This window comes from Phyllobates terribilis, unplaced genomic scaffold (assembly GCF_046119375.1).
Source record: "Phyllobates terribilis strain yellow unplaced genomic scaffold, ASM4611937v1 Scaffold_4__5_contigs__length_816908805, whole genome shotgun sequence".
NCBI lineage: Eukaryota > Metazoa > Chordata > Amphibia > Anura > Dendrobatidae > Phyllobates > Phyllobates terribilis.
Window position 1 is genome coordinate 481984255 of NW_027362764.1, and position 144179 is coordinate 482128433.

A 144179-nucleotide genomic window follows, 5' to 3' on the forward strand; every position below is an offset into this window, starting at 1 on the left:
CAATCACAACTATTCCCTACTCCCAAGCTATCTGTAGATTTGTGCGAAAATTGGCTTGAAATTAACAAGGTATAGCGCACACAGCAACAGCGGTGCGGTCTAACACGCAGCTGCAGCAGTGAGAAAATGGTGGCGACGGGGAAAATGGCTTGGTCTTATAGGGCAAGGACATGTGACATATACTGCCAATGACACATGCCCTTGCTTGTGTGAAAAAAAGCACTTCGCTCCGTGTGTGCGCTGCTGATAGGCTGACAGATTGCACCTCCCCACTGCAAATGCGAGAAAGAGAAAAAAAAATGGAGATCTTCATTGTTCCTGCAGAGATCCATCCCCTGCCCCTCCCCCCACCCCGCTGTACACTCAAACTGCGTATTAACATTAATTTTCATCATTACTGAGAAAAAATCCAGTTATGATTTTGGTGCACGAACAGTTATCGAACATAACCTCGAACAGCCGAATTTTTCTCAAATTGTTCGTGTTCGCCGAACGGCTCGAACACCGCCCAAAACAGCTCGAATTTGAGATTGGCGAACAGTTCGAGTAGAACAACGCTCATCTCTAATTATCACTGCACCCTTAGATGAATTCATTGGGAAGTATAGTTTGTAAAATGAGGTAACTTATGGAGGGTTCTGCTGTTTTGGCACTTCAGGGGCTCTTCCAGAGGGTCATGGCACCCGCAAACCATAACAGTAAAATCTCTATTATAATATGGCGCTCCAGAGCTTTGCACTGTGCCACAAAAGTAGTTCCCGATTATATTTAGGGTATTGGCGCAATCAGGAGAAATTGAACAACAAACTGTGGGGTTCATTTTTCCTAAAAGCCCTTATAAAAGTTAAAAATTTGGGGCTAAAACAACATTTTAGCAGTAAAAATTTACTTATTGTTTCTTCACCGCCCAATGGTATAAATTTCTGTGAGGCACATGTGGTGTCAACATGCTCACTGCACCCCTAGATGAATTCATTGAGTGGTTTGTAAAATGATGTCACTTATGGGGGGTTTCTGCTGGTCTGGCACCACAGGGGCTATACCAATGTGACATGGCACCCTCAAACTATTTTAGTAAAATCTGATCTCCAATATGGCGCTTCTTCCCTTCTGAGCTTTGCACTGTGCCTCAAAAGTAGTTTTCGACCACATATGGGGTATTGACGCATTCAGGAGAAATTTAACATGGCATCTGCTCTCAATTCCAGCATTTTTGCGTTCAAAAAGTCAAATGGTGCTCCTTCTCTTCCGAGCCCTGCCATGCGCCCAAACAGTAGTTTTCATTCACATAAGGGATATTGACATAGGAGAAATTGCACAACAAATTTTCGGGTCCATTTTCTCTTGTTACCCTTGTGAAAATTGGGGCTAAAAGTGGGAAAAGTGTGATTTTTTTATTTTCACAGCTCCACGTTATAAACTTCCATGAAGCCCCTGGGGGTTCAAGATGCTCATCACACTTCTAAATACATTCTTTGAGGGGTCTAGTTTCCAAAATGGGGTCAGTTGTGGGAGGTTTCCACTGTTTAAATAAACAAATTAAATGAAACAAATTTTGAGGTTCATTTTCTCCTGTTACCCGTGGGAAAATAAAAAAATGTGGGTCTAAAGTAACATTTTTGTGAAAAAAAGGTAAAATGTTCATTTTTTCCTTCCACATTCCATTCAATTCATGTAAAGCACCATAAGGGTTAATAAACTTATTGAATGTGGTTTTGAGCACCTTGAGGGGTGTAGTTTTTAGAATGGTGTCACTTTTGGGTATTTTCTGTCATACAGGACCCTCCAAATCACTTCAAATGTGATGTGGTCCCTGAAAACAATGTTTTTTGTAAATTTTGTTGGAAGAATGTGAAATCGCTGGTCAACTTTTAACCCTTCTAACTTCCTAACAAAAAAAATTATGTTTCAAAAATTGTGCTGATGTAAAGCAGACATGTGGGAAATGTTATTTATTATCTATTTTGTGTGACATAACTCTGGGTTAATAGCAAAAAAATTAAGTTTCAAAATTGCGAAATTTTTCAAATTTTCACCAAATTTCCTATTTTTTCTCAAATAATTGCAAGTCATATTGAACAAATTTTACCACTATCATAAAGTACAATATGTCTCGAAAAAAGTTTCAGAATTAGTGGGATCCGTTGAAGCGTTCCAAATGTATTACCTCAAAGCGACAGTGAACAGATTTAAAAAAATGAGGCCCAGTCATTAACCTACATAGTGGCTCGGTCCTTTAGGGGTTAAAGAGGAACTGTCATTTGCTAAACATGTCATTTTTTTACCTGGTGTTCTCCTGAATCTGGCATTATTTATTTCATGTGCCTCGCAAGGGCTGATGTTATTAGCCTTGGAAGGAGCCAGTATTCATGACCCCTTCCCTGGCTATTAAAATCAGCCCACAGCTATTTGCTTAGCCTTTGCTGGTTAGAATTGCTAGGTGGACCCTACGTCAATTTTTTTCTGGGGTCCCCCTGTAATCTAGCCAGTAAACGCTAATCAAACAGCTGTGGGCTGTAATTAATAGCCAGGGAACATTTTTGGCTAATGGCCCCTTCCCTTGTTAGTAATATCAGCCCCCAGTGGTCGGCTTTCCCTCAGCTGGTTATGAAAATGACGCAAGAGCCCATGCCATTTTTCTAATTTAATTCCTCATTTAACACTGGATATACTCAGCGGGGCTGAATACAACTCCCATCATTGTTTTCTGCTTATGCTGATCTCAGCACGAGCAGGGGAGAATTATGAGAGTTGCCTTCAGCACTCGGCGCCTGAGAACAGCACGAACTGTGCCGACTTTTCTAAGGTGCCGGTATGTGTGATACTGATACGGCACATGTATGAATTACACGTACACACAGACATTTCCAGTACTGTTTTTTCCAGTACCGGAAATATCAGGATGCCTTATGGATATTTTGTGCAATTAGTGGTGCTCTCTAGCCATCAGGGCTGTGGAGTCGGTAAGCCAAACATCCAGCTCCGACTTCTCAATTTCCATGACACCAACTCCAACTCTGACTCCCTCATACATGGCTTATGTTTAAGTGATAAATTTACTGTAGCACAGATTCATCTCAGCAAAAAGTCTAGACCATTAGATCAGGAATATGACAGACATTTATAGGACATTTCATAACTTTTCCAAATTCTTATGAAAAAAAAATTCCCCAAAAACTGCATTGAACTACTGTACCCAATTTATTAGATATTTTAGGAGTTGGAGGCGGTCCATTTTATACCGACTCCGATTCCGACTCTACCAAAATGGACACCGTGTCCGACTCCACAGCCCTGCTAGCCATCTATATACAGGTGCTTCTCACAAAATTAGAATATCATCAAAAAGTTAATTTATTTCAGTTCTTCAATACAAAAATTTTAACTCATATATTACATAGAGTCATTACAAACAGAGTGATCTATTTCAAGTGTTTATTTCTGTTAATGTTGATGATTATGTCTTACAGCCAATGAAAACACAAAAGTCATTATCTCAGTAAATTAGAATAATTAACAAAAAACACCTGCAAAGGCTTCCTACATGTTTAAAAAGGTCCCTTAGTCTGTTTCAGTAGGCTCCACAATCATGGGGAAGACTGCTGACTTGACAGATGTCCAGAAGGCAGCCATTGACACACTCCACAAGGAGGGTAAGCCACAAAAGATCATTGCTAAAGAAGCTGGCCGTTCACAGAGTGCTATATCCAAGGATATTAATGGAAAGTTGAGTGGAAGGAAAAAGTGTGGTAGAAAAAGGTGCACAAGCAACCGGGATAACTACAGCCTTGAAAGGATTGTTAAGAAAAGGCCATTCAAAAATTTGGGAGATTCACAAGGAGTCATTGCTTCAAGAGCCACCACACACAGACGTATCCAGGACAAGGGCTACAAGTGTCGCATTCCTTGTGTCAAGCCACTCATGACCAATAGACAACGCCAGAAGCGTCTTACCTGGGCCAAGGAGAAAAAGACTTGGACTGTTGCTCAGTGGTTCAAGGTGTTGTTTTCAGATGAAAGTAAATTTTGCATTTCATTTGTTAATCAAGGTCCCAGAGTCTGGAGGAAGAGTGGAGATGCACGCAATTCAAGCTGCTTGAGGTCTAGTGTGAAGTTTCCACAATCAGTGATGGTTTGGGGAGCCATGTCATCTGCTGGTGTAGGTCCATTGTGTTTTATCAAGACCAAAGTTAGCGCAGCCGTCTACAGGAAATTTTAGAGCAATTCATGCTTCCCTCTGCCGACAAGCTTTTTGGAGATGGAAATTTCATTCTCCAGCAGGACTTGGCACCAGTCCACACTGCCAAAAGTACCAATACCTGGTTTAAAAACAACAGTATCACTGTGCTTGATTAGCTAGCAAACTCGCCTGACCTTAATCCCATAGAGAATCTATGTGGTATTGTCAAGAGGAAGATGAGAGAAACCAGACCCAACAATGCAGACGAGCTGAAGGCTGCTTTCAAAGCAACCCTGGCTTCCATAACACCTCAGCTGTGCCACAGGCTGATCGCCTCCATGCCACGCCGCATTGATGCAGTAATTGATGCAAAAGGAGCCCCGACCAAGTACTGAGTGCATTTACTGAACATACATTTCAGTAGGCCAATATTTCGGATTTTAAAAACATTTTTCAAGCTGTTGTTATAAAGTATTCTAATTTACTGAGATAATGACTTTTGTGTTTTCATCGGCTGTAAGCCATAATCATCAACATTCACAGAAATAAACACTTGAAATAGATCACTCTGTTTGTAATGACTCTATATAGTATATAAGTTTCACTTTTTGTATTGAACAACTGAAATAAATTAACTTTTTGATGATATTCTAATTTTGTGAGAAGCACCTGTATACTCTTTAGTTACTGATGTCACCGCTGTTCAGAGCTGTCCGAGTCTCAAGGGAGCCGGCAATTTTGTTTATGTACTGCAACCATAGGTCACTCCAGAAGTCACCACTCAATGTAAGTCTCTTAGAGCTGTGACGCTGAGTCACTTTTCACGGCCAGGCCGTGAGATGGGATAGTCAAGGTGTCCGAAGTCAAAGCCAGGAGGGTACGTCATGAACAGAAGGAAGAGGCAAAGGCGTAGTCAGATAGCGTTCCATAGATCAGAATACCAGGAGGAAAGCAGATCAGAGCAGAAGGGGTTAAACAGACGGATGGTCAGAACAAGGTCCAAGGTCAGGAAACAGAAGATCAATAAACAGAACTCAAGGCACAGAGAACAAATATCACACTAGCTGAATGTACCTCTGGCACAGATCTGGTCGAAACAGCTCAGTTAAGTAGCCAGGCATTCAACTGGGATAATGAACACCTGAAGATAGCTAGTGCCTCCCAGTCTCAGACTGGACAGCCGATCTGTCAATCACCACACTGACAGCTCAAGCATGCCCCTGTACAAGATTGGATGGCTGAGCTGTCAGTAACTGCATCCCAGACATAGAGAGGGGTGGACAGTACCCTCTCTTCTAAGGGGGGCCACCGGACCCCCAGGCTTCCCAGGAAACTTTAGATGGAAGGCCCTGACTAACTGATCGGCCTTCACATCTCGAGCAGGGACCCATGATCTCTCCTCTGGTCCATGTCCCCTCCAGTGGATGAGGTATTGGAGGGAATTATGGACCCTACGGGAATCCACCACTCTCTGAACCTCATACTCTAAGCTACCGTCGACTGAAACTGGAGGAGGCGGGGATGAGGGAGACAATACTGAGGGAGCAAACTCCTTTAATAAGGATCTATGGAAGATGTTAGGGATGCGAAGGGATAGAGGAAGCTTTAATCTGAATGCCACTGGATTGACCACCTCAAGGATCTCATAAAGGACCAATAAATTTTGGACCCAACTTTGCCAACGGCACTTTAAGTTTAATGTTCCTGGATGACAACCAAACCTTATTCCCAATCTTAACCCCTTTACACCCGAGGGTGGTTTGCACATGTAGTGTAGCATCGGCGTCTCTGCCCCGACAGGCAGAGACGCTGTCCCCCTTACAGCCGCGCACCTGGACCTGCGTCTTCCAGCTCTCCTGCTGCTGCTGCCAGCGCGCGCAGCTTCCCGGGCAATGTGTTTAGGGCGCGCGCGCGCTCCCTCCCTCTTAAGGGGGCCGCGCGTGCCGTCCTAAGGAGTCCCCGGCCAATGGCCAGAGTACTTCTCATATAAAAGGCACCTCCTCCAAAATGGAGGTGCCCGTGCAAGGTTGTAGCTCTGTGTTCTAACTCTGCTTCAGCCCTCAGGTCCCGCTGCTAGTCCAACTAACAGTCCAGTCCGCCAGCTTGACTACCAGTCCAGTCTGCCAGCCTGACTACCAGTCCAGTCTGCCAGCCTGACTATCAGTCCACAAACAAAATGACAGCACTTCCACTACAAGAAATAGGTGTGAACAGGTGCTTACTAAGAGGAGCTACCTCCATGTACAATGAACAAAGTAGAACTCTGTAATGTTGAGTATGTAAATATGAAGTATGAAATATGAATAGCATTACTGCTGTAGAAAATAGAAATAAATGAGAAATTTTAGCACATGTAAATATGAAGTATGAAATATGAATAGCATTACTGCTGTAGAATATAGAAATAAATGAGAAATCTTAGCGCATAAATTGGCCAATTCATGTGTACTTGACAGCCGCGATAAGGCGTTTCTTGATGTCAGGACCAATGTGAATACCTCTCTAAGGGACATCCGTCTGATTATGTGTGGGAAAGTAAGATCCTGATGCAATTAAAACCACCTTCGGCATGGGGATGGAGTGCTCAGTCAAAGCTTAAATCTAGAAACAAAGAAAATGACGGCACTTCCACTACAATAAATAGGTGTGAACAGGTGCTTACTATGAGGAGCTACCTCCATGTACAATGAACAAACAAAGTAGCACTCTGTAACGCTGAGTATGTAAATATGAAGTATGAAATATGAATAGCATTACTGCTGTAGAAACTAGAAATAAATGAGAAATTTTAGCGCATAAATTGGCCAATTCATGTGTAACTGACAGCCGCAATAAGGCGTTTCTCGATGTCAGGACCTAACAATGTGAATACCTCTCTAAGGGACATCCGTCTGCTTATGTGTGGGAAAGTAAGATCCTGATGCAATTAAAACCACCTGTGGCATGGGGGTGGAATGCTTAGAGAGGTATTCACATTGTTAGGGACTGACATTGAGAAACGCCTTATCGCGGCTGTCAGGTACACATGAATTGGCCAATTTATGCGCTAAGATTTCTCATTTATTTCTATATTCTAATGCAGTAATGCTATTCATATTTCATACTTCATATTTACATACACTAAAATTTCTCATTTATTTCTATTTTCTACAGCAGTAATGCTATTCATATTTCATACTTCATATTTACATACTCAGCGTTACAGAGTGCTACTTTGTTTGTTCATTGTACATGGAGGTAGCTCCTCTTAGTAAGCACATGTTCACACCTATTTCTTGTAGTGGAAGTGCTGTCATTTTCTTTCTTACTAGATTTAAGCTTTGACTGAGCACTCCACCCCCATGCCGCAGGTGGTTTTAATTGCATCAGGATCTTACTTTCCCACACATAAGCAGATGGATGTCCCTTAGAGAGGTATTCAAATTGTTAGGTCCTGACATCGAGAAATCCTTATCGCAGCTGTCAGGTACACATGAATTGGCCAATTTATGCGCTAAGATTTCTCATTTATTTCTATATTCTACAGCAGTAATGCTATTCATATTTCATACTTCATATTTACATGTGCTAAAATGTCTCATTTATTTCTATTTTCTACAGCAGTAATGCTATTCATACTTCATATTTACATACTCAGCATTACAGAGTGCTACTTTGTTTGTTCATTGACTACCAGTCCAGTCCGCCAGCCTGACTACCAGTCCTGCCCGACAGTCTGCTTACGGTCCAAACCCGCCAGTCTGTCTATAGGCCAGGCTTGCAAGCCCGAAGAACGTACCAGTTACCTGCCGTGTCTACCAGCCAGCCTACCTGGAGGCTCCCGCTTGTTACCAGCCGTGCCTACCAGACAGCCTACCTGGAGGCTCCTGCCAGTTACCTGTGGTGTCTGCCAGTCCATCTACCCGGATCATCCGACAGCCTGCCTGTCATGCTCATCTGCTGTACCGGTCAGTCCATGCCTTCTGACCCGTGGGAGTTACCGGCTCTCATACAAGGACTGGTCCAGAGTAGCACCTGGTCCCTCTGTTCGGTCCTTCCCTGGTTCACGGAGTAGATTGAACCGCCGTGCGACCTTGGTCAGTCCTACTTAATACCTAGTTACGCCCCTCTGGTCCCTCCTTGCACCGCAGCACAGAGGTTCCACCACCCGGATCCGTAACAGTTTGCACGGGCCATGGAACCCGGTGGCCCCCAGGCTCCTTCGCTTGCTGACCTGTACCAGGAGGTTTCTCGTCAGAGATCCCAACAGGAAACCATCCTGACCTACCTGCGGTCTGTCAACTATTGCCTGGACATGCTGTCCGTCCCACCTGTGTCCGCCTCGAGCCGAGCAGCACCCACTCCGGCAGTGCCTCCGCCTACCAGTGCCACGGCATCCAGCTCTGGACCCCAGCTCTCTGCTCCTCCTCGTTTTGGGGGTGACCCCGTTTTATGTCGGGGTTTTCTGAACCAGTGCACGCTGCACTTTGAACTACTGGCACATCAGTTTCCCTCTGACCGGGCCAAGATGGCGTTCATCATGTCTCACCTCACCGTGGAAGCATTGCCATGGCTAAACCCTCTATGGGAGAGAGGAGATTACCTGGTGTCCGATCTTCCGGCTTTCCTCACTGCCTTCAGGAGGGTCTTCGATGAGCCCGGACGAAGGACTTCTACTGCCTCCTCATTGCTCCGTCTAAGCCAAGGGAGTCTCACCATGGGCCAGTATGCCATACAGTTCCGTACCCTCGCATCTGAGCTTGCCTGGAACAATGAGGCCCTGGTGTCCACCTTCTGGGAGGGTCTTTCCAGACGGATCAAGGACGAGCTAGCTGGCCGGGACATTCCTACCACCCTGGATGACCTGGTGTCACTAGCTGCCAGGATTGACATCCGTTTCCTGGAACGAGCTAAGGAGACTACCCGAGAGAGAAGATTTCCTCGTCTTGCTCCTGTTTTTCAGAAACCTGCCTCCCAACCAGCAACTCCCCGGGCATGCTCAGCCGAACCCATGCAGATCGACCAGACCAAGATGGTCAAGTCTCGCCAAGATACACGCCGAGCCGAGGGGAGCTGTTTCTACTGTGGTAGTAAGGAGCATCTGATCCGTTCCTGTCCGGTGAAGCCGGGAAACTCCAGTGTCTAGGACTCGGAGAGGTCATCCTAGGCAAGAGTAAATCCTCTCCGTCCTTGACTCTATCCGTTTCTATTTCCTGTAGCGAGACCTGCTTCCTTGAAACCACCCACCTGGATTCCGGAGCCGCTGGAATCTCATTTCTCAGTCCCTTGTACAGGAGTATCAGATTCCCACCAAACCCCTGACTGAACCATTGGCAGTCGCTTCCGTGGATGGATGACTCCTTCCGGAGACCATCTTGCTCGTCACTGAGCCGGTAACCCTTCAGGTGGGAATGCTGCACTCGGAGAGGATCTCCTTCCATGTGCTATCCGGACTCTCTCACTCCCTTTTGCTAGGTCTACCCTGGCCACAGAGACATGAACCCATTCTGAATTGGCGATCCGGTGAGGTGCTCCGTTGGGGGCAGGATTGCCATGAGACCTGCCTGGTTCCGGTGCGCCCAGCTCGACCTCCGTCTACTCCGGCTAATTTACCTGGTCTACCGGCACCTTACTGGTCCTATGCAGATGTCTTCGACAAGAAGGAAGCTGAGACACTGCCACCTCATAGGCCATATGATTGCCCTATTGACCTGGTACCCGGTGCCTCTCCACCCCGTGGGCGTATCTACCCGTTGTCGCTGGCCGAAACCCGGGCCATGTCTGAGTATATCGAAGAAAATCTGGCTAGGGGATTCATCCAGAAATCTACTTCCCCGGCCGAAGCAGAATTCTTCTTCGTAAAAAAGAAAGACGGTTCACTACGCCCCTGTGTCGATTAAAAGGGACTCAACCAGATTACTATCAAAAACAAATACCCCCTGCCGCTCATCTCAGAGCTGTTCGACCGCCATAAAGGCGCGAAGATCTTCACCAAGCTCGATCTTCGTGGGGCGTATAACTTGGTCCGGATCCGCCAAGGAGACGAGTGGAAGACGGCATTCAATACCCGGGACGGCCACTATGAATACCGTGTGATGCCCTTCGGTCTCTGTAATGCTCCTGCCGTCTTTCAAGAACTAGCTAACGACATCTTCTGTAACCTCTTTTATTCATGCGTGGTGGTGTACCTGGACAACATCTTGGTCTTCTCTCCGGATCTACCCACACACCGGAGGGATGTTCGTCAGGTCCTGCTTAGGCTCAGGTAGAATCACCTATACGCAAAATTTGAGAAATGCCTCTTCGAGCAGACCTCTCTTCCGTTCCTGGGCTATATTGTCTGTAAGACTGGTCTATGGATGGACCCCGAGAAGGTCTCTGCCATCTTAAAGTGGCCCCGACCGGAGGGGTTGAAGGCGATTCAGCGATTCCTGGGCTTCGCTAACTATTACCGCCTCTTCATCCCGCATTTCTCTTCCCGGACTGCACCCATCTCTGCGCTCACCCGTAAGGGAGCAAATCCTAAGGAATGGACGTCCGAAGCGGAGGAGGCCTTCCTCTCCTTAAAACAAGCCTTCTCTTCTGCCCCGGTTCTGCACCGTCTGGATTGCAACAAACAGTTATTTCTGGAGGTTGATGCTTCCTCTTCCGGAGCCGGAGCGGTGCTCACCCAGAAATCTCCGTCCGGGAGAATGGTAAGCTGCGGCTTCTTCTCCAAGCTCTTCTACTCGTCCGAGCGCAACTACTCCATAGGAGACCGAGAACTGCTAGCCATCAAATTGGCGCTGGAGGAGTGGTGTTACCTGCTAGAGGGGGCTCTGCACCCAGTGGTCATCTACACTGGCCACAAAAACTTGGCATATCTACAAAATGCCCAAAGACTTAATCCGCGTCAGGCCCGGTGGTCTTTGTTTTTCGCCCGTTTCAACTTTACCCTACATTACCGCCCTGCGGACAAGAACGTTAATGCCGACGCTTTGTCCCGATCCTTCCTGTCTTCCAATCAAGAGGAAGAGCCTATGCATATCATCGATCCCTCCAAAGTGATGAACGTGGCTCCCTTGGACCTGTCTCGTCTCCCACCAAGTAAGACGTTTGTAGCGGTTCCGGATCATGAGAAGGTTTTTCACTGGGGTCATTCATCTAAATTAGCCGGCCATGCTGGTCAGAGGAAGACCTTCCTGCTCATTACCCGGCATTACTGGTGGCCTTCCCTGCGCAAGGATGTTGTAGACTTCGTCACGGCCTGTTCATCCTGTGCCCGCAACAAGGTTCCCAGACATCTTCCAGCCGGCCGTCTCCTGCCTCTTCCCGTACCTGCTGCCCTGTGGCAACACATTGCTATGGACTTTATTACTGATCTCCCAGTTTCTGCCGGTTGTATTGTCATTTGGGTGGTCGCTGACCGCTTTTCTAAAATGGCCCACTTTATCCCTCCATCTGGTCTCCCGTCTGCATCTGTACTGGCTAAGGACTTCATCCATCACATCTTTCGTCTCCACGGCCTACCCCTCCACATTGTGTCTGATCGAGGGGTCCAGTTCACTTCGCGCTTCTGGAGAGCTACGTGTAAGCTGCTGGATGTCTCCCTGGATTTCTCCTCTGCTTATCATCCTCAGTCCAATGGCCAAGTGGAACGTATCAACCAGATCCTTACCAGCTTCCTCCGGCACTTCGTCAACGCTCACCATACCGATTGGGTAGAGCTCCTACCATGGGCCGAGTTCTCCTATAACAACCATGAGAGCGAATCTTCTTCCAAGTCCCCGTTCTTTGTGGTCTACGGTCAACACCCCCAGATTCCGTTTCCCGTCTCCGCTTCAGTGGACAATCCTACCGCGGAGTATCTGGTCAGCGAATTTTCCACTATTTGGGAGGACACTAGATCCGCACTTCTTCAATCATCCGAGCGGATGAAGAGACATACCGACAAGAGACGTCTGGACCCACCTCAATTCCGTCCGAGTGACAAGGTTTGGCTCTCCTCCAAACATGTTCATCTCAATTTTTTTAGGAACCACATCACATTTGAAGTGACTTTGAGGGGTCTTTATGACAGCAAATATCCAAAAGTGACACCACTCTAAAAACTGCACCCCTCAAGGTGCTCAAAACCACATTCAAGAAGTTTATTAACCCTTCAGGTGCTTCACAGGAATTTTTCAAATGGGGAAGAAAAAAATGAACATTTAACTTTTTTCACAAAAAATGTTACTTTAGACCCAAATTTTTTTATTTTTGCAGGGTAACAGGAAAAAATGGACCCCAAAATTTGTTGTGCAATTTCCCCTGAGCATGCAGATACCCCATACGTGGGGAAAAAACACTGTTTGGGCGCACCATTTGACTTTTTGAATGTAAAATTTGCTTGAATAATTAGCGGATTCCATGTTGCGTTTGGAGAGCCCCTGATGTGCCTAAACAGTGGACACCCCCCACAAATGACATCATTTTGGAAGCTATACCCCTCCGGGAACTTATCTAGATGTGTGGTGAGCACCTTGAACCCCCAGGTGCTTCACAGAAGTTTATAACATGGAGTCGTGAAAAAAAATATTAAACTTTTTCCACAAAAATGATCTTTTAGCCCAAAATTTTTGATTTTCACAACGGTAATAGGAGAAAATGGAACCTAAAAACTGTTGTGCAATTTCTGCTGAGTACACCAATACCCCATATGTGGGGAAAATACACTGTTTGGGCGCACGTCAGGGTTCAGAAGGGAAGGACCACTGTGTGACTTTTTAAACGCAAAATTGGCTGGGATCAAGAGCGGACGCCATGTCGCACTTCGGGAGCCCCTGATGTGCCTAAATAGTGGAAACCCCCCACAATTGACTCCATTTTGGAAACTAGACACCTCAAGGATTTTATCAAGGGGTATTTTATCAAGTTGTCATTAGTCTTGAGCACAAGTGCTCGCAACTTGAGTTTGCATCGGGTACTCAAGTATGCACCATGTATCACGGAAGCTCGAGTGACATGTTCCATTCTCTGCCCCGCATGTTTCACGGTTGTTAGACACCCAAAAAAAACATGCGGGGATCGCTCGTGCAAGGCAGGCGATCCCAGCAACGTTTTTTTTACCCTAGCCCAACCCCAACACTAGCCCAACCCTAAACCTAGCCCAACCCTAACCCTAGCCCAACCCCAACACAACTCCAACCCTAACCATAGACGAACCCTAACCCTAGCCCAACCCCAACCCTAGCCCAACCCAAACCCTAGCCCAACCCCAACCCTAACCCAACCCCAACCCTAGCCCAACCCTAATCTTATCCCAACCTTAACCCTGGCCCAATCCCAACCCAACCCTAACCCTAGCCTAACCCTAACCCTAGCCCAACCCAACCCCAACCCTAGCCCAACCCCAACCCTAACCCAACCCTAGTCCAACCCTAACCCTAGCCCAACCCAAACCCCAACCCAACTCTAGCCCAACCCTAACTCTAGCTCAACCCCAACCCTAGCCCAACCTCAACCCAACCCCAAGACAACCCCAACCCTAACCCAACTCTAACCCTAGGCCAACCCTAATCCTAGCCCAACCCCAACACAACCCCAACCCTAAACCTAGCCCAACCCTAACCCTAGAGTTAATTTTTTACGCCGTTCCTCATGTGGCATAAGTGATTAGACGACTTTATTCTTCGGGTGGGTGCGATTGCAGCGATACCAGATTCATATCTGGTTTTTATGATTGACAGCTGTCACACACTAAAAGACGCTTTTTTTGCATCGCCATATTTTGAGAGCTATAATTTTTCCATATTTTGGCCGACAGAGTGATGTAAGGGCTTGTTTTTTGAGGGACAAGTTGACGTTTTTATTGGTACCATTTTCGGGCACGTGATATTTTTTGATTGCTTTCTATTACGATTTTTGGGAGGCAGAACAAACAAAAACCAGCAATTCCGGAATTGTTTTTTTGGGGTTTTTTTTATGCCGTTCCGCGTGTGGTAAAATTGATAAGGTAGCTTTATTCTTTGGGTCAGTACGTTTACAGCGGTACCATATTTATATTTTTTTTATGTTTTGGCACTTTTACACAATAAAAACTATTTTATAGAAAAAATAGAGCTATAACTTTTTTATTTTTCAGATGATGGAGCTGTATGGCGGCTTGTTTTTTGCGGGACAAGATGACATTTTCAGCGGTACCATTTTAATTTACATTCATCTTTTTATTCCATTTTTTTTTGGCGGTATGATGATAAAGCATTGTTTTTTGCTTCGTTTTTTTTTTTTTTTTTTTTTTACCGTGTTCACTAGAGGGGTTAACTAGTGGGACAGTTTTATAGGTCAGGTCGTTCCGGACGTGGCGATACCAAATATGAGTACTTTTATTGTTTTTTTGTTTGTTTTTTTTTCATAATAAATATTATGGGTACAATATATTTTTATTTTTGGGGGATTATTTTTTTCATTTTTTTTTTTATATATTTTTTTTAAAAATGTTCACTTTCCTACTCTTTTTTTACTTTTACACATTGTTTCACTATTGAACTTTCACTTTTTGCAGCCTGATCGGCTGTATAGCATAAAGAGCAGCAGCTCCCTATGCCATGCAGCCTGTCAGCGCTGCACACAGGGAGACATTACTATGGTCATGCACTGCGCATTATCAAAGTAACTCCCTGCCTCCTGGTGACCCGGATGTCGTCATGACAACATCCGGGAGCCGCCGCAGGCATTGCTGGAGGCCGGAGAGGAGGTGAGTACTGGCGCTTACCTCCCCCTTCGCCCCACGCAATGCTGCAATCGACTTCAATCGCAGCATTGCGGGGGTTAATGTGCTGGGAGCGGTGCGGGACTGCTCCGGGCACATAGCACCGGGTGACAATCAGCTGACACCCGGCGGCGATCGCCCTGCACCGCTTGTGTGTGGGCGCGATCACATTATGCGTAATAGCACGTAGCTGTTCCATAAGTTCCAGGGCACAGCTACGTACTATTACTGACTTGGTCGGATAGGGGTTAAAAAAACAGGACCCACTGAACGTCTTCTATCAGCCTTTAGTTTTTGGCGAGTCTGAGCAGTCCCAATATTCTTTTGAACCTCCTTCCAAACATCCCCAAGTCTTTGTACAGTGACCTCCACCCCAGGACATTCAGAACTAATCCTAGAAAACTCAACAAAATGGGGATGAAACCCATAATTACAGAAAAACGGAGAGGTTCCAGTAGACTGATTAACTCGACTGTTAAAGGCAAACTCAGCGACAAGAAGTAGATTATAAAATCTCCAGCACCTTCTCCGTATCCATCACAAGAGATGTAAAGTTAAAACATCCATTTTATTAGTTCCATTAAAAAAGCGCCATATGTAAGGCAGACCTTACGCGTTTCGAACCAAACAGGGGTTCTTAATCATAGGTTACATTGCTATAGTAAAAAGACATATATATACATATGGACTGAAAACAAAAGAGAAAATAGGGTGGAGACAACAAAGAACAGGAAGTTCATTAGTGAATGAAAATCCTCCTGAGGATAATTGCTCAGTAATAAGCATAAATTAAACTTATGTGCATGGTATGCTGGCAAATTAAGTACACCATTAGAAAAAAATCAGCGAGAGGTAAAAACAAAGACCAGTCCTCCTGCTGAGCCGCCACAAAGCACCTTAAAATTTGTTCCAAATATTGATTGGTCCTCTCAGTCTGACCATTGGTCTCAGAGTGGTAGGCAGATGAAAATGGCAAGCCAATCCCGAGTTTACTACAAAAAGCTCTCCAGAATTTAGAGACAAATTGTACTCCCCTATAGGACACAATGTTAAGAGGGATACTATGTAACCTTACAATATGGGAAATAAACAACCTGGAGAGTGTCTCTGCGTAGGTAATCCAGACAAGGGAACAAAATGAGCTTGTTTGTCGAATCGGTCCACTACCACCCAGATAGCAGTTTTCCGATCAGACAAAGGCAAATCAGTGATGAAATCCATGGACAAATGAGTCCATGGTCTTTATGGAATTGGCAATGGAGCCAATTCCCTGACCGGCCAGCTATGACTGACTTTAGCGTGTGCGCAGACTTCACAAGCAGATACAAAATCTTTGATATCATTAAGCATGGATAGCCACCAAAAAAAGTCTGACAATGGCTTTCCGTGTAGCAGTAACCCCAGGATGGCCACTCAAGACGGAATCATGGAATTTCTGTAACACACGCAATCTTGGGTACACAGGCACAAATAATTCAGACCCTAGAGTAGCAGAAAGAGCCAATGACTGGGCATTACGGATCTCCTACTCCAATTTTGAGGTTAACATAGAAACCACAATATCCTGAGGAATAATGGAGGATGGAGGTTCTGGAGGAGAAACTGGATCGAGACTACGAGACAATGCGTCAGCTTTCACATTCTTAGTCCACGGTCTGATTGTAATCAAAAAATTACACCTTGAGAAAAACAAGAACCATCTGGCTTGTCTAAGAGTTAACCTTTTAGCTGACTCAATATAGGCTAGATTCTTGTGATCAGTGATCAGTGACCACAGTAGCTGGATGAACCGCCCCCTCCAAAAAATGAATCCATTCCTCAAAGGCTAATTTTACAGCAAGTAACTCACGATTCCCAACATCATAATTTCTTTCCACCGGCAAAAATTTCTTAGACAAAAAGGCACATGGACGAAAGTTAGTCAGAGTTTTGGGCCTCTGCGATAAAACCGCCCCCCACTCCGACCTCCAAAGCATCCACCTCTACAATGAATGGTTCTTGGAGATCTGGTTGGATCAGAATGGGGGCAGACATGAAACACTCTTTTAATTTTTCGAAAGCCTTGATTGCACTCGGAAACCATATCTTGAGATTAACCCGCTTAAGTGTAAGGTCAGTAAGAGGTTTAGCAATCTGAGAAAACCCCTTGATAAATTTCCTATAATAGTTGGCGAATTCCAGAAAATGCTGTAAAACCTTGAGATCACGAGGCTGAACCCAGTCAATTATGGCCTGTACCTTCCCAGGGTCCATCTTAAACCGTTTTGCAGACAAGATGAACTCCAAGAATGAAATTTCCTGAACAAAAAAAACACATTTCTCCAATTTAGCAAACAAAAAGTTCTCCCTTAATCTTTATAACACAACCCGGACATGTTTCTGGTGAGAGTCCAAATCTGGCGAGAAAATTAGAACATCATCCAGATAAATTACCACATATCTTTCAATGCAGTCAGAGAAAATATCATTCATAAAATTTTGAAACACAGCAGGTGCATTGGATAACCCAAAAGGCATGACAAGGTTTTTAAACAGACCGTCAGACGTTAAAAAACATAGTTTTCCACTCATCACCCTCCCGGATGTGTATCAATTTGTAAGTCCCTCTAAGATCAAGTTTAGAGAATACCCTGGCCCGCAGAAGCTGATTATATAGGTCAGTGATGAGTGGAAGTGGGTACGTATTTTTAACCGTGATTTTGTTTAGTTCTCGGAAATCGAGGCAAGGACGGAGACCCCCATCTCTCTTTTTTTACAAAGAAAAAATCGGCAGCTACCAGAAAGGAGGAAGGACGGATATGACTCTTCCTTAAACTTTTGTTAACATATTCTTTCATGGCGGCCCGTTCTGGCCCGGACAAATTGAAAAGGCGAGCTTTAGGCAGTTTGGCACAAGGAATAAGCTCAATAGCACATTGCTAAGGGCGATGGGGAGGTAGCATCTCCACCTCTTTTTCTGAGAACACATCTCAGAAGTTCTTCAGGTACCCCGGCAGACCCTTTAGACTAGCGGATTATATTTGTACAGTTTTCAGACATTTCTTGCAACAATTAGGGCCCAATTTAACAATCTCCCTCTGACACCAATCATTGACAGGATTGTGAATCTGCAACCATGGAAGTCCCAGTACCAACCCAGCAGGTAAATTATCCAACGCAAAACATGAGAAGGATTCAGAGTGGAGAGCTCCTACTTGAAGCATGAAACCACCGTAACCTACTTGACCAAATTCCTGGATAATGGTGTTTTGTCAAGGGCGAAGACTTGCAAGGGTCTTTCTAAACTAACTGTCCTTAACTTCAGAACCAGTCCTAAATCAATAAAGTTAGCAGCAGACCCACAGACGATGAACACCAATGTTGATAACACCTGGTTCTCGCAGGATAACAGTATTTATCAGTACCCTAGAGAGAGAAGGGTACTGATATAACGGGCTCCAGGGAAATATAATGGGCAGCCTGCTGTTCATCACATCTCTCACGGATTCCACAGTCCATTCGTATGGCCTGGGTCATGGCCTCCCCCAGTGAACAAAGAGCGTCATGGAGGACCAGGGCATGTTTAAGGGTTTCAGAAAGGCCTTTGCGGAACAGGCACCTGAGAGCTGCATCGTTCAACAGAACTGCAGTGGACCACTGTCAAAACTCAGTACAGTAGTTCTCAGCTGTACGAGCCCCTTGTGCCAGGTTCGTGATCTTAGCTTCAGCGACCTGGATCCTGTCGGGTTTGTCATATATCAGTCCTAAACTGTCAAAGAAAGTATCAACAGAAAACTGTTCTGGGGCTAGCGGGACAAGGAATATGCCCAGGTCTGAGGACCCCCTCGCAGTAGGGACATTCCCACCCGCTGAAACTCCTCCCCTGAAAATCGGGGGTGCAGGGTAAAGAATAACCTACAGCTCTCCCTGAAGACCCTAAACTGGTCTCTCTCTCTCCAGAAAATTTATCAGGGAGGTCTATTACAGGTTCTGGAGAGACCAACAGTACATCAGTGGGTACTGACGTCACAGCGACTTCCAGCAGTGAAGGGCTATCAGAGATTTTCATCATATTAATTATTTGACCCTGCAGCTGACATTGTGATAACTCTAGACTCTGGCTGTCCTTAGCCAGATCCTGAGTCATCAGCTTCAAATTCGCCAGCTGGTCACATAGCGTGTGAACAGTTTCCATACAGGCGAAAAAGAAAAACGTATGGGCCAGACGTAATGTGACACTGAGTCACTTTTTACGGCCAGGCCGTGAGATGGGATAGTCAAGAGGTCCGAAGTCAAAGCCAGGAGGGTACGTCATAAACAGAAGGAAGAGAGAAAGGTGAAGTCAGATAGCGTTACGTAGATCAGAATACCAGGAGGAAAGCAGATCTAAGCAGAAGGAGTTAAACAGACAGATGGTTAGAACAAGGTCCAAGGTCAGGCAACAGAAGATCAATAAACAGAACTGATGATAGCCAGTGCCTCCCAGTCTCAGATTGGACAGCCGAGCTGTCAATCACCACACTGACAGCTATTGCACGCCCTTGTACCAGATTGGATGGTCGAGCTGTCAATCACAGTACTGACAGCTCCAGCACTCCCCTGTACAAGATTGAACAGCTGATAAGACTTCACAGGTTGTGTTTTTTGCTGCTTTTTTTATTCAAATTTAAAGCTTTACAGTACTAGTAATAGCAAAGGATATTAGATTTCAGAAATCTCATACACACACTGTTTTTTTTCCTGACTGATTTGGAAAACTGCAGCATTTTTTGCAAAATGCAGCATTTCACTTCTTTCAGCGTTTTTTTCAGCATTTTTGCAGCATTTTGTCACCTATAGAAAGCAATGAGTAAGTGCAAAAATATAGCAAAAACCGCAGCTATCAGATTTTCGTGCAAAAACCTAAGGAAGTTGCGTCATTTTTTTTGGGGGGGGGGACTAGGCTTTATCAGCATGCACAAGAGACAATAAAAATGCAGCAAAACCTGCTTTTTGTAGGCAACTTCTTTACTGTCAAGAGAGCAGGTTTTGCCTGCAGAAAAAAAACGCAGTTAAAACGCAAATTGTAAACATAGCCTAACTCTGATTTACAGTCAGTCAAAAGCTGCGGTCACAAGATTGTGGCGCAGGATCGGTGTGGCGCCGGTAAAAGCAGAAGGCGGCGGCAGGTAACTATATTACTAAGGGCAGGGTACCTACATTATTGATACCACTCCAGGGCTGATAAAAAAAATGCAGGAGTTTTAAGAAAAATCAAGAGCAGTGCACACCTGTCCACCGCCACTTTTTCATCTTACACCTCTGTGCCTAATATACCCTTTTTAGTGCACTGTTAGGCCATGTTACCATGTGCGAAAATGCTGCATTTTGTCTGCAGGTGTTTCCACCAAAATAAAATGCTACTTACTGCATTTTGCTGTGTTTTTTTTCAGAGTTTTTTGGTGCAAATTTGACACATTAATCAATGCATTTATTAGCCCAGCAGCGCTGGGATTGTGCGACTAAACCAGAACAGTTACATGAGTTTTTCAGGCTCTCCTTAAAACCTCTAGGGTTAAAAAACACCAAAATTCTGCAAAGTTCAACACTGTTTTTATGCCATAATCCCACGTGCAAAACCGCTGCTTTTTTTTCCCGGCATCTGCGCCAAAATACAAAACAGCAATCTGTGCAGATTATTGCAATTTTGTTACATTTTTATGCGTTTGTCTTTTTTATGCATTTTTGGTGCAGATTTGAAGCAGCATATTTTGTGAATTCTGAACTTAAAAACGCAACTGCATTTTTTTTAGGCTCCCCATAGAAAACTATGGAGAAAAAACACCAAAAAGTGCACAGCATCTTTAAACACAGTGGATAATGGTTTTCAAGAAATCGCATTTACCTTGCTTTAAAAACGCAAGAGATTTTTGTGGGAAAATAAGATGGTTTCATACATAGTGGAGCAAAGTTCCTAAAGATGTCTAGACAGTGTAGATGTAATGCAAATTTATCACTTTGGTTTATGATGGATGATAAATCTAGTGCTCTTTTAGACGGCAGCAGGTAAGCATATGAAAAATCATCGAAGTTTCATCCAGAAACTAGTGCAAGGCATACAAGACAGTTTTTGGAGCAAATTACATAAAAATTAGGACTAAGTTAAAAAAAAATCTCCTTTACTGTTTTACTTCAGATATATAAAATATGAAATGTACTTTTTCACTGGGTTTTTTTTTGCGTTTTTGTGTCCCTGACAAAGCTTCCAAACACAGCAAGCATTAACTCCTTCACACTTCTTTTTCAGTGCCCATTGCCCCTCTCCCTTTCTGATGCAATTGTGGGGTACCCATAGCCTGATGAAGTATCGTAGAATATAGTAAAAGTGATTAAATGATCCTTCTAGAGTAGGGGTCTGATAATCAGCTGGATAAATGGGCTGCACTCAAAAAAATGTTTACGTTGACGAGCCGCATTTTTTGTCAGACAAGATGATTTTTTCAGTGATACCATTTTTTTATCACATTTTATTCCATTAAAAGGGTTGTCCAGTACTTTTAAAAATATGCCAATGTGTTTTAATGATAACTAGAATCCTCCTCCTCCCCCTCCTCCGGCCGCGCGCGCCGTCCTAAGGAGTCCCCGGCCAATAGCCAGAGGACCTCCCATATATAAGGCACCTCCTCCAAAATGGAGGTGCCCGAGCAATAGTTGATGCACAGTATACTTATCTCTGCTTCAGCCCTCAGGTCCAGTTGCCAGCCTGACTACTCTCCCGCCCGACAATCTGTCTTACGTTCAACCCGCCAGTCTGTCTATGGGCAAGTCCGCCTGCTTACCAGGAAGCACCTGACAGTTACCTGCCTGCTACCTGCCGTACCTGCTAGCCTGCTCACCTGGGAGCACTCGCCTGTTATCTGCCTGATACCTGCCGTGCCTGCTAGCCCGCTCACCTGGGAGCACTCGCCTGTTACCTGCTTGTTACCTGATAGCCTACCTGGAGACTCGGCCGTCACTTGCCGTGACCACCTGATAGCCTACCTGGAGGCTCCTGCTGTCACTTGCCGTGACCATCTGTCTGCTAACCTAGAGACTGCAGCCTGCTCTGCCGTCACGTGCCGTGACCACCTGTCAGCTAACCCAGAGACTTCTGCCTTAGCCTACCTGGAGGTTCCTGCTGTCACTTGCCGTGACCACCTGTCTGCTAACCTTGAGACTTCAGCCTGCTCTGCCGTCACGTGCCGTGACCACCTGTCAGCTAACCCAGAGACTTCAGCCTGCTTGTTGTGCCCAACCGTAATATCGGTCAGTCCCAGTCATCTGACCCGTGGGAGCCTCTGCTCTCTGACAAGGTCGTCCCCAGAGTAGCACCTGGTCCCTCTGCTCGGTCCCTCCCTGGTCACGGAGTCGTTAGCCGCCGTACGACCAGGGTCGGTCTGAGTTGATACTTAGTTACGCCCCTCTGGGTCCCTCCTTGCACCGCGGCACAGAGGTTCCACCACCCGGATCCGTAACACTCCATATAGTATAATGGGCCCCACATAGTCCTCCATGCTGAATAATGGGCCCCACATAATCCTCCATACAGAATAATGGGCCCCACATAATCCTCCATACAGAATAATGGGCCCCACATAATCCTCCATTCAGAATAATGGCCCCACATAGTCCTCCATTCAGAATAATGGGCCCCACATAGTGCTCCATACAGAATAATGGGCCCCACATAGTCCTCCATGCAGAATAATGGGCCTCACATGGTCCTCCATACAGAATAATGGGCCCCACATGGTCCTCCATACTGAATAATGGGCCCCACATAGTCCTCCATACAGAATAATGGGCCCCACATAGTCCTTCATACAGAACAATGGGCCCACCTAGTCCTCCATGTAGAATAATGGGCCCCACATAGTCCTCCATACTGAATAATGGGCCCCACATAGTCCTCCATACTGAATAATGGGCCCCACATAGTCCTCCATACTGAATAATGGACCCACATAGGGGTGGCGGTTCTGGTGTCGCGGGCCAAATTTAGCCCACAGGCCAGAGTTGTTGTTGTTTTTTTTAAATGGATAAAAGTTTCCATGACTCCACTTTTCCCGAAACAAAAAATAAATAAGCATATTCAGTACTGCCATGTCTGCAAAAGTATGATATATAAAAATGTTAAATCATTTAACCCATAAGATAAACACTGTAAGGAAAAAAAAACACCTAAATTGGTGGTCGGCACAACTCCCCCAATAAGCTTGGCTAGGATCAAAATGTGATATCTACCAATAAAAACAACAGTAAGTGATGTAAAAAGCCCAATCACACAGCGCCTCCGATGGATAAGTAAAAGGTTACGGGTCTCCGAGAATGCCAGCACAAACCAAATCATTAGTTTTTATTTTACAAACGTTACAAATAGTTTATGTCACCAAAAAACTATCGGAGTTTTGTATCTCTGTAATTATACTGACTGAGAATCACGTTTCTGGGTCATTTTACTGCAGAGTGAGAGGTGTGGAATTGCAGTTTGCGTTTTTCCACCATTTTACCGTATTTTCCTATCCATTATATGTATATACATTATATGTAGAGGAAACCTTTTATAGGGCGGTGACATCTTGTGCCCCCCCTTAGAGGACACAGGGTCCATGTAATGAGTGACACGTGCACACTCCGCTGAGTGACCCCTCTGCACGTTCCGCACAGCTGAATGGGGCTGCTGTTCTCCCTGTGGCCTCTAGGTGGCGGACCATGTGCCGGGATGCTGCACAGCCTCCTCCTCTGCCCTGCAGTGCTGGTGCCAGCTTCCGGCTATGATAATAAGGAGGTGAAGAGCACGGCGCCTTGTGGACAGTGTGCTGCTGCTCCCGACCTCCCTCAGTTACCACAGGAGGTTGCATCCCCCAGTCTCTGGTAACGCAGTGACTAATGCTTCCATGATGCACCAAGCACGACGGGACAAGGTGTGGCTTGCACGCTACGACTCCTATGTGTGTGCCCAGCTCCCTGCCCTCCCCCAGACCTGCAACGTGTACACCTTGCAGGCAGCGGAGACCCTTCAGCAGTCCTCAGTCCTTCACTCCCTGACTCAGGGCAAACAGGTGTTCGTGTCATGTGACCGTGCGCTGAGGGGGAGGGTGGTACCCTGCTCACACACTGCGCACGGACTACTAGGCTCAGCCTGGAGATGCTCCGCGCATGCGCACTCGCCGCTCTAATAATAGTGTACTATGCTCGGTGTCTGCGCCCTCACACGGGGCACGTGCTTCTCCCCGCAGCCCCTCCGCCTCCCTGTGGGGTGTGGAGGAATTAGAAGTGGTGCTCTGCCTGTCTCCTCGCAGAGAGCGTGGAAAAGTGGGTCAGGAGGGAGTGTAACTAGCCTGCCCCCTTGTTATGGAGTAAGACATGGTGGTCCCTGACCGGGGTGTCAGCCCATGTAATTAGGTGAGGACCGGTCACTAGTTGTGGCCGCTGCGCTCACGTTTTCCTTTCTCATAGTCCTGGACCCCATTTCATCATTTGCAATAAGTAATTTTTTATTTTTCTTGTGGTTTTCACTGACACTTTTTGTTTTTTTGAGCAAAATTGTTAAAAATGTCACAAGCAAACTCAGAATTTCTCTTTAGGCCAAATTTATTACTGCACCTGCACTTGTTAGGTGGTTTTTGGCCTTTACTTTGCACCATATTTATCTTTTTGCTCCATTTTTGGAGTCTCTTTTATGTTTTATGTGTTCGACTAGCCTTTTTTTTTTTAGTTTTTTATTGCGATCATACAGGTGCTTCTCACAAAATTAGAATATCATCAAAAAGTTAATTTATTTCAGTTCTTCAATACAAAAAGTGAAACTCATATATTATATAGAGTCATTACAAACAGTGATCTATTTCAAGTGTTTATTTTTGTTAATGATGATTATGGCTTACAGCCAATGAAAACACAAAAGTCATTATCTCATCATATTAAAATAATTAACAAAAAACACCTGCGAAGGCTTCCTAAGCATTTAAAAAGGTCCCTTAGTCTGTTTCAGTAGGCTCCACAATCATGGGGAAGACTGCTAACTTGACAGATGTCAGAAGGCAGTCATTGACACACTCCATAAGGAGGGTAAGCCACAAATGGACATTGCTAAAGAAGCTGGCTGTTCACAGAGTGCTATATCCAAGCATATTAATGGAAAGTTGAGTGGAAGGAAAAAGTGTGGTAGAAAAAGGTGCACAAGCACGGGATAACCACAGCCCTGAAAGGATTGTTAAGAAAAGGCCATTCAAAAATTTGGGGGAGATTCACAAGGAGTGGACTGCTTCTGGAGTGAGTCATTGACTGACACTGACACTGACACAGACACACAGACACACACACACACACACGTAAATTTTGCATTTCATTTGGAAATCAAGGTCCCAGAGTCTGGAGGAAGAGTGGAGAGGCCACAATCCAAGCTGCTTGAGGTCTAGTGTGAAGTTCCCACAATCAGTGATGGTTTGGGGAGCTATGTCCTCTGCTGGTGTAGGTCCACTGTGTTTTATCAAGACCAAAGTCAGCGCAGCCATCTACCAGGACATTTTAGAGCACTTCATGCTTCCCTCTGCCTACAAGCTTTTAGGAGATGGAAATTTCATTCTCCAACAGGACTTGGCACCTGTCCACACTGCCAAAAGTACCAATACCTAGTTTACACACAACAGTATCACTGTGCTTGATTGGCAGCAAACTCGCCTGACCTTAACCCCATAGAGAATCTATGGGGTTTTGTCAAGAGGAAGATGAGAGACATCAGACCCATCAATGCAGACCAGCTGAAGGCTGCTATCAAACCAACCTGGGCTTCCATAACATCTCAGCAGCGCAGTTTGCATTTTAAAAACATTTTTCAAGCTGTTGTTATAAAGTATTCTAATTTACTGTGATAATCACTCTTGTGTTTTCATTGGCTGTAAGCCATAATCATCAACATTAACAGAAATAAACACTTGAAATAGATCACTCTGTTTGTAATGACTCTATATAATATAGGAGTTTCACTTTTTATATTGAAGAACTGAAATAAATTTACTTTTTGATGATCTTCTAATTTTGTGAGAAGCACCTGTAGTTTAGGGTTTCTAGATGTTTTCGGCTGATTCATCACTTGTGAATTTTTGAAAAATCATAAAAACTTGTCTCAAATGTGCTAATGTCCGCCCAATGTGACTGTTATGTACTCCAGATAGTGTGCCGGAATTTTTAGCCATTTTACAAAAATGTGGCTTTTTGTGCTAAAAAGTCTCAAAAATATTAAAGGCAGAAATAACAAATAGTCTATTTGACTTTGCTCAAAATTCTTGATCTGCGAGCACCATTTTAAAGAATTTGGCACAAAAAATGGCAACGAAGAGCACCAGGCCAAAAAGAAAAGTAGCTAAAAAATGTAAATCTGCACTTTTTTTTAACATTTTTTGGGTCTTTAGCGTAAAAAATTCCAAATTCTTTAAGCGGTCGCACACTAGTCTTAAACTGTGACAAAATAAAAACGTACGTGATTGTGTGTAGAGGGGATTCGGGAGTGGAGCGCTCTCCATGGATGATAGCTACCGGCTAAATTACATGTCTCAAACAGCATTTAAGCACTACTATCAGTCTCTGCCAGCAGCGTTTAAATGGAACGTGTGCTGGTCGCCGCCATTTTGGTCTGAAGCTAAGCTGTATGCTGAGCGTCCATGATTTTCACCATAGAGATCATGAGTTTTACTATGTACCGCAATACTGTATGCGGTATATAATATAAGCGATCAGATTACCTCAGGTTCAGGTCCCCTGAGGGGACTAAAAAAGTTTTAAAAAATATATAATTTTTATGAAAGTTCAGATCATTTTCCCATTAAACTTAAATATTGCCTTGTTCATAAAGTCCAATCTATCAAAACATAAAATTAATTGGCCCAACTGTTAAACGCCATGACGAGAAAATAAATCACAATGCCACAATTGTGGGGTTTTTTGGTCACCACTCCCCAGTAAAAAAAAAATACAATAAAAATTGATCAAAACGTCGTATCTATCCCAAAGTAGAAATCAATAAAACTGTCAGATTGTCACACAAAAAAAAACAAACACTCAATCGATGGAAAGATAAAAATGTTGCAGGTTTCAAAAACTGGCGACACAAACGCCAACTTTTTTTTTTTACAAATATGTGAATTTTTTTTTCTCCTCTTAAAGGGGTTGTCTACTCCTAGGACAACTCCTTCTTGTCTAAATGTACAGCCCCGATAAAATAAAAAAACCTATGCTCACCTTCCGTGCCGGCTCCGTTCCAGCGGTGTCGGCACTCGCAGTCCCGTGGCTGTGATGCAGTGGAATGACACGTGATTCCCGGTGCCCAATCAGCGCTGGCGTCACTGTCTCCGCCTTCGGACAAACTGAACATGAAGAGGAAGCCAGGGCTGCAGCTGATCCCAGACTTCATGTTCAGTTTGTCCGAAGGTAGGGACTGTGACGCCAGTGCTGATTGGGCGCCACGTGTCATTCCACCACATCACAGCCACTGGACCGCGATTACCGACACCGCTGAAATGGCGCCAGCACGGGAGGTGAGTATAGGTTTTTTTATTTTATCGGGGCTGTAACATTTGGTTTAAGAAGGGGTTGTCCTAGTAGTGGACAACCTCTTTAAATGTTTAAAAAAAAAAAACTATACAAGTTTGGTATAGCTATAATCGTGCCGACCTGGATAATCATGAATTAGAAGGCTTTTTACCACAATGTACGCCATAAAAATGCCAAATTAACCATGGTGGAATTCTATTTCTTTTTTTCACAATTTCACCACACTTGAATTTTTTTCTCTTTTTCCAGTGTATTGAATATAAACACAAATGGCATCTTTTAAAGCTACATCTTGTCCTGTAAAATGCAAGGCCTCATACTGCTTTGACAGAAAATGTAAAAAAGTTATGGCTCTTAGAAGAATAGGAGGAATAAACAAAAGCACGAAAATTGGCAGGGAAAGGAAGTGGTTAAAGGAGAAACCGCCAAGTGTTAAAGGGGTGTTCCTATCTCAGACTTGGTGACATATCCATATAAATGTCTTAGAGGAGCATGTCCGTAAAGTGGGACCTACACCTATCCCAAGAACCCATCCCATTTTGCATTGATGAGAATGATTATGTGGCCATATATACACAGCTCTCTCCATTAACATCTTTGGAAACTCCAAAACTGTTTCACATTAAGCTTTTGTCTCTGTTTTCACCCTATACACTGCATGTCAATTTCCCCATGGATCAGCAGCATGTGGATGAGATTTGTTCAAATCTCATCCACTTTACTACTTCTGTAATAAGTTGCGGATTGTACACTTGCAAATCCAAGTGGAAGATGTGTATGGTATCCACTACATGTGAACATACCCTTTCAATAACTTACCTAAATTGGTGTTGTCTGCAGAATGTACGCCTTGTAAAGGAATATATAGTACTTTGCTATAGGGGAGCTCTGTCAAAACTGATTCAGAGCAAAAGTGGAGTAGTAGATAGCTACTAATTTTAAAATGGCTGAAAAAATGTTGAATAACTGTTTGCTATATGCAAGTACTTCACTTGTCCATTCTAACTTTTATGAAAATTGTTCAAATAGGGTTTAGCTCAATACAACCTCGCCTGTCCTCATTACCATGCACCTTTGGAGTTGCTTATCTTCAAGGAAAACAAAGAATCGCAGTTACTCATTATGATAATAATAAGAAAGATCACGGTTACTGATGATGATTATAAAGCTCCAGTCAGAGTTATAGTGAAGAAGATTGCATTTCTTCCTACGTCACTATATAGTTATATTTAAAGATTTATCATAAGCCAAATTTTTATAGGTTTACTGACTGGAGATTGTTTCTGCTTATTGCACCAAATGTATCCAAACATCACACAATATTTGTTTAATTTGGCGTATATTTATATGAACCAACTTTTGTTTAAAACTGTTTTTCCAGTTATTACTCCACCACCCTAGTAGAGTGAGAATTGCAACATTTTCATGATATATTTAAAAAGTTGCAAATCATAACTGTATTGCATGTCTAATTTCGCAGACTTTCTCACCTACGGTACTTTTCAAACATGGTGAGAGCAGTGTAAAGTTGCAAAAAGCAACAAAACAAATGACCTGCACCAAAATGTTCAACTTTATTATTCCATTTAAGAGGTTGTCCACTACTTTTTGATTGATGACCTAACCTTAAGATAGGTCATCAATATCTGATCGGCCGGGGTCCGACACCCATCACCCCCGCCGATCAGCTGTCATCTGTGTCGGCGGCCGCCGGCTGGAAGTACTCACTTGCGGAGCTGGCCGTCTTCTGATAGTGGCTGCCGCAGGGTACTGCACATCCACCTCCTATTGATTTGAATAGGAGGCGAATATATAGTACCAAGCCTCAGCCACTACCAGAAGACGGAGCAGCTCCGCATGTGAATACTTCCGGACGCCAATGACAGCTGATCGGCAGGGGTGTTGGACCCTGGCCAATCAGACATTGATGACCTATCCTAAGGATAGGTCATCAATCAAAAAGTAGTGGGCAACCTTTTTAAAGGATTTTTTCACTACAGTGATATTGATGATCTATTCTTACGATTGGTTATCAATATCAGATGGATTGGGTTCTGACATCTCCACCAATCAGCTATTAGGAGCTCCGGCTCTAGATTTAAAGTGTGTATGGAGCGGAACACTGCAGCTCTGACACACCGTTTAGTGGCCGCTCCCGAGTACTGCAAATCAGCACCAAATGTTGGCTGAGGGTGGTGGACCACCACCGATCTGATGTTGATATTATCAATAAAATAGGTCATCAATTTCAGAGTAGTGGAAAACACAATGAAACTGCTGCAAAGGCATTGATAATCACACTGTCCTCCCAGCGGGCAGCATTAGTACTGGCTGTATCTGATTAGAATGTTGTACTAGGGCAGCGGTGGCGAACCTATGGCACGCGTGCCACAGGTGGCACGCAGAGCCCTCCCTGTTGGAACGCAAGCCATAGTATCAGCACAAGCCCTGCCGCCAGCCTCCTGAACTACTTCCATCACCTTCGACCGCTCTGTGTCCTGTGTCGGGGGGCGCGCGCGCTGTGTCCTGTGCCGTCTATTATGCCCGTGTGCCGCCCCATCAGCCCTTGCACCGGCCCATCAACCTGCACACCGCTTGACTAGGACTGCTAGTCAAATTTGAAGGTACAAGGGTAAACATTAGGTATAACTAATGTTAGAAATAGAAAAAAAGAGAGGGGTCGCTCTCTGGTCTATTTGGATGCACTGAAGAAAAAAGTAATCTAAATTGCAAAAAGAACTTCGGCACTCCATACATGAATATATAAGAAATATTGTATCTAGACTAATGTCACTTTGAAAAATGAAGGTTTTTTGCGCATAATTTGGCCAATTTATGTGTGCCCATCAACCACGACAAGGTCACCTTTATATGATGGGTAACTACGCTACACTACCACTGGATATGCCACTCTTGGTCTGTAAGCCTGTATGGACAATACGTCTCTGCTTGGGCTTTAAACCTACAATGTATGGGCTAGTAGAGCTAGTTAAAACCACCTGTGAAGGAATAGAAGGAATTAGTGGGAGGGACGCATGGTCAGAAAAAAGGCTGTCAAACTTCTAATAGTGTGAACACGTACCTGCTGCAATGTCCCAGGAGCTTGATCCCAAAAATGATTAATAGAATGTTAGAAATGAATAGCAGTACACAATTTTGAACTATGTTTTTCCAAACTGACTGTTTCCCCTAGGTCAGCGGTGGTGAACCTATGGCACGCGTGCCAGAGGAGGCATGCAGAGCCCTCCCAGTGGGCACGCGCGCCATCTGTTCAGCACAAGCACCGCCACCAGTCTAATGAGCCAGGGCCTTCACCTGTGCCCGAGCGCTGTGTCCTGTACCCATGTGGCGCCCCAGCAGTCCATTAAAAAAGTTATCCACTACTTTTTCATTGATGCCCTATCCATAGGATAGGGCATCAATGTATGATCGGCCGGGCACCCAGCACCCCCGCCGATGAGCTGTCCTACGGATAGGGCATCAATCAAAAAGTAGTGGACAACTTCTTTAAGGGACTTTATTCCCTCATTGCCATTTTAAAACGGCAATCAAGAATAAGGCTGTACCGCCTCCCAGTGTCAGAAAATCTCCAGGATTTCAGCTACCTAGGACCTTTTTTTCCGGTCCCCCATCACATGATATTAACAGCGATCAAGTAAAGAAAAAAAAGTGTGCCAATGTTACAATGATTCCTCTTTCTTCTGACATAATATAAATATCAGAAGAGAAAGAAATAATGCCCCTGCGGTACCCCTGCCGTCCCCGGGCCTTCCACCTCCATCCACTGGCCTACGCCTCATCTCCTAAAAAAAAAAATGGCGGACACATGCGCAGTGCACCCTCTGAGATCTACTGGCCCGTACCCGTATTGGTTCCTTTTCATCACTGTGATATCAATATCACAGTGCTCAAAAGGCAATAATTAATCAAATCCCCCTTTGTCATTCCCTTAGTCAAATAAAAATTATAAAATAAAAAGCATATTTTTTTCATTCTTTGCAGTTTGGGTTGGGGTTAGGGTTGTGTTAGGGGTGTATTGGGGACAGGATTAGGGTTATGGCTAGGTCTAGGGCTGTGTTGGGGCTTTGTTATAGTTGGGTTGGGGTTAGGGCTGTGTTGGGGTTGCGTTATAGTAGGGTTGGGGTTAGGGCTGTGTTGGGGTTGGGGCCATGTTGGGGTTACATTTGGGATTGAGGCTGTGTTGGGGTTGGGGTTTGGGCTGTGTTGGGGTTACGGTTGGGGCTGTGTTGGCGTTACGTTTGGGGTTGGGGCTGTGTTAGGGTTGCATTATAGTAGGGTTGGGTTTGCATTATAGTAGGGTTGGGGTTACGGTTGGGGCTGTGTTGGGGTTATGGTTGGGGTTGCGTTATAGTAGAGTTAGGGTTGGGGCTGTGTTGGAGTTACAGTTTGGGCTGTGTTGGGGCTACGGTTGGGGTTACAGTTTGGGCTGTGTTGGGGTTACAGTTGAAGTTTGGGCTGTGTTGGGGTTGCGTTATAGTAGGGTTGGGGTTGTGTTGGACTTAAGGTTGGGGTTGGGGCTGTGTTGGGGTTATGGTTGGGGTTTGGGCTGTGTTGGGGATGGGGCTGTGCTGGGGTTATGGTTGGGGTTGGGGCTGTCTTAGGCTATGTGCCCACAATGCAGAAATGCTCCGGATTTTTCCTGAGCATTTTTGCATCTCCCCTGGCAGGAAAAACGCATGCGGATTGTATATGCGTTTTTCCTGGCAGGGACAAGCGGATGTGAAGCGTTCTTCACATGCATTTCCGCATGCGGGTTCACAAGGGCTTTCCAAGCGATTTTAGCATCACTTGGAAAGTGCTTGTCAACTTGGTCACACTATATAAATCCATGCAAAAGGCATGGATTTATATAGTGTGACCGTAAAGAATGGTTAAAAATAAATCTATACTTACCTTCCGATGGCCCCCGGAGTCTTGCTTCACCGTCCTGGCTGCCGGCAGATCGTGGTACACTGAAGGACCTGCCGACGTCAGCATCGCGTGACCCGTCACATGACTATGACGTCAGCACAGGTCCTTCAGTCCATCGCAATCTGCCGGCATGGGAGGACAAGCGCATCGGGGGCCGTCAGAAAGTAAATATAACATTTATTTTTTATTTTATTCTTTTTTTTACAGGTACTATGGTACCTGGGTCTGGATGAGAGTCTCCTCTCCTCCACACCCGGGTACCATCCGCACATTGGAACGCATGGAATGCGCATCTACATATACAGTGATGCAGAATCCATGCGTTCCAATGCAAGTCAATGGCGGCAAAAACGCAGCACTTCCGCAAAATAATTGGTAGTGCTGCGTTTTTTTCCGCAATGATAACCCGCAGCGGAAATTTCCGCAGCATGTGCACAGCACATGCGGATTATCATTGGGGAACATGGCTGGCCTTCTACCATGCATTTTTTAAGCGTTTCTGCAGCGTTTTTGCCGCTGCGGAAACGTTTAAAAAACGCATCGTGGGCACACAACCTTAGGGTTGGGGTCAGGATTGCATTTTTTCAAAAGTAAAAAAAAAATGATGGCAATATGACGACTAGTGTTGAGCGCAAGTGCTCGCTACTCGAGTTTGCATCAGCTGCTCGGGTATGCACTGCACAGAGTATTGCGGAAGCTCGAGTGATATGCTAATGTATGAGTTGTTTTTTCTAAAATAAAACCGCAGCATTCAGGTTAAATTGCCGTGTTGGGCACTTTGCTATAAATAAGTGGGTTTTGGGTTGGAGTTTGGGCACTCAGTCTCTAAAAGGTTCGCCATCACTGTACTAGGGGATCATGGGATTGATACCAGGAAAATACGATGACATCTAAAATTTAAGAAACTACAATGAAGTAAGTAGACTACATACAGTGCAGTTTGTGGGACAGTCAGATGCAGAGCTGAACATTTGTGTTTGCACTGGAGTGCTTTTGTTAGAGCTGATTCTGGACAAAAGTCCTTGTTTTGGCTTAAATAAAAAATATTATCCTTACTTATAGATCACTCACTATCCACATTGGGATTCACAATCTAAACTCCTTCTCAGTATGTCTTTAGGGGTGTGGGAGAAACCCACCAAAACACAAGGAGAACATACAGACTCCATGCAGATGTTCTTAGGCTATGTGCACACGATGCAGAAATGCTCAGGATTTTTTCCTGAGCGTTTCTGCATCTCCCTGGCAGAAAAAACGCACGCAGATTGTACATGCGTTTTTCCTGCCAGGGACATGCGGATGTGAAGCGTTCTTCACATGCATTTCCTCATGCGGGTTGACAAGCGCTTTCCAAGCGATTTTAGCATCACTTGGAAAGTGCTTGACAACTTGGTCACACTAGATAAATCCATGCCGTTTACATTACTGTGACCTTAAAGAATGTTTAAAAATAAAAAAATAAATCTTGCCACGAGTTGCCGGCAAGTGAAGACAAGCGCAGCGGGGGCTATCAGAAGGTAAATATAACATTTATTTTTTATTTTATTCTTTTTTTCACAGGTTCTATGGTACCCAGGTCCGGAGGAGAGTCTCCTCTTCTCCAAACCCGGGTACCATCCGCACATTGAAACGCTTGGATTCCGCATCTACAGATGCAGTGATGCGGAATCCATGCGTTCCAATGCAAGTCAATGGCGGCGAAAACGCTGCGTTTCCGCAAAATAATTGGTTGTGCTGCGTTTTTTTCCACAATGATAACCCGCAGCGGAAATTTCTGCAGTATTTGCATAGCACATGCGAATTATCATTGGGGAACACGGCAGGCCTTCTACCATGCGTTTTTTAAGCGTTTCTGAAGGGTTTTTGCCGCTTAAAAAACGCATAGTGGGCACACAGCCTTAAGGCCCCGTCACACTTAGCGACGCTGCAACGATCCTCACAACGATACGACCTGTCAGGGATCGTTGCTGCGTCGCTATGTCTTCGCTGGTGAGCTGTCAAACAGGCAGGCTCACCAACGATCAGGGGAGCAGCGACATCGTGGAAAGAATCTTTCCACGATGTCCTGCTCCTGGTTACCAGCCTGCTGAAGCAGGAGCAGGCTGGTAACTATGGTAAACATCGGGTTACTAGGGGCACACGCGCTCCTAGTAACCCGTTGTTTATCATGGTTACCACTCTGCTACAGTGAGCGGGAGGTTACCGCTCACTTTAGCAGGCTCGTAACCATGATAAACAACGGGTTACTAGGTGCACGTGCCCCTAGTAACCCGATGTTTATCATGGTTACCAGCCTGATCGCTGCTCCCGCTGGTCACACACTGCGATGTGTGCTGACCAGCAGGAGAGCAACGACCAAAAAATGGTCCAGGACACTTTGCAGCGATCAGCGACCTCACAGCAGGGGCCTGATCGTTGCAAAGTGTCACACATAGCGACATCGCTGGTGAGGTCGCTGTTGCGTCACCAAAACCGTGACACAGCAGCGATCTCGCTATGTGAGACGGGGGCTTTAGTCTGATTTTGAATTTAGGACCTGAACAAGGCAACAGTCACTGAGCTAATTACCTGGATAGCACTTTGTAGTCTGAATATCTCCTAAAACTGGCCACAGATTTTAGATAGCTGTCTGCAAGCCTTTGTCTGGCTAACAGCTATTGTGTCTGCTGTCCCTCATACATATGCACTCTTGTTTTGCCTAAGTAAGCCGCAGGGTGCAGGCTAAAATCAAAGATACCAATAATATGGAGATCCAATATACCTAACCCTTCATTCCAATTAAATGTTATCGTTGAGTGGCGACACCACATAACACATTAGATTGTCCGCCAGTCATGCCCATTTTAGTGGGCTTGGACTACATGCATGTAACATATTTGGGCACCTTAAAGGGGTTTTCCACTACCTGGACAACGCTTGTAAAAATAACAGATACTCACCTCCTGCACGGCACCGTTTCAGCGCAAAACAGAGATTCTTCTAGATAACATTCATTAGATAAAGTGGCCAAAAAGGTCACTTATGCCCCCTAATAGGGGTTGTGGGATTCTGGCATGCAGCGTGAGATCCCACAACCCACTGTGGCCCTCTACACTGAGAATGCTTGAGATCTTGCTCTTTGCATTAGCTGCCACATCCTTTAACGAACAGTTGCTAAAAAGTAACCACTATAATTTAGTGTTTTTGTTTGGTAACTGTATAGTAAAGGATGCAGCAGTTTTGGGTAAGTGCAGAGAGTGAGATCTACAGATAACATGCTTTCACAGCCAAGAGGGCCACAGAGGGTTGTGAGATCCAGCTTTCCATGCCAGGATCCTTTAGCCCCCAATGGGGACAGTGATGATAATGTCTGTAAAGCGCTGTCGAATTAATGGCACCATATACTGTGGGAAAATGGAATGGAGAGGTCTGTAATTTTTAGCGTAGGTACAGTTCACCTGTCAGAGACAAAATCTTAAAAAAACCAGAGAATCACAGAGAGAATCTTATTGTATGATTGTTTACATATTTCATTTTCATTTTATTGCATGAAATAAGTATTTGATACAATAGAAAAACAAAAATCCATCCTCCCTTCAATACGGTGCTGTCATCCTGTCTCCTTTGCAGAACAGCTTCCCCCCCCATTTAATGCTTCACGGTTGGGATGGTGTTCTTGGGGTTGTACTCATCCTTCTTCTTCCTCCAAACACGCCAGGTGGAGTTGATACCAAAAAGTTCTATTTTGGTCTTATCTGACCTTCTCCCATGCCTCCTGTGGATCATCCAGATGGTCATTGGCGAACTTCAAATGGACCTGGACACATGTGCTGGCGTGAGCAGGGGGACCTTGCATGTCCTGCAGGATTTTAATCCATGACGGCGTAGTGTGTTACTAATGGTACTGTTTGAGACTGTGGTCCCAGTTCTCTTCAGGTCATTGACCAGGTCCTCCTGTGTACTTCTGGGCTGATTCCTGACCTTTCTCAGAATCATCCTTACCGCACGAGGCAAGATCTTGCATGGAGCCCCAGACTGAAGAAGATTGACAGTCATCTTGTGTTTCTTCCATTTCTTAATAATTGTGCCAACAGTTGTTGCCTACTCTCCAAGCTACTTTGCCGATGGTTCTGTAGTCCATCCCAGCCTTCTGCAGGTCTACAATTTTGACCCTGGTGTCCTCAGACAGCTCTTTGGTCTTGGCCATGGTGGAGAGGTTGGAGTGTGATTATTTGAGTTCAAACAGGTGCAATTAATACAGGTAATGAGTGTAGAGTAGGAGGGCTTCTTAAAGAAAAAATAACAGGTCTGTGAGAGCCAGAATTCTTGCTGGTTGGTAGGTGATCAAATACTTAATTCGAGCAATAAAATGCAATTTAATTATTTAACAATCATACAATTTTCTGTTTTTTTATTTTTAGATTCTGTCTCTCACAGTGGAAGTGTACCTATGATGAAAACTACAGACCTGTCCATTCTTTGTAGGTGGGAAAACTTGCAAAATCCTCATTGTATCAAATACTTATTTTCCCCAATGTAAGTAAGTAAAATAAATTAATAAACAATAAGACTTCCTGATGAAGCTGCTTGAGAGAATGGAAAGGGTGTGTAAAGCTGTCATCATATTAAAAGGGTGTACTTTGAGGACTCTAAGGTTTAACATATATTGAGGCATTTTTTCACACTTTTTTTATTCCTTGCTTCCATGTGCTCCTTCATGGTTTTGCTGCCATCAGTCTGAATCTACAATATGCATGTTCCAGTAAGAACAAGGAAAAAACAATTGCATGAATAGGTGTGTCTAAACTTTTGACCAGTACTTTACTTTCTGGCTCGCTTTTCTGGATGGCTTACTATACCGAGCCAGCTGTTTCTCGACTACTCTTCTAAGTTAACCCCTGGATGCCCACCCTACCTTGACCTTGGACTTTGCCTGACTCTTCTTGTGCCTGAACTGGCGAATCCTAATCTCCCTTTTTGATTCTGTCCTTGTCTAGGCTTTCTCTAGTTGTGACCCACCCTGTTTGGTTATCCCTCAGCTAACATGGCCAGTTAGAGATTTTTCTGTGTACACAACCCAGGAGTCCCGGCATCAAAGTACTGATCCCTTATAGGGGTTAAAGTGTGACTGCAAGGGAGCGCCTTAAGCTCTGCTAAGCAGAGTGGGTAGCGGAGAACCTGACTGTACAAGCCCATTTTCAGCTGACTGTATAGTACACGTAAGATCTAATATTTAAACAGTTAAAAAGTTAACTTTGCAAATTTTTTTCCTATATAAATGTTTATTGAAACTGATGTTTTATTGGAAATCAGCAAATTAGATAGAAGCACCAGGAGTAAAGGATCTAGCATTTCCATGTGGGGGTCACCATGTTAGAACCCTCCTGTTTGTTTTTTCCATCTTGTGTTTTGCGGTCACGTGACCATCTGCCTTTATATTCCAGCTCCGCCCTTTTGGCTGTGCTGGACTTCAGTGTTTGACTGTTTCTCTAGCCAGGTGCTTCTGTGGCTTTCTCTGTCAGTTCGTTTCATCCTTCTGGGACCACTAGTACCTTTTTGTCTGTTTGTCTTTTTGTGTTCTGCAACAACTTCTCTGATTAGGAGGCGTCCCATTTTTTGTTCCAGTCCTTAGTTCTTTTAGGGACCCCTCCCCTAATGCTATAGGTCTTCGTTCAGACTAGGCGAGGACTAAGGCGGTTCTATTCACTAAGAACAGGCAGCCCGTTACATCGTAGGGATTCAGCTTAGTTTTACTGTAGGGACAGTTTTCCCTTATCTTTCCTTAGTTCATGTTGCAGATCATAACAGTAAGTCCAACCAGAAAAAAAAACGAAAAGGAAAGAAACTCGGGGATCAGTATAGTTTCCATCCAGGATTTGGCTCAACGCTTGCAGGGATTGTCTCTGGAGGTGGCCAAGCTCCAGCAACACGTGAGTAGCTGTTCTAAAGCGCATTTTGTGGAACCCAAGGTAGGACTGTCTGATGTTTTTTATGGTAAACAGCAAGATTTTTTTTCCTTTAAAAATGCTTGTTTGTTATATTTTCGTTTGAGACCAAGGTCCTCTGGGAATGAATCACAGCGCATTGGTTTCATTATGTCACTTTTGCGCAAAGAACCACAAGAACCTAATGATCCATGTTTAAGGTCTGTAGAAGAATTTTTTTCTGCTATGGGGCTATTATATGACGATCCTGATCTAATCTGATCTACTGAGGCAGAACTCAGGCGTTTGAATCAGGGGTCAGGTGATGTTGAAAATTATTGCACACACTTCAGAAGATGGGCCTCAGAAGTTAAATGGAATGATGTAGCTCTGAAATGTCTATTTCTTGCTGGTCTGAGTGAAAGGGTTAAGGATTTGTTGGTTGCATTCCCCGCACCTGAGACTCTGCAGGATGCCATGCAATTAGCTGTTCGTGTGGATAGGAGACTGAGATTTAGAAAGAATGAGGTAAAGACTCCTGTAATTACAGGTCCTAGTCCCCAGAAAATCTGCTCTGACGGCGGAGAACCGATGGAGGTTGGGGTGAAGTCGCTCCCCTCTCAGGAAAGAGACCGGAGGTTCACCGAGGGATTGTGTCTTTATTGTGGTAAAGCTGACCATTTGGTTAAGTATTGTGAACTTTGTTTAAGTAAAGAAAAAAAAAAAGTCAGTTACGCCCTTATAGCTTGTTTACGCTCTGCAGGAGTATTTCTTTCTGGGAGTACTACTTTGCAGGAAAATTTGATTGAATTTCAGGTATTTGTGGATTGTGGTTCAACACTTAGGCTATGTGCCCACGTAGCGAATTTCAAGCGGATATGCTGCAGAATTTCTGCAGCGTATACGCTTGGTAAACGCTATGTAAGCCGCCCCCCATGGTCCCCAAGGGAATTCCGCAGGTTCAATGCCCATGCTGCGTATTTTTCCGCAGTTTTTTTGCTGCGGGGAAAAATCCGCAGCATGTTCATTAATTTTGCATTTACGCAAGCGGAATTGCCTTTGCAGTGCAATAAAAGACGCAAGGCAATTCCGCATGTGGAAATCGTGCGATAAACGCACGATAAATGCGTGCGGAATTCCACATGCGTTTATCCGGCAGAGGACATGCAGCATGGGCACATAGCCTTAATGTGATTGATAAAGGGTTTTTGGAAAACCTTAAATTGAAATCCAAACCTTTGTCATCACCTATTTCTGTGATTGCAATTGATAACACTCCCTTGAAATGTATTACTCACAAGGTTGCTGCATTTCCCCTCACTATCAATGGAGTTCACCAAGAAATTTTGGACTTGGTTGTATTGGATAATTTACTCCCTCCGGTGGTTCTAGGATTGCCTTGGTTAAAACTGCACAATCCTTTGCTGGACTGGTCTACTAATGTGATTAAGTGTTGGAGTCCGAAGTGCTATGATAAATGTTGTAATGGTCGCATTGCGGCTGTGGAAAAAGGGGAATTGCCTGTACCTATTCAAGATTTTTGGAGGGTTTTTTCAGAGGAGGAGTCGCAAGTTTTACCTCCTCATAGGGATTATGATTGCGCCATTGAGTTTGTTCCTGGAGCTACTCTTCCCAAGAGTTGCTTGTTTAATCTGACAATCTCTGAAAGAAAGGCCTTGGAGGAGTACGTACAGACTAGCCTGGCTGCTGGTCACATTAGACCTTCTAAGTCGCCTGTGGCAGTTGGATTTTTCTTTGTTAAAAAAAAGGACCTGGGTTTACGTCCATGTCTGGATTTTCGTGAAATCAATAAGATTACCGTACTCAATTCCTACCCATTGCCGTTAATTCCTGACTTGTTTAACCAGTTGGTGGGGGCCAAGTGGTTCTCTAAAATTGATCTCCGGGGGGCATACAATTTGTTACGAGTGAAGGAGGATGATGAATGGAAAACTTCTTTTAACACTCCGGTAGGTCATTTTAAGAATCTGGTGATGCCTTTTGGTCTTACCAATGCACCTGCATTTTTTCAGAACCTTATTAATGACATCCTGAGGCCTTTGTTTGGTAAGAATGTGGTTGTGTATTTGGATGACATTTTGATATATTCACAAGATCTAGAGTCCCATTGGCAGAGTGTACGTGAAGTCTTGCAGTTATTGAGTGATAATTCACTCTTTGCTAAGCTGGAGAAATGTGAGTTCACTGTGCAGAAAATTAGTTTTTTGGGCTACATTGTCTCCAGCGATGGCTTTGAGATGGACCCGGTGAAGGTTCATTTGGAATGGCCTAGGCCTATTGGTTTGAAATCGATACAGAGATTTTTGGGTTTAGCCAATTATTACAGGAAATTCATTAAGAATTTTTCTGTAATTGTTAAGCCTCTGACCGATCTCACCAGGAAAGGTGCGAATATGGTCCAGTGGACTACTGAGGCCATTGAAGCGTTTGAGTATCTCAAAGAGATGTTCAGTTCTGCCCCTATCCTTATGCAGCATGATGAGACCAAGCCTTTTTTGGTCGAGGTCGATGCTTCATCGGTGGGGTTCGGAGCAGTTTTGTCTCAGGAGAACAAGGATGGAGTACATCCTTGTGCCTTCTTTTCGAAAAAAAATTCGGAAACCGAACTGAATTATGATGTTGGAAATCGGGAGTTGCTGGCTATTAAACTCGCGTTTGAACATTGGCGTCATTTTTTGGAAGGCGCTAGATTTCCTATTCAGGTTTTCACAGATCATAAGAATTTGATCTATCTGGATGCTGCCAAGCACTTGAATGCCCGTCAAGCTAGGTGGGCACTTTTTTTTTCTCGGTTTCATTTTTCTGTTACCTATATCCCTGGTACTAAGAATGTTAAAGCCTATGCTTTATCTCGCAGCTTCTCTCCTACGGTCGGTGCCGAGGAAGAGGAGAGCATTTTACAGAAAGAAGTTGTGGTGGCGGCATTGGACTCCATTTTGGAGAATGGCCGCTCAAGATGATGCTCAAGATGATGCTCCATCTAACACTCCCCATGGGAGGTTGTTCGTGCCTAGAGCCTTTAGGAGAGGTTTGTTTGTGGAGTGTCATGAGTCTCTTTTGGCAGGTCATCCAGGAATTTCGGAGACTAATAGACTTATCAGTCGCAGTTTTTGGTGGCCTGGATGGCAGAAGGAAGTCATCAAGTGGGTGCGTCAATGTACTGTGTGTGTTAGGTCAAAGGCTTAACATACTCCTGCTGCGGGGTTGCTTTGCCCTCTGGAGGTTCTTAGTGCACCTTGGACGCATCTCACAATTGATTTCATTACTGATCTTCCTGTGTCCAAGGGTTTTACTGTCATCTGGGTGATCGTGGACCGTTTTAGTAAGATATGTCTCATTTGGTTCCATTCATTAAGTTGCTCTGCGCCAAGACACTCGCTAAGGCGTTTGTTAAGGAGATTGTCAAGCTCCATGGCGTGCCCACGGATATTGTTTCTGATAGAGGACCTCAGTTTGTGGCTCGCTTTTAGCGTGCTTTTTGTGAAAGGTTGGGAGTCCATTTGTCATTTTCGTCTGGGTATCATCCTGAGTCTAATGGACAGACTGAAAGAAAGAACCAGGATGTTGAACAATTTTTGCGTTGTTTTGTGGCGGACAATCAAGAGGTGTGGTCTGAGTTTCTGCCTCTCGCAGAATTTGCTCTTAACAATCATACATCCTCCTCTGCTGGGTGTTCTCCTTTTTTTTGTTGTACTGGGAAACATCCATCTTTTGTTTCGTTCTCCAAATTGTGGTCGGCAGTGCCAGAGGAGGAGAATTTTTCCGGTGATTTGGAGAGAGTTTGGACTAATGTACGTTGCAACCTTCAAGAGGCTAACAAGAAGTCCAAGAAGTATTTTGACAGGAAACGTAAGGAGGTTTTGTTTACTGTGGGTGACATGGTTTGGTTGTCCTCGTAGAACCTGCGGTTGAGGATTCCCTCTAAAAAACTGAGTCCTAAGTTTGTGGGTCCATTTAAAGTGCTTCAGGTTGTTAACCTGTCTGCTGTTAGGTTGGATGTCCCTACTTCCTGGAAGATTAATCCTGTGTTGCATGTTTCCTTGTTGAAAAAGGCTGATGTATCAGATAGGGATGCCACTGTCTCAGTTCCTCCTGTGGTGGAAGACGGCGAATATGAAATTTCCCGTATCTTGAATTCTAGATTGCATAGAGGGAGATTACAGTATCTTGTCTCCTGGAAGGGTTTCGGTCCCGAAGACAACTCCTGGGTAAGGACGGATGATGTCTCTGCTCCTAGGCTTGTTAATGCTTTCCACAAGAGGTTTCCGGATAGGCCTGGGCCTGAAGGATCCAGAGGATCCTCATAAAAGAGGGGGTACTGTTAGAACCCTCCTGTTTGTTTTTCCATCTTGTGTTTTGCGGTCACGTGACCATCTGCCTTTATATTCCAGCTCCGCCCTTTTGGCTGTGCTGGACTTCAGTGTTTGACTGTTTCTCTAGCCAGGTGCTTTTGTGCCTTTCTCTGTCAGTTCGTTTGGTCCTCCTGGGACCTCTAGTACCTTTTTGTCTGTTTGTCTTTTTGTGTTCTGCAACAACTTCTCTGTTTAGGAGGTGTCCCATTTTTTGTTTCAGTCCTTAGTTCTTTTAGGGACCCCTCCCCTAATGCTATAGGTCTTCATTCAGACTAGCCGAGGACTAAGGCGGGTCTGTTCGCTAAGAACAGGCAGCCCGTTACATCATAGGGATTCAGCTTAGTTTTACTGTAGGGACAGTTTTCCCTTATCTTTCCTTAGTTCATGTTGCAGATCATAACACACCACAAGACTAATGTGAGAGTAGGGAGTTACTATATAAAAATTGGCAACTGAACAAGGCTGTTGTGACTGAAGACTGTTTACACTGTGATCTTCTGTTGTTTCTGAGTCTGGATTATACTGAAAATTGTATCTCTAATTGCCAGTCATGTACGGTTTCTTCAATATACCATAATGGCTCAAGTATGCACCAAGTATCGTGGGTGCTCCAGTGACATGTTCGAGTCCTCACTCCTGCATGTTTTGCGGCTATTAGCCCGTGTATGTCAGCCCATGGATGTAGAATTAAATGACTATAGAACCTGGCTTTATGAGAATCCAGGATAGGCTCATGCTGCATGCATTCTCTGTAGTGACATAAAATAATGTAGTCCTAATGAGTGTACTGAAAGTCTACAGTCACTTATCTGTTAAATGTCATATTGCAATAAGGTTGAGATTCTCATTTATTGGAATGAGCGCAAGATGTAAAACATAAGGTGCTAAAAATAATTCTGAATGCCAGCTAACAAGACACCATATAAAAGACATTGACATAGCTTCAGTCGTAATATGAAGCAAGAGGAAAACCTGTTAGGGCAGTGCAACAATCTAGAACTACAAGGTGACCTTGTTTTATGGAAAATATAGGCATCGATTTGACAAAGCACAGAACAATGTAGCAAGACATAATTCCCTTTAAATCTCAAATTTCAAGAGCTTCTGTACAATTTTTGATTTTTTTTTTTCACAAACTGGTGTAGTATATTATAACATGCTGAAAACGTCTGAATTTCATCTTTGTTGCAAAATGAAAATGATGCCTGGTGGATATTATTAGGTGTGAAACAAATATTTATTCAGAGTTTCCTTAAAAACGACTTTTATAGCATATGCACTGGATATACAATAAATGTCTGATCACTGTAGTCCTCTGAGGACAAGAGGATCAGGCCACAGTTCAGCAGAGGAGGAGCCTGTACGTACATGGTTACTTGTGAGTCAAAGTTTATTCTAGGAACCTCAATGATAGGCCATCAATGTTTTATAGTTGGTACTCCAACCCTTGGCAATCAATGTGCCAAGTTCCATGGCCTCTATATTGAACCCAAATAGTTAATTGCTTCATAAACAATATAGGTGTAGTGCTTATCTACAACAAAGATCTTTCATTCTGTTAATAAGTGGGGATTCTTGGGAATTCCCTCACCACCACTAATCAGACATTGATGGCCATTTAAGCCTGTTTAGACCATCAATGTTTGTGCCCCAGGAAATGCCTACAAGTCTACATGCATCATGTTTTTACACCTGTTTCTTCTTTATGGCTTCTTTTTCAAGACATGCACACAGTTTTATTACGTAATCAGGCTACCATAGACATGAATTTGGTACATACTGTACCACCTATTGCTTAATTTTGTATGAGCATATTTATTTTTACGATTGTCATATGAATTTAACTAAAAATAAATTTTAGCATAATTAATCTGATTCATTTAGGGAATTTGCTGCTTTATTTGAAAGCATCATATTGCAGTGTAGTGATGTATCACTTATTTTACTGTGTACTACAGTTTTGATTAAAAGCTGTTTTCTCTGCTGCAGATCTAACAGTTCTGTGGATGCTGAGCTGTGTAACCCTCCCACACCATTGATTGTAAGCTTTCTGTGTACACTGTGCATAGACAGAAAGCTGCCAATCAGTGCTGGGATTAGGGTTTAACCCCTTTACGACCTTGGACGTATGAGTACGTCCAAGGTCGTATCCCTGCTTTCCATGTGGAAAGCCCGCATGTTTTCAGGGACATGAAAGCTGATCTGTACAGCTGTCATGTGCCCCTAACAGAAACGGGTGGAATCGCAATCAACCCGCTGCTGTTAACTAGTTAAATACCACTGTCAATCTCTGATACCGGCATGTAACTCGCGCTTACCGGAAGCTCGTCGCTAATCCCGCCCATCGGCGCCCTTATCACATGACCCCGGGTTGCTGATGGGTTGGCATGACAACCTGGAGTCTGCAGGAAACCCCTACCGTTGTCATTGCCGGGATGCTATGAGCGCTTCCCTGCGGTCAGTGCTCATAGCAAGTGAGCATATTTTCTGTGTAGCACAAGCTTCTAGTCTCCCATGAAGACTATTGAAGCTAGTGAAAAGTTAAAAAAAAAATGTTTTTCAAAATATAAAAGTTCAAATCACCCCCCTTTCAAAATAAAATAATAAAAAAAAATCAAATATACACATATGTGGTATCGCTGCATTCAGAATCGCCCGATCTATCAATATATAAAAATAATTAATCTGATCAGTAAACGTCGTAACGAGAAAAAAAATCGAAATTGCAGAATTACTTTTTTTGGTTGCCGCAACATTGCAATAAAATGCAATAACATGCGATCAAAAGATCGTACCTACCCCAAAATGGTCCACAAAAAATAAGCCCACAACCAGCCCAAGATCACGAAAAATGGAGACACTACGACTCAAAAAATGGCGACTTTTTTTTGCAAATGTTGGATTTTTTTTCACCACTTAAATAGGAAAGAACCTATACATGCTTGGTATCTACGAACTCGTAATGACCTGGAGAATTATAATCGCAGGTCAGTTTTAGCATTTAGTAAATATGGTTAAAAAAAAACAATTGTGAAATTGCACTTTTTTTGCAATTTCACCACACTTTGAATGGTATCATTCAAGAGTACAACTCGTCCCCCAAAAAACAATCCCTCACATGGCCATATTGACGGAAAAATAAAAAATTTATGGCTCTGGGAAGAAGGAGAGCAAAGAACGGAAAAACCCAAGGTGGTAAAGGGGTTAAAAAATCTGGCAGCTGGGCAAGTAGTCCTCTAGTGATAATCTCCTGCTGATAAAACATTTTATAAAATCTACACTAAGTAGCCCAGTACGTGATACATCGCTGGAATTGGAGTCTCTGACTTTACATTATGCTGCTCTCATATTAAATGGCAAAATCCTGATGACAGATTCCCTTTAACTACATAGCCAAACCAGAGTCCATGTTGCTACATACAGCCTTAGTGCCATGTGAAGTCTAATGTAGACTGAGTGATTGACTACACAGACTGTGACCAACAGGGAATGTGATTTATAGAGAAGTCTTTCTTATTATACTTAACGTAGAAAAATATTAAAAATTGAAGGTCCTCAGTCGTTGATACCTTTTAATGACTAACTGAAAAGATGGTAACAAATTGCAAGCTTTCGATACTACTCAGCCACATATTTATACACAGCAGGACACAGGAATAATACAGTAAATAAGACAAGTGATGTGACGCAGAGTGTGAAAGTTTTATTGTCCTCTGAGGTCTGATCCAGATTTGTGATGCCCCCACGAAGTCTGAGGAGCACATTCCTTAGTTGATATAGAAAGACATAAATCCATGCGACACCTTCATTCCTACTCTGAGTGTGTCAAAAGTTGTCATAAGTTTGTGCTCCCAGATTCTTCTGTCTCTTCTGGATGTGAAGTTACATTTCAGTACCCGCAATTTCATGTCCATGATCCTGTGATCAGGGCTACAAAAATGTTTGACCACAGGTAGATCTATTCTTTTTTCTTTTATTGTGTGGCAATGAGAATTCATCCTTGTTCTAAGTTTTTGTTCTGTCTCCCCCATATACAGACCCCCAGTTGGACATTTGGTACATATAATTAAGTACACTACATAAGTTGTGGTGCAACTGAAAGCACCTATGATCTTGTAGTCCTGATGTGAGGTGGGAATTTTTTGTCTGTTGTCATTATAAATGGACAGGTTTTACACTTTTTCTGGTTGCAGAGAAAGGTTTCTATAGCTGGTGCAGATGGCAGGGAGCTTCTGACAATGATGTTTCTTAGATTTGGGTGCTGCCTAAAACACCGAAGTCGGGGGTCTGGAAATATAGATTTTAGTCATGCATCTTTTTGTAATAAAGGTTGTAGTTTCTGTGCAGCTCCCTTAGCACCTCCAGATTTAGATTTTTGGTGACAACTAAAGGTACCCAATTACTTTCTTCTTTGGTTTTGTGATGTAGGAGATGATTCCTTGATATTCTGTTGGCTCTTGCAATCAGGTTTTCAATTGTTCTTGGATGGTAGCCCTGATTTAAAAAAGTATTTCTGAGGCCACCAAAGTGTTTGTCTCTGTCTGTAGGGTTGGAACATATCTGATGACTTCATTGTAGACAATGGAGTTTGTATTTTGGATGAAAACTGTCCTATTTAAGGTACGTTGGACAGTACAGGGACATACCAGAAGCCACTTGACTGTCCAATATATCTTAAATGGGACAGTTTTCATCCAAAACACATAAGTCATGATGATTGTGTCCAAAAAGTTAATTTCAGTGCAGGAGTAGTTGAGTGTTAAGTTGATGGTGGGATGAAATTGATTAAAGTATTCATGCAACGTCTTCAGCTGTTCCTCAGACTCCGTCCAGATGATTAAAATATTGTCAATGCAATGGTAATAGGCCAGAGGCCTGATAGGACAAGAGGACAGAAAGTCACTTTTAAGCTTGGCCATGAAAATATGTATAGTTAATGTGTAATGCTAAGCTAAAAATAAGTATACGATCATTTCAATAGATGTCTAAAGCTTTAACATATAATTATACTAATTTTCATTAGGTTTGCCATCTATGCTATATCTTGATCTTTGAATTCAGGTGTTTCATTCAGTCCCATTGCTACAGGTGTATAACATCAAGCAACTAGCCATGCAGTGTGGCTTTACAAACATTTATAAAAGAAAGGGTCGTTCGAAAGATCTCAATGAACTAGAGCATGGTATTGTAATTAGATGTCACAATTGTCAGTTTGTGAAATATCTTCTCCACTAAATATTACACAGTCAACTGCGAGTGGTATTACTGAAAAATTGGAAAAACTTACGAAGTTCCACAGCACGTAAAGCTGCAGACCTGGGTCGCCAAATGCTGAGGCACATAGTGCCTAAAGATTACGACTACTCTGCTAACTCAATATTTAGTCCTGAAATCAGCACAAAACTGTGGCATAGATTTCCTGGGCCAAGCAGATGCATGCAAGCCTTGCATCACCCAGCACAATGCCAAACATCAGATACAATAAAATAATGCATGATGCCACTTGACTCTGGAGCAGTGGAAGCATATTCTGTGGTGTAACAAAATCATACTTCTCTATTTGCCAAGAAGAATAATTTCAGAACTTTTTGTTGGCACCCAAACACTACAAATCCATTGTGAAGCAAACTAAAATCTTTCCCTGTGGAAAAAGAGAAATAATGTGATTGCATAAATATGCACACCCTTAAATTAATACTTTATTGAGGTACCCTTTGAATGTATTTCATCATTAAGTCTTTTTCGGTAGGAATCAGCATGGCACATCTAGAATTGGCAATCTTTGCCCACTCTTCCTTGCAGTTGTGCTTCAAATCTGTCAGATTGCGAGGGCATCTCCTGTGTACAGCACTCTTCATATCACCCACAGATTTCCAATTAGATTCAGGTTAGGGCCTTGTCTGGGCCATTCCAAAACTTTCAACTTCTTCTGGCAAGGCCATTCATTTCTTGATTTGGAGGTATGTTTAAGGTCATTATTGTGCTGAAGGATGAAATTCTTTTTCATCTTCAGGTTTTAGCAGGAGCCTTAAGGTTGTGAGGCAAAATCAACTGATATTTGGAAGCTTTTCATAATTTCCTCCACTTTCACTAAAGCCCCATTTCCAGCTGCCAAAAAATAGCCCCAAAGCATAATGCTGCTTCCACCATGCTTCACTGTGGTTATGGAGCTCTTATGGTGATGTGCAGTGTTGGCTTTGCACCAAACGTACCTTTTGGAATTCTGGCCAAAAATTTCATTCTTGGTATCACCAGACCACAGTACATTTTCAGACTTTCTTTTGGCAGACTTGATGTAGGTTTTGTGAAAGCATAGCAGGACTTGAATGATTTTCTTAGGCTTCCACCCTACCCATTGGCCAAGCATATGAAGAGTAGGAGAGATTGTTGTCACATGCTGTAAACAACCAGTAGTTTCCAGAAATTCCTGCAGCGCCTATAGTGTTGTTATAGACCTCTTTGCAGCCCCCCCTGACCAATTTTCTTTTTGTCTTTTTATCAATTTTGAAGGACAGCCAGTTCTAGGTAATGGCATTATAGTGCCAAATTTAAGCCTCTTTTTGATGACCGTCTTCATAGTACTCTATGGTATACTGTATTTAATGCCTTGGAAAAAATGTACTTGTTACGGGTCCGGGTGGTGGAACCTCTGTGCCGAGGTGCAAGGAGGGACCCAGAGGTGCGTGACTAAGTATCCACCCGAACCGAACCTGGTCGTACGGCAGCTAACGACACCGTGACCAGGGAGGATCCGTGCTGAGGGACCAGGTGCTACTCTGGGGACGACCTTGTAAGAGAGCAGGTGGCTCCCACGGGTCAGATGGCTGGGACTGACCGGTATGGCGGATGGACACGGCAAGCAGGCTGAAGTCTCTGGCAGCTGACAGGTGGTCACAGTTCGAGAAAGCAGGGCAAGTAGCAGTCTTTAGGTTTACCAGGAAGGTGGTCACAGCAAGTGACGGCAGGGTCTCCAGGCAGGCTGGCAGGAAACAGACAGGTGCTCCCAGGTGAGCGGGCAGGCAGACGAGGCGGGTAACTGGCAGGTAACTGGTGGGCGCTCCCAGGTGAGCAGGCTGACGGACACAGCAGGTAACAGGCGGGTGCTCCCAGGTGAGCGGCCAGACAGACAAGGCAGGTAACTGGTAGGTAACTGGTGGGCGCTCCCAGGTGAGCGGTCTGACAGACAGGGCAGGCGGATGCTCCCAGGTGAGCGGACAGATAGCCAAGGCAGGTAACAGGCAGGTAACAGATGAGCGCTCCAGGTGAGCAGGCTGGCAGGCTCGGCAGGTAACGGGCAGATAACAGGCTGGCAGGCAGGACGAGGAGTCAGGCTAGCAGCGGGACCTGAGGGCTGACGCACAGATCAGACACAGTGCAAACAACTTTGCTCGGGCACCTCCATTTTGGAGGAGGTGCCTTATATATGGGAAGTCCTCCGGCAATTGGCCGGGGACTCCTTAGGACGACGCGCGCGGCCCCTTTAAGAGAGGGGGAGCGTGCGCGCGCCCTAAGCACGGTGCCCGGGAAGGAGCGCGCGCCAGCAGCAGCGAGGGAAGGAGCGCTGGAGGACGCCGCGTGCTGAACAGGAAGGTGAGAGGCACGGCGTCTCTGCCTAGCAGGAGACAGAGGTGCCGATGCAACAGTACCCCCCCCCTTTAGGCCCCCCCTTTTTTAGGCCAGAGAGAAATTTCTCAAGGAGAAGCGGAGCGTTGATGTTCTCCCTGGGTTCCCAAGTTCTTTCCTCAGGACCAAACCCCTTCCAATCCACCAGAAAAAAGGTTCTCTCTCTTACCCTCTTGGTGGCCAGGATACTCTCCACTTCAAAGACGTCCTCAGCAGAAACCGGAGTAGGAGGAGTACCTGGATTGTCGGAAAAAGTGTTAAGGACAACGGGTTTGAGGAGGGATACGTGGAAGGAGTTGGGAATGCGTAGGGTGGCCGGGAGTCTTAATTTGTAGGCCACTGGGTTAATTTGCCTGAGGACTTCGAAGGGTCCGATGAACCGAGGGCCCAATTTGTAGGAGGGTACTTTGAGCCGCACATATTTGGAAGAGAGCCAAACCTTGTCTCCCGGACGGAATTGAGGTGGATCCAGACGTCTCTTATCAGCATATCTCTTCATCCGCTCGGAAGACAGAAGAAGAGCGGACCTGGTACTCTCCCTAATAGTAGAAAATTCGCTGACAAGAGACTCTGCGGCAGGGTTGTCCACAGAAACGGAGACAGGAACTGGAATCCGGGGATGTTGGCCACCGACTATAAAGAACGGGGATTGGGAAGAGGATTCGCTCTCATGGTTATTATAAGAGAACTCGGCCCATGGTAGGAGATCCACCCAATCCGAATGGTGGGCATTAACGAAGTGCCGGAGGTAGCTGGTCAGGATCTGATTGATCCACTCCACTTGACCATTGGACTGTGGGTAGTAAGCGGAGGAGAAATCCAGGGTGACGTCTAGCAGCTTACATGTGGCTCTCCAGAAGCGTGAGGTGAACTGAACCCCACGGTCCGACACGATGTGGAGGGGTAGGCCATGGAGACGGAAGATGTGGCGGATAAAGTCTTTAGCCAGCTCGGGTGCAGATGAGAGACCAGGCAGGGGGATGAAGTGGGCCATTTTAGAAAAGTGGTCCGCGACCACCCAAATGACTGTACAACCGGCAGAAACAGGAAGATCGGTGATAAAGTCCATAGCAATGTGCTGCCATGGAGCAGCAGGTACGGGCAGGGGCAGGAGATGGCCAGCTGGTAGATGTCTGGGAACTTTGTTACGGGCACAGGATGAACAGGCCGCGACGAAGTCTACAACGTCCTTACGCAGGGTAGGCCACCAGTAATGCCGGGTAATGAGCTGGAAGGTCTTCTTTTGGCCAGCTAGTTTAGAAGAATGTCCCCAGCGAAGAACCCTCTCCCGATCTGGTACTGCTACAAACGTCTTACCGGGTTGAAGACGAGTCAGATCCAAGGGGGCCACATTCATCACCTTGGAAGAGTCAATGATGTGCGTAGGCTCCTCCTCTTGATCGGAGGACAGGAAGGACCGGGACAAGGCATCAGCTTTGACGTTCTTGTCCGCCAGGCGGAAATGAAGAATGAAGTCGAAGCGGGCAAAAAACAACGACCACCGGGCCTGGCGAGGATTGAGTCTCTGGGCATTTTGGAGATATGCCAGGTTTTTGTGATCCGTGTAGATGATTACCGGGTAAAGAGCCCCTTCTAGCAGATAGCGCCACTCCCCCAGTGCCAATTTGACGGCTAGCAATTCACGGTCTCCTATAGAGTAGCTGCGCTCAGACGAGGAGAAGATTTTGGAGAAGAAGCCGCAGGTTACCATTCTCCCGGTAGAAGATTTTTGGGTGAGTACCGCTCCGGCTCCGGAGGAGGAGGCATCAACCTCCAGGTAGAATTGTTTATTACAGTCCGGACGATGCAGGACGGGGGCAGAGGCGAAGGCTCTCTTTAAGGAAAGGAAGGCCTCCTCGGCTTCAGGCGACCATACCTTGGGATTTGCCCCCTTATGGGTAAGCGCAGATATGGGAGCAGTCCAGGACGAGAAGTGTGGGATGAAAAGACGATAGTAATTGGCAAAGCCCAGGAATCGCTGTATCGCCTTCAAACCCTCTGGACGGGGCCATTTTAGAACAGAAGAGAGCTTCTCGGGATCCATTTGTAGACCTGTCTGGGGGATAACATAGCCCAAGAATGGAAGGGAGGTCTGGTCGAAGAGGCACTTCTCGTATTTGGCATAGAGGTGGTTCTGCCGAAGCCTAAGCAGGACCTGACGAACATCCCTCCGGTGTGTGGGGAGATCCGGAGAGAAGACCAAGATATCGTCCAGGTAAACCACTACGCAGGAGTACAGGAGGTCACGGAAGATGTCGTTGACCAGCTCTTGAAAGACAGCGGGGGCGTTACAGAGACCAATAGGCATCACAAGGTACTCATAGTGACCGTCCCGGGTATTGAATGCTGTCTTCCACTCGTCTCCTTGACGGATACGGACCAGGTTATATGCTCCTTGTAGATCCAGCTTGGAGAAGATCCTGGCGCCCTTGAGACGGTCAAACAATTCGGAGATGAGCGGCAGGGGGTATTTGTTTTTTACAGTGATTAGATTGAGTCCTCTGTAGTCAATACAGGGACGTAGCGAGCCGTCTTTCTTTTTGACAAAGAAGAATCCGGCTCCAGCCGGGGAGGTAGATTTTCGGATAAATCCCCTAGCCAGATTCTCTTCAATGTATTCAGACATGGCCCGGGTTTCGGCCGCAGACAACGGGTAGATACGCCCACGGTGGTTGCTGGTGGAGCAGTCAGTGTGTCCAGGCGGGAGTTGACATTCCACAGGTGGTTCAGGATGGACTCCTGCTGGGATCTCTGATGGGAGACTTCCTGGTATAGGTCAGAGAGCGAGGGAGCTTGGGTGCCACCGGGTTCCATGGCCCGAGCAAACTGTTACGGGTCCGGGTGGTGGAACCTCTGTGCCGAGGTGCAAGGAGGGACCCAGAGGGGCGTGACTAAGTATCCACCCGAACCAAACCTGGTCGTACGGCAGCTAACGACACCGTGACCAGGGAGGATCCTGGCTGAGGGACCAGGTGCTACTCTGGGGACGACCTTGTAAGAGAGCAGGTGGCTCCCACGGGTCAGATGGCTGGGACTGACCGGTATGGCGGATGGACACGGCAAGCAGGCGGAAGTCTCTGGTAGCTGACAGGTGGTCACAGTTCGAGAAAGCAGGGCAAGTAGCAGTCTTTAGGTTTACCAGGAAGGTGGTCACAGCAAGTGACGGCAGGATCTCCAGGCAGGCTGGCAGGAAGCAGACAGGTGCTCCCAGATGAGCGGGCAGGCAGACGAGGCGGGTAACTGGCAGGTAACTGGTGGGCGCTCCCAGGTGAGCAGGCTGACGGACACAGCAGGTAACAGGCGGGTGCTCCCAGGTGAGCAGCCAGACAGACGAGGCAGGTAACTGGTAGGTAACTGGTGGGCGCTCCCAGGTGAGCGGTCTGACAGACAGGGCAGGCGGATGCTCCCAGGTGAGCGGACAGATAGCCAAGGCAGGTAACAGGCAGGTAACAGATGAGCGCTCCAGGTGAGCAGGCTGGCAGGCTCGGCAGGTAACGGGCAGATAACAGGCTGGCAGGCAGGACGAGGAGTCAGGCTAGCAGCGGGACCTGAGGGCTGAAGCACAGATCAGACACAGTGCAAACAACTTTGCTCGGGCACCTCCATTTTGGAGGAGGTGCGTTATATATGGGAAGTCCTCCGGCAATTGGCCGGGGACTCCTTAGGACGACGCGCGCGGCCCCTTTAAGAGAGGGGAGTGCGCGCCCTATGCACAGTGCCCGGGAAGGAGCGCGCGTCGGCAGCAGTGAGAGAAGGAGCGCTGGAGGACGCCGCGCGCTGAACAGGAAGGTGAGAGGGACGGCGTCTCTGCCTAGCAGGAGGCAGAGACGCCGATGCAACAGTACTCTTCTCCTGACTGATGACTTTCAACAAAGAGATTATTTTGCTATGTTGTAAGCTGTTTACAAACCATGGCTTTTGCTGTAAAATGCAACTAAGAAAATGTCAAGAAAATTCTACTAGAACAGCTAAACTTTATAGTGGGTCAATCAAAATTACTTTTAAATGATGGCAGCTTTGTACTGAATACTTTTTAATAGTGATGAGCGAGCTAAGACAACGAGCTTGATGCTTGGGAGTTATGGTGGCACCACCCAAGGAAATTGCAAAGTCCGGTATAGGTAGGTTAGTTAGTAGAGGGAGGAAACACAAGGAATTCAGTTTTGGAGAGTTTCAGTTTCAGATAGAGGAAGGACATGATTGTAGAGACAGCAGAAAGACAAGCACTGGTATTTTGTATTCGAGTGGGGGTGATGTCAGGTAAAGAGGTGTATAGTTGGGTGTCATCAGCATAGAGATGATGCTAGAAACCAAATCCGCTGATGGTTTGTCTAATAGGGGCAGTATTCAAAGAGAAGAGGAGGGGGCCTAGGACAGAGCCTTGAGGAACCCCGATAGTAAGGGGAAGATTGGAGGAAGAAGAGCCGGCAAAAGATACCGTGAAGGTGCGGTCAGAGAGATAGGAGGAGAACCAGGAGAGAATGGTGTCCTTGAGGCCGATAGAGCGAAGCATCGTGAGGAGGAGCTGATGATCCACAATGTCAAATGCGGCAGAGAGATCCAGGAGAAACAGCAGGGAGTAGTGACCATTAGATTGAGCTGTTAGTAGATCATTAGAGACTTTAATGAGTGCAGTTTCAGTAGAGTGTGAGGAGCGGAAACCAGATTGTAAAAGGTCGAGAAGAGAGTTATCTGAGAGATAGCGGATGAGACGGGAGTGGACCAAGCGTTCCAGGAGTTTAGAGATGAAGGGAAGATTAGAGACCGGTCTGTAGTTAGCAGCACATTTCTGGTCCAGGGATGGCTTTTTAAGTAAAGGGGTTATGATGGCATGTTTAAATGAAGAGGGAAACATACCCGAAGAAAGAGAGAGGTAATGTTTGTATTTCTCTATAAAAAGCACAAAAGTACAGGTGCATCTCACTAAATCATCACAATGTTAATTTATTTCAGTTCTTCAATACAAAAAGTGAATCTGATATGTTATATAGAGTCATTACAAATAGAGTGATCTATTTCAAGTGTTTATTTCTGTTAATGTTAATGATTATGGCTTACAGCCCATGAAAACACAAAAGTCATTTGAATAATTAACAAAAAACACCTGCAAAGGCTTCCTAATCATTTAAAAACGTCCTTAGTGTGTTTCAGTAGGCTCCATGATCATGGGGAAGACTGCTGACTTGACAGATGTCCAGAAGGCAGTCATTGACACACTCCACAAGGTTCCAGAATTCTTATTTTCATTTGGAAATCAAGGTCCCAGAGTCTGGAGGAAGAGTGGAGAGGCACACAATCCAAGCTACTTGAGGTCTAGTGTGAAGTTTCCACAATCAGTGATGGTTTGGGGAGCCATGTCATCTGCTGGTGTAGGTCCACTGTGCTTTAACAAGACCAAAGTCAGCGCAGCTGTCTGCCAGGAAATTTTAGAGCACTTCATGCTTCCCTCTGCCGACAAGCTTTTTGGAGATGGAAATTTCGTTCTCCAGCAGGACTTGGCACCTGTCCACACTGCCAAAAGTACCAATACCTGGTTTAAAAACAACAGTATCACTTTGCTTGATTGGCCAGCAAACTCGCCTGACTTTAACCCCATAGAGAATCTAAGGAGTTTTGTCAAGATGAAGATGAGAGACACCAGAACCAAGAATGCAGACAAGCTGAAGGCTGCGATCAAAGCAACATGGGCTTCCATAACACCTCAGCAGTGCCACAGGCTGGTCGCCTCCATGCCATGCCACATTGATGCAGTAATTGATGCAAAAGGAGCCCCGACCAAGTATTGAGTGCATTTACTGAACATACATTTCAGTAGGCCAACATTTCGGATTTTAAAAACATTTTTCAAGCTGTTGTTATAAAGTATTCTAATTTACTGAGATAATGACATTTGTGTTTTCATTGGCTGTAAGCCATAATCATCATTAACAGAAATAAACACTTGAAATAGATCACTCTGTATGTAATGACTCTATATAATATGAATTTCCCTTTTTGTATTGAAGAACTAAAATAAATTAACTTTTTGATGATATTCTAATTTAGTGAGATGCACCTGTATGTGCACTTGGGAATGGAAGCAAATAACCGTAAAAGCCTTGCCGTTAAGGGATCTTTTATAACAGAAGAGCATTACCTTATATTAAATCAATTTAAACTACTTGCTGATAATATCTGAACCTCAGCACAACCCAGCTATTAAGCATAGGCGAATCCGGATCCACCACACTGGGAGAACTAGATACAGTGTACAATGAACCTGAATTCAGGAGTCACACCTGTGTCCTAGTGTAAACTGATAATTGGCATTCTGAACTTGGCATTGACAGCTGTGTGCCATAGAGCACAGATATGTATTATTAAAGGTCTACACAGCCTTGTCTATGATGAGAGCAGAAAACATCCAGCTGTTCTCTTTAGGACAAGACTTATTTTACTGCCTCTGCTGTGCTCATGCAGCTGTTTTCTGCACATTCCTCTGCACCGCTTCCATGATTCAGTCCACATCTTCACACTTTCTAAAAGGTTGTTAGTTATTGCAGAATGAGGTCTGAAATACTTGTTACTCTAGACTAGAGAAATTCAGCTCATCAAAATGTTTGCATTCAGTAATGGATGTGTTTAAGCATTTGCTATGGCATGCATATAAATCTACAGTAATAAAATCATTTTGTTGTCACTGGTCATTATTATAGAAACTAGATTTGTTTGATTCGTTGTGATAAAATGATTGCTGTACAAAACAACATAGATGCTTTCACTTAAACCAGAATTATTTTCTATTACATAATGTACACATAAAGAACAGAATGACTCCGTAAAGATACATTGAAAATCAGTAGGGCTATGACCTCCGTTGGTGTTGTTTGTTGGTCACCTTTCTGTTAATTGTGATGCTTTTGAATCTGTAACATATATATATATATAAAAATATCATAGGACACGACCTGTTTTTAAAAATGTTAAGGCTTATTGAATCTTAAAGGATTATTCTCATCTTCCTAAATGTGTAAAAGTGCTTGTAAAAACTAGCAACTTTGCAATTTACATGTAATTAAAATCCTCTTTGTTCTCAAGAACGGAGTGATTTGTCATTTTATTGTTAACTGTTGATGCCTAGGTTACCGCTAGCACTGATGTCTGAACATGTAGCTGAACATGCTCAGTGATTACAGGCTATTCCCAGTAGAGTTTGTAAGTGCAGCTTTGAAGCTGGCCAGATCCATGGAACCCACTGTTACCTGCTGATACAGTTAGTTTCAGTGCTACTGCACTCTTCCTATGCTGCAGAGGCATTAAAGGGGTTGTCCAGTCTAATATGATAAGTCTGCAGTCACTCTGTGTGACTGCAGACTTATGATTCCCACACCTGCACTGCGAGGATTCGCTAGTTTATGAGCCAGGAATGGCGGTGATGTATGCGATTTGCATACTCCCGGCCAGAACTTGACTAGTGAGTGCGGCCTCTCTCCATACACTTGTATTGAGCGTGGTCACCCTCACTGGATGGCTGCATCCCTAGAAGGGGCGCGACCTTGCTCCATTCAAGTGTATGGAGAGAGGCTGCACCCACTAGATGAGTTCTGGCCAGGAGTATGTATAACGCATACGTCACTGCTGGTCCTGGCTCAGAAACTGGTGAATTCTCACAGCGCATAGTGCATGCACTGGGGTGGATTCCTGAGTCTGCAGTCACAGAGTGACTGCAGACTAGTGTTGAGCCACCCCCGTAGTGTTCGGGTTCGGTTCGGTTCGTCGAACACCGGGATGTTCGAGGAACTGTTCGTCGAACTGTTCGTCGAACACCTTAGAACACCGTCGAACACCGTTAAAACCAATGGCAGGCAAACAAAAACACATAGAAACACATAGAAAACACCTGCAAAGGTGTCCAAAAGCTGACAAACTGCTCAGAAGACACTCTCTTTAAAAAAGCCGGCCGGCAAATTCAGCAGCGGCATACACCGGTACCCGACAATTTAGACAAGAAGGAATAGAGCATCACACATAGATTAGATAGATAGAAACATGTCAGTCACACATATAAGAAGCACAGTGACAGTGTTGGTTACTGCACTTGTCATTTAGTGTAAAGGATTTATTAAAAAAAATATTAGTGTTTTCATGCACCGTCTCTTTAAAAAAGCCGGCCGGCAATTCAGCATCTGTACCCGACAATTTAGAACAGAAAGAATAGAGCTTCACACATAGATTAGATAGATAGAAACATGTCAGTCACATATATAATAAGTACAGTGATAGTGTTGCTTACTGTACTTGTCATTTAGTGTAAAGGATTTATTTAAAAAAATAATAGTGTTTTCATGCACTGTCTCTTTAAAAAAGCCGGCCGGCAATTCAGCAGCGGTACCCGACAATTTAGAACAGAAAGATAGAGCATCACACATAGATTAGATAGATAGAAACATGTCAGTCACATATATATGAAGTACAGTGATAGTGTTGGTTACTGTACTTGTCATTTAGTATTAAAATAAAGGATTTATTATTAAAAAAATTGGCGTAGGGTTCCCCTTAATTTTAGGCTCTAGCGGAGGTTAAGCAGACGGCTGGGGCAGATGTTTGAAGCCTGGGAAGGGGGTAATACCCACGGAGCTTCCCAGGCTACTAATATCAGCCCCCAGCTGAATACATAGCCTTTACTAGCTACTAAAATGGGGGACCCCCCAAAAAAAATGACGTGGGGTCCCCCCTAATTTAATAGCTAGCAAAGGCTAGGCAGACAGCTGGGGGCTGATATTAATAGCCCAGGAAGGGAGCCATGAATATTGGCCCCCTCCCAGGCTAGAAACACCAGCCGTCAGCCGCCCCAGAAATGGCGCATTCATAGGATGCGCCAATTCTGGCACTTAGCCTCGCTCTTCCACGCTGCCCTGGTGCGGTGGCAGGGGGTAATAGGGTTGGGGTTGATGTCAGCTTATAATGCCAGCTGACATCAAGCCCAGGTTAGTAATGGAGAGGCGTCTATAAGACACCCCCATTACTAACCCCATAGTCAAAGTTAAAAAAAACACAAACACCCAGAATAAAGTCCTTTAATTGAAATAAAGACACAATCCTTTATTGTTCTAAATTAAACCATACTTACCATCACGCCCATTCCAGCTGAAGCCAACGATCTCCTGCAATAAAAGAAAAATAATAAAGCAACCTCATCCTTACCTTTCCATGGTTCCCACGACAGCTTCAGCTCTGCTACATCGAGATGACAGGCTGGACCGCAGCAGAACGCTGCCATCCAGCCTGTCATCCCGCAGACACTGAGAAGCGCAGGCTTGCTTGCGCTGCTCAGCGTCTCTCTGTGACGACATCCAGATGAGCCGAGTTCATGTCCAATGAACTCGGCTCACCTCATGCACGTCACTGACAGCGTGGGAAAATTCTCACGCTGAAGCGCTGATTGCAGGAGAATTTTCCCACGCTGTCAGTGACGTGCAGGAGGTGAGCTGAGTTCATTGGACATGAGCTCACCTCATGCACCTCACTGACAGCGTGGGAGAATTCTCCTGCACTCAGCACTTCAGCGTGAGAATTTTCCCACGCTGTCAGTGACGTGCATGAGGTGAGCCGAGTTCATTGGACATGACCTCGGCTCATCTGGATGCCGTCACAGTGAGACAGTGAGGAGCGCAAGCATGCCTGCGCTTCTCAGTGTCTGCGGGATGACAGACTGGATGGCAGCGTTCTGCTGCGGTCCAGCCAGTCATCTCGATGTAGCAGAGCTGAAGCTGTCGTGGGAACCATGGAAAGGTAAGGATGAGGTTGGTTTATTATTTTTCTTTTATTGCAGGAGATCGTTGGCTTCAGCTGGAATGGGGTGTGATGGTAAGTATGGTTTAATTTAGAACAATAAAGAATTGTGTCTTTATTTCAATTAAAGGACTTTATTCTGGGTGTTGTGTTTTTTTTAAATACTTTACTAGAAATTCATGGCGGTCATGTCTAATACTGGCGTGACCCCATGAATTTTGGGCTTGGGGCCAGCTGATAATACCAAGCTGGCCCTAACCCCTTTATTACCCAGTGAGCCACCGCACCAGGGCCCTGGATGAGTTGGGTACAGCGCCAGAAGATGGCGCTTCTATGAACGCGCCATTTTCCGGGGTGGCTGCGGACTGCAATTTGTAGCGGGGGGGGGCCCAGAAAGCTTGGCCCTCCCTGCGCTGCAGATTCCAGCCCCCAGCTGCCTAGTTGTACCTGGCTGGACACAAAAATAGGGCGAAGCCCCACGTACTTTTTTTTTAATTATTTCATGAAATTCATTAAATAATTAAGAAAAAAAGGCCTTCCCTATATTGTTGTGTCCGGCCAGGTACAAATAGGCAGCTGGTGGATGGGGGCAGCCCGTTCCTGCCTGCTGTACCTGGCTGGACACAAATATAGTGCGAAGCCCCACTTCAATTTTTTAAAATTATTTCAGGAAATTCATGAAATAATTTAAAAAAAATTGACGTGGGGCTTCGCACTATATTTGTCTCCAGCCAGGTACAGCAGGCAGGAACGGGCTGCCCCCAACCACCAGCTGCCTATTTGTACCTGGCCGGACACAACAATATAGGGAAGCCCTTTTTTTCTTAATTATTTCATGAAATAATTTAAAGAAAATTGACGTGGGGCTTCGCCCTGTTTTTGTGTCCAGCCAGGTACAGCTAGGCAGCTGGGGGCTGGAATCCGCAGCGCAGGGAGGCCCAAGCTTTCTGGGCCACCCCCGCTGCAAATTGCAGTCCGCAGCCACCCCGGAAAATGGCGCGTTCATAGAAGCGCCATCTTCTGGCGCTGTACCCAACTCATCCAGGGCCCTGATGCGGTGGCTCACTGGGTAATAAAGGGGTTAGGGCCAGCTTGGCATTATCAGCTGGCCCTAAGCCCGAAATTCATGGGGTCACGCCAATATTAGACATGACCACCATGAATTTCTAGTAAAGTATTTAAAAAAAACACAACACCCAGAAAAAAGTCCTTTAATTGAAATAAACACACAATTCTTTATTGTTCTAAATTAAACCATACTTACCATCACGCCCATTCCAGCTGAAGCCAACGATCTCCTGCAATAAAAGTAAAATAATAAAGCAACATCATCCTTACCTTTCCATGGCTCCCACGACAGCTTCAGCTCTGCTACATCGAGATGACAGGCTGGACCGCAGCAGAACGCTGCCATCCAGCCTGTCACCCCGCAGACACTGAGAAGCGCAGGCTTGCTTGCGCTCCACAGTGTCTCTCTGTGAGGGCATCCAGATGAGCCGAGTTAATGTCCAATGAACTCGGCTCACCTCATGCACGTCACTGACAGCGTGGGAAAATTCTCCTGCACTCAGCGCTTCAGCGTGGGAGAATTCTCACACTGAAGCGCTGAGTGCAGGAGAATTCTCCCACGCTGTCAGTGACGTGCAGGAGGTGAGCTGAGTTCATTGGACATGAGCTCACCTTATGCACGTCACTGACAGCGTGGGAAAATTCTCCTGCACTCAGCGCTTCAGCGTGGGAGAATTCTCACGCTGAAGCGCTGAGTGCAGGAGAATTCTCCCACGCTGTCAGTGACGTGCAGGAGGTGAGCTGAGTTCATTGGACATGAGCTCACCTTATGCACGTCACTGACAGCGTGGGAGAATTCTCCTGCACTCACCGCTTCAGCGTGAGAATTTTCCCACGCTGTCAGTGACGTGCATGAGGTGAGCCGAGTTCATTGGACATGAACTCGGCTCATCTGGATGTCGTCACAGAGAGACGTTGAGCAGCGCAAGCAAGCCTGCGCTTCTCAATGTCTGCGGGATGAGAGGCTGGATGGCAGCGTTCTGCTGCGGTCCAGCCTGTCATCTCGATGTAGCAGAGCTGAAGCTGTCGTGGGAACCATGGAAAGGTAAGGATGAGGTTGCTTTATTATTTTTCTTTTATTGCAGGAGATCGTTGGCTTCAGCTGGAATGGGCGTGACGGTAAGTATGGTTTAATTTAGAACAATAAAGGATTGTGTCTTTTTTTCAATTAAAGGACTTTATTCTGGGTGTTTGTGTTTTTTTTAACTTTGACTATGGGGTTAGTAATGGGGGTGTCTTATAGACGCCTCTCCATTACTAACCTGGGCTTGATGTCAGCTGGCATTATAAGCTGACATCAACCCCAACCCTATTACCCCCTGCCACCGCACCAGGGTAGCGTGGAAGAGCGAGGCTAAGTGCCAGAATTGGCGCATCCTATGAATGCGCCATTTCTGGGGCGGCTGACGGCTGGTGTTTCTAGCCTGGGAGGGGGCCAATATTCATGGCTCCCTTCCTGGGCTATTAATATCAGCCCCCAGCTGTCTGCCTAGCCTTTGCTAGCTATTAAATTAGGGGGGACCCCACGTCATTTTTTTGGGGGGGTCCCCCATTTTAATAGCTAGTAAAGGCTATGTATTCAGCTGGGGGCTGATATTAGTAGCCTGGGAAGCTCCGTGGGTATTACCCCCTTCCCAGGCTTCAAACATCTGCCCCAGCCGTCTGCTTAACCTCCGCTAGAGCCTAAAATTAAGGGGAACCCCACGCCAATTTTTTTAATAATAAATCCTTTATTTTAATACTAAATGACAAGTACAGTAATCAACACTGTCCCTGTACTTCATATATATGTGACTGACATGTTTCTATCTATCTAATCTATGTGTGAAGCTCTATTCTGTCTGTTATAAATTGTCGGGTACCGCTGCTGAATTGCCGGCAGGCTTTTTTAAAGAGACGGTGCATGAAAACACTATTATTTTTTTTGATAAATCCTTTACGCTAAATGACAAGTACAGTAAGCAGCACTTTCACTGTACTTCGTATATATGTGGCTGACATGTTTATATTTATCTAATCTATGTGTGAAGCTCTATTCTTTCGGTTCTAAATTGTCGGGTACAGGTGTATGCCGCTGCTGAATTGCCGGCTTTTCATGTTTCACTGTTGGCACTGTTCCCATCGATTTGGGCAATCACTGTAATGCCACAACCACCATGGCTGTGGCATTACAGTGAGTGGCAGACAATCCCTGCATGATTGGTGCTCTAAATAGCGCCAGACATGCAGGACACGCTTTTGGTGCACGAACAGTTATCGAACATAACCTCGAACAGCCGAATTTTTTGCAAATCGTTCGGGTTCGTCGAACAACTCGAACACCGCCCAAAACAGCTCGAATTTGAGATTGGCGAACAGTTCTAGTCGAACACCGCTCATCTCTACTGCAGACATCATTTTCGACCAGACAACCCATTTAATGCCTCTGCTTTCAGCATCAGAGTGCACAGTTTGGACTAGCAGCGCAACAAAGCCACCAGTCCAAAGTGTCAGTCAAGCAGAAGCACACCATCCTCAGCAAGTAGGAAGTCTGGGGAGCGATGAGCTCCTGCTCTAGAAGTTGAGACAGCCCCATGTAAATATGAAGTATGGTCTTTCCACTGTATTTTGTTTTCTTTAATGAGCTATAATTAGGTTGCCCATTATTTTTATATCGCATTATGAAGAACATCCCTATTAACTTCTATATATTTTTGAACCCTTTTTTCTACCATTATAAGTTTGAGTTTTGAGACCAATGAACTCTGACTGATTCATGAAACCTACTAGTATAGCTTTCAATCTTTAAAAGTGGTATAGAATTTATTTTTAGGCTGCGGCAGTCTCGCGTCCTGCAGCTCTCTAGCTGCTGCAACATTACAACTGTGGCCATGTCCTCACAATCTGTGGCTGTGAGTTGTCGTTTCCTGACAGCAAGAGAGCCACCGACTGGAGAACTACATTCAAAGATTTCAGACAACCATTTTTCGAATAACTTGTCATACATGGTTGATATGGGAGGGTTATGGTTCTGAAGAACAAAGCTGTATGTTAAAATCACCAATAAATCTTTGTCTAGACTTGAGCTGAGTGTCTGACATGATTTGGCATATAAGTTGGGCTTCAATTAATGGGGTGCACATCTAGAACATTATATAAATGAGCAATATTCTACTTTTTCTTAGAGGTACACCTTTTGGGTTCTTTGTTACACACTAGATCAAACCTTAAAAAAGATCCCATTTTTTTATTTTTTCAAAATATGTTTTAGTACTAAGTTTAGTTTAGTTCATCACTTTGGTCCAAAAAGATGAGTAACAAACTGAATTACCCTGCAGAAGCTGGCTGTGTTCACTGATTTTTTTTTGCTGGCTTTCTATTTTCCTGTTTGGAAACAGCAACGTAAAAAAAAAAAATATTTTCTCCCTCCCCCTTCCTGTGAGGACAAGAAAGGGAAATAATGTGTTTAGTACAAAAGTAACAGTCAAACAGTTGGTCTTCTAGTTTAATAGCAACAGTTGAAACAATTGCATTGGTCACGGAAAGAGGTGGGAATTGTGTGCAGAATTCTCTCTGTGGCTGGCTGATCATTTAGATTGTATATGTCAAAGTGTCTTGTGATAGAGATGGGACTTTTTACATTAGTCTGATTGTTCTATGATATAATGTGTTTAGTGTATAATTACTTTTTAAACTTATTTTGTACGTTTTAGATGCTTTTCTTACAAATTTGGGGCACTTGTATCGATCAATTTAACAAATAAATTGAAGCCTTTACTTGATATTGTCATGCTGCAGAAAAAAATATGTTCAACTTCCTTCAGTTTTAGTCTATTTACGTATGTTAAACAACTGATTAACACAGGAAATTAAGCCATTTTAGCATCCTTTTTCTGCCTGTAAAATATTATTAGCCCTAGCATTAAGCAGGCTGTTCAGAGCAATGGTGAGCAACTAGCAAAGGCATGGCTCTCGTTACTCATCCTGTGGCCCCTTCTGTGTAGTGAGTCCAGCATACAGCTCAATGTGTTGCTCTGCTGTCCTGCATATCTGCTACATGTCCTGAGTATATACACTGCTTTGTGTCGCTCACTGCTACTTATGATACAGAGCAGTGTATTTATGTAGGGAGTGTATGGCAGGACACAAAGCTATTTACTGTTTGACAAAAAAAAACATTAATGAACATGTTTTAGGCTTCCATTGATGAAGTCAAGAGTAGAGACCCCCATAATGTGGTAGAATTTAACACCTATAAAAAATCTTAAATGGTCGGTTAGGTCAGCGGTTAAAAGAAACTATTAACTCATGATTTTTTTGAGGGTTGACACTTGACTGATATTTTCTGAAAAGGTAGTCAGTCATGATATTTTCTAATAGTTTATTATCTGCTATGATATATGCATGGAGATGTTGGCCATACACAATTGACTGCTGTCAAGTGGGGCATATGGCTAGTGTTTGGCTTAAAATAAAACTGTACTCTTTACACACTACAAACTTCCTTAAATCACTAGTGCGGGCGAATGTAAGAAACTTTGTAATGTATCTTATTGGAGGAATCGGCCTCCTTGCCTACTTAGAATAGAGTTCATACTCTCTCCCTTTCCTCCCAAACTCACTATTCACTTTGAAAAAAAAAAAAAAGCTCAAATCTGACTTGCTCAGACAAGATGGACTGCAGGGTGACTGGTGTCAGGTGACACAGCCCATCATACTCTATAGAGAGGGGAGGGAGCAGAAGGCATGAGAAACAGGAAGAGGAAACAGACAGTGAGAGATACAGAAAGATCAGATAGTGCTGAGCTTTCTAACAAGTCTTTTACCTCACATCAGAGTTTGATTCACATCCAAACAGCTCCAGAATACTGTATAATGTCCTTCATGTTGCTGCTGCTTGTTTATATGTGCTAAAAATGAATGAATAGCTGGACTTTCTAGCTTTGTGGTATGCAGTGTGTGGAAAAAATCACAGCAGCTAGTCTCCTCCCACCAGCTTAGAGTGGATTGCAAATTAAGAGATAAAGCCTGCAGAGGGGAAAACTTGTGGAAATTCTGGATACAGGTAATTTACACACAGGACAGCTTATTCTGAAAAGTTACTTGAAATAACAGTTGCCCTTTAAAAGGGGGTGTAATTTTGAACCCTTTTATTTGTTTGTGTCAAATTAAAGAAGCACGCCCATCAAAATTTGTATCCTCTTAATATATTGCAGTCATCATATTATATGTCACTGTGTACTTACAATTGCTCATTTTGCCTTTATAGCCAGCTAATTCTTCTCTTTTCCATTAGGTCTATGACATCTGACAACTGACTAGCTGAATCCTTCTAAACTGTATATAGAAACAGGAGGTCAATTTTCCCGGTATGAGTCACTGCAAAAATTCCTGACAAAGGAGAGGAGGGAGCAGCTGGGTCAGAAGTTAAAGAGGGGAATGAAAAATGCAGGAACAAGAGACTTCCTGTTTCTGCACAGAGCAGAGAAATGAGAATTAGTTTTGTAGAAAGGCAAAATTAGCAATTGTAAGTGCACAGTGCTATAATCTTACAGTGCCATCATATATGATGATTGCAATATATTAAGAGGATAGAAACTTTGATAGGAATGCTTTTTTAATTCTTGCATATTTTTTATCCAAGTTTGTTCTATTTGTTTATCCATTTTTTTTAGTTCTGTCAATTTGCACTATTTACTACTAAAGTGAAAGTTTTATTTGTATAATTAACCCCTTAGTGACCAAGCCAATTTTGACCTTAGTGACCAAGCCAAATTTTACAATTCTGACCAGTGTCACTTTATGACCTTATGAATAACTCTGGAACGTGTCAACGAATCCCACTATTTCTGAGACTTTTTTTCGTGACATATTGTACTTCATGATAGTGGTAATATGACTTCAATATGACTTGCGTTTATTTGTGAAAAAAAAATGAAATTTGGTGAAAATTTTTCAAACTTTGAATTTTCATGCCCTTAAATCAGAGTCATGTCACACAAAATAGTTAATAAATAACATTTCCCACATGTCTACTTTACATCAGCACAATTTTTAAATCAAATTTTTTTTTTGTTAGGGAGCTATAAGGGTTAAAAGTTGACCAGTGATTTCTCATTTTTCCAACAAAATTTACCAAACCATTTTATTAGGGACCACATCACATTTGAAGTGACTTTGAGGGGTCTACATGACAGAATATACCCAAAAGTGACACCATTCTAAAAACTGCACCCCTCAAGGTGCTCAAAACCACATTCAAGAAGTTTATTAACCCTTTATGTGCTTCACAAGAACTGAAGCAATGTAAAAGGAAAAAAATAGCATCTAACTTTTTTTCACAAAATTTTTTAATTCAGACCCCAATTTTTTTATTTTCACAACAAGGATAACAGGAGAAAATTTACCTCAAAATTTGTTGTGCAATTTCTCCTGATCACGCCGATACACCATATGTGGAGAAAAAACACTGTTCGGGCACACGGCAGGGCTCGGAAGGGAAGGAGCTCAATGTGACTTTTTGAATGCAAAATTGGCTGGTATCCAGAGCGGACGCCATTTGGGTTTGAAAACTCTGATGTGCCTAAACAGTGGAAAACCCCCACAAGTGATCCCATTCTGGAAACTATACCCTTCAAGTATTTTATCCAGGGGTACAGTGAGCATTTTGAACCTACAGGTACGACACAGAATTTCATACCATTAGGTCATCATATTGATAAAGTTCATTTTTTTTCACAAAAATGTTGCTTTAGCTCCAAATTTCTCACTTTTGCAAGAGGTAAAACTGAAAATGGACCCCACAGTATGAAACCCACTTTTTTACGAGCACAGCGATACCCCTCATGCAGTCAAAAAGTTCTCTTTGGACAGACGGTAGAGCTCTGAGCGGAAGGAGCAATATTTTGAATTTTGAAACACAAATTTGGCTGAAAGAGACGGCGGGCACCATGTCCTATTTGCAGGGCCCCTAAGGTGCCTAAACTGCAGTTCTCGGTGGGAGCACTGCGCATGCTCCCGACATTTTTTTTTAAGAAGATGACTTGGAAGCCCGGGTGACGGAGGAAGAGGGCCCCGGGATGGCGGAGGTGCTCGGAGGCTTGGGGGGCATCATTTCTCTCTCCTCTGACATATATACCATGTCAGAAGAGAGAAATGATTTTAACAGTGACCCAGTTTTGTTTTTTTTTACTTGATCGCCGTTATTCATTGAATAACGGCGATCACGTGATCGGAGACCAGAAAAACCGGCCCTGATCGTGTCCTCCAGGGGCTCAGCTCACCCGGTAGCTGAAACCCCGGAGATTTTCCGACGCTGGGGGGTGCTATACCCTTATTTCTCAACTTTGTTAAAAAGTGGCGTTGAGGAATAAGTACCCTTAACTGCCGCTGTTAAAAGGCATATTGGTGGTTGTTAAGGGGTTAAGGACAGAAAGGTTTTTTGTTTTGGTATTAATAAATTCTTAAGGTGCCCATACACCTTCTCCAACGTCCCCCATACACATTATCACTTGACATGTGACGTGTTTTCAATGGGGAGAGAGGAGAAAACCTGTGTCAGACACTTTTGGCAGCTAATCATCTCCCACGCAAACAAAAGGATTGGATGTTTGAATTCACATTAGATTTTTGGCTAATCCCTTCAATATAATTGTGTATGTACCGAGATTTTTTTCCATATTTTTCAATATAGTATTAGGCTTATAAACTCATTAACATATTCAAATTAATTTAATTTACCTTTTGTGTCTAAGCTTGTGAGCAAGACTTTCACTCCTCTTGTTTGAATTGTTAATCGGGTTGTTAGTCTGTAATGTCTGTTTCTACAATGAACCTTCAAAATATAAAGTGATGCTTAATATGTAAGCACTATTGATACATAAGTTTATTTATTTTTTATTTATTTTACTCACTTATATAGCGCCATTAATTCCACAGCACTTTACAGACATTATTGAGACTATCCCCAGTGGGCTCACAATCTAGATTCCCTATCAGTATGTCTTTGGAGTGTGGGAGGAAACTGGAGAACCCGGAGGAAACCCATGCAAACACTGAGAGAACATACAAACCCCTTTGCAGATGTTGTCTTTGGTGGGATTTGAACCCAAGGACCCCAGTAGTGCAATGCAACAGTGCTAACTACTGAGCCACCGTGCTGTTATTGTAATATTAATTACATACAAAATATGTGTGTGCTTTTTTTTCTTTTTTTTTTTACTAATAAACTTTTAAAATTGAAATTCCTTAACAATCCATCCTTACACTTGTCACTGGAAGAAAAGCAAAACAGGCATGACGGATTTCAACATGCTTGATCCTTTGTTAGTTTGGGAGTTAATCTCTGGCGGTGATTTATCTCATTCTCCTTATTGAAATACACATGTATGGTGGGGCATTCTAAATGTATATATACTTATAGAAAAGATACCTCACTAACAGGAAGTTGGCAATTAAAATTTCAGCTACATTTTTACAGCACCTTCACATGGCAGTATTTTGCTCAGTATTATTTATCAGTATTTTTTAACCAAAGCTAGAAGTGGGTCTGAAAGACAGAAAAAGTGTAAAGTTTTACATTATAGTGTTTCTCTGTTCCTCTTCTTTTTTAGTATGTTGAGTGTACAAAATAATGCTGTACTAAAGTGGCTATATTGTCAGTTTGTTTTAGACTATAAAAAACATGAAAAAGGTCATAGAAAAAAATAAGAGATTGTCTTAATTCCATGACCTTGAAGCTGCATTGAAACCCATTTCCAATTACTGCAAATCATCGACCATACTCTTCCCCCACAAAATTTGATTTGATGCGTGTCAACAGTGCTTGCGTGGTTAATAGCTCCTTCTGTTCAAAACAAAAAAACATGTTCTTGGCAAAATTGTTAATTTTCATATTTCTAATAATTAAAGAGGTCTTGTTGCCAGGTCAAAAGTGGTCAATTTTTTGCTCTTGTTTTATTCCTGCTCCCGAGTAATGTTGCTTTTGTTTCACATAGAGTGAGTGCAGACTTGGACAACCCCTTTAAGCTAAATGATGACATTAACACACTGCATCTAATGATTACCGGTGGGATTGCATGCACTACAGTGAGCTACTACTGCTAAATATGTAAACTTCTCAGATTTCTGGTCATATTTATTTAAAGCCAAATTGCAGCTCTAAAATAATTGTCAGATAGTAAGCCACGACATGTGTTGCTGTGATTATTATTATTATTTATTATTATAGCGCCATTTATTCCATGGCGCTTTACATGTGATCCTTAGCCTATCTGTTGTGTGATCTTGAAATATTATTAAAGGGATTGTTCTTTTTTTTAATACTTTGCTCTTTTTAAAAATACCTACACGTCATTACTTACCTCTGCTGCTCATTGGCCATCTTTGTTGACATGACTACAGCGGTGATGTCACTTCTACAACATGCAACAATTTTAGCTCGGCAGTGATGCCGAGGTAGATGGCACAAAACTAACTCGCACAGTGATTGGCTGTAGAAGTTACATACTTTTGACATAACATCATTGCTCCAGCCATGTTAACAGGTCCATAGATAAGCACCATGGGAGTAAAGGGGGTTAGTAATGATCCTTCTCGTCATTTTAAGGAGAGCAAACCTTTCAAGTATTAATATTTAAAAATGGACAACCCCTTCAAGGTTACACAAATGTAATTCTCATTTTTATGTCTGCATCACAACTGTATATCGTGGACCACAAATCTAATGATCTGATTACTATGACGTTTTCAGTGTGGTTTATTAGACGCACAGTTGGGCAACAATTTGTAGCCATAATACAGTGTAAAAAATATTTCAGTACTTGGGTGAAGTCAGCCTGGATGCCAAATCGGTAATCTATAATGCTATTCACATGATTGTTTTTTGTTCCAGCAGCACAGATGACAAGGGCCAATACAAGTCTATGGCTCCGTGAAAAATATGTACAGCTCACAGATGGCGTCCGTGTGCTGTACGTATTTAACATTGCAAAGGATAGAAGAAGCATTGTCATTTTTTTTATTTCTTTATCCATCTATGAAAAACACTGATGACACATTGATGGTAAAAACGGACACACGGACCAAACACTGATCCATAACACTAATGACACCAGTACCGTATTTTTCGGACTATAAGGCGCACCGGATTATAAGGCGCATTAACAAAAAAACTCTGCTGAAACGTTTTGGTCCATATATAAGGCGCACCGGACTATAAGGCGCATTAAATTAAACAAGGCTCAGACCGTAAATCAAATTTTATTTAACTCTTTCACAATAGCTGCAAATCAATACATTTGCTTTTTCAGTTCATTCTTCTACCACAAATCCATCAAACTCTTCATCTTCAGTGTCAGAGTTTAATAGCTGGGCGATTTCGGCATCAAGCATGCTCGGGTCCTCCTCATCATTATCCGAGTCGGTCTCGCCGCTGATGTTTAGCTCTTCTTCAGTGATAATTCCAGACTTCCTGAAAGCTCGGATGACACTGGAGACTGATACCTTCTCCCAGGCATCCACGATCCACTTGCACATAGTGGCATAACTCGCCCGGCGTTGCCTCCCGGTGTTGGTGAATGTGTGGTCCCCTTCTGTCATCCAATGCTCCCATGCAGCTCTCAATTTAACTTTAAAAGACCTGTTGATGCCAATATCTAGTGGCTGGAGCTCCTTGGTTAATCCACCCGGAATGACGGCAAGCTCTGAATTAGTTTTCTTCACTTGGTCTTTGACAGCTTCGGTCAGATGGGCGCGCATAGAGTCACAGACCAATAGGGATGGGGATCTGTGAAAAAAGCCATCCGGTCTCCTGACGTAGACCTCCCTCAGCCACTCACTCATCTTCTCCTCGTCCATCCAGCCCTTTGGAATAGCCTTGATGATGACACCAGCAGGAAACTGTTCCTTTGGCAAAGTCTTCCTCTTGAAAATGACCATGGGTGGTAGTTTCTGGCCATTAGCCTGACAGCCGAGAACTACAGTGAAAGATGACTTCTCGTTTCCTGTGGTACGCATAGATACCGTACTGGTCCCTGTTTTCTCAACAGTATGGTTTACGGGGATGTCAAAAGTGAGGGGGACCTCATCCATGTTAGTGATGTGTTCTGGTTGGATCTTCTTTTCATTTATTTTGGTTATACAGTAGGTGCGGAAAATGGCCAGCTTCTCTTCATAATCCTTTGGCAGTTGCTGGCAGACAGTAGTTCTGGTGCGGATACAGAGATTACGCCTTTTCATAAAACGAAAGCACCATGAAGGACCTCCTCGAAAGTCCTTGATCTCCATGTCGCGTGCTATCACTGTGGCTTTTAGGCGAATAGAGACAGTGGAGACGCTTCTACCTGCGGCTCTTTGTTCGATAACCCACTGTTCTATTTTGTCCTCCAAATGTGGCCATCTTGCTTTGTTTCCTCGGAAACTCAGTTTGGTCTTCTTTCCCTGGCGTAGGGCATCTTCTTGTTTCCTCCACTTACGCACCATAGATTCATTTATGTTGAATTCTCTTGCAGCTGCTCTATTTCCATGCACTACTGCATGACTTATAGCTTTAAGCTTAAAATCTGCATCATAAGCATGTCTCTTAACAGGAGGCATTTATGGGGTAGTCGGTATAGAAACTTAAGCACGGGGCTACTGCGCACAGAGCTGTATGTGTCACCGCGCTCAGTGAGGATCCTGACTACGGTGGCCGTATTGCTTAAGCCAGGTGCGGGTCCATATATAAGGCGCACCGGACTATAAGGCGCACTTTTGATTTCTGAGAAAATTCTGAGATTATATGTGCGCCTTATAGTCCGAAAAATACGGTACCCTTTATTTCATGTACATGTTTAAATAGGGACATGTGAGTGAGGATCAGAAATAGGAGTGTTGTGTAGTTTTTATTATTTCTAAATATAAATTAAAGTTATTCTCCACTTTTCTACAAATTTTGCTTTGGGTAAATCTAATAGGCTTTTTGCCTCATTGTTCAGTAGCCTCTTGTCATTGTGCTAGTTGTTTCCAAAATCCAAAATAAAAAAGTCACTGTTATTTCTTGGTAACCTATTTCGTCTCCTGATGCTTGGGCAGTCACTGAGGCAGCGGCTGAAACTTCCTCCCAGCTGTGAATGTGCTGTCTCCAGTAGGCAGAGATGAACGGATGCAAGCTGTTTAATAGGTCTGCTACTGGGGAAGAAGCAAGAGAAACAGGATGGGGGAGGTGCTGAATGCGATGCATGGGCTGCTCACACCAGCTAACTATAGTCATTTACTTGGACTAGACTATTATCTACTATAAAAAAATAGATACATAAAAGAAAAAAAACTTTATTAGTATGGACCATTTTTTGTCTTTCAAACTTTTTACAAAGAAACCCAAGTACCACTGTACAAACATACAAAATTTGTGTTCTGAAATACTGTCTACTATCCTGACCCAGTCGAGAATTGTACTATTATCGGAAATTTTACAAAAACAGAAATTAAGGACTGCTGAGATAGTTATGAGACTTCTTAAAAAAGCTAAGCTAAACTACAAGGTGCACATCACATTTGGGGATTGGCAGAGCCATTTATAATGTGTCACCTAATGTCTGCCCCTTACATCTGCAGTTGTATGCCTATACAGTTACATGTTTCTGGCTAGTAGAAGACTCCAAATGTGGAGCCTAGGAAGGCTCGGACTGGCCTACAGGAGAATCCTCCGGTGGACCCCTGTGCAGAAGTGGGCCACAACCTTCTTATATGAGCAGTACTTGGCTCAATACTTTTGATTCACCATATATAGACAAAGGCATATTCTTACTAATTTAATAATCAACACAGTTTATTACTATAGAAATTTGTGAATGAGGATAAAGTCATATTTGCATGTAGCTGAAAAGTGGGGCCCTGGAGTTGATGTGACTGGTGGGCCCTTGAACCCCCCAGTCCAACATTGACCTAGGTATTATTAGTAACAAGAATTATTTTATCTTACAAGCATCAGCATAATGCACAGCCCTGTACGATATAATACATGATACAATTCTATTTGTTGATGAAAAAAAATTAATGTTACAGGATTGTGCTTCTGACACAGTAATTGGCAGGACACAAAGGTGCAGCAGAAGCTAATTTCATGTGGAGCTGACTTTGAAGACCAACCCTTACCACTTGGGTTTTTATGGGTTACTCACAAATTGCCTATACAATAAAATCATTATATTCTCTAAGTGAAAACTATAAATGGACTGGCATATAGACGAAGAATCATTTCTCTTAGAAAGGCCGTGGTTCCCAAGCCAGACAATGGCATGGAGGCAGATGGCAGTGCACTACCGATCCATAGTACACTCACTCCTACATAGTACACACATAGTACATTTTGTTATACCCCATGTGCTGCTGTGTTGTGTTTTCAGGAGACATCCTGTTGTACAATAGAAGAGGACGGCCTGGTCTGATAAATCACATTTTCTATAAGACAAAGTGGATATCTGCATGCATGCGAGTTACTTTCCTGGGGTAAAGATAGCATCAGGATGTATTATGGCAAGAAGGCCAGCAATGAAAGCAAGGTTCTGATGGGTCACTTTGGGTCCTAACATTCATGTGGATCTTACACTGACAAGTATAACCTGCTGAAAGCAGCTCTATCACTATGTTCCACAATGCAAACTGCATACATTGCTAAATAGATCTCTTAAACCTGATAAGGATGTTGTATTTACTTTGAAAACCCATATATAATTCTTTATGAACATTTAAAGGGGTATTCCCATCTCCAAGATCCTATTCTAATATGTAGGAGGTGTAATAATAATAATATTAACAAATTCCTCCAATTAGAAATCTAGTATAGTTTTTCTGGTTACGACCACTGATATAGTGACAGTTAGTTAGCTAGTTGATAGTGGCCATAACCATGGATACCTAAGGTCCTGCAATGCCTGCACATGAGGAAAGAGACATAGTAAATCAGAAAAACTATACTACATTTCTAATTGGAGTTATTTCCTAATATTATTATTATTATTATTATTACACCTAGTACATATAGGGATAGGATCTTGGAGATGGGAATACCCATTCAACTCAACCTCCGCCCAGGTAACCTGATTGACAGCTCCTCAGAGTTCTGCTGCTGAGATCTCACATTGCTCAGTACAAGTGGAAGCTGAGTGGGCAGAGACTGAATACATTTGGAATACACATATTTCAATCCATAGCTGGATTTCCAAAAATTGCTGTAAAATAATGCATTGTTGCCTTTATTGCCTTTATTGCATCCTAAAGGATCTCTTTCAAACATCACAGGACTCTATCAGAAGACTTATGTAGTCCATGCCACTTCAGATCAATATTAGGTGGTTTTAATGTTACGACTGATCCAGGGGCGGACACAGACTGTAGTGGGCCCCTGTGCAAGAATTTTTTGGGGGCCCCCCCCTTGCCCTTCATAGGGGGCATGAAGGGCCTCCCCCCCGTGCATCTCTGATTCCCCCCACTCCTAGTTAATTAATTGTATTTAAAAAAAATAAAACTTGTTATACTTACCCCCAGGGCCGGCTCCAGGTTTTTGTGAGCCCTGGGCAACAGAGTCTCAGTGGGCCCCTTTAACACATACCATGATTCATGATGCACAGATACCACAGAGAAATATACATATATAGTACAAGGCCAAGGATTTCACTTACTACATTACATGAGCGATATCTATTGTAAATTCTACAATAGCTCAGAAACCGGCGAAACCTCACAGCGCACAGTGCAGACCGGACAGTATAGTCTCCATACAGTGTTATGGGTCCCATATAATGCTCCATACAGGATACTGGTCCCCATATAATGCTCCATACAGGATACTGGTCCCCATATAATGCTCCATACAGGATACTGGTCCCCATATAACACTGCATACAGAATACTGGCCCCCATAAATTGCTCCATACAGAATACTGTCCCCCATATAACGCTCCATACACAATACTGACCCCCATATAACGCTCCATACAGAATATTGGGCCCCATGTAACGCTCCATACAGGCTGTTCCCCCCCTTATAATGCCCCATGCAGGATGACACCCCCCTTTTAATGCCCTATGCAGGTTGTCACCTCTACCCCCCCATAAAATGCCCCATGCAGGATGTCACCTCTCCCCCCCCATATAATGCCCCTTGTAGGATGTCACTTCCCCCCTTTTCAATGCCCCATGCAGTATGTCAGACCACCCCCTCCCTTATAATGCCCCATGCAGGAGGTCACACACACCCCCTCCTTAAAATGCCCCATGCAGTATGTCACACACCCACCCTCCTTATAATGCCCCATGCAGGATGTCAATTCCCCCCTCCCCATCTTATAATGCCCCATGCAGGATGTCACACCCCCTCCCTTATAATGCCCCATGCAGGATGTCACACCCCCTCCCTTATAATGCCCCATGCAGGATGTCACACCCCCTCCCTTATAATGCCCCATGCAGGATGTCACTTCCCCCTTTCCCCTCTTATAATGCCCCATGCAGGATGTCACTTCCCCCCTTCCCCTCTTATAATGCCCCATGCAGGATGTCACACACAGCCCCCCACCTCCATATAATGCCCCCATGCAGGATGTCAATTTCCCCCTCCCCCATATAATGCCCCATGCATGATGTCAATTCCCCCCTCCCCCTCTTATAATGCCCCATGCAGGATGTCAATTCCCCCCTCCCCCTCTTATAATGCCCCGTGCAGGATGTCAATTCCCCCCTCCCCCTCTTATAATGCCCCATGCAGTATGTCACACCCCCCCATATAATGCCCCATGCAGGATGTTACACCCCCCTCCCTTATAATGCCCCATGCAGTATGTCACCCCCCCCATATAATGCCCCATGCAGGATGTCATACCCCCCCATATAATGCCCCATGCAGGATGTCATACCCCCCCATATAATGCCCCATGCAGGATGTCATACCCCCCCCATATAATGCCCCATGCAGGATGTCAATTCCCCCCTCCCCCTCTTATAATGCCCCATGCAGGATGTCACCCCCCCCCCACCATATAATGCCCCCATACATGAAAAAAATAAAAAAATCCAATACGCACCTCACTTCTTACCTGCTGCTGGCGCTGCTCCGGACTCCAGCGTTGTGCGCGTCTTCCCGCTCTGCACTGTGACAGGTCAGAAGAGAGCGCGCGTGGTGTAAAGACATCACCGCGCCCTCTGACCTGCGCGCACAGTCACAGTCAGAAGACGCGGAAGACGCTGCGGAGGCACGGGGAGGGGTAAGTATTGTGCCGGCGCCGTCACATGACCGGAGATGTCCCTGTGCTCAGCATGGGGCCGGGGACCCATGCTGAGCACAGGGACATCTCCGGTCATGTGACGGCGGGGGGGCCCCATGAGAAGACGCACAAGAGGGGGGCCCCGACCGGCCGAGCCCCATGCTGGAGTCAGGGCAGTCATGCCCTGATGGCGGCCCTGCTGGAGGCTGGAGGGGCCCCCTCTCCCTGGGGGCCCCCGTTCAATGAACCGGCTGCACGGGCGGTAGGTCAGCCCCTGGACTGATCAGTGTATATCCCCAAAGGATTGGGCAATTTTTCATTTTTGCGCTTTCATTTTTAATTCCCCTTCTGTAAAAGCTATAACTTTTTTTTCTTTTTTACATTGTCATAGCTATAATAGGTCTTTCTTTTTTCAGGACCAGTTGAAAATTTGAATAGTGCAATTTCTTTAACTATATATTTGGAAATAGAACAAAAATCCTAGTGGTATAGAATAGTGAAAAAAGATGCAATTTAATCATAATTTTTTAAAGGAGTTGTCCACTACTTTTTATTATCCCCCCAATGTATTCAGCCAGTGCCCATAAGGGTTTTTGTAATTACCTTCTGCTGTCCTTCTTGCCTGTGAGTGGCGCTATCACTGACCGCTCACAGGCATCACGTGACCCCCGGCTGCTGCCGGCTCTGACATCCACTGATGTCACGTCAAGTTCCGGCTACAGCCAGGGGAGACTTACTTCTGCGTTCCATGGTGGTTCTACCTCTAAAAACACTATAGAACACATACAAGAATAACAAATGCCTTAAAAAGGCCAAATATGACACTTAAAGGACTTCCTCACGCAAAGTGTTACTAGGATAATCACGCTATTTTGTGCTATTTTACTCGTCATTTTTTGGCAAAAACACTGTAATCAGATTGTAGCTGACAGTCATTGGCTAATGACTTTGTTATACAGCATCTTGTGTGACACGTCCAAGTGCTGTCCAATTTTTGTTCGCCATCACTCGGACCTCTAGAGTAGAATGGATGTATTCACATCTGTTAAAATCACAGATCTGAGTGTGAGATCCGTGAGACTTAAAGCGTGTCTTATTCTGATCCGATTTGCATCCATATCTCACAGATCTGTTTCTTAGGCCACAACCCCATTATCAGTGTTCGGTCAGTATTTTTTCTCAGAAGTGGGAGCCAAAACCAGGTGAGGAACAATCAGAGAAAAGGTATAATAGAAACAAGTGACCAATTCTGCATTTATCACCCACTCCTGGTTTTGGCTCCCAATCCTGAGAAAAAATACTGACTGAATATTGACCAGATATTGATAATGGGGCCGTAGCCTTAGTGATAAACTTGAATAAAAACCTGTAACCTTCCTGGGGTCTTTATATTGGTTTGGGAGCAAACACACCTCTTCAATGAAAAAAAATGGAAGCAAAAAAACAAGCAACAGGGATGTAACTAGGACTACACATGAGAAAAAAATGTCAAACGTGTGATCAAAAAAATGTAAAAAAAAAAGCCATTAAAGTTATGTCATCCATTACAAGCTTAAAATACTGGGGGGGAAAGTGTACCAAGGTAGTCATAAAGGGATTTCTAATATTTTTGACTCCTGGTCAGAAAGCAGGAGATGCATTCAACTGTTTTGTTTTCCATGTTGATTTTTTGTAAAAATACCACAATCCAGAAAAAAATGCTGCGAAAAAACTGTGTAAACAAAGCTTTAAAGTAACAAAATATGTAATATTCATTTAAAGCACCACTCCAGCATTTTGGGGTTTTTTTTTTCAGCGCTGGAGTGGTGCTTTAAATATAAGCCGCCTGCCTCATGTTATCTACTCACCCTCCGGCATCTTCATGGTGTTTTTTCTGTGCCGTCCCCCCACGCCAGTAGCTTCTGATTGTTCAGAAGTCAGAGGCTATGTCACACACTTTCAATATAAGTCTATGAGCCAGAATGAGGCCAGAACGAGGCTCCCATAGACTTGTATTGTAAAGTGACCTCTGCCGGCTGGTCACTCTTCACCGGAGACCGAGCGGAGCGACGCTGGAAACGGATGAAAACGCCAGAAGGTGAGTGTCAGACAGGGGGCAGGGGACTTACATTTAAAGCACCACTCAAGCAGTGCAATAAAATAAAATAAACGCTAGAATGGTGCTTTAAATCATCACCCTCTGCCCCCCCCCCCCCCCATGCTCTTCCGGTGGTCACAACTATTTTATCTCATTGTATTGACATTACAAGTACCCTCACATGACTGCTGCAGCCATTCACTGGCCTCAGCAGTCATGTGCCGAGATGCTGCCATCATCACTGAAGCCAGTGATTGACTGCAGCAGTTACACGAGGGTAGTCAGGACGTCTTCGCTGCAGGATAGCTAACAAAGATGGGTGAGTATATTTTGTTATTTTATTTTATCTCCTAATTTCTGGCCCATTTTAAAAAATCTCAGACAACGGCTTTTAAGCAGAACAACAAATATTCCCGTAAGGAGGAGTCAGGCCTGCTGCCTTCCCTAATTCTTACCCTGCCCTCTCTGAAAAGTACCATGAACAACAAACAAACAAGTACAATAAAATTCACAATGGCTTCCAGATGTTATATCTTACTGCCTGCCTGTATTGGAATATGGACGTGAGATATCCATATGCAGCAGCTTCCGCCGTAGTGTATAGTGACCACACAAGACTGCAGGTAAAGCTCAATTATTCAAAAGGAAGTCTGGAAAGTTACTGTATGAATAATTACAATGTGGAAATCAACTTTTACACCTTTTCAATTGCGTTATACAATTACATACACATCGGTAGATAGCACGGAAACATCACTGTATCCATGAAGGGGTTAATCTCTAAACTTCTGTTGGAATTGCACTGCCTTTTTCCGGGTGTGGCTGAAGTGATCTCCAGGTCTGCCTGTAAAACAATGTACTTGCAGGCATCCCAGTAACATAAGCTATCAAAAAACAAGAAGAGAGATCTACAACACAATAGAGTATACATTTTCCAAACAGGATCATAGTGGGAAGCATAAAACTTAGAGGATCAGTGTCTGGAAGGGAAAAACAAAGGCTCAAACAAACAGCAGTCTGGTTTTATCTTCTTGCATTCTGTGTTTGTGAACTTTTGCTTATCAGTCCCGAAAAGATGTGTTTAAACCAGTCTGACAGCTTTTTCAACACGCTGCACACTGGAGGGACTTTGACTAAACAGTTTTCAGAACAGTATCATCACATCGAACTGAAGGAAAGGGAGAACTGATGACAGCTTAAAAAACAGTTGTTTTCCTGACTCTTGCTGGACATGCATTAGGCCATGGCTAGATGATGACTTATGTCCTATGACTGTTGCATGACTTTTCTAGTTCACTCTTTTGGGGTATGAGTCAAGCAGAGAAAAGTTGCACAACTTGAATGGTGCAACAGTCGTATCATACAGTTCAATTAACAAGTAATAAGCTAGCTGAGGCCTTAAAATGTGCCTTCATTTTAATAATAGATAGGACTATTTTTAATAGTTTAGAAATTAGGGCCCCGATTCATTAAGGCTAGCATTGTGCACACCAGTCTTTCATCTTCTGATGAAAGTCTGCAGTCACTATAGTGACTGCAGACTTCTGGATCGCATACTTTCAGTCACGTGACCGCCCACTCTTGCCGGCAATAACGGAGATCCTGACCGTGTGGGATGTGCATACTGTAAGGATTCAGAAGTTTATAGTCAAATAGAGTGACTAAACTTTCATTAGAAAATCAGATAAACCCCTTTACCCCTGTGCCTGTTTTCACCTTCATGACCGGGCCAAATTTTACAATTCTGACCACAGTTATTTTAACGGCGAGACTCAGGAGGGACAGAGCACAAAGCACTGTTTGCCTCCTGGAGCGCAGATTTTTCTAGAATAGTATGCGGACTCCATATACAGAGCCCCCTAAGTTAATAACTCTGGAATGCTTCAAAGAATCCCACTGATTCTGAGATTTTCATGATAGTGGTAACATTTCTTCGATATGACTTGCATTTATTGGTGAAACAAAAACGGAAATTTGGTGAAAATTTTGCAATTTTCAAACTTTCAATTTTTCTGCCCTTAAATCAAAGAGATATGTCACACAAAATAGTTAATAAATAACATATCCCACATATCTACTTTACATCAGCACAATTTTGTTAAGAAGTTAAAAGTTGACCAGCAATTTCTAATTTTTCAACAAAATTTATCAAGCCATTTTTTTAGGGATCACAACACATTTGAAGTGACTTTGAAGGGTCTATATGACAGAAAATATCCAAAGTGACACCATTCTAAAAACGACACCCCTCAAGATACTAAAAAAAACATTCAGGAAGTTTATTAACTCTTCAGGTGCTTCACAGGAATTAATGGAATGTGGAAGAAAAAATGAACATTTGACTTTTTTCACAAAAATTTTACTTTAGACGCAAATTTTTCAATTTTCACATCGGTAATAGGAGAAAATAGAACCCAAAATGAATGCATGCTGAAATAATTAGCGGACGACAAGTCGCGATTGGAGACCCCCTGATATGCCTGGACAGTGGAAACCCCCCACAAGTGACACCATTTTAGAAACTAGACCCCTCAGGGAACGTATCTAGATGTGTGGTGAGCACCTTGAACCCTCAGTTGCTTCACAGAAGTTTATAACGTAGAGCCATGAAAATAAAAAAAATCCCATTTTTCCCACAAAAATGTTTTTTAGCCCCAAATTTTTTATTTTCAAAGGTGTAACAGGAGAAAATGGAGCTCAAAATTTGTTGTGCAATTTCTCCTGAGCATGCAGATACCCCATATGTGGGGGAAAACTATTGTTTGGATGCACGGCAGGGCTCAGAATGGAAGGAGTGATTTTTTGGAATGCAGACTTTGATGGAATGGTATGCTTCACAGAATTTTACAATGTGGATCAGTAAAAATTAAAAAATATATTTTTTCCAGAAGAATGTTGTTTTAGTCCCAAATTTTTTCATCTTCACAAGGATAGAAGGAGAAAATGGACCCCAAAATTTGTTGTGCAATTTTTCCTGTGTACGTCGATACCCCATATGTGGTCGAAAATTACTTTTGAGGCACAGTGCAAAGCTCAGAATCCATCTAGGGGTGCAGTGATCATATTGACACCACAGGTGGGTCACAGAATTTTATACCATTGGGCAGTGAAAAAAATAAAAATAAATTTTTACCACCAAAATTTTGTTTTAGCCCCAGATTTTAAATTTTTCACTGGGAAATGGGTACAAATGGCACCAAAATTTATCCCACAATATGAGCTGTATGTAGAAATACCCCATATGTGGCTGTACAGTATTGCTTAGCCACACAGCGAGACTCGGGAGAGACAAAGCGCTATTTGCCTCTTGGAGCAGAGATATTTCTAGAATAGTATGCCGACTCCATATACAGAGCCCCTAAGTGCTAGAATAGCAGAATCCCCCCTCAAGTGACCCCATTTTGGAAATTATACCCTTTTGAGAATTTATCTACAGGTGTAGTGACGATTTTGACTCCATGGGTCTTTTCCAGAAACAAGCAGTAGCGGATGTTGCTGAGTGAAATTTGCAAACTGCCATTGTAGTGACCAGTACGTTGTAGTAACCAGTACATTATAATGACCAGTACGTTATGCCCAGCTCATGCTTCTGGAGACACGCACCTGTAAATTAGGCGGGCTCTCATCGCTACAGCAATGCCAAACATGTGGGCGCAAAGTGTGGTTTAGGCACACACTGGAGCTCAGAAGGGAGGGGGGCATTTGGATTTGGGAGTGCAGAATTCACTGGATTTCTTTTGGGGGACAAGGAGCCATAGCGCTTTTCCAGAGCTTTTGTGCTACCACTAATATGGAAGCCCCCTATATTTCCATTGACAGATGACGGACCTGAGTGGGGACTTGCTTTTTTTTGTGGATTGATTTGAGGCTTTTGTTAGGAACATTTTACATAACATTTTGGGTCACATTTATCTGGCGCTCTATGCGGAGCACTTATATCAGGGTTTCCATCTAAATCTCCGAGTGACATGATTTAGATGAACCCCCAAGGGATCCATTCACTATAATGAGGCAGAGGCAGCAGAGTTACTCTGGACTCCATCTGGCCTCTGTTCAGCGTTGTCCTTTTCAGAAGTGCACAAAACTGTGGCGGACGGCACTTTTATGCATGCCTAAAAAGAAGGACACTGCCGTATCGTAGACCAGACAGCATCCACAGTGCCTCCATCTGCCTCATTGTACGGAATCTTCTGCCCCAGGTTCCGTCTGAATCATGTATTTCAGAGATTTACACGGAAATCCTGGTGTAAGCGCGCAGCCTTACTGCGATCGTTGGGAGGCAGAATGAACAAATCAACAGCAGGTGAAGAATTGGTTTTATTTATTTTTTACACCATTCCTCGTGTGGTACAAGTGATTAGACAACTTTATTCTTCGGGTCGGTGCAATTACAGCAATACCAGATTTATATCGGGTTTTTATGTTTGCCAGCTGTCGCACATTAAAAGACGCTTTTTATTGCAAAAAGCATCGCCATATTTTGAGAGCTATAATTTTTCCATATTTCGGCCGACAGTCATGGGCATGTTTATTGTGGGACGAGTTGACATTTTTATTGGTACCATTTTCGGGCACATGACATTGTTTTATCACTTTCTATTCTGATTTTTTGGGAGGCAGAATGAACAAGAACCAGCAATTTTTTAGTTTTTTTTTGTCGTTCTGCGTGTGGTAAAATTGATAAGGCAGCTTTATTCTTCGGGTCAGTACAATTACAGTGATACCAAATTTATCATGATATTTGGTATCATGATAAAGCATCGTTTTTGTTTTTTTTACGGTATTCACTGAAGGGGTTAACTAGCAGGACAGTTTTTTAGGTCAGGTTGTTCCAGACTCGGCGATACCAAATATGCATACTTTTTTTTTTTTTTCATAAAAATATTTATGTATGGGTACAATATATTTTAGTTTTTTTCTTAATTATTTTGTGATTTTTTTTTTTTTTTTGCTGTATATTTTTACACATTTTTTTCACTTTTTTTTTTACTTTTTTCACTTTGTCCCACTATAGGACTTTCACTTTTTTCAGCCCAATTGCTTATAAAGCATAGGGATGCAGGAGCATTCCTATGCCTTATAAACTGTCAGTGCTGCACTGACACACAAAGTTGCTAGATCATGCACTGGCGAGTGTCATGAAGTATATATACTGCATTGTTCGGGAAGTCCTTCCCGATCATGACGTATATATGCTTCAAATGTCGTGAAGGGGTTAATATACGGGGTCGCTGGAGTACGATGCACCTAATTCATTTAGATGCGGACACCGCTTAATTAAATTCTTCTTACAAGTTCCATGTACCACCGGCAGAAATGGACTCCAGTTAGAGACTTCATTACATTTGTGGCAGAGGTTACGACATTAAAGTGTCATCTTTTTCATGAGTTAAACGGACAGGCTTAGCCATGCCCCATGTTCTGCCCATCTTGGCGGTCTTGTCAAGATCGGCGTGAAAGCACCAATTTGAACGTTTTTTTATGCCAGAAAAATGGCGTAAACACCTTCATGATTTGGGGCCTAAATGTTCTCTGTTAGCAAACAATCTCCAAGACTTGTGTTAATGAGCAAATGTTGCATTAAGGCTCCGATTCATCATTGGGGGGCGAGTTGGGGGGTTGTTAAGTCACTTTGCTGTTTTGACTTGTGGCATTAGAGGACACTTTTGGCGCCAAATTCATCAAAATGACGCAAAGCACTTTGATGCGAAGTGAAAAATTTACTTTTTTCTTGTCTTCAAGTGTTTTTGCGACTATTGGCGTTAAAATTTGCAATTTGGCAGCAAAAGTTGCAAAAATTGGGCAAAAATTATGCCGTGCTCAGAAATACACCAGGAAGGACTGTAGTGAAAAACATCTGGAATCGCTAAACTCCAAGCACAAAGCAGAAGACAAGAACAAAACACAGGCGAGCACATATGAAATAGACTTAAAAAAGGGCTCAAATAGAATAATGAATTGGATGCAAAAATAAAAAAATTGGCACAAAACTAGAACAAAAAACAGGCAAAGGGCAAAGGCAATGATGAATCTGGACCAATATGTGCAAGGAGTTTGTATGTTCTTCCCGTGTTTGGGTGGGTTTCCTTCAGGTCCTCTGGTTTCTTCCCACACTCCAAAGACATAGTGATTGTGTTACCCCAGCGGCACCTCTAAGGTCATGCTTGCTGGTCTGACAATATATGCCATCTGAGTATTTATGTGGTTAGCGTGCAAGTCACTATTTAGGATCATCATATTTCCATTACTCTTTACTAAACTCACTCCCGAAACTGCTATGGTTTTTAGCTCTGCTGCATGAACAGTGGGTCATCTGAACAACTCAGCTCTGCTACACCTCTGAGCTCTGCTACAACTACAAGTTTCTGTTGTGCGGTTATCAGACTCTGCTACTCTACTCCTCCAGTTGTCGTCCTGCCATTACAGCCTTTAATGCTTTCTCCTGTCCACCCTGCTGTACCAATGCCATTTGTGCTTGTTGATCAAAAGCCGCTGATCTGGACTGAGGACTGTGAGAAGGTTTTTGTAGCAATTAATGAAAAAATACTTTGAAAAATAACACTCTTAGGCCATGTTCGCACTTTCAGTATTTGGTCAGGATTTTACACCAGTATTTGTAAGGCAAAAGCAGTAGTGAGTGAAAAAAGCAGAAGTGGTGCACGTGTTTTTATTACAGTGGCATGTTAAACACCCCTAGTCAAAATTACTGTTATTGTGAACAGTTAAGCAAGTTGAAGATGAAATGATCTCTAAAAGACCTAAAGTTAAAGATGACACATTTCGTTTGTATTCTAGGCAAACAATATATACATATATTTTCATCTTTTACATGTTAAAAATTACAAAAAGGAAAATGGGCCAATGCAAAAGTTTGGGCACCCTGCATGGTTGGTACCTAGTAGTACTCCCTTTTTGAAAGTATCACAGCTTGTAAATGCTTTTTGTAGCCAGCCAAGAGTCTTTCAATTCTTGTTTGAGGAATTTACATCCATTCTTCCTTGGAAACTTCTTCCAGTTCTGTGAGATTCCTGGGTCGTCTTGCATGCACTGCTATTTTGAGGTCTAGCCACAGATTTTCAAAGATGTTCAGATCAAGGGACTGTGAGGGCCATTGTAAAACCTTCAGCTTGCGCCTTTTGAGGCAGTCTACTGTGGATTTTGATGTGAATCATTATCCATTTGTAGAAGCTATACTCTTTTCAACTTCAGCTTTTTTACAGATGGCATTATGCTCGCATCAAGAATTTGTTGAAATTTCATTGAATCCATTCTTCCCTCTACCCGTGAAATGTTCCCCGTGCCATTGGCTGCAACACAATCCCAAAGCATAATTGATCCACCCCCAAGATTAATGGTTGGCGAGATGTTCTTTTCCTGAAATTCTGTGCCTTTTTGTCTCCATACATACCTTTGATTATTGTGGCCAAAGAGTTCTATTTTAACCTCATCGATCCACAGGACCTGATATTTCAGGTGTTTTTGTGTGCACTTACCCGTTGCAGAGTTTTCTGAAGAGGTTTTGAACATTTTTTTCAAACATTTTTGTAGACGTTTTTTTCTGAACCTTTTTTTTTTTTTTTTGCAGCCTTTTGATTGAACATTGCTTAGTTTGGAATATCTTCCATCAGGAGACGCTTCGAAGAAGTGACATGTACTTTCTTTTCTCCCACCAGGCGTTTTTCTAAACCTGAAGCAGAAGAAAAATGCTCAAGAGACTGAATATATGAACAGCAAATACTTGTTTCAATAGAAATGAATAGGAAAAATCTTTCAAGCGTTTTTGAGCAATTTTTTTAGGTGCAGACCTGCTCCAGAAGACTCCTCAATAGTCTCTATCGGCACATACCCTTAGGCCTCATTCAGACGTCTGTGTTGCATGTACATGGTCTACTTGTGCTTTTCATTAATAAAACATGTACGGATTAAAGTCTATGGAGCTGTTCACATGTCCATGTTTTGTCATGGACCGTGTGTCCGTGCAAAACTCACAAACACATGTCTTCTGAATCGGCCTAAGTGTGTTTGGTACAAAATTTTAATGTAACATCTATTGGAAATTATACCAGATAAATTATAGAAAATGGAATTTTGATATATTTTTTACAGTTTGCACTATTTCTGAAGTTTTGTTATTCCACAACACTACTGATAAATCTTCTGTACACAATAAAATAAAAAATAAAATTGCAAAACTATTTATAGACACTCCTAATAGAAAGATAAATAAATTGGAAAAATAGACACATTTTCTGCACCAGATAAGGCTAATAAGCCCTAAATGTGCATTATTTAAGTTCTGCACATAAAGGAATGTTGGGAACATCAAGCAGTCTAATTTATCCACTGACTTCTGGTCATGTTTTATGTGTCTGGACTTTCTCTGAAATCTGCCCATACTTGTCCTTTGCCTGTGACCCCTCATACCTCTTCTCTGATGGCCTGCTAATCTCTGCCCCCTTCATATAGAAGCTGACTATGCCTGTTACTGCATACAGAATCTGACTATGCGTGATGCAAACAACACGCCTGACAATTCATACATGGTTATGGTGCCATTGTACCATGTGTAGCGGACCAACAATGGTGCCTTTCAAGTATTCTTATGCTGAAATTGTGAGATTAGAGTGAAAAAATATTTATTGTTGAAGTTGAAAAGAAACAAAGATTTTTTTTTACAATTTTTAAGGTGAATAATCACTGAAGATTCTATTGGTCAAACACTCATTCGGCCAACAGTCATCCCTCCAAACCATTCCATACACGTGCACACCGGCTTGGCTAAGCGTGCATGTGTTCTCTCTGGGGAAGAGTAAGCCTCTTTCAGACACCTGTAGTGACGTAAGATTATATCCACTAAGTAAAGTAGCTACCAGGGGGGGCAGAGGGGAAGGTTGCCCCGGCCCCTGACCTGCAGGGGCCCGACCAAAGCTACAGCTACCCTTAACCGCCGATACAGTCAAAGGGGTATTTCCAACGCCAATATCCTATCCCAATATGTAGTAGGTGTAATAATAATAATAGCAAATACCTCCAATTAGAAATGTAGTATAGTTCTTTTGATAACCTATGTTGCTATATGTGCAGGCATTGCAGTAGCTTAGGTATCTATGGTTACGACCACTAGCAACTAACTAACTCACTATATGAGTGGTCGTAACCAAGCTACTGCAATGCCCTGCACATGGGGTAAGCAACATAGCGAATCAGAAGAACTATATTACATTTTTAATTGGAGGTATTTGCTAATATTATTATTATAACACCTACTACATATTGGGATAGGTTCATGGAGATGGGAATACCCCTTTAAACTCTGCAGCAAGATCATGGAGAAATGGTCTCCCTGCACTGCCACTCTCCATTCTGTAGACTGTAAGTCACATTTAGGCCTGCGGCCCACAGAACAGTAGGTCCAGAGTGGAGCAACACGATGACGTCAACACGCCATGCACAGGAGGTCAGAGTCCCGGCGTGATGATGTCATCACGTTGTACTGCCCGGGGGGCTACTAAAGGGGCCATAATAACAATGTATGGGATACTAAAGGGGCCATAATAGTGCAAGAGCTACTAAGGGGGCCATAATAACAGTGAGGGGCTACTAAGAGAACCATAGTAACAGTATAAGGGCTACTAAGGGGGCCATCATACAGTGGGGGGCTACTAAGGCATCCATCATACAGTGTGGGGACTACTAAGGGGGCCATAAAACAGTGGGGACTACTAAGGGGGCCCTCACATATAGTAGGGCCTACTAAGTGGGTCATCATATAGCATGAGGGCTACTAAGGGGGTCCTCACACATAGTGGGTCTACTAAGCGGGCCCTCATACATAGTGTAGGTTACTAAGGTGGCCATAATACAGCATAGGGGCTACTACAGTGGTGGCCAAAAGTATTGGCACCCCTGCAATTCTGTCAGATAATACTCAGTTTCTTCCTGAAAATGATTGCAATCACAAATTCTTTGGTATTATTATCTTCATTTAATTTGTCTTCAATGAAAAAACACAAATAGAATTGTCCTAAAGCCAAATTGGATACAATTCCACACCAAACCTAAAAAAGGGGGTAGACAAAAGTATTGGCACTGTTTGAAAAATCATGTGATGCTTCTCTAATTCGTGTAATTAACAGCACCTGTAACTTACCTGTAGCACCTAACAGGTGTTGGCAATAACTAAATCACACTTGCAGCCAGTTAACATGGATTAAAGTTAACTCAACCTCTGTCCTGTGTCCTTGTGTGTACCACATTGAGCATGGAGAAAAGAAAGAAGACCAAAGAACTGTTTGAGGACTTGAGAAACCAATTTGTGAGGAAGCATGAGCAATCTCAAGGGTACAAGTCCATCTCCAAAAACCTGAATGTTCCTGTGCCTTCCATGCGCAATGTCATCAAGAAGTTTAAAGCCCATGGCACTGTGGCTAACCTCCCTAGATGTGGACGGAAAAGAAAAATTGATGAGAGATTTCAACGCAAGATTGTGCGGATGGTGGATAGAGAACCTCGACTAACATCCAAACAAGTTCAAGCTGCCCTGCAGTCCGAGGGTACAACAGTGTCAACCCGTACTATCTGTCGGCGTCTGAATGAAAAGTGACTCTATGGTAGGATACCCAGGAAGACCCCACTTCTTACCCCGAGACATAAAAAAGCCAGGCTGGAGTTTGCCAAAACTTACCTGAGAAAGCCTAAAACGTTTTGGAAGAATGTTCTCTGGTCAGATGAGACAAAAGTAGAGCTTTTTGGGAAAAAGCATCAACATAGAGTGTACAGGAAAAAAAAGAGGCATTCAAAGAAAAGAACACTGTCCCTACAGTCAAACATGGCGGAGGTTCCCTGATGTTTTGGGGTTGCTTTGCTGCCTCTGGCACTGGACTGCTTGACCGTGTGCATGGCGTTATGAAGTCTGAAGACTACCAACAAATTTTACAGCATAATGTAGGGCCCAGTGTGAGAAAGCTGGGTCTCCCTCAGAGGTCATGGGTCTTCCAGCAGGACAATGACCCAAAACACACTTCCAAAAGCACTATAAAATGGTTTGAGAGAAAGCACTGGAAACTTCTAAGGTGGCCAGCAATGAGTCCAGACCTGAATCCCATAGAACACCTGTGGAGAGATCTCAAAATGGCAGTTTGGAGAAGGCATCCTTCAAATATCAGGGACCTGGAGCAGTTTGCCAAAGAAGAATGGTCTACAATTCCAGCAGAGCATTGTAAGAAACTCATTGATGGTTACCGGAAGCGGTTGTTCACAGTTATTTTGGCTAAAGGTTGTGCAACCAAGAATTAGGCTGAGGGTGCCAATACTTTTGTCTGGCCCATTTTTGGAGTTTGTGTGGAATGATCAATGATTTGATTTTTGCTTCATTCTCTTTTGTGTTTTTTTCCTTGCAAGCAAATTAAATGAAGATAATAATTCCAAAGAATTTGTGATTGCAATCATTTTCAGGAAGAAACTGAGTATTATCTGACAGAATTGCAGGGGTGCCAATACTTTTGGCCACCCCTGTAAGTGGGCCATGATACAGTGTATAAGCTACTAAGGGGGACCATCATAAAGCATGGGGGCTACTAAAGGGGTCATGATAGGGTGTTGGGGATACTAAGTGCACCCTCATACGGAGTGGGGGCTACTATGGGGCCTCCTACGGAGGGGTGGCTACTAAGGTGGCCATAATACAACATGGGGGCTACTATTGGGCACCATCATGCAGTGTGGGGGCTACTACGGGGGACCATCATACATCAAGGGGCTACTAAAGGGCCTATGACAGAGTCTTGCAGAGGGGAGACTAATAAGGGGGCCCTCCTACAGAGTTGGGGCTTCTAGTCGGGCCATCAAAGTGAGGGCTATAAAGAAGGCCATCTTACAGAGTGTTAGCTACTAAGGGGGCAACATACTGTGTGGACTACTATGGAAGCCATCATACAGTTTATGGACTACTGTGGGGGCTGTCATATACTGTGGGGGACTACAGTGGGGACATCATACAGTGTGTGGGCAATAAAACAGTGTGAGGGCTACTAAGGGGCCATTACACAATGTGGAGGCTCTTGTGGGGCCATAATACAATGTGGGGACTACTGTGGGGATATCATATAGTTTTCAAGGCATTATACTGTCTATATTGGAGCTATAGGGACATCATACTGTATAGATGGAAGATGTGGGTACATTTTACTGTGCATAAGGGAGTTGTGGTGACATGTTGTGTAGAGGGGAGCTGTACAGAGGAAGCCTCAGGGGATATTATTAGTGCCAAGTGGAAACTTATTGTTATAGGACCACTTAGGGTATTGTGCCTGTCAAAGTGGCACACAGGGAACATTATTATTTTCTAGGGAATAGTGTTAGGGGCGCTAGTGGGTACCCTTCAGTAACACTTGCAGCGTGCAGTAATGGGCACCATACACCCCATGGTAAGGAAGAAATTGGTGATTAATATAACATCTACCGCGCCAGGTACTGAGGCCAGGAGAAAAGAGGAGTAAGATACTTTAGTACGTAAACAAGGAAATGTTTATTATTTTGTAGGGGGCAAAATGTGGACACTGTTTTCTAGTGCACTTGCACACGGCATTAATATATTCTAGAGGTCTGTTTTTCTATCTAGAAGGCACAAAGGAGGCATTTTTCTATATATGGGGCAGAGTGGAGAGAATTTGTAACACTAAACTGACGCCCCTACATGATTCCCCTTACCCCTCTATGCAGGGACGCTGACATACTCACCACGCGGCCGCGTGGTCACCTCCTTGTCTCCAACACATCTCATTGCTTCCTGCGCACTGACTTCTAGCGGTTCGCCTAGTGCGAGCGCGCTCCCCTGCTCTTAAAGAGGCAGCACACGCACATTGTAAATACCCCCAGCCAATAGCTGGGAGGCATCTAAGTATAAAAGGCAACCTCCCCATTAAGTATCTGAACCCTGTAACCGTTCCGTCAGTAGTTGAACCTGCATCTGTGTTAGTGTTCCTGAGTCCGTACTGTCGGAGCCTGTTCCAGTATCCGAATCCAGCCCTATCTGTTACTCCGTGTCCATATCCGTTCTGCCAGAGCAGCTAGAACCTGAGTAGTCTGAACAGAATCGGAATCCTGCTTGTCAATGACTCCGAGTCCTAATCCATGTCTGTGAACCTGAGCCCTGGGGCTAGCAGCCGCAGTACCGGGGACTGCCTAGGGGTGGTTCCTGGTGGCTCAAGCCTGACTCTACCATCAGGATCTCCAGTGCAAACCAGGCAGCCCCTTAGCCACTCCGCTCCTAGGTAAGCCTGGCCCCCTGGCACAGTGGGTCCATGAACCAAGTGCGCCACCTCCGTGCGTGACAGCATTACTCTGTAGGGCAGTAGGAGGAATGCTGTATTGTGCTACATGGCAGGTGCAGGAATAGGGACACATACGGCAGCAGCGGCGTAGCATTGCGGTATCAGTAGAATGAGGATATTGTGCAGGTTGGGAATAGATGAGGACGGTGCTGGAAATATGAGAAGTTAAATGTTTTTGTTGTAATCTCTGCAGACGAGTTGTGCTTGGAGAAGTCGTGTCGATCTGGACAAGATTGAAAAGACGGGAAAAGTGAACAACTCCATCAGAAAGAACATCAGCTGTAAATTACTATATCTAACTGTACTGGAATCTCTTGTATGTTCTGCAGGACTGGCATCTAACACTATATGGTCAACTTATGGCGGTAATATTAGTGTAGGTCTTTGGGTAGTGATTTACTTTCAGTAGCAGCAGGGTCATCTGCTGAGGTTCCCCTAGACCTATTATTAGGATCCGCCACCATAGTTGAAATCAGTGTTACCTGGTTAGGGGGCCCACTCAGAACTTTCACCCGCCTAACCGGAGCTGAACCCCCCTTGCTATGCCTCTGCCATTAAGGATTGGCATGCTAAACTCCAAGATGTCCGACCCTTCTCTTCCATGATTGATGCCATCAGGAAAGATTTGGTACACTCCCATACACATTAACTGGCTGACTGGTTCTGCTAAAATCGTCAGGTTTGGCCAATGTTAATCTTATGTTTAATGTCCTTCCTGCATAACATTAACAGGTATCTTCAATTGGGACAGCACCTTTTAACATAGTGTGTATAAAGTCATTTTCACAAGTCTGACATTTATATTATGGGGCCGGAATCGCCATGTCTAGACTGGCTGTGGGTCTCCTAACCCTATCTCAACAGCCTCATATATGCCTATGAGGCTGTTGAGTTCAGTTTTGGATACCAGCAGCAAGTCTGGACATCATGGTCCATACTCAAACCGTGAATGTTGGACATGTCTGCCTAACAGATGGTTGGTCAACTTGGCTCCAGCCATTGTAACCCATTTGGTTGCTTACCACATTGCCAAATAGTTGAGTGTGATCTTCACAGTAACATCATCTATTTAAAAGAACCTAAAGCTAGAGTTCCATGGAGTCAGGTTGATGTTCTGGTGACAAATTCCTTAAGAATCAAGAGTTATGATTTGCAGTGAGCAATAGTCTAAAGCTCGACATACAGTCATGTTTTGTGATGCATTAGAAATTATACGACTAAGGTTTCCTTAAGCCACATGCATTTTGAGTTTTACTAACTTTTTTAAAACATAGAAGTAAGGGAAAAATTTGCATTACTATCTCACTAGAGTACAACAATTATTTTTTCATCTTCTGGTCAGAAGGATGTTGAAGGTACTGACATTGTGTAATCAATCCATTCTAATTCTACATGACTGGTGCACAGCAGTTCCCAAAACAGATGTAAAAAAAATGTACAAGAATTGTGCAAATAAAATTAATTGTCTAGCCCTAGGTCTAAGGGGTAACGTTTCTCCTTGTGGAGAGTGACATACTGGCTCTGGCATGCCAAGGTAAGGAGGCTTATTCGCCATGCAATGCTCCTCTGGGAAATTTTATGTGCAAATTGCCTCTTCAGAGATGGAGAGGACTTGAACTCTATAGCGTCACCTATTGGAAGTAACAATCCTACAAGTCACAATCGACTTGTAGGATTGTTACTTCCAATAGGTGGCACTGCAGAGTTCAAGTCCTCTCCATCTCTGAAGAGGCAATTTGCATGTCTAGCCCTAGACTTACTGCAATCTGAGCATCTTGCAATATTAAGGCTGAGACTACATAGTGATTTTAGCTGCAACACTGGTCGCACTGGTAAAAACTGCCCTATGCTGCAGCTACATCACAGCGTAATGCAGGTGAATGGGGTGGAATTGGGACCCACAAGTTACTGCAATCAACAAACAAGTTGCAAAAAGTCAGAAACACTTGGATTTTTAGAACTTGATTGGCGTGGTCACAGTACCTTACAGGTCACAATGCGACCCCATTCATCTGCATTACCCTCCTGTCTCAGTGGCTGAAGATCCCATTGGCTTTAACAACCATTAGAGGCCTATGAAAAGGTATATTGAACATCACATACTGGAGGGGAGTATCCTTTTTTTTCAAATATTATTATATCACATTTTTTTTTAATCTTTGGATCCTTTTTGACAATGTGACCTATGTGTAAAGCAATGAGTTGGGCTAATGCATTGTGAATAGTATTGCCTGGTGGATCCTATTGGTTATAAAATATTGTAATTGTTTGGCACAATCAGAAATTATCATTTAGCTGTTGTACACATAAATACTGCATGTTGTATGCTCAAAGCATATGGCCCTTCTAAAACTATTATGAGTATTGTGACAGCACTTGTCGTAAAATTAATTATTGATCATTATTACATCATGGGTGCATGTACAAACTCTGAACATGGACACATTATGTAACATTTGACTGGAGCTGTGCCTATAATTAGCCAAACTGGGAAAGTAATTCCTGGAAAATGATCGACTAAAATATATATATTAAACATTCCTTATTCTTTATTTTGACTGATTTAGATAATGATTTATATCTTTGCTACAAATGTCAGTCAAAAAGGTGCATTAGTGCTCAGTATTATGACTTGGCTCAGGATTTTAACCCACTGGGAGTTCAGCTGCCCCCTCCGTCTGGCCCTTTTGATTTCCCCAGCACAACACATCATATGGATCTGCTGCATAGTTAGTTTCCACCTTTGTGCAAGTTCACCATTCCATGTAGCTAATGTTCCAAATCCCACTCTACTTAATTGCTAGTTCTCACCCATGTGTGTACATAGGAAGAGACCCCTTAATCTAATGAGAAGGGGCAGGGAGAAGCAAGCTGGAGGCCGTGTCGGACTAGTCACATTTCTCCCAACAGTCCCTGTCTGGCTTTTCAAATGATGTTTTCTCTGAAATGCCGTTGCGAATTTAAAAATAAAACATACCTGCCTGCAATCACCCAGCCAGTGTCCAATTCACGCTCATGTGGTTTGGGTACTATGAATCTAGTGACAGGTTCCCTTTAAACAAATGATTAATAGAACAAGGGAGGCTAACAATACTTACACTATATGGACAAAAGTATTAAGCCATCTACACTTTACACTAAAGGAGCTTTGATAACATCAGATTCTAAATTCACAGGCATTAATATGGAGTCGGTCCTCCATTTGCAGCTATAACATCCTCCAATCTTCTGAGAGAGCTTTCTACAAAATTTTGAATCAAATTTGTTGGTATTTTGCCCACTAATCCAGAAAAGTATTTGTGAGTCAAACACTGATGTTGGATGAGAGGGTTTTGCTTGCAGTCTCTATTCTGTTCATCCCACAGGTGTTTGATGGGGTTGAGGTCAAGGATCTGTGCTGTCAAGTTCGTCCACACCAAACTCAAAGAGCCATGCCTTTATGAACCTTGCTTTGAGCACTGCGGCACAGCAGTGCTTGAATATAAAATGGCCTCCCCCAAAGTGTTCCCACAAAATTGGAAGGATACAATTTCCTGAAATGTCTTCATATGCGGAAGCATTAAGATTTCCATTCACTGGAGACAAGGAGTCTAGGTTAACCCTTTAAAAACAACTCCATAGCATTATCCCTCCTCCACCATACTTTTTAGAATGGCACAATGCAGTAAGGCAGGTAACGTTCACCTGGCATACTCCAAATACAGACTAATCGGTCGGACTGCAAGATGGAGAAACGTGATTTGTCGCTCAACCTGGCATACCCCAAATACACACTAATCGGTCGGACTGCATGCTGTTAAACGCTCCATCTTGGCTTTGTGATAGGGACTTGCCTACAGATGCTCAGTAATGGAAACCCCTGCCATGAAGCTCCCAGCGCACAGTTTTTCTGCTGAAGTTAATGCCCAAGGAGGTTTTGACCCCTGTAGTCATCAGCGTTGAGACTTTTATGTACTATGGGCCTAAGCACTCTGCAACCCTGCTCTGTAACTTTATGTGGTCTTCCTTTTCATGGGTGAATTGCTGTCATTTCTAAACACTTTCATTTTTCAATACTACCACTCACACTTCATCATGGAATATTTAGGAAGGAAGAAAATTGACAAACTAACTTGTTGCAATGGTGGCATCCTAGTATGGTACCACCCCCGAATTCAGTGACCCATCCTTTCACAAACATTTGTAAAGACAGACTGCATGGCTAGGTACTTCATTTAAACAACTTCAATGGAACTGAATGAAAAACCTGAATTCAATGATTTAGAGGTGTGTCCCAATACTTTTGTCCATATAGTGTATCATTGGTTGGCTTGAATGGATTGTCCGAAATGCATGAGATTGAAGATAATCCTGTGTGCAGTTTATGATAAAGGGACTCTATTCAGTCATCATTGGTTATTGTCAGGAGAAGCCGGCTACAATGGTTCAGGAGAGATGTTTTATTACATGGCACCCATTCAAACAAATGTAGGAGCCACTCTTTTCAAAGCAGCAGAAAATTGAGAAGACTAAAACCCCACATATATACAGTGCTGCTCACCATTATTGGCACCCCTTCATTTTTTTCATAGACTGTACAATATCTTCAGAAATAAATGGAAATGTACCAAAATTATATCCTCAGGATTTTTTAACTAGTGGTCCAAAGTAGTACAACAATAAAACATTGTTTTTCAACTTCCACGTTGCAATTTCAAAGAAGAAACAGAATAAACAGCATGTGCAGCAATAAAGGCACCCCTAATTAATACTTAGTAGCACACCCTTTGACATTGCTGACAGCCTCCAAATGTTTCTTGTAGACATCTATAAGCTTCTTGCACTTCTCACCTGGAATTTTCTCCCACTCTTCCTTTGCAGTTTGTTCAAGCTCTTGAATGTTTGCAGGGTTATTTTTCCCAATTGCAGATTTCAGCTCATCCCAAAGATTTTCCATGAGATTGAGGTCAGGACTCATTGCTGGCCATTTTGAAATGGTCCATTTTTTTATTTTTCAACCATTCCTGTGTACTTTTGGATGTGTGCTTTGGGTCATTGTCTTGCTGGAGAACCCATGATCTTCGATTCAAACCAAGTTTTCTTACACTGGGTAGGACATTTCACTCTAAAATCTCTTGATAATTCTCTGATTTCATGATTCCCGTGATACGGTCAAGTTCTTCAGTACCACACGCAGCAAAGCAACCACACAGCATTATGGATTCTCCACCATGCTTAAATGTTGGTAAGGTGTTTTTTTCCTTATAAGCTTCATTGTGCCTTCTGTAAACAAAACTGTTCCTTTGCATTGCCAAAAAGCTCTATTTTTGTTTCATCTGTCCACAGAACATTTTCTCAAAAGGATTGTGGTTTTCCAAGGTACTCTTTGGCAAAGATCAGTCGTTCCTTTTTATGTCTTTTTTCAGCAATGGTTTCTTCCTTGGCCTTCGCCCTTAAAGCTCTGCTTGGTTTAGTGTGTGGTGTACGGTACTTGTTGAAACCATAACCCCAGACTGTTCCAGGTTGGCCTTCAGGTCTTTGGATGTTTGACATGATGTTTTTTCCACCATTCACACCAACCTTTGAAGACATCTCTTGTCAATTTTTCTCTTTCCCCCACATCCAGGGAAGTTCTTGACGGTTCCATGCTTGGCAAACTTCTTAAAAACATTGTGCACTGTTGAAACTGGGATACCAAAGTCTTTGGAGATGGCCTTATGCCCTTTGGAAGTTTTGTGTTTGCTAATAATCGCAGTTCTGATGTCCTCAGACATCTCCTTTGTCTTCAACATTGTGACAAAGGAACAGGGTCTACCATGCAGCTTTTTAAAACAGTCATCATTCATTAGATAATTCATGTTACATGGGCACCAACAATTAATCACAGGTGAATCTCTTTTGTGATTTACCACAGGCAAGTCAAAATGTGTTTCCATATTAAATTAATTTAAAGGGTGCCAATACTAGTGTCACAGCAAGCTTTAGGTTTTTCTATTTTTCCCTCCCATTGTGTTTGGTTCTAAATGATTGTTTATCATTTGCTCTTTTGTATTTTACACAGGGATCTATAAAAAAAGACTGTTTCACTTGAATCATTTTTTTAGGAGATATTCCACATTATGTACTTAAACTTCATGGGTGCCAATAACGATGAGCAGTACTGTATCAGGGAAAAGTCAGAAGAAACAGTCAATTTCAACCATAATGAACAAATCGCTGGCTGCCTCAGCGAAGTGAATAATTATGACCATCAAATATTTGTTATTATTCAAAAGACCAATCCAACATGCTTGATTTTTTGGGTTAATGATAAGCACTGGCTTTATCATTTTCCAAAAATATGCCGCATAACCGATGCAGTATGAGATATGTGTTTTGGGGCGTTTTTGTTTTGTTTTGTTTTTTACTATCAACGAATGACCATTTGTCAGCCCATATTTGTCTCATACATGTGAGATACTGGTGGGTTGAGCACTCCCTTGGCAGACAACTATCTCCAGAATAGGTTTCGTAATGTTAACAACAGTATCTACGCCGCTAAGAAAGATATGCCTGCAGTGTGCAGAGTAAATTATCCTTAATATACTAATTCAAAGAACCCGCAATATTCTATTTATGCAAAATATTAATAGGGTCTTTTAGTATATATCATTTTCTACATAATTATAATATCCTATGTATTTTTACAGACTTGATATCCTAATTTGGCTCATGCTTTGAAGAACCAAAAAAAACAAGTCAGGATTTGGCTACCAACCTGTTATGTGATGTGCTTGGGATTTCAACAGTGAGATGGTAAGAGTTAGATTAAGACAGCTAAATCGGACCCAAAGCTATTCCAATTTTGCTAAAATTTGAGTAAAGCATGGAGCTGTCTCTATTGACATTAGATTATTGGCCAATTCCTTGCTTGCTTTTTTTTTAATGTTGAAATCTTGACATTTTTTTCATGTTTCCTCTTTCAGTGTCCAGAAGTATAAAAATCTTCTATCAATTCATCTCCAACAACTGGAGACATGCTGAAGATACATATTAAAAAGAGGACCGAGGGAAGATTATCATCTGTCCGTCAGCTATTTACTATGAATGGCTTGGAGAGTCGGAGGTGGCCATCATGCTTCTGGGGCTTCAGTATCAGTAAAGCCCCCGTCTCACATAGCGATATCGCTAGCGATATCGCTGCTGAGTCACGGTTTTGGTGACTCACCAGCGACCTCACCAGCGATGTCGCTGTGTGTGACACTTTGCAACGATCAGGCCCCTGCTGTGAAGTCGCTGATCGTTGCAAAGTGTCCTGGACCATTTTTTGGTCGTTGGCCTCCCGCTGGCCAGCACACATCGCTGTGTGTGACCAGCGGGACCAACGATCTGGCTGGTAACTATGGTAAACATCGGGTTACTAGGGGCACGCGCGCACTTAGTAACCCGCTGTTTACCATGGATACCACTCTGCTACGGTGCGCGGAGGCTCCCGCGCACCGTAGCAGAGTGGTATCCATGGTAAACAGCGGGTTACTAGGGGCACACGCGCACTTAGTAACCCGATGTTTACCATAGTTACCAGCCTGCTCCTGCTTGCAGCAGCTGGTAACGGGAGCAGGACATCGTGGAACGATTCTTTCCACGATATCGCTGCTCCCCTCATCGCTGGTGAGCCTGCCTGTTTGACAGCTCACCAGCGATGTATTAGCGATGCAGCAACGATCCCTGACAGGTCGTATCGTTGTCGGGATCGCTGCTGCATCGCTTAGTGTGACGGGGCCCTGAGTCTCCAAGACACAGGTTATCAGCTCTTCTCAAAATACTGTGATCTCAGACTTAAGGGTGCTTCCCTGATAAGGAAGACTGTATCAGCTTCACAGCAGGACTGATGGGATTGAGAGACTGAGAATTCAAAGTTGACATATGGCCAGCTCTTGTCAGCAATTTATGCTATTATAGCCCTTTATCACTTTTCTTAACCTATATGTAAAAGGAAAAAAAAAAGATCTTAAAGGTGTTTCTTATTACACGGACATGGATGACCTATCCCAATATGTTGTGTCTGACACCTGGCACCCCACACTGATCAACTGCTAGCAGCTCCAGCAGCAAGCGGATGTTTGAATGGGTCTCAATGGACTACATGATTCAACCATCTCAATAAAAGGTTCAAAACGTATGGATGCTACTTCAAACCCATTGTATACATTCAGACTCTATCTTGTGACACTCCAACTGATACTATGTCTGGAAAACCCCAGTATTGATATTCCAAAATAGGATGTAGCATGCAGATAATTGCTGCTCGACCATGGGCATAAAGGATGATGGTGGTCTTCTCAAAGAGGGGTATTCTGAATAGGTTTCACTTCATAAAATGTTTAATCCAGATCTCATACTCCAGTAAATTTGGAGTCATGCAAGGCTTCATCTCACTATTGGACAAAGATGGAGCATTAGCTGTATCTGGATTGCAGGGAAGCTGGCCGTCAATCAGCATGACGTCAACAGCGACACCCCTACGACAGAGCAGCCCGGAAGAGCCACACTGTTGAGATGATGTCAACAGAAGCTGCAGAATCACTGGCAGGAGCGGTCCATGACTGCGCTGAGCCAGCAGAGATCGGTGTTGGGCAGAGAAGGCAGGTAGTTAGCAAATACCTGTCTGTAACGTCTTAGCCCCATTAAAAAAAAATACAAAAGACCCGCATGTGCCCTTTGAATACATTATACTAATCAGAATTCATCATTTTAACAATTGAATATCTTGTAGAAGATAAAACATATAAGTATAAGATACAACCGTATTCCTTTTTTGCTTTTTCTAGTTTGGGAGTAATTTGCACATGCTTCTTATTATGTGACATGCTTTTATTTGGTACATTCCCAAGGAATATATTCACTGTGCAGCTCTCAGAACGGAGATGCTGCATTGTTGTCAACTGCGTATATCAGTGAGAAAAAGGTGTGGGGGAGTCGCACATTTCACCTTTTGCATTGCATACACAACATAAAATGAGAAGCTGCGAATGTCAAACCCACAGCTCTTGTCAATTTACATTGTGGATATTTTTCACAGTGTATTGTGTGATTTCTTAAAATCTCATGCACTATGCTGCCACTGTAAAATGCGTAGGATTTTCCGCAAATGAATAAACAACGCAAAATTTACTGCATTTTTGGTAAATGGGAATGTCCCATTAGAGGGAATTCACACAGTGTAAAAATTATGCTGTTGAGGGTTAGCTTACACTAGAGTATAAATCGGACAAATGCAATGCAAGAAAAAAATCGCATTGTATTATGACCAATGTTATTCAATGAGTCATGGCCAATCTGCAAATTTTTCTTCAGCTCTAATCGTGCTGAGGAAAAAATCGCAGCATGCTGAGAATGGTCACATATATCAGACGAGACTAGTCAATGTAAGTCAATGGGAGAATGAAAAAAATCAGACTGCACATGGACCATGCATATGCTGTTCAATTTTTACGCTCATATCTCAAAGGAACCAGGATATTGCATCAGCAAAGCAAAGGATATTCACAGCCAGAACTCTCAGAACAGACATAGATAGATAGATAGATAGATAATTTCACAAGCCCCCTACATATTGTAAAATTGCACCCTTTAGTGCCTTTCATGTGGAGTTTATTTTACAGTTTTTTAGGCTTGTTTAACCAAATAAATAAATGAAAAAAATGATGTGGAGTCCTCTCTATTTTATGAAACCAGCAAAGGTAAAGCAGACAGCTGAGAACTGATATTATCAGGCTGGGAAGGTCCATGGTTATTGGGCCCTTCCCAGCTTAAAAATACCAGCCCTCAGCCACCCCAATTCTGGCGGTTTGTTTTCGCTCTTCCCGATTGCCCTGGTGCGGTGACAATCAGGGTAATAGTAGTTGAGATTGATGTCAGCTGTGAACTGTCCAAAATCACAGCTGGCATCAACTCCTGGTGTTAGTAATGGAGAGGTGTGACAAAGGGTAGTGTGAGTCGGCGACTCTGATGAGCGCTATAGTTACTGACGTCACCACTGTTCAGAGCCGCCAGGTCCCGCGGAGCGCAGCGTGAGCCAGGAGTGGCTGCTGCTAAAAGCCTATGGAGACTCTAAACGAGTCTCCATAGACTTTTAACGATGGAATCTGGGAACGTCGAGGGAAGTACTGGACTACGTTGGATCTGCGTGGGACCCTTATACTCTAATAAACTGGTGAACGAGGGACAGTATCTTGCTTTTATTTCTCTCTTTTTATGTTTTTCAGGTTGAACCCACAGAGCATTTTTTACGCTCTGAGTAAATGGGGTTTGTAAACTAACATTGTATTGTACTTTGTAGCAGAATATCACCGCTGATTCTGCAAATGCCAAAACAAAGAATCGATGTGTGAACTCTACCTTAGATTAGCAGTTAGCTTTGAGCTGAAAGCATCTTAAGGAGTCTATACATGTAGCAGCAATTGTTAATGACATGATCAGAAAAGTTGATCATTAACCAGTGTTATACCCGTGTTAGTAAATGATCATTTTCAGCCAATGGAATTTTCATTTTCAGTTCTCATATGAGAAATACATGTGTAACATTACACACATAATAAGATACTGTATATGCAACAGTCAAAATGATTGTCCTCAATTAAACTCCTTTAACTTGTTGCTTTTATTTTGCAATATGTGTATCTTTAACAACTAGTAGTGATCCAGTATCAATAATGATTAATAGCTGCTGCTGTAAAAAATGGATTGCATACGGACTTCACACGGATGACAAATAAAAAAAAAATCGTCCAAGTTTTCTGGATGAAACTCTTGTGTGAACCTACCCTTACCACGGCATCTTTCTGCGGTTGCAAAAACCACAGCAGATTCCATTACAGAAACATTATAGATTGCCACACATTTTGCTGTTTCTTTTCCATTGTGAAATCCACAATATTTTACATTGACAGCAGTATTCAATTTATGCTGCAGCTTTTCTCTGCATTGTGTGTGAATGAAATCTCATCCATGATCCTGCTACTGCAATACACAGCAGATTTTCCATCTCAAAAATCCAAATGGAAAGTGTGATGTGACTATGTACTTTGTGTATCTGCTGTAAAAAACAGCTAACGGCAAGGTGTCCTAAAAAATTGGTCTCCAATTATAAAATCCTAAGATGTATAATAATGTGGGGCCCCATTAACACCTTGCCTATTAACCTGATTATTTGCATATTTCTTACTCTTTTTAATAAAGATTGTCATGTGGCTTTATATCCACATATATGAGCATATGATTCATGGGGACCAGGAAACTTAATTTCCAGTATTGGTGGTTCCATTGGTCCATACCCCAGTGATTATACTTTTATAACATATTTAGTTATAAGGCAATGGAAGTAAATATCTTCCAAAATTACATTAGTAGTTTTGCATTGAATGAAAGATGAAACTGCAATAACCTGAATAGAAAGAGTGAGATGAAACTTGTTTTTTAAAAGACAAAGTTGACCATGAACATATTGTATAAAATTCTGCCATAAAAAGCAAAGATTACTTGGTTTTGGCCAAAATCTGGATGTGTTAAATGTACATGATCATTCCCGAGGATCTTACCCAATAAAAAAGGAGAGGCCTCTTGGATGTTGGTTATCCATTCTTCAATAATTGTCAGCTGTTCTTGGGCTTGCCGGCTGATAAGGCACATGAAATTAAAAATTAACTTGTGCAAACAAAGATAAGGCCAGAATTGTCTTTAACTATTATATTGGGTACCTTTTTTTTCTAGAATATTTGAATAATGCAATATGAAATGTTCCTGAGGCCTTACAGCTGATAGTTGGAGTTTCTTCTAACAGTAGACCAAATGGACAAATCCATGGAGTACCAAACAAAAATAAGAGGCTGTTTGGATGGATGTTGCAGTAGCAAAGATGAGGTACTGTACAATAGGATATACAGTGCTCAGCATAAATGAGTACACCTGCTTTGATAAGTAAGATTGTAATCAATATCTCACTGAATACAAGAACAATGTCCAAAATTTTGACAAGACTGAGTTTCACATTTTTTATCCCATAAGATGAAAGTAAGTTTAATAATATAACTTTCATGACAAAGTCTTTAGTTTTACTCAAATTAGTTGATGCAAAAATGAATGCACCCCACATCAAAAACAACAACATCTAGTATTTTGTATGACCTCCATGATTTTTAAGGACAGCATCAAGTCTTCTAGGCATGAAACAAGTTGGTGACATATTGAAACATCTATCTATTTCCAATCTTCAAAAACGACCTCTTTTAGAGCCTGGATAATAGATGGAGAGTGATGCTCGACTTGTCTCTCCAGAACTCCCCATAGGTGTTTGATTGGGTTCAGATCTGGAGACACACTTGGCCAATTAATCACTTTCACCCTGTTCTTCTTCAGATATGCAACAGTGGCCTTAGATGTGTGTTTTGGATCATTGTCATGTTGGAAAGTGCACGTCTGCCAAGTACACAGAGTGATGATAGCATCTTCTCTTTCGATATAAAGCAGTACATTTGTGAATTCATGATACCATCAATGAAATGTAGCTCCTTGAAACCAGCAGGACTCATGCGGCCTCACGTAAGGATGCTGCGACCATATTTCACTTTCGGCACCATGTATTTTTCTTTGTACTCCTCACCTTTCTGACGCCATACAGTTTTGAAACCATCCGTTCCAAAAATATTTATCTTGGTCTCAACACTCCAGAGTAATAAGTCCCAGTAGTCTTGATATTTTTCAGCAAAGGCACTGGCAAATTGTAGGCAGGCTTTATGTGCATGGGCTTTACGAGAGCCTGCCTCCGTTGATGACACCCATGCATGCCATATTGTGTCACGGGAAACACCCTAGTTTGGCTTTTTATTTCTTTAGCTAACTGCACTGAACTTGCATGATGATTTCATACAAACTTTGTAATCCGAAGACGCTCTTTCTTAGTTGTTTACTTCCATGGTCGGTTTTGATGTCTTTATGACATAGTTGTAGTTCCATCTTTGTTAATTTTTTGTACCACTTTTGCTACAGTATTCTGACTGATAGTTTTGCTGATCTTCTTGTAGCCTTCACCTTTCTTGTGTAAAGAAATAATATTTTCTCTCAGGTCTTGTGACATTTCTGTTCCATGTGGTGTTGCTGACAGCATTAAATGGTAAGGGGATTTTTTTGTTAAATAACACCCTTTTATGGTTAACTGTCTGCTGGACACCTGATTAATTAGACTCACCTGTGGTTGAATGCTTGTTAATTAGAATTTCAAGGTCTAAACTTTAGCTATGGTCCTAAGATTTTCATTTAGGTGTACTCATTTTTGCAACATGGACTTGAATGATTTTGTTAGAAAAATCCTTGTTTGGGTGTGAAAAATAACAAATCTTGTTTGCTATTTTGTAGTGTGGTAACCCATAGGAAATGTTAATTCTGAATGGAAGTTAAGACTTTTCTAACAGATCTGTTGGGTGTTCTTATTTATCCTGAGTACTGTATGTAATGAATCATTTTGAGTAATTCTGGTGCCATATTCTAGTAGTTGAGCTAAGCATGCTTAAGAAAAGATGAGCGGATTGCTTAGCACAACCCCAGTCCATGGTTGAAGGTCAGGCCGTGGACTGGAGCTGCACGATTTCCTTACCTCCATGATCCCAGGCACAATTCATGTTTAGCTGGAGAGATGTCACCTGTGCTCTGCATCCTGCACATATGATATGACAGGACGCCAAGCTGGTGAACCAAATGCCGCGCTGGGGAACCCAGAAGCTCAAAAAAATTTCATAGCTTCTGTTCACAGCCAGAGAGCGCTGACCTAGCCCCCATGGACCAGGGTTGGTGAAGTGATCCGCCCATCTTTAATGCTTGATAGTCCATCAATTGACAAGCACAATCAGTGCCTGATGAACCCTACTGGCTATAACGGAGAAATACAATATCAGATAGAATTAGACGTTCATATGTCTACCACAATGAATTAAGCCTACATATACGACAAAAGAACTAAGGTACCATAAAATATAACATTTATTAGTGATATAAGATAAGATCAAGGGAAAAGTATCCCAAAAAAGCCCAGACCGGGAACAATCAGTAATACAAAATCATGTACATGCTGTAATATATATCATAGAATATAATAGTCCATAGATCTGAAATAAACCATCAATGAAGGTGAGGGCATAAATACATAATAGGGTATATAGATATAATAAAGTGCATAGTGCAGTGTAAATAACTATATAAAAATCTACATGTATATATTATGATCAAAGTTGCAGTAGTGGCTTAAACAGTTGTGCCCATGTTGCCCAAAATAAATAGAGTAAATCAGTATGTAAATCAGTATAGTTTAGACAGATATATGAGCATGAGTATGTAGCTAAAACATGTAACAGGAATGAATGTTACTGACCCACAAGAGACTGGCCGAATCCAACGTGCTTTGACGAGGATGTACAGTACAGACCAAAAGTTTGGACACACCTTCTCATTTAAAGATTTTTCTGTATTTTCATGACTATGAAAATTGTACATTCACACTGAAGGCATCAAAACTATGAATTAACACATGTCGAATTATATACTTAACAAAAAAGTGTGAAACAACTGAAAATATGTCTTATATTCTAGGTTCTTCAAAGCAGCCACCTTTTGCTTTGATGACTGCTTTGCACACTCTTGGCATTCTCTTGATGAGCTTCAAGAGGTAGTCACCGGAAATGGTTTTCACTTCACAGGTGTGCCCTGTCAGGTTTAATAAGTGGGATTTCTTGCCTTATAAATGGGGTTGGGACCATCAGTTGTGTTGTGCAGAAGTCAGGTGGATACACAGCTGATTGTCCTACTGAATAGACTGTTAGAATTTGTATTATGGCAAGAAAAAAGCAGCTAAGTAAAGAAAAACGAGTGGCCATCATTACTTTAAGAAATGAAGGTCAGTCAGTCCAAAAAATTGGGAAAACTTTGAAAGTGTCTCCAAGTGCAGTTGCAAAAACCATCAAGCGCTACAAAGAAACTGGCTCACATGAGGATCGCCCCAGGATAGGAAGACCAAGAGTCACCTCTGCTTCTGAGGATAAGTTTATCCGAGTCACCAGCCTCAGAAATCACAGGTTAACAGCAGCTCAGATTAGAGACCAGGTCAATGCCACACAGAGTTCTAGCAGCAGACACATCTCTACAACAACTGTTAAGATCAAAGCTACACAGCAGGTAGTTAATCATAAAATCTAGCTTTTATTAAATATATGATATAAAAAGAATGCATCTCATAGTATGGCAGAAACAGTGCACAACGTACATAACAAAAAATATATCTTAAAATACCATCATGCTCAATGGACACAGAAGTCCACATGTGAAACACCCACCAAAATATAGTATAAACACTAGTGCTCCTGATCAGCAGATCTCTACTGTATAAGTCCAAGTAGTGTATCATTGGTGGTCAGCTAGTGCTGCCCAACTGTAAACAAGATACCCATGTCAGTAACCATATAATATAGAAGTAAGGACTACCTGGACAGAAGACTGGCGGCAGGAATGCTCACATGTGGACCGCGCGTCCACCCCGACGTGCGTTTCGGCGTTACCTTCTTCAGGGGGCGTGGTTGCAAACCGGGGGTGTGTCTTTAAAAAGCTATCTCTGGCCAATAGGAGGGTGTGGGCGGACATCAAATGACGCGCCCGGCGTCTCCGCTGCCTCGGCAACCCGCGATGCCGGCGTCATGCGAAGGACCTCCCATAAGTCACGCGGGCCCACGTGACCCGCAGGTCCTAGCATAGAGACGCCGCACAGCGCGAGCCAACCTCAGCAACCGAGAACGCCTGCACGTACCTGTCCTGGGTACCGCACCTTAGGTAAAACATCCTCAAGCCTAACTAGAAGTCCATCTAAATATTGCCACAGTATCCCAGGGATAGTAAATAAGGATATATGTGTTAAGGTATCCAATTGTAAGATTACCCACATTCATCCAGTGGTAGAGCATAATGTAAAGATCTCCCATCAAAAGGAATACTTATATGCATCGCAATATATATCAATATAGGGACAATTTTATGCATACCATGGACCTCACCACATGTGTCAAATTGCTCCCGACATTGGCACATCATCACTGTATAAAATACCTATCAAAAATACACAATCATAATGGACAAAATAGCATTATATATTAGTACAAGGTGCATGATCACAGAAATGCTATGTCAATAAATCACAATAACAATGTTATCCAGCAGGTAGAAACAATAACCACACATATAGAGGACCCAACCACACACATCACAATACATAATCACCTAAAGGATGGGAATGATACAGGAAGCAATAATTCATTTAGACAAAGTTCACAATATAAAAACAAGATATATAGGCCTTGGCGACTGCTGTACGACAATGTCATGAATCCTTCTTCTCCTCCACAAGCACTTATTGATAGTAGAACGAATATAGTCCAGACACAACCCACCAGAAGAAAAGTTCACAGACCAAAATGATGGATGAACTGGAAATAATATATAATAAAAATAGAATAAATAAAAAACATAAAAATACAAATGATATGTACTAGGTAGAGGGAATATCAAAGAAACGGAGCGAAACTGAGACTCTCATTCAGCCCATGCGGGTGTACGGTGCCCAATTTCCAGATCCATCTGGATTCTAGTTGAGCTAGACGTTGACTAAGTCTACCTCCACGAATACCAATCCTCAAGGCGTCGATCCCCCTCACCCTCAGTAGTGAACTATCACAGTTATGGCAGAGTTTGAAATGTCGTGGTATCGTCCTGAGTGTGGAGGGATCCATACAGTCGACTGCCGCCGAAATCCCCAACACATGTTCCCTAACTCTTACTTTAAGTTGCCGTGTAGTTAGACCCACATAGATTAGTCCACAAGGACATGTGGCGTAGTAGATAATGAACCGTGAGGTACATGTAATACGACTTCCAATGACATAAGTCACTGTACCCGCAGCATTAGAAAAGGTATTAGTACATTCGATATTCGGACAGGCGACACAACGGCCGCATGGAAAACTTCCACACTCAGGACTAGAAGCACCAAAAATAGTAGCAGTCCCAGATTGAAATTGTTAATGGCTGTGTACCAGACAGTCACGAAGATTTTTAGAGCGGCGCACAGCAATGGATGGACGATCTGGAAGAATTTTAGACAAAACAGGATCAGTCAGGAGGATAGGCCAAGCTTTAGTCAAACATTCCCTCATACGACCAAATTGGCCATGATAGTCAGTTATAAATCTTGGTCTATCTACTGATTTTGAAATTTTTTTCTTCTTATAGAGCAAATCGTGTCTGTTGGAATATTTGGCACGATGATATGCCCTTTTTACCATACGTTTACTGTAACCCCTCTCATAGAATCTCTGTTTCAAATCTTCGGACTGTCTGGCAAAATCCATATCATCCGAGCAGAGTCTGCGTAGCCGCAGAAACTGTCCAATGGGAACAGACTGTATCACCCAAGGAGGGTGGGAGGATGACGCATGGAGCAGCATATTCGTGGAGGTATTTTTACGGTAAATATTTGTTTTTATAAAATTGTCCTGATCTCTGGTTAGAGCCACATCCAAGAAATTCACTACATCCCTATCCCATGTATAGGTGATACGTATATTCATGTCATTATCATTAAGGGACTGCATGAATATCTTCAAGCCTTCAATAGAACCCTGCCAGATCAGTAGAATATCATCTATGTAGCGCGTCCAAAAGGGGACGTGGTCCATAGATGTCCGCTGATCTGGCAGGGAGAGGTCCCGTTCCCACAGCCCCAGGAACAGATTAGCATAGGCCGGCGCAAACGCCGCACCCATAGCTGTACCCTGGAGCTGCAGGTAGAAGGACCCCTTGAATGTAAAAAAATTATGAGACAAAGAGAATTCCAGCAAATCCATAACCAATTGAATCATGGAATTTTTTAAATTAGATGTTTGCAGGAAAAAGGCGCAAGCTCTCAGGCCATCAGAATGTTTAATGCTGGTGTACAGTGATTCAACATCAGCTGTCACCAGCATCATATCTGACTCCAAGTATAGCCCATCAACTCTCTTAAGAAGCTCGCCTGTGTCCAAAAGAAATGATGGAAGGCATTCTACCAGAGGTTGAAGCTTACTGTCAATCCACCGATTGACATTCTCTAGGAAATTCCCGGTCCCGGAAATAATAGGACGCCCAGGTGGAGTGGACAGGTCCTTGTGCACTTTAGACAACAGGTAAAATGTAGAGACTACAGGTTCGCTAACAAGTAGTGCTGAAGCCAGTTCCTCAGTAATGACCCCATTGGTTGTGGCTTGATTAATGATCTTAGACAATTGAAGGCAAAAAGAGGCCAAAGGATTAAACGTCAAACGTTTATAACAGGTCTTATTATTAAGTTGACTAAATGCCTCCCTTTCATACATGTCCTTAGGCCACAACACAATGTTGCCCCCTTTGTCAGCTGGCTTCAGCACTACATCTGGAAGGTCCCGAAGGACCCGAAGGCGCTCACGCTCCTGTCTAGTAAGATTATCCCTCTGTACATAACGCGGGATCTGCCCAAACTCCTTGGTGACTACCTGAACGAACAGATCTATATTAGCGCTCGTGGACAGTGGGGGAAATTTCTTAGACTTGACCCTAATCGATGCAGGGATCTTACCTCCTTCCTCCATATTATGTTCACTAGAGAGTTCCTCCAAAGTGCGTAAGGCTATTTGTTCCTCCTCTGTTGGAAAAAGATCAAATTGTGCCTCATTAAAATAATACTTCTTAAACAACAGAGTTCTCGCAAACAAATGGAGGTCCTTCACAGCTGAAAAAACATCAAAACTACTCTTAGGTGAGAAGGAGAGACCCCTGCCTAGTAGAGCCAAGTCAGTATCAGTAAGTACATATTTACTGAGGTTAATTACCTTATTATCCCCACTGTCCACAAGCGGCTGTTTATACGGTCGACGTCTGTATGGATGAAAGTTTGTATCTCGTGTCCTCTTGAGATTCAATCCTGACCTCGTAATGATAGATGAGGACGTCATACTAGATGAGTCACTGAGAGATGAGATAGATGTAATGGACGAAGAGCGTTGCGCCGTATAGGGTTGAATAATAGCCTTTCTCCAATGATATACTGTGTTAGTTGCAAAATCACGTTGATCTCTTGCCATTTTTGTCGCTTGAGTGTCATGTAATTTTTTTACACAGAGATCTAGATTCTTCTCAATTGATGCATCAAATTCCTGGATTTTATCAGTAGGGCAAGCATTTCTCAATATATTTTGTGCTTCATCGATAGATTTGTCCAGTGCTAAAATAGCATTAGTATTATGTTCAATTAATAACTGCATGAATCCAAAGGAACATGTATTACAGAGGCCTTCCCAGTTGGACATGAAGTCTTTATCATCAACTACAAAGGTGGGGATAACCCGCACCCTCAGTCCTCTTGGAATCAACTTGCTGGAAATATACCTCTGTAAAAAGGCCCTATTCCACCACAGTTTTGTCCGTTTGATAATTAAAGACTGTATGGACTGAACCTGATTGTCCCAGTCCTGCTCGTTCTCTACCCGTGGTTCTGCACCGCCTGTGCCAAATACCTGCTCCATCTGGTCGAGCCAGGTCTGTTCCTTAGCTCTAAAATCCATTGCTATTGGAAACAAAATAGTAGTGCATAACACACAAAAAGTCATATAATAGAAGTTTCTCAGCAGGTGCATATTAACTAATAGTTAGAGCTCCATGGCTAGCACCTAATGACATTTATTGTAGACAAATCGCTAATCATACATATACAACGAAGGAAAAAATACGATCAAAGCTACACAGCAGGTAGTTAATCATAAAATCTAGCTTTTATTAAATATATGATATAAAAAGAATGCATCTCATAGTATGGCAGAAACAGTGCACAACGTACATAACAAAAAATATATCTTAAAATACCATCATGCTCAATGGACACAGAAGTCCACATGTGAAACACCCACCAAAATATAGTATAAACACTAGTGCTCCTGATCAGCAGATCTCTACTGTATAAGTCCAAGTAGTGTATCATTGGTGGTCAGCTAGTGCTGCCCAACTGTAAACAAGATACCCATGTCAGTAACCATATAATATAGAAGTAAGGACTACCTGGACAGAAGACTGGCGGCAGGAATGCTTACATGTGGACCGCGCGTCCACCCCGACACGCGTTTCGGCGTTACCTTCTTCAGGGGGCGTGGTTGCAAACCGGGGGTGTGTCTTTAAAAAGCTATCTCTGGCCAATAGGAGGGTGTGGGCGGACATCAAATGACGCGCCCGGCGTCTCCGCTGCCTCGGCAACCCGCGATGCCGGCGTCATGCGAAGGACCTCCCATAAGTCACGCGGGCCCACGTGACCCGCAGGTCCTAGCATAGAGACGCCGCACAGCGCGAGCCAACCTCAGCAACCGAGAACGCCTGCACGTACCTGTCCTGGGTACCGCACCTTAGGTAAAACATCCTCAAGCCTAACTAGAAGTCCATCTAAATATTGCCACAGTATCCCAGGGATAGTAAATAAGGATATATGTGTTAAGGTATCCAATTGTAAGATTACCCACATTCATCCAGTGGTAGAGCATGATGTAAAGATCTCCCATCAAAAGGAATACTTATATGCATCGCAATATATATCAATATAGGGACAATTTTACGCATACCATGGACCTCACCACATGTGTCAAATTGCTCCCGACATTGGCACATCATCACTGTATAAAATACCTATCAAAAATACACAATCATAATGGACAAAATAGCATTATATATTAGTACAAGGTGCATGATCACAGAAATGCTATGTCAATAAATCACAATAACAATGTTATCCAGCAGGTAGAAACAATAACCACACATATAGAGGACCCAACCACACACATCACAATACATAATCACCTAAAGGATGGGAATGATACAGGAAGCAATAATTCATTTAGACAAAGTTCACAATATAAAAACAAGATATATAGGCCTTGGCGACTGCTGTACGACAATGTCATGAATCCTTCTTCTCCTCCACAAGCACTTATTGATAGTAGAACGAATATAGTCCAGACACAACCCACCAGAAGAAAAGTTCACAGACCAAAATGATGGATGAACTGGAAATAATATATAATAAAAATAGAATAAATAAAAAACATAAAAATACAAATGATATGTACTAGGTAGAGGGAATATCAAAGAAACGGAGCGAAACTGAGACTCTCATTCAGCCCATGCGGGTGTACGGTGCCCAATTTCCAGATCCATCTGGATTCTAGTTGAGCTAGACGTTGACTAAGTCTACCTCCACGAATACCAATCCTCAAGGCGTCGATCCCCCTCACCCTCAGTAGTGAACTATCACAGTTATGGCAGAGTTTGAAATGTCGTGGTATCGTCCTGAGTGTGGAGGGATCCATACAGTCGACTGCCGCCGAAATCCCCAACACATGTTCCCTAACTCTTACTTTAAGTTGCCGTGTAGTTAGACCCACATAGATTAGTCCACAAGGACATGTGGCGTAGTAGATAATGAACCGTGAGGTACATGTAATACGACTTCCAATAACATAAGTCACTGTACCCGCAGCATTAGAAAAGGTATTAGTACATTCGATATTCGGACAGGCGACACAACGGCCGCATGGAAAACTTCCACACTCAGGACTAGAAGCACCAAAAATAGTAGCAGTCCCAGATTGAAATTGTTAATGGCTGTGTACCAGACAGTCACGAAGATTTTTAGAGCGGCGCACAGCAATGGATGGACGATCTGGAAGAATTTTAGACAAAACAGGATCAGTCAGGAGGATAGGCCAAGCTTTAGTCAAACATTCCCTCATACGACCAAATTGGCCATGATAGTCAGTTATAAATCTTGGTCTATCTACTGATTTTGAAATTTTTTTCTTCTTATAGAGCAAATCGTGTCTGTTGGAATATTTGGCACGATGATATGCCCTTTTTACCATACGTTTACTGTAACCCCTCTCATAGAATCTCTTTTTCAAATCTTCGGACTGTCTGGCAAAATCTATATCATCCGAGCAGAGTCTGCGTAGCCGCAGAAACTGTCCAATGGGAACAGACTGTATCACCCAAGGAGGGTGGGAGGATGACGCATGGAGCAGCATATTCGTGGAGGTATTTTTACGGTAAATATTTGTTTTTATAAAATTGTCCTGATCTCTGGTTAGAGCCACATCCAAGAAATTCACTACATCCCTATCCCATGTATAGGTGATACGTATATTCATGTCATTATCATTAAGGGACTGCATGAATATCTTCAAGCCTTCAATAGAACCCTGCCAGATCAGTAGAATATCATCTATGTAGCGCGTCCAAAAGGGGACGTGGTCCATAGATGTCCGCTGATCTGGCAGGGAGAGGTCCCGTTCCCACAGCCCCAGGAACAGATTAGCATAGGCCAGCGCAAACGCCGCACCCATAGCTGTACCCTGGAGCTGCAGGTAGAAGGACCCCTTGAATGTAAAAAAATTATGAGACAAAGAGAATTCCAGCAAATCCATAACCAATTGAATCATGGAATTTTTTTTTTTTTTTTTTTTAGATGTTTGCAGGAAAAAGGCGCAAGCTCTCAGGCCATCAGAATGTTTAATGCTGGTGTACAGTGATTCAACATCAGCTGTCACCAGCATCATATCTGACTCCAAGTATAGCCCATCAACTCTCTTAAGAAGCTCGCCTGTGTCCAAAAGAAATGATGGAAGGCATTCTACCAGACGTTGAAGCTTACTGTCAATCCACCGATTGACATTCTCTAGGAAATTCCCGGTCCCGGAAATAATAGGACGCCCAGGTGGAGTGGACAGGTCCTTGTGCACTTTAGGCAACAGGTAAAATGTAGAGACTACAGGTTCGCTAACAAGTAGTGCTGAAGCCAGTTCCTCAGTAATGACCCCATTGGTTGTGGCTTGATTAATGATCTTAGACAATTGAAGGCAAAAAGAGGCCAAAGGATTAAACGTCAAACGTTTATAACAGGTCTTATTATTAAGTTGACTAAATGCCTCCCTTTCATACATGTCCTTAGGCCACAACACAATGTTGCCCCCTTTGTCAGCTGGCTTCAGCACTACATCTGGAAGGTCCCGAAGGACCATTATCAATTTCAATCTGGGACTGCTACTATTTTTGGTGCTTCTAGTCCTGAGTGTGGAAGTTTTCCATGCGGCCGTTGTGTCGCCTGTCCGAATATCGAATATACTAATACCTTTTCTAATGCTGCGGGTACAGTGACTTATGTCATTGGAAGTCGTATTACATGTACCTCACGGTTCATTATCTACTACGCCACATGTCCTTGTGGACTAATCTATGTGGGTCTAACTACACGGCAACTTAAAGTAAGAGTTAGGGAACATGTGTTGGGGATTTCGGCGGCAGTCGACTGTATGGATCCCTCCACACTCAGGACGATACCACGACATTTCAAACTCTGCCATAACTGTGATAGTTCACTACTGAGGGTGAGGGGGATCGACGCCTTGAGGATTGGTATTCGTGGAGGTAGACTTAGTCAACGTCTAGCTCAACTAGAATCCAGATGGATCTGGAAATTGGGCACCGTACACCCGCATGGGCTGAATGAGAGTCTCAGTTTCGCTCCGTTTCTTTGATATTCCCTCTACCTAGTACATATCATTTGTATTTTTATGTTTTTTATTTATTCTATTTTTATTATATATTATTTCCAGTTCATCCATCATTTTGGTCTGTGAACTTTTCTTCTGGTGGGTTGTGTCTGGACTATATTCGTTCTACTATCAATAAGTGCTTGTGGAGGAGAAGAAGGATTCATGACATTGTCGTACAGCAGTCGCCAAGGCCTATATATCTTGTTTTTATATTGTGAACTTTGTCTAAATGAATTATTGCTTCCTGTATCATTCCCATCCTTTAGGTGATTATGTATTGTGATGTGTGTGGTTGGGTCCTCTATATGTGTGGTTATTGTTTCTACCTGCTGGATAACATTGTTATTGTGATTTATTGACATAGCATTTCTGTGATCATGCACCTTGTACTAATATATAATGCTATTTTGTCCATTATGATTGTGTATTTTTGATAGGTATTTTATACAGTGATGATGTGCCAATGTCGGGAGCAATTTGACACATGTGGTGAGGTCCATGGTATGCGTAAAATTGTCCCTATATTGATATATATTGCGATGCATATAAGTATTCCTTTTGATGGGAGATCTTTACATTATGCTCTACCACTGGATGAATGTGGGTAATCTTACAATTGGATACCTTAACACATATATCCTTATTTACTATCCCTGGGATACTGTGGCAATATTTAGATGGACTTCTAGTTAGGCTTGAGGATGTTTTACCTAAGGTGCGGTACCCAGGACAGGTACGTGCAGGCGTTCTCGGTTGCTGAGGTTGGCTCGCGCTGTGCGGCGTCTCTATGCTAGGACCTGCGGGTCACGTGGGCCCGCGTGACTTATGGGAGGTCCTTCGCATGACGCCGGCATCGCGGGTTGCCGAGGCAGCGGAGACGCCGGGCGCGTCATTTGATGTCCGCCCACACCCTCCTATTGGCCAGAGATAGCTTTTTAAAGACACACCCCCGGTTTGCAACCACGCCCCCTGAAGAAGGTAACGCCGAAACGCGCGTCGGGGTGGACGCGCGGTCCACATGTGAGCATTCCTGCCGCCAGTCTTCTGTCCAGGTAGTCCTTACTTCTATATTATATGGTTACTGACATGGGTATCTTGTTTACAGTTGGGCAGCACTAGCTGACCACCAATGATACACTACTTGGACTTATACAGTAGAGATCTGCTGATCAGGAGCACTAGTGTTTATACTATATTTTGGTGGGTGTTTCACATGTGGACTTCTGTGTCCATTGAGCATGATGGTATTTTAAGATATATTTTTTGTTATGTACGTTGTGCACTGTTTCTGCCATACTATGAGATGCATTCTTTTTATATCATATATTTAATAAAAGCTAGATTTTATGATTAACTACCTGCTGTGTAGCTTTGATCGTATTTTTTCCTTCGTTGTATATGTATGATTAGCGATTTGTCTACAATAAATGTCATTAGGTGCTAGCCATGGAGCTCTAACTATTAGTTAATATGCACCTGCTGAGAAACTTCTATTAAACAACTGTTAAGAGGAGACTTTGTGCAGCAGGCCTTCATGGTAAAATAGCTGCTAGGAAACCACTGCTAAGGACAGGCAACAAGCAGAAGAGACTTGTTTGGGCTAAAGAACACAAGGAATGGACATTAGACCAGTGGAAATCTGTGCTTTGGTCTGATGAGTCCAAATTTGAGATCCAACCACCGTGTCTTTGTGCGACGCAGAAAAGGTGAACGGATGGACTCTACATGCCTGGTTCCCACCATGAAGCGTGGAGGAGGAGGTGTGATGGTGTGGGGGTGCTTTGCTGGTGACACTGTTGGGGATTTATTCAAAATTGAAGGCATACTGAACCAGCATGGCTACCACAGCATCTTGCAGCGGCATGCTATTCCATCCGGTTTGCGTTTAATTGGACCATAATTTATTTTTCAACAGGACAATGACCCCAAACACACCTTCAGGCTGTGTAAGGGCTATTTGACCATGAAGGACAGTGATGGGGTGCTACGCCAGATGACCTGGCCTTCACAGTCACCAGACCTGAACCCAATCGAGATGGTTTGGGGTGAGCTGGACCGCAGAGTGAAGGCAAAAGGGCCAACAAGTGCTAAGCATCTCTGGGAACTCCTTCAAGATTGTTGGAAGACCATTTCCGGTGACTAACTCTTGAAGCTCATCAAGAGAATGCCAAGAGTGTGCAAAGCAGTCATCAAAGCAAAAGGTAGCTACTTTGAAGAACCTAGAATATAAGACATATTTTCAGTTGTTTCACACTTTTTTGTTAAGTATATAATTCCACATGTGTTACTTCATAGATTTGATGCCTTCAATGTGAATGTACAATTTTCATAGTCATGAAAATACAGAAAAATCATTAAATGAGAAGGTGTGTCCAAACTTTTGGTCTGTACTGTACATCCTTGTCAAAGCCATTGGTGAAACGTGCGTTGGATCCAACCAGTCTCTTGTGGGTCAGTAAAATTCATTCCTCTTACGTGTTTTAATTACATACTCATGCGCATATATCTGTCTAAACTATACTGATTTACATACTGATTTACTCTATTTATTTTGGGCAACATGGGCACAGCTGTTTAAGCCACTACTGCAACTTTGATCATAATATATACATGTAGATTTTTATATAGCGTTGTTTACACTGCACTATGCACTTTATTATCTCTATATACCCTATTATGTATTTATTCCCTCTCCTTCATTGATGGTTTATTTCAGATCTATGGACTATTACAGTATATTCTATGATATATATTACAGCATGTACATGATTTGGTATTACTGATTGCCCCCGGTCTGGTCTTTTTTTGTGATACTTTTCCCTTGATCTTATCTGATTTTATTTTATATCACTAATAAATGTTATATTTTATGATACCACAGTTCTTTTGTCGTATATGTAGGTTAAATTAATTGGCTATAACGGAGTCCATCATTTTACTGGAGAAAAAAACAGCAAAACATAGTTAGCAATTTCTTCCTGTAAAAATTAAGAAATCTGCGATGGAGGCTCCAATACAGATGTGAACCTAGCCAAAACACCATCTCAGTACCACTCTGCCAATATATATATATATATATATATATATATATATATATATATATATATATATATATATTGTTAGTTTGTTTACTGTAAGTGATATTTTTACTTGCTATATAATCCCTTCTTATGTACAGTACCATGGAATCAATGGCGCTATATAAATAAATAATAATAATATATATAGATAATTTTTACAATTTACTGTATATATTTATATATATTATATATTATTGCAAAAATGATTCCAGACTTTCCCCATGGGAAACTGCGTTTCGTATACTCTTTGCTGTCACCAAAATATAACATTGGACAACCTGGAAAAGACAGAAAAAATATTAAGTAGGACACATGAACTAAGATTACAATACACTCTGAAATTCTTCTTTCTAATCTTCCTTGATTTTGGTTTCCTGTTAAATGAGAGAAAGAAAGAAATGGAAACTGACAATCAAGAATAAAAAATACAAGGGGTAAAACCAACATTTGTCATAGCTCCAGCTTCTCATACCAGTGTTATGTAGAAGATGGACCAGCTTCTGTACTGTTGGTTTCTCCCTCGTGGAAGCAGTGATCAGTTTTACAATGATAGTCCTCAAAGTTCAAGGAGGTGACTCCATGCTGGAGTTGAGGCATTGTGGCCTCAGTCTTTAGATTGACACGCTTGGGCAATTGTGTTGTTCCACCTGCTACCAGGTCTCTTGGAATATCCTGGGGACTAGAGTTACAAATACATCTGTTTCTGAAGCAGTTTGACATCTGGAACTGTTTATTCAACTCTGGGAACAGCTATCCAGCTTGGCTTCTGAGTGTTTTTAGTTTATTGGAACAAAACACTATCAATACAGGCAAACTGTTATAGAAACTACAACCGATCTGTGCTACACTTGATGTTCTCTAAGGAAATCAAAGATGCTGCAAAAAGGTATATTCACAACGCATGTTAGCTTACAAGTTCTATAACGGCATCATAATGCTGTTTAGGGCATTGCACCTTCCAAAGTTTTTTATACCATTTCTTTTTCTAGCTCATTCTTGCCTTCTTAATTCCTTCTCAAACCAGGCAATTTTCCATATTTGTGCTTTCATTTTTTTTCTCTCTTACTTCCAAGAGATATAACTTTTTTGCATTTTTCCATCCATATAGCCATATGAGGGCTTGTTTTTTTGGGTGACAAGTTGTAATTTTGAATGACACCATTCATTCTACCATTCAATGAACTGGAAAATAGGAAAATTTAACTGTGTTCATATGGCTCTAAAACATAATTTCGCAATTGTTTTTTTGTTGTTTTGTTTTTTTACCTGTCAACATTATTCTCCAGGTCAGTACAATTTGGGCTCATTCAGACGTCAGTGTTTTCCACGTAAGATAAAAATGAACCAATTATACTGATGAGACTTTGATCAGAGTTTTTTCAAAGTGTGGTCCGAGTGTCATCAGTTTTTCTCATACGTGGAGAGGTAAAAAAAAGTTTCTTCCACCTTCTCCATTCTGACAGGCCGTAAAAACTGGAACCACTCAGATTTCATTGACCCATTGACTTGCTGTCACGATTGCACCACTCACTGGACGCAGTGAGTGACAGCTCAGCAGCCCTATAGAATCCGAGTAGTGCTGATCTGTCAGTATCGTGACAGCTCAGCCGTCCATCTGAGGCAGGGGCGTACTGAGCTGTCAGTATTGTGAGTGTCAGTCCAGCGGCCAATCAGGGCAGCAACGTGATGAGTTTCTTTCGGATGACTCCCATTCTGGGTGATTATGTGGCTATTTAGCTGGCTGTCAGTGTCTGATTATTGCCAGTCACAGCTTTAGCTCGGTGGTGTGTTCACGTTGTTTTCCAGTGCTCTGTTTCTGATCTTTTGCTGACTGACCTTAGACCTTGCCTTTGACCATCAGTTTGCCTAACCCCTTTGTCTTGATCCGTTGCCTTCCTGGAATTCTGACCTCAGACTGTGACCTGACTACACCTTTGTCTTACCCCTCTGTTTATGATAAGCTTTCTTAGTATCTGATCCCAGACCTCCTGACTACCCTGTCTCACAACTTGTTTGTGAGTAGTGACTAGGTGCCACACTTGCATTGCTGATTTTGACCCAACGCTCAGATCAAAATCGGACATGTTTGTGATATTTTACGTGGACCGCTCAGTCCGAGGAATAAATCAAACATGTGAACCGCTTCATAGAATATCATAGGTATGAGTGCTATCCGTGAAAAGCCACAAACTGGCTGAAGAAAAACCCATACCTAGAGCATGCTTCGAGTTAAAAAAAACAACATAAACACAAGAATGAAAAAAACAGGGGAAAAAAGGCCACCAAAAATGCAGTGTATGTATTGCATTTACCATTTCCTTACTGACTGTTATCAAACATCTGACCACAGCAGCAAACAAACACCAGAAAAATACAAAAATAACAAAATAAGCAATAGTCACCCATTGCAGCTTCAGTGCTGCTTCTGTGTCACCCTGACCTGGATGCCACAAGTGTAATTAAAGCTGTGTCTGAGAGCAGGGGGGAGGTTCTCTGGCCAGGGGAACATTAGCATGCAATGCCTCCTGTCTCAGGCCAGTAGGGGGAGCAGGCTGCCCCTATAAAAGCTGGTACTGAGGGCAGGGTTAGAGAGAACTGGATTGCCTGTCTCAACTCGGAGACGTGTCCCAGAGTGGAGCAGGGACAGAAAGTTGATTGCACCTAAGAGGAAGTGTGGCAGTAGGAGAGAGCCACCAGCCAGAGACAAGAGGCGAAGAGAGCCTGTCTTGGCAGAGAAAAGACTTAATTTTACCAGACTTTGGTGTCTGAGGCTGGAAGGATTCCACATCCCCCAGCAGAGAACCAGCCCGTAAGGGACTGTACATTCCTTGGCCTAAGAAGCCTGGAGGCCCTGCCACAACTGAAGGGACCAGTAAAGCCGTACAAGGCTGGGAGCAGAAAGGAACCCACGTCGCAGGCCATACAGGCGAGAAAGCACGGAAGCTCGGAAACGTGGGCTGTTACCCTATCAGGAGGAGATAGCCAGAAGGAGCGTAGAAAGCACGGTAGGCCTACACCCTCACCCTGACCAGGGCCAATTTCCCCGTTGCTCTCAGACATCCAGGTCCCCTCCTAGCTGGGACTGTTTGTGGGTCAGTTTACCTGTTAGTAAAGACCCTGGACTGCAACTTGTTGTCTGTGTGCTCCTTGCTCCTCCAGCACTACCATCACTCCCACCATCCACTATACTGCCCTGGGGCCGCACTCTTCCCGTGGGGAGTCACACTACCATAGCTGCACACCTCATCAGCCCCAGCGGTCTGCATGCAGCGGCGGTTCCTAATAACCGCAATCCACGGGTGGCGTAGTCGGACATAATCAATATAACGGACTACCACTGGCCTGACCACCCTGAGCCACGGAACCGGGTTGCCACTACTACTCCCATCGTTCCCTATTGCCCGGATCCGAGTGCCCCACGGCCCAGGGGGCGAGTCAGCTTTGGCGTAGTCGGCAGGATTTCGTGCCCGCAACCACCGGGTACTGCGTGCCTGAAAAAGACTTTTGTAACTTACCTGTGGCGAAGTTTCCCGCCGTCCGGAGTCTTTTCCCGCCATCCGGAGCCGATTCCCGCCATCAGACGCCATCTTGGACCGTTTCCCGCCGTCTTCTGCCGTCTTCCCGCCATCCGCAGCTGTTTCCCGCCATCGGACGCCATCTTCAGGACGCCGCGCGGGAAGAAGAGGGGCGTGGAAGTCAAAACCGCGCGAGATCCGAAGCTCCGCCCCACGCACCGACGCTGCGCAAGGTCCTGGAAGGGAGAGAGAGCGACGCTGACGTCATCAGGACGCGACGCCAGGTCCTCGTCCATAGCAGCAGCAGCGGAGCCGCGGCCTACAGAAGAGGATCGTCGGAAGGTAGGCCACGCTTAACTAGGGGGGAGGAAGATGTCGGACACAGAGGCGCCCACTACCACCAACGCAGCTGCAGCAGCGGTGATGCCCTTTTCCCTGCCCTACATCCCTGGAGCGGCCTGGCTGCCCAAATACTCAGGGGAGCCCCATGCCCTAACTGAATTTAAGGAAAGGCTGTACAGTTTGTTCCAGGTTTACCCCCTGACAGAGGAGCAGAGGGTCAGCATATTGACAGGGCAGTTAACTGGCGCGGCCCACAGGGAGGTAAAGTCATGGCCCACTGAGGAGAAAAGGACTGTGAAGGGTATTCTGGCCCGGCTGCGGGGTACCTTTGATACACGTACCTCCGCTGAGATTAAAATGAGGTTCTATGGATGTAGGCAGCGGGCACAGGACAGCATCAGAGACTATGCCCTAAATCTGCAGGAAGCCTTGAGGGCTATTCAACAAACTGACCCTGGCAGTGTGCAGGAAACGGATAAACTGCTAACAGAACAATTCATAGAGGGTCTGCTGTCTAGCGCCCACAGGGCCCAACTGCGCCTCATGTTCTTTCAGAACCCCGACCTGACCTTTGCCCAATTTAAGGACAGGGCCATAAGGGTGCTCCGTGAATCTGCAACCAGTGGCGCTATAAACCTCCGGCGCCCTGCTATCACTTACCACCAGGAGGCGGCGCCCTCCTCTATGGACTCCGTGGAGGCTGATGCACAGGCCCTGAACCAAGCCCCGTTGAAAGGCCTGCACCACCAAGTCCAGGAGCTGACCAGGAGCGTCGCGGCATTGACCAGGACCGTCCAGGCGTTGCAAGTGGACCCATCGAGCTGGCTTCAAGTCCGGAGGATGTCCCGTGGCGTCGACAGAGGAGGATCCCGTCGTTCCGAGGGAGGCCCACAGACCGCTACGCAGAGGATGGACAGCCCATTTGCCGTCGTTGCAACCAGCCCGGACACATTTCCAGGTACTGTAATTTAAACGGGTCCAACCTGGGGCAGAGGGCCGACCCCCAGGCATAAGATCACCAGGCCCTTATAATTGGCGCGATAAGTACGTTGGGGGGCGCCCGGTTTTACCCGTGGTGCTGGACGGTATCCCCATGAGCGCCTTGCTGGATACTGGGTCGCAAGTAACCACAATCCCTTATGTACTTTTTAAGCAGTATTGGACTGATGCTGATATCACACGGTATCCAGACAGTAACTTGAGCATCATCGCCAGTAATGGCTTACCCGTGCCGCAGATGGGGTTCAAGGAGATGACCATTAAAATTGGTAAAGTTGAACTGCCGGCACAGGGAGTGATTATTGTGGACATTGACCGTCATGAAAGTCACCCTAAAATAACTGTGGGTACTAACATAATTGAAAATTGTCTTTCAGAGGTAATTGTAATCTTACAACAGGTGGCGGTGAATGCTAGTTCCAGCCAACAGAGAGTCCTCAACAAGGAGATAAAAGCCCTGATGAGACGGCAGCAGGTAGAACTGTCTGGTGGTGAGATCGGTAGCGTAAGACTCAGTGATCCATTCCCCATTTCCATGCCTCCCAAAAGTGAAATGATGATCTGGTGTCGGACTGCAATCGGGTTGAGAGGTAGAGACTACCAAGCCATGGTAGAACCCGTGTACTCAGACAGCAGGCCCACCATTTTGACAGCCCGGGGGGTGGTTGATGTCCATCATGGGAGGGTGCCCGTCCGCATCCTCAACATTGGGGAGAGGGAAGTACACTTACCCAGGTACGCTACACTGGCCAAACTGTTTGTCGTCGAACACAAAGCTATCAGGGCCGTGGAACCCTTGCCTCCATCTCCACCGGCGGAGGGTAATGGCTCCCAGAAACAAAAGGAGGACTGGTGCCAGAAACTCCACGTGGGTGCTGACTCCACTCCCCTGCACCAAAAACAAGGAGTCTACCGGGTGGTACAGGAGTACGAGAGAGTCTTTAGTAAGCACCCGCTAGACTTCGGCAGAGTAAAAGGGATAGAACACCACATCCCCACAGGGAGCCATCCACCAATAAAAGAGAGGCACAGACCTGTACCCCCTGCACATTATCAGAACGCCAAGGGTATGCTAAGGGAGATGAAAGAAGCTGGGGTCATTAGAGACAGCTGTAGCCCCTGGGCAGCCCCCTTGGTTCTGGTCAAAAAGAAAGACGGCACCATGAGAATGTGCGTGGACTATAGACAAATCAACCGTGTCACCCACAAAGACGCATATCCGCTGCCTAGAATAGAAGAGTCTTTAGCCGCACTAAAATCTGCTAACTTCTTTTCTACTTTGGACCTTACTAGCGGGTACTGGCAGGTTCCTGTGGCAGAGGCTGACAAGGAGAAGACCGCCTTCACCACCCCGATGGGACTGAGCGAATTCAACTGCATGCCTTTCGGGCTCTGCAACGCACCAGGGACCTTCCAGCGGCTGATGGAATGCTGTCTAGGGCACCGAAACTTCGAGACGGTCCTCCTTTACCTGGACGACGTGATCGTCTATTCGAAGACCTACGAGGATCATCTGAAGCACCTGGCCGAGGTGTTCGAAGCCCTGGCAGGCTACGGCCTGAAGGTGAAGCCATCGAAGTGTCACCTGCTGAAACCGAAGGTCCAGTACCTAGGGCACGTGGTAAGCGCGGAAGGAGTGGCCCCCGACCCTGACAAGGTCACGGCAATCAAGAGCTGGCCAAGCCCCTCGAACATCAAAGAGGTGAGACAGTTTCTCGGGTTGGTAGGCTACTACCGAAGATTCATCCCCGGGTTCACCAAGATGGCAGCTCCTATGCAGGACCTCCTGATCGGACAGTCTAAGTCCAGGAGTCAAAAGCCACCCTTCAAGTGGGATAAACCGGAAGAGGAGTCCTTCCGCCAGCTAAAGATGGCCCTCACGGGGGATGAGATCCTGGCCTACCCTGATTACGGCCAGCCTTTCATTCTCCACACAGATGCCAGTAATGTGGGGCTGGGAGCCGTACTGTCCCAAAACCAACAGGGCAGAGAACGGGTGATCGCATACGCCAGCCGGAAGCTGAGGCCCACCGAGAGGAACCCGGAGAATTACAGCTCCTTCAAGCTAGAATTCTTGGCGGTGGTGTGGGCCGTGACGGAACGCTTCAAGCATTACCTGGCCTCCGCAAAGTTCACCGTGTACACGGACAACAACCCGTTGACACACCTGGACAATGCAAGACTGGGTGCCCTGGAACAGCGGTGGATGGCCCGTCTCTCCAACTATGACTTCGTGATCAAGTACCGGGCAGGCAAAACCAACGCAGACGCCCTATCAAGGATGCCTCACTTACCTGAAGGTGACGAAGACCCAGAAGAGCTGGAGGAGGTAGAACTCCCCGCGTTTCACCGGTATGGAGCCGCTCAACACTCTCACCGCGTGAAGGAGGAGGATCTAACAACTGTGATGATGAATCCCCTACCTCACCACAGCTGGGCCGAGACCCAAGATAGTGACCCTGCAGTCCGCCTGGTGAAAGATCTGCTGACCCGGGAAGACGCCCGCTTAGATCCAGATGCCCCAGAGGAAGCCAAGCAGCTATGGAAGGAGAAGAGCAAGCTGTTCCTCTACGAAGGCAAGTTGTGTAGAAGGATTGTCAACCACCGGACGCACGAGCTGACCTGGCAAGTCGTGGTCCCAAGGCGGGATGCAGCTATGGTCCTAGGGGCTTACCATGACAGAGCGGGACACTTCGGTTGGAAGAAACTGGAGTTCCTACTAAGAGGAAGGTTCTTTTGGGTCGGCATGAGAGGAGCTGTAGAAAAATGGTGCAGAGACTGTGGCCCTTGTCACCTGAGGAGGAAGGACCGCACCAGCCAGAAGACACCCTTGAGGCCCATCGTCACCACGCAGCCTCTTGAGCTGGTAGCTCTGGACCACGTCAAATTGGCTCCAAGCCGGTCAGGATACATCTATGCCCTGACAATAGTGGACCACTATTCCCGTTTTCTTGTGGTGGTCCAGGTAAAGGACTTGACAGCCCAAACAGCGGCCAGAGCCTGCCAGCAATACTTCTGCCGTCCACACGGGTATCCGGAACAGGTCCTGACAGACCAGGGTCCAGCGTTCGAGGCTGAAATCTTCCAGGAGTTCTGCAACCTCTATGGCTGTAAGAAGATTCGTACAACGCCTTACCACCCCCAAACCAACGGGATGTGTGAGAAGATGAACAATATAGTCATTGATCTCCTGAAGACGTTGCCCCTGGAGGAACGCAGCCTGTGGCCAGAAAAATTGCCGGACCTGGTAGACATGTACAACAATATCCCGGTGAATGCTACCAACTGCACCCCGGCTTACCTGATGCGAGCCAGACCGGGTAAGCTGCCCGTAGACCTGGAGATGGGAGTCCTAATACCTGAGGACACCTCCCCGGATGCGGACTGGGATACGGAAAGGCGACTGCAGTACAAGAAGGTACAGGAGAGTGTGGAGAAGAGCCTGGCCCAGGTGAGAGAGAAGCAAGAAAGACTCTTCAATCAACACGCCCCTGCTGGTCCCCTAGAACCTGGTGAGCAAGTCCTAAAGCGAAAGAGAAGGCTACATAAGTTGGACGACCAGTGGGAAAGGGAACCCTACACCATACTGCAGTCTGACCACGACAACCCAAAGGTGTGCGTAATCACCAAGGACGGAGGAGAAACCACTAGTGTCGTCTCCAGAGACCACCTCAAAAGGTGCCCCGAGCAACTCCGTAGTTCAGAAGAGGATCAGAGTGACCTTGAACCCGCAGAGGACAAGGAAGAAATGATCAGCACCGTTCTCGGAGAGTTCCCTCAGTCCTGGACTCGCATAAATGATGCTATAGTGGTACCCGTCCTGCATTTCCTGCAACCGGCACAGCAACAACCAACACCAGAGCCGGAAGGTGAAGAGGAGCAAGCGGTTCCAGAGGCAGAAGAGCCTGTTCCAGCAGCCCAGGAGAGTCAACCCTCTGCTGACAGTGAGCCTGCCATGCCTGCGGTAAGCCAAAGGACCCGCAGACAGCTGCCTGCCTTACCTGTACACCCAGCTGGTAGCTGTACCCCTAACGCTAGTGGAGAAAGCCAGGTTGGTCCACCACCAGACAGTGGGCTACGTAGGTCAACCAGGAGCACAAAGGGGCAGATACCCGCTCGCTGGAGAATATAGAGCGCACAAAAATTGTAAATAACCCTGTTGCCAAATGTTGAAATGTTTGCCAAAGTTACCTGCATGTTTATTGATAGTGTGTTTCAGTTTCTTGCAGTTACCGTAAGGATTCACAGGTTATGGACTTTTTTATAACCGGGACCTTGTGTGGACTGCATTCTGAGCCTAACCCAGGAATGAACTAAGACTGTGAAGGACTTGGGGTAGGACAGACCCCCACCTGGTTAAGGCTCCCGTTGTTTTGGTGATATGGACACCCGGTCACAGGCCACACTGTGACCTTAAGAACTCAATCTGTGCGTCATTTGTGTATTCATGTTTTATTGTTATGTATATTATCTTTGTTTGCTGTTTAGTCCCGGAGTACTAAATTTCACTAGGGGGAATGTGTCACCCTGACCTGGATGCCACAAGTGTAATTAAAGCTGTGTCTGAGAGCAGGGGGGGAGGTTCTCTGGCCAGGGGAACATTAGCATGCAATGCCTCCTGTCTCAGGCCAGTAGGGGGAGCAGGCTGCCCCTATAAAAGCTGGTACTGAGGGCAGGGTTAGAGAGAACTGGATTGCCTGCCTCAGCTCGGAGACGTGTCCCAGAGTGGAGCAGGGACAGAAAGTTGATTGCACCTAAGAGGAAGTGTGGCAGTAGGAGAGAGCCACCAGCCAGAGACAAGAGGCGAAGAGAGCCTGTCTTGGCAGAGAAAAGACTTAATTTTACCAGACTTTGGTGTCTGAGGCTGGAAGGATTCCACATCCCCCAGCAGAGAACCAGCCCGCAAGGGACTGTACATTCCTTGGCCTAAGAAGCCTGGAGGCCCTGCCACAACCGAAGGGACCAGTAAAGCCGTACAAGACTGGGAGCAGAAAGGAACCCACGTCGCAGGCCATACAGGCGAGAAAGCACGGAAGCTCGGAAACGTGGGCTGTTACCCTATCAGGAGGAGATAGCCAGAAGGAGCGTAGAAAGCACGATAGGCCTACACCCTCACCCTGACCAGGGCCAATTTGCCCGTTGCTCTCAGACATCCAGGTCCCCTCCTAGCTGGGACTGTTTGTGGGTCAGTTTACCTGTTAGTAAAGACCCTGGACTGCAACCTGTTGTCTGTGTGCTCCTTGCTCCTCCAGCACTACCATCACTCCCACCATCCACTATACTGCCCTGGGGCCGCACTCTTCCCGTGGGGAGTCACACTACCATAGCTGCACACCTCATCAGCCCCAGCGGTCTGCATGCAGCGGCGGTTCCTAATAACCGCAATCCACGGGTGGCGTAGTCGGACATAATCAATATAACGGACTACCACTGGCCTGACCACCCTGAGCCACGGAACCGGGTTGCCACTACTACTCCCATTGTTCCCTATTGCCCGGATCCGAGTGCCCCACGGCCCAGGGGGCGAGTCTCTTCTCTGCAGCTGCCCCTGGTCTTTGTTAACCGGATGCAATAGGTAAACTCATGACTACAGCACACGTGACCACTGCGACACACTACTGGGCTTAATGGTGTCAAACCCAGTGAGTGGATGCAGTGGTCATAGGCACTGTAATCATGATATCACCTGATGAAGTTTGTCAGCAAAATAAAGCCTAATAATTTATTATTTTGATAGTGTATGGAATAAAAAACATAAATCTTGTAAAACCCCTGTAAACTGGTCAATAAGAAAATCGAAAATGCACTACAAACAAAGATACAAAAAGATTGTAAAAAATGCATGAAAGCCTTAGGCTTGATTCACATATAGCAATTTTCAGTGGTTTGGCAACATTTTCATTGCCCCTTTTAACACTGCCTGCAGATGTTACTTTAAGATCTCTAGCACAATATTATATACACAGCAGTTTTATTTTTGTCGTGTTAGGGTACGTTCCCACGATGAGCTTTTGCTGCGTTTTTGACGCTTTGTGTTTTTACTGAATCAAAAACGCAGTGTCTTACAGTTCTAGGAAAGTGGATGGGAATTATGGAGATCTCATGCCCACTGGGCTCACCTGTGATGTTTTTCAAATCCGCAACATGTCAATTTCTCTTGCAGGTACGCTGAGTTTTCTGTGCAGATTTTCCCCATAGACTTAGGCTAAGTGCCCACGTTGCGGAAATGCTGCATATTTTTTACGCTTCTCCGTGGCAGGAAAAACACATGCGGATTTTATATGTGCCAGGTAGAAGCGTTTGTGAAGCGTTTTTGCATGCATTTCTGCATGCGGGTTATCAAGCGCTTTTCCAAGCGATTTTAGCTTCACTTGGAAAGTGCTTGACAACTTGTTCACACTATATAAATCCATGCAACCGGCATGGCATTTTTAAAGCATGGCACACCAAACAGAGACAAAAACGCAGATTCAAAAACGTGATAAAAACGCATGCTAAAAAAAAGCACACACAAAAACGCAATCACTAAACGCAAGTAACCTCATTTAAATAATAGGTACAGAAATTCTGCAACATTAAAAACACACCAAAAGCTCATCGTGGAAACGTAGCTTCAGGGTATGCGCACACGTTACCTATTTGCTGCAGACATTTCTGCATCAAAAATGTGTCTTCAAAAAAAGCATATAACACATTTATGCACATGTTTTGGATGCATTTTTTCTAATTAGTTAAAATGTATGAAAAACGCTGAAAGAATTGACATGATTACAGATTTTAAACTGCTTTAACCCCTTCAGCCCCAGCCTGTTTTCACCTTCCTGACCAGGCCAACTTTTACAGTTCTGACCATTGTCAGTTTATGTGTAAAAAAAACTCTGAAACGCTTCAACATATCCCAGTGATTCTAAAAATGTTTTTTTCTTGACATGTGGTACTTCATGATAGTGGTACATTTTGATTGAAATGCTTTGCATTTATTTATGAAAATATCAAAAAATTGACAAAAAATGTGAACATTTTCTCAATTTTCAAACTTAATTTTTTTGCCCTTAACCCAGATAGTTATACCACACAAAAAAAGTTAATAAATAACATTTGCCACATGTCTACTTTACATCAGCATAATTTTTGAAACATAATTTAGAAGTTAGAAAGATTAAAAGTTAATCAGCATTTTTTCAACAAAATTTACAAAACAAATTTTTTTGGGACTACATCACATTTGAAGTGACTTTGAGGGGCCTATCTGACAAAAAATACCCAAAAGTGACACTTTAAAAACACACCCCTCAAAGGGCTCAAAACACTGGAAGACTACTGTTTCGGCACACAACAGGACTCAGAAGGGAAGGAGCGCCAATTGAATTCTGGAGCGCAATTTTGGCTGAAATAGATTGCGGATGCCAAGTCGTGTTTGAAGAGCCCCTGACATGCCAAAACAGCAGAAACCCCCACAAGTGACGCCATTTTGGAAACTACACCTCTTGAGGAATTCAACTAGCTGTGTAGCAAGAATTTTTACACATATAAGGAAAAAAAAGCGTCACTCACCACATCCTTCCTTAAAAGTCCTTTATTCCGGAGAACGGGACATTCGTGCGGTATGTAGGGTTTGTATGCAGGAGAGAGAGTGGACGATGGCTGTTTCCCGTCTCCACAACGCTTCTACGGGTCCATATTAAAAATGCCGTTGTACTACTTCCTTCATAGGAGGTCTCTTTGTACACGTAAGTAAATAGACAATATAAAAGCAAATATAACATTTGGAATATTTATAAAAACAGACAATTTATTCATTTAAACCTAAAGGGCCTTGGGCAGCTGCTTCTAATATCCATTTTGCTTTTCTTTTTAATAATAATTTATTGTAATCGCCGCCCTGTATGGGGTACTTAATCTTCTCTAAACCTGCCAATTGAAGAGCATCAGGGTCTGCATGATGACAATCATGTATATGTTTTATTAATTTAGGAAGACTCTTTCCAGTAGTAATGGAACGATAATGTTCAAGAAAACGTATAAATAGCAATCTTTTTGTTTTTCCTATTTAGTAGAATTTACATGGGTAGAAAATAGCATAAACTACGAATTTAGTTCTACAGGAAACCTGATGTTAATAACCTGATGTTTTATAAGACCCAATCATATATATTTATCCACTATATGCAAATGACTAAAGGAGCAATGCCCACACCTGTAATTACCTGTGGGGCTATTTTTTTCCAACCAATTATTCCTCTCTGGAAGCAGTCTATTGTGCATCAAGATGTCTCCTAGATTTTTACATCTTCTATAAGAGAACATCCGTTCTCAGCTGGCTACAGTATATCTGTCACGCCAGGTGTAAGTGCAACACAGAGGGAAAAGGGAGCGGGAGCCCAGACACTAGGGAAAGGGGGAAGTGGAGACCTCCTAGTCTGGTCTAGCGTCATCCTGTCTCAACTAACGTCCCTATATAGCTGCCTCAGCTGTCTCCGATCACGTGCCTTGCCCTACTTTCCCTAGCACAAGGCTATGGCTAGGGATGGAAGGAGATGAGCACTAGTCAACCTCCACTAAAACGCTAAAGACAACAAGGGTAGACAAAACAGGGGAAAATGGCTTAGCTTTAGATGAACTCCAAATGTGCACACGGCCTCAAGCTCCAGATAAGACGAGGTACTGCTCCTGCTAAGCTTCACAAGTAGAAATAAATATAACCGGCAACACCCTCTCAGACACACCAGGTATACACTACCGTTCAAAAGTTTGGGGTCATACTTTTATTTATCAAATGAGTTGCAAAATGAATCGAAAATATAGTCCAGACATTGACAAGGTTAGAATAATTATTTTTATTAGGAAGAATATTTTTCTCCTTCAAACTTTGCTTTCGTCAAAGAATGCTCGCTTTGCAGCAATTACAGCTTCACAGACCTTTGGCATTTTAGCTGTTAATTTGCTGAGGTAATCTTGAGAAATTTCACCCCATGCTTCCTGAAGCCCCTCCCACAAGTTGGATTGTCTTGATGGGCACATTTTGCGTACCATACAGTCAAGTTGCTTCCACAACAGCTCAATGGGGTTGAGATCTGGTGACTGCGCTGGCCTCTCTATTACAGATAGAATACCAGCTGCCTGCTTCTTCCCTAAATAGTTCATGCATAATTTGGAGGTGTGCTTTAGGTCATTGTCCTGTTGTAGGATGAAATTGGCTCCAATCAAGCGCTGTCCACAGGGTATGGCATGGCGTTGCAAAATGGAGTGATAGCCTTCCTTATTCAAAATCCCATTTATCTTGTACAAATCTCCCACTTTACCAGCACCAAAGCAATCCCAGACCATCACATTACCTCCACCATGCTTGACAGATGGCGTCAGGCACTCTTCCAGCATCTTTTCAGTTGTTCTGCGTCTCACAAATGTTCTTCTGTGTGATCCAAACACCTCAAACTTTGATTCGTCTGTCCATAAAACTTTTTTCCAATCTTCCTCTGTCCAATGTCTGTGTTCTTTTGCCCATTAATCTTTCCCTTTTATTAGCCAATCTCAGATACGGCTTTTTCTTTGCCACTTTGCCCTGAAGGCCAGCATCCCAGAGTCACCTCTTCACTGTAGACGTTGACACTGGCGTTTTGCGTGTACTATTTAATGAAGCTGCCAGTTGAGGAGCTGTGAGGCGTCGATTTCTCAAACTAGAGATTCTAATGTACTTGTTTTGTTGCTCAGTTGTGCAGCGGAGCCTCCCACTTCTCTTTCTACTCTAGTTAGAGCCTGTTTGTGCTATCCTCTGAAGGGAGTAGTACACACCGTTGTAGGAAATCTTCAGTTTCTGGGCAATGTCTCGCATGGAATAGCCTTCATTTCTAAGAACAAGTATAGACTGTAGAGTTTGACATGAAGGTTCTCTTTTTCTGGCCATTTTGAGAGTTTCATAGAACAAACAAATGTAATGCTCCAAATTCTCAACTAGCTCAAAGAAAGGTCAATTTTATAGCTTCTCAAATCAGCCAAACCATTTTCAGCTGGGCTAACATACTTGTGCAAGGGTTTTCTAAACATCCATTAGCCTTCTTACACAGTTAGCAAACACAATGTACCATTAAAACACCGGAGTGGTGTTTGTTGGAAATGGACCTCTATACACCTATGTAGATATTGCAATAAAAACAAGACGTTTGCAGCTAGAATAGTCATTTACCACATTAATAATGTATACAGTATATTTCTGATTAATTTAATGTTAGCTTCATTGACAAAAAAAATGTGCTTTTCTTTGAAAAATAATGAAATTTCTAAATGACCCCAAACTTTTGAACGGTAGTGTATATACAACCAGGCCAGAGAGCAAATTAGCAAGAGAGAGGTAGTCACTCGGTCCTAAAGACAGCCTCCTATCTAAGCAGCTGTTTGCAATGCCAAACGTGGAGATCTCCTGCAACCCACTGCAGGGCGATTGTCTGTCACCTCTGACACACCTTTGACAATATCCTGCAAATCCTTGTCATTCTCTATCAAGTGACAATTTTTTCTGATAGCTGTGTGAATAGTATTCACCATAGGATTATGTTTAAAATTAAAAATGATTCTTTGCTTATCATTTTCTAATTTTTTTGTCCCATCATTTATTTTTGCATGATACTGTTTTTAACAATTCCCTTTGTGTCTTAATTTGTGCTTTATTTAACGCTTCATTTAATAGAGGTAAGGGGTATCCTCTTTTGGAGAACCTGTTTGTCAAATCATTATCTTGTACATGGAATATTTTGTTGTCATTATTAATTTTCCTTAATCTTAAATATTGACTGTATGGTAAACCGCGCTTTGTGTGTTGGGGATGTGCACTATTATAGTGCAGGAGGGTGTTGGTCGCAGTCGGCTTTCTAAAGTTTTCAGTTATGATTTCATCATCTTTTACCTGTAATTTTACATCCAGAAATTCTAAGGATGTCCCTCCGAACGCAGAAGTGAATTTCATATTATCTGTATTAGTTTCATTTAAATATGTCCCAAATAATTCAAATTGTGTTTTTGCCCCTGCCCATACAATAAATACATTGTCCACGTACCGGCGGTATGCACGGATGTATCTAATGTATAAGTTGAGTGTGGTATAGATATATAACGGGTTGTATAAGAAACAGCACCACTTTTCACAGTGGCATCTATTTGGTATTGCTGAATATTCAAATAAGTAAAAATGGCAGTGACATTTTGTGTAAGAAGAGTATTAGGCCAACCTCACTAACTAGACCTCAGAGTGACAACATAATTGTCTAATTTGGGCACACGTGGATACCATATATGATGGGATCCAGCTGTTCTCTTCAGGCTGTGCGACGAAACCAGTGTCCGCTTCACTGGGGATATGATGGCTAATATCTACAAATATCATCTTCTAAAAATGTTTATCAACATAGTGAATTACCTGATATTGTTACGGGTCCGGGTGGTGGAACCTCTGTGCCATGGTGCAAGGAGGGACCCAGAGGGGCGTGACTAAGTATCAACCCGAACCGACCCTGATCGGACAGCGGCTAACGACTCCGTGACCAGGGAGGATCCGGGCAGAGGGATCAGGTGCTACTCTGGGGATGACCTTGTAAGAGAGCAGGTGGCTCCCACTGGTCAGATGGCTGGGACTGACCAGTATGGAGGATGGACACAGCAAGCAGGCAGAAGTCTCTGGTCAGCTGACAGGTGGTCACGGTACGTGACAGCAGAGCAAGTGGTAGTCTCTAGGTTTACCAGGCAGGTGGTCACAGCACGTGACGGCGGAGCCTCCAGGTAGGCAAGCAGGTAAGAGGCAGGTGCTCCCAGGTGAGCGGGCTGACGGTCACAGCAGGTAACAGACCGGTAACAGGTGAGCGCTCCCAGGTGAGCGGACTGACGGGCACAGCAGGAAACAGGCGGATGCTCCCAGGTGAGTGGTCTGTCAGACAAGGCAGGTAACAGGCAGGTGACAGGTGAGCGCTCCAGGTGAGCAGGCTGGCAGGTTCGGCAGGTAACAGGCTGGCAGGCAGGACGAGGAGTCAGGCTAGCAGCGGAACCTGAGGGCTGAAGCAGAGATAAGTAACTGTGCAACAACTTTGCTCGGGCACCTCCATTTTGGAGGAGGTGCCTTATATATGGGAGGTCCTCTGGCTATTGGCCGGGGACTCCTTAGGACGGCGCGCATGGTCCCTTTAAGAGAGGGGGAGCGCGCGCGCCCTAAGCACAGTGCCGGGGAAGGAGCGCGCGCCGGCAGCAGCGGGGAGAGGAGCGCTGGTGGACGCCGCGCCAGGAGCGGGAAGATGAGAGGGACGGCATCGCTGCCTAGCAGGGGGCAGAGACGCCGATGCTACAGATATTATGCAAACATATGTTGATTATTAGTAGAGTATTCCATATAAGTAACGCACTGGTAAAAACGTGTAAATACTGTACAGCGGATACCTGTCCCCTCCACTGCAAATCACTTCTATTATTACTGAATGTGTTGATGTGATCAGCAGAACCTGGATTTGCTACCACATTTGTGTTCAGTGTGGGTGAGTTACAACAGATCTGACAAGTTGGTTTTTCTGGTTTAGCGTGATACATATAGATGATATATACAGATATGTGTGAACAGCAAACATCTTTATCATGACACATAGCAGCTTGTGTGCAACACACACAGTAAAATATCTCAACAATTGGAAAGGAATGTCCGTATATTAATACTGGAAGGTTTCTGTAAAAATTACTCTACCTTATATTAAATTATATTAGTAGATATAGGTTTCTAGCAATCCTCTGCTGTCAAGCCAAAGTGGTTACCTAGTCTTGTGTGTTAGGGTTCATGTAGACAACCATATTTTCGGTCTGAATGCGATCAGACAAAACATCAGATCGCACTCGGACCAATGTTATTCTGTGGGGCCGTTCGCATGCACGATTTGCCTCCATAAATCGGATCATACTCAGCAATGGTAGTCAATGGGTTTGTGGAAAAAATTGGACCGCACTCGGATGACCAATTTTCACAGACTAATAGCATTGAGAAGATGGAGACATTTTTTTTCCATCTTCTCCACATCAGAGAAAATGGGATCACACTATGGTCACACCCTAATCAAACTCTGATCAGAATCTGATCAGACTAGAAGCAATGGGATGAAACTGAATGGGAGAAGATACAGATTAGAAAAACCTTTTTGACAGTGAAGGTGATCAATGAGTGGAACAGGCTGCCACGAGAGTTGGTGAGTTTTCCTTTAATGGAAGTCTTCAACCAGAGGTTGGATAGACATCTGTCTGAGATTATTTAGTGAATCCTGCATTGAGCAGAGGGTTGGACCAGATGACCCAAGAGGTCCCTTCCAACTCTAACATTCTATGATTCTATAATCGGACAGTTTTTCTCAGATTAGAGAATATATGGTCATGTGACCCTAGCCTTAAAGGCATTTTCCACAACTTTGATACTTATGACCTATCCTAAGGAGATTGTCCAACATCTGGCAACCCCACCCATCAGCTGTAATCAGCTCTGGTGGCAGCCAAATGTAAACAGTGTACGGAGAGGAACAGTTAGGCCTCGCTCACACGAGCATATAAATCGGACGAGTGCAATGCGAGAAAACATCGCATTGCACTCTGACCAATGTTAGAAAATGAGTCAGTGCTCATCCTTATTTGTTTTTCCTTAGCTCTAATCGGACTGAAGAAAAAATCGCAGCATGCTGCAAGTGGATGCGAGAATCGGATTGGACTCGCCAATGCTAGTCAATGGGTATGAGAAAAAATCAGATAGCACACGGACAATGCGTGTGCCGTCCGATTTTATGCACATATCTCAAAGGAAACCCAACATTTCATCAGCCAAGTACAGTAAATTCACAACCCGAACCGTCAGAATAGAATACAGTGGGTACGGAAAGTATTCAGACCCCTTTAAATTTTTCACTCTTTGTTTCATTGCAGCCATTTGGTAAATTCTAAAAAGTTCATTTTTTTTTTCTCATTAAAGTACACTCTGCACCCCATCTTGACTTAAAAAAAAAATGTAGGAGTAGAACCATCTCAAGGAGGATCACAAGAAAATGGACAGCAAGTGACTTAAATATGACTGTCTGAGCAAAGGGTCGGAATACTTATGACCATGTGATATTTCAGTTTTTCTTTTTTAATAAATTTGCAAAAATTTCTGTTTTTTTTTCAGTCAAGATGGGGTGCAGAGTGTACTTTAATGAGAAAAAAAAATTCCGTACCCACTGTAGATTGAATAGATATGTAGCATAGATAGGACAGATGTCCTGTAGATATTTAATGTCACAAGTCCCCTACATATAATAAACTAGCACCCTTTAGTACCTTTCATGTGGCACTAAAGGGTGTGTTTTTAGGCTTATTAAACCTTTTAAATAAATAAACAATTAAAAAAAATAACATGGGGTCCCCCCTATTTTTCATAACCAGCCAAGGTAAAGCAGACAGCTGGGGGCTTATATATATATATATATATATATATATATCAGGCAGGGACGGTCAATGGATATTTTGCCCTTCCCAGCCTAAAAATACAAGCCCACGTGAGATGCGCCAATTGTGGCGCTTGGCCTGGCTCTTCCCGATTGCCCTGGTGTGGCGGTAATTGGGGTAATGGTTTATGGGGTTGATGTCAGCTTTGTAATGTCAGACACCCCCATTACTAACTCGGTAATCAAAAAAAAAACACACACACAGAAAAAATTGTTTATTTTAAAAAACACCTCATTCACCAATTTATTACAAATAAATAAAAAAAAATGAAGATCTGACTAAGTCCACTTAATTCGAAGGAGTCCTAAAATGGGAACCTGAAAGACATAAAGAAAAATAAAGACAAGGCACGGTCTCTCATTCACCAATTTATTATTAAAATAAAACCCCCGCAGGTCCGACGTAATCTATGGTGTTCCCTCGACGTCCACTGATTCATTACTGCAACCTATGGAGCGTCGTTCAGTGAATTCTGTACTGCAACCTATGGACCGATGGACCTGTCCACCGATTCTGTACTGCAACCTATGGAGCGTCGTTCAGCGAACGATGTTTTCTAGGTCACTCCTGGTCGTGCGGTCATGTCTCACGCTCAATGACAACTGTAACGGCATTGCGCATTAGATATGACCAGAAGTGACCTATCAAGCGTCATTCTCAGAACAACGCTCCATAGGTTGCAATAGAGATTCAAAGTTGCCGGCTCACTCCAGACATGGCGGCTTAGGACAGCGGCGACTACACCGCTCATCAGAGCCGCTGAGTCTCATAGAATCTAGCGTGACTCGGTGACTCTGATGAGCGGTGTAGTTACTGATGTCACTGCAGTTCAGAGCTGCTGAGTCTGGAGGGAGACGGCAACTTTGAATCTCTACTGCAACTATGTAGCATTGTTCTGAGAACGATGCGTCATAGGTAGTGTTGAGCGAACATGCTCGACACTGCTCGGTACTCGCCCGAGCATCACGCTACTCGGGATGTTCGGCGAGCACCGAGCATTTCCGGGTTACTCGGGCGGGAGCTCGGGTCTCCGCCCTGCATGTTTGGCGCTCTTTACAGAGCCAATGAACATGCAGGGATTGCCAGCCAGTCACTGTAATGCCGCAGCCATGTTGTTTGTGGGCATTACAGTGATTGGCTGGCCGCACAGCGTCACCTCGAGTATTTAAAACCGGGCGCCGCCATCTTGGACACAGTCGCTCCGGGTCAGACCGTGTAGGGACAGCGCTGCTGATTTAGGGAGAGATATATCCTGCAAAATAGTTAGTGTAGGGTCTGTAAAGGCTGCCAGATCAAACAAACAGTCCTTCTCAGACTAATATCCATACCAGGTATATCAGGCAGGCAGGCAGGCTGTATAGGAGACGCAGTGGTTATACCAGCAAACGCTGCATTACAGTCCTGTGTGCTGCTCCTGTTGCTGAAATTGCTGGACTTAGCTCCAGGTCCCGGGGGCCAGGAAAAATCCTTTTTTTTATCTAAATCCTCTTTTTTTTTTCCTCCTTCACAATGTACAAATACCCATCTTATTAACCTTTTGGTGTCCCCCCCCCCCCCCCCAAAAAAAAAAAAAAAAGTGTGCCTCTGATTTTTCAGACACAAATATATCTGTTGAAAATAGTCTGGTGTAGGCCAGAGAAATAGAAGTGTGGTTTTGCAGTTCTATGGGCCATTTGTATAAAAAAAAAACAGTTTGAGTGTGTCGCTCACTGTTCAGCCGCAAATATATATATTTAAAAAAGTCTGGTATACACCAGTAAATTATTACTGTGGTTTTGATGTTCCACGGTAAAACATCTCTATTATCCTGTTTTCGGCATTTTTTGCTGTATAAAAATAATAATAGTGTCTCCCTGATTTTTCAGACACAAATATATCTGTTGAAAATAGTCTGGTGTAGGCCAGAGAGACAGAAGTGTGCTTTTGCTGTTCCACGGTAAAAAATCTCTATTATCCTGCTTTTTGCATTTTTTGCTGTAAAAAAAAAAAAAATAATAGTGTCTCCCTGATTTTTCAGACACAAATATATCTGTTGAAAATAGTCTGGTGTAGGCCCGAGAAATACAAGTGTGGTTTTGCAGTTCCACGGTACAAACCTCTGTATTATCCACTTTTGGGCCATTTGTATCTAAAAAAAAACAGTTTGATTGTGTCGCTCACTGTTCAGCCGCAAATATATATATATTTTAAAAAGCCTGGTATACACCAGTAAATTATAACTGTGGTTTTGCTGTTCCACAGTAAAAAATCTCTATTATCCTGCTTTGGGCATTTTTTGCCGTAAAAAATAAATAGTGTCTCCTGATTGTTCAGACACAAATATATCTGTTGAAAATAGTCTGGTGTAGGCCCGAGAAATACAAGTGTGGCTTTGCAGTTTCACGGTTCAAACCTCTGTATTATCCACTTTTGGGCCATTTGTATCTAAAAAAAAAACAGTTTGAGTGTGTCGCTCACTGTTCAGCCGCAAATATTTCTATTTAAAAAAGTGTGGTATACCCCAGTAAACAATAACTGTGGTTTTGCCATCCCACGGTAAAAAATCTCTATTATTCAGGTTTTGGTAGTTTTTTCCGTAAAGAAAAACAGTAGTGTCTCCTGACTGTTGTGACACAAAAATATATCTGTTGAAAATAGTCTTGTATAGGCCCGACATCCCAGTGTGGTTTCGCAGTTCCACGGGTCAAATCTCTGTACTATCCAGTTTTGGGCCTTTGGTATCTAAAAAAAAAGCAGTTTGAGTGTGTCGCTCACTGTTCAGCCGCAAATATCTCTATTTAAAAAAGTGTGGTATACCCCAGTAAACAATAACTGTGGTTTTCCTCTTCCACGGTTCTAATCTACTCTTTATTACCCTTTTTCCATTGATAGTGCAAGTGTAAGCTATTTTACTTCATTTACAATGGGCAAGGCGCGTGGCAAGGGACGTGGAAGTGGACGTTCTGGTGATGGTTCGTGCAGAGGACGGGGCCGTGGCCAAGGTGAAAATGTGCCACAACCAACAGCCACATCTTCTCGCTCCCACTTCTTGACCGAATTACTAGGGAAGCACAGAACAACACCAGTATTGAGAACTGATCAGTGTGAACAGGTTATTAATTGGATAGCAGACAATACTTCCAGTTACCTGGGCACCACCACCTCCGGTCTGTCTTCCACACGGTCAACTCTTAGTAGCCGTGAGTCTCGACCGCATACTCCTCCTCACCCTGATGCTCCTTCCTCCCACCATGCCGAGTGTCGTCAGACAGCAAGTGATCCCACACTTGGACACTCTGAAGAGCTGTTCACTGGTCCATTTCCATATTTGGGTCCTTCGCCTGATACGCTTGAAGTGGTGGCAGAGGAGATCCCATGTTGCGATGCCCAAATATTTGAACAGCCACGGCCACAGGAAGTCGACGTTGGCAATCTGTCACAAGAGGTGGACGATGACGAGACACAATTGCCAGGAAGTGAGGAGGAGGATCGTGGTGCGCAAGTGGAAGAGGAGGAGGTGGTGGATGATCTAGTAACTGACCCAACGTGGAAGGAGGACATGCAGAGTGAGGCCAGCAGCACACAGGGGGAGGGAGGCAGAGTACCCCAACAGGCAGGAAGAAGCAGTGTGGTGGCCGCAGACAGAAGGCAGGCAACCGTTCCCCGTAACACCAACACGAGGGACGTTGCCAGTACAAGCGGTAGGTCTTCCAGAGTCTGGAATTTTTTTAAAGACTCTGCTGATAACCCCAAAAAGGCCATATGTTCCACCTGCCATGCCAGCATAAGCAGGGGTGACAAAACTACCAGCCTGACCACCACCAGCATGATCAGGCACATGGCAGCAAAGCACCCGACTTTGTGGGGCGAAACCCAGGGTCCACGACCAGTGTCAGCGGGTGTCACCACTGCTTCTTCCACTGTTGTGCGTGCAATAGAACCCCCTGTTGTGTGTGCAAGGCAATCCCCTGTCCATACTGCATGTAAAGATGCCCCCTCCTCTCAGTCTTCACTTGTTATGGCAGTTTCTCAAGAAACAGCATCAACGTCCACGTCCCACCGCAGCGTTCAATTGTCCATATCCCAGACCTTTGAACGAAAGCGGAAATTCGCAGCTAACGCCCCACAGGCCACAGCCCTAAATTTGCACATTTCACGACTGCTTGCATTGGAAATGCTGCCTTTTAGGCTGGTGGAGACGGAATCCTTCCGCAATCTTACGGCGGTGGCCGTCCCTCGGTACTCGGTCCCCAGCCGACACTATTTTGCCCGGTGTGCCATCCCCGCACTACACAAGCACGTGTCCCAAAGCATCTGCCGTGCCCTCAACAACGCAGTTACTGGGAGAGTCCACCTGACAACGGACACGTGGACAAGTGCTTGTGGCCAGGGACAGTACATCTCTCTGACGACACACTGGGTAAACATAGTGGAAGCCGGGACCCAGTCGGACCTTGGGACGGAACACATCCTCCCCACACCGAGGATTGCGGGCCCTATGTCAGTCAGAGTTGCCCCCACAGTGTACAGCTCCTGCGCATCCTCCTCCTCCTCCTCATGTTCAGCCTCCATCTCAGATATCACCACATCAGTTACAAGCTGGAAGCATTGCAGTACTGCCTCTGCCAAGCGGCAACAGGCTGTGCTGAAACTCATAAGCTTAGGTGATAAACCTCACACTGCTTGTGAGTTGTGGACAGCTGTGAAAGAGCAGGCAGATCTGTGGCTGAGACCGCTGAACCTACATCCCGGCATGGTCGTGTGTGACAATGGCCGTAACCTGGTGGCGGCTCTGAGGCGAGGTGAGATCACACACGTACCATGCCTGGCTCATGTGCTTAACCTCGTGGTTCAGCGGTTTCTTAAATCGTACCCCGAGTTGCCAGATCTGCTCGTGAAAGTACGCCGCCTGTCAGCTCATTTTCGCAAGTCGGCTACAGCTTCCGCCGCCCTTGCTGGGTTGCAGCAGCGTTTGCAGCTTCCGGCACACCGACTGGTGTGTGATGTCCCCACACGTTGGAACTCTACCCTCCACATGTTGCAAAGGATTTGTGAGCAGAAGAGAGCAGTTGTGGAGTACCAGCTGCAACAAGGACGTCGATATTCAGGTCAGACTCCACACAAGACCTCAGGAGTGGACCTGTATGTCTGACATATGTACCATCCTGACAAACTTTGAGGAGGCCGCCAAGATGGTGAGTGGCGATGACGCCATCATTAGTGTCAGCATCCCACTTGTCTGTCTTTTGCAACTCTCTCTGCAGAGAATTAAAGAGGAGGCATTGCAGCCAGAGTATGATGAGATGGATCAAGAAGCCGTAGCGGGCGATTACACACAGCCCAGCCTCATCTCATCCCAACGTGCATTGGGGGACAATGAGGGAGAGGAGG

General features: G+C 43.8%; 1 long non-coding RNA gene across 3 annotated transcripts; it reads left to right on the plus strand.

Moving 5' to 3' along the window:
• Positions 1-23626: 23626 nt before the first annotated feature.
• On the plus strand, positions 23627-100119 carry LOC141264383 (uncharacterized). 3 transcript variants are annotated; one of them, XR_012319915.1, is made up of 5 exons: positions 23627-23809; positions 36770-36884; positions 38135-38278; positions 99404-99509; positions 99680-100119. It is a non-coding gene; the product is annotated as an uncharacterized lncRNA (long non-coding RNA). The 3 variants fall into 3 exon arrangements; XR_012319917.1 differs by lacking the exon at positions 38135-38278; XR_012319916.1 differs by lacking the exons at positions 36770-36884; positions 38135-38278.
• The last annotated feature ends 44060 nt before the right edge of the window (positions 100120-144179 follow it).